This window comes from Hydra vulgaris, chromosome 07 (genome assembly GCF_038396675.1).
Source record: "Hydra vulgaris chromosome 07, alternate assembly HydraT2T_AEP".
Classification (NCBI taxonomy): domain Eukaryota; kingdom Metazoa; phylum Cnidaria; class Hydrozoa; order Anthoathecata; family Hydridae; genus Hydra; species Hydra vulgaris.
In genome coordinates, this window is record NC_088926.1 from 13,222,826 (window position 1) to 13,367,004 (window position 144,179).

Below are 144,179 nucleotides of genomic sequence, written 5' to 3' on the forward strand. Positions count from 1 at the left end.
CTATCCCAACATGTAAAAGATATGAAAAATACAACTCAAAGATAGATTTAAATTTAAAATAGCTATGAACTAGTTGGTTATGATTATAATAAAAAAGGAACTACAATATGATGTAACAATTTCTCCATTTTTGTCTGACCAATATTGGAGATATAATTGTACTGTTTTTTTACTTGCTTAGTTGTTGTTTCATAAAACTTAAAAGTAAAGGGTGTTTTTTTAATATCACATTTTAAAATACTTTTAACATAAAGAAAAATGATAAACTGTATATGATATTTAATTTTTGATTTGCCTTGCCTATAACACTTTTCCACAACAAATTCTGGAAATTAGAGCTAAATCCTGAAGTGTCATATTCTTTTGCCTTAAAACTGCAACTGCAACTTACTATTTGTAAAATTTTCAGCATGAGATCTGGTCATCTATCAAAGATACCTGATTATAAAAATGTAATTAATCTAAGAGTTTTATGTCTTAAAGAGGATCCAGACACAATTATAGAAAATTAAGTTCTTGTACCTGTGTTGCATACATTAAAATAAATATATTTATGGTATATATACAACCAGATAAGATCAACAAAGCATGACTGATGCATTGAACTGTTTTTTATTTTTTTATTTTTCTTATTTTCATAAATAATAAATAGGGGTAATAGTAGAAAAGGAAAGCAGATAAATCTCTTTAAAAAAAAGTTTAAAGGCTGGGTTAAAAGGGACGCAAAGTAACCTTTCCGCCTTCCTAATTATGTCTGAGGCAAATCTCTATCAGCAAACAAATATTTGCTGTAATAGGCACATTAATGCTGTATTTTAAAGTCGCCATAGATGACTAAAATCACAATGTCCACATTGATTTGCTTATATCAAATGCTTAAATTGAATACTTATATTAAGAAATAAATTTTGAAATGAGTTTCTGGTGTACAAATGGAAACATAACAACATAAGCAAGATTATGCTCAATATTTATATAGGTATTGAGTACAAGAGTAAATATTATCAAAGAATTTTATTTTAAATATAAAAGAAAAGTATTTTGAAACACTATAGCTAATTTCCAGTATGACTTTGTTTCAGTTAATTTACTTTCCTTTCTTCATTGTCCTTTCTCACAATCTGCTGTTTGTCAAACTACATTCACCCATTCTTTTACATGCTCCTTTGGCTGGAATTCCTTCAATGCTGATGAATATCAATGATAAAAATGTTTTATTGATAATATGCTAACTACATCTGTAATAATCTATACTTACAGGTACGATCATTGATGAAGAACACAGACATTTTAACTGGCGATTCTATGCGTGACTTGAAACTTCTTACTGGCTTCTGATAAAATGTGGCTTGCCTTCTAATATGTACGCATCTTGGAAAATATCATTTTCAATAGCCAGTTTGACCTCAGAAACTATTGAGATAAGAAATAACATGAATTGCTTTTGCATGTGAGACATTTTTCAATTAGTTCTTCCATTGTAACATATAATAAAGCCAATGATAATGATGGGCTTTATTATATGTAACATGGGAAGAACTAATTGAAAAATGTCTCACATGCAAAAGCAATTCATGTATCTTCTTATCTCTTTTATGAAATGACATGCTTACAAACTTCTGTGCCAATCTTTTTTTTTTTTCAGTTTGGTTCTCAACTTTCAGTTTTGGGTTTAATCAATTTATGCATTTATGAAATGCAAATGTAAAGCTTCAAAGTTGCACAATATAGTCTTTACAGTTCAAAATGATGAGGCAACCCACCATGTACTAAGAATTTGCCTAGTCTTAAGAAGACAAACCTCAACTGCTGCTGCAGAAAACTCTCTCATTTTTTGATGACTGAGTGCTGTACAAAGTATATTGAGTATCCATAAAGCACTTAAAATTATTCACCACAACATATGATCTAATTGCAACCAGTTTAAGGCAATGTTGAAACAATGCCATCCTACTAGTGGAGAAAACTTCTGCTTTAATTGCGTGAAGCTGCCAGTCTTTGATCCAGTTATAACAAAGGCACCAGCACTGCAAAAACCAAGGAAATTGTTGGATAAATAGGAATCTAAAAATCCATGCCAATTAAGACAGTTTAGAATCTGATTTTAGCAGCATTGGCTGCATTCAACTATAATAACTCCAGCAGTTGAAAAATCATCAAATGTATTACTAAGGTATATTAATCAAGCAAGTTTTATAGAATGAACTTGTTATTTCATGGATTAGAATACTGAATGGAGCAGGGTATTTCTAAATGTGGTATAATACTTTTTTCTTCATTTGCTTACTTAAAGAATCAATTGTCTGCACAAAAAGCGTTTAACTCTGCCAGCATAAACATTTAACTTTTCAATGAGCTCAGGATGGTCATGTTGGGTCTGTTTTTTTAAAAACGTTTTTAATTGTGTCTAAGTCAGTTTGCTTACTTTTTTCAAAATTTGCTTTCAAATGCTTTCCTGAGTTTGAGAGGTTTGCAAGACTACCTATGGGTTTCAGAAACTTTGTTTATATTTACTTTTTTAATAATGTCAACTTTGATTTACAAGTTTTAATATAAGGCATTATGAAGCACACATTCCGTGATAATTGCAGCTCACACCATTGCAATTTTTATCAGATGAGGCTAAGACTGCTGAACTAAGTAATTGTTAAGAAATGGATAAAAAATTTGATGGCATACTAAGTTATTACTGCAGCCATTTTTATGAACTGTAAAGTGCAAGTAAAATTCGTAACTTGTAATGACAACACATATACTGTATCTCCACCAGGTGCAACATCAACACGTAGTTTCAAAAGTGCAGGTCCAGCCAAAAAGAAATTTGACAATGTTGTTTATGCTTTGAAGTTATTTACATTTACAGAAATAGTGCTGTATTCAAACAACCAATCAATCATACATATTCTGAAAAAGTTATTACAGAGATGTTTACATATTTACAGATATTTTGTAGTAATAAAATTAATTTTAATATCAACAATATCATTAACAGAAAGAATAAAAATAAACAATATAATGGACAAAAATCTTTTTTTAAAGTGTATCAGAAATTAAAAAAAGCAACAACATAACTTCAAAAAATAGAAAAACTGACAACAAAACTTATTTCCAATAATAAACAAAAGTAAATATACATTATACAAAAACACTATTGAAGACAACTTTAGCAGTGTCAATTACCATCTTTAATAGTTTTTTAATGACATTAAAATGCTTTTAATGACTTAAAACTATTATTGCTTGAAAATATTGTTAACCAACTCTTGAATTTTTTATTACATGTACTTTTTTTTTTTTAATTCAAATACAATTATATGCTATGCATGGTTTGCATGCCAAGTGAAAACTCTGTATAATAAATAAGCTGCTTTAATTAAATATATTTAAATTTTTCATGTATTTATTACCACTATAGTTATCCGTTTGATAATTTAACTTCTTTTAAGATTACTCTTTTTTCAAATTTGAGAATGTCCTTGAATTCATAGTAAATATCCAACAAGAAACTTCAATGTGGGCCATATATGGCAGTTGAACATTTACCATATTTCTACCACTCCCCTTTATGGGATAGCATCAGTGCACTCCATATGGGGCTATAATACTTATAGCATTAAAATAACACTTAATCAGAACAAAATATTATATATACTATCTATATATAATATTTATATTTTATATACTATCACACTATATTCTTACAGGAAAGTTTCATGTGGACTAAATGTAGGAAAAACATATATAAACAAACTTAATGACTTGTTTGTATATGAATACAAACAAGTATATCTTTATTTTAATATGAATACCGATGCAAAATCACATTTCAGTTTAAAAACTTAAAGAGCAAAATATACTTTTAGCATTTCTTCATATTTTATTCAAAAATACATAAATAATTAAAAACATTTTGTAAAACTTTTTTGCATTCATTCTGAAACAGTGATGACCTCTTTAACCATTTTATCTAGCATTTTTAAAACGCCTTTTAACAGTAGCTAAAAAAATTTCATATAAAATACAAGCATATGTAAGATAGAACAAAAAAAACTGAAAACATTAAAAGCTTGCTTACATTGTCAGCCATTTTAAAATCTTTTTTAATCAAGAAAAAAAATATCTAAAAACATTGTGTTTGCTGCAAGACAGAAACATAAGAAAGTGCTCTTTCTTATGTTGCTATCTTTCAGCAAACACAATGTATTTAGATATTGTTTTCTTTTTCTTGATTAAATAAAATTTAATAACTTATAAATTTTAGCAAAAATTTATGTTAGATAAGAACTCTCAAAAATATTTGTTATAAAATTTGCTCTAACAGACTAACAAAAATTACGAAAAACTAATGAAGTTGTAAACCACATGATGTCATGACTTTTGCAATAAAATCATAGTTTTATAATTTAAAATGTCTAATATTTAAAATGCAGCAAGATCATGTGTTTTATTATGTTTGATCCATATGATAGCAATATCTAGTTTTTTCATGTACTTAAATAAATATTAAACCACATTAAGTAACATAATTATATTAACCACATTATGTGTTCTGCAGAAACAAATCACATTATATGTAGGCAGAAACTTATCATCAGATTATATATCGATCATAAACTAGATTAGAATTTCACACTTATATTCCATTTATAAAACTATAGCCACATGTAACTTTTTTGTCTAGAATATTATATCACATAAAATGGCATAATTATATGGACCATACTATGTGATTTATATAATAGCCATATCTAATTTTTCACATTTGTAATTTAAGTCTATATCGCATTAAACGGCATGACCACATAAACCATATTATGAGGTTCACATATGTTCACATAGAGCATATATATATATATATATATATATATATATATATATATATATATATATATATATATATATATATATATATATATATATATATATTTATTTGTAAAAAAAAATTTACCTTTAAATTAAAACTATTTATAATAAATGAAGTAAAAAATTTATCAAGTCAATTTTGAAATAAGTTTCTAACAAATGCTGATCTATTAAAAATATTACCAGAAACTTTTATTTGTTTCTTTGATTGTTTAGAAATGGCAGCCAACCTTAAATGTGATCTCTCTTCTGTTATAGTTTGGGAGTTGCAGTGATTAGTGAATTTCAACACATAAAAAACCACTGTTAATAATAATGAAATACTGTTAATATTGATGAATGCCAGCACTCAACTTTTTATTGTTTCTCAAATAATATTTTATTACTTACCTCTCAAGGAAACCATATATACAATCTATTGCAAAGTAATCATTGTGTCTGCCTTTTTCTTAGTCCTGATTTTATTCACTACCACTTAATATTTCTTATTTGTATGGAATACTGTTGTTATATTTGAGCTGGTTCTTCTAATGATGTATATCACTATTTAACAAGATTTTTTTTTAATAGTGCTTAGTTTCGGCTTTGTTTGGAGTGAATTATATCTTTATTAAATAATAATTGAATTAAATTTTAAAGGTTTTCATAAGCCAAACCTTTATTTAACAGCAGTTATACTTTATATGTATATGTCATATGTAATATATAATATAATATGTATATGTATATATATATATATATATATATATATATATATATATATATATATATATATATATATATATATATATATATATATATATATATATATATATGTAAATTCTGTTAGTGTATTTTACAAATAGAGTGCTCAATGTTCTTAAAGAACAGAGCAATAATAAATTAGTAAAAAACACTTATCGAACTTTTATCTTCTACTTTAAGTTTCACCATTGCTGGATCATCAGTAAGAGTTACTAAATCTCAAAAAAAATTTTTAGAATAGACCATTGTAAATTAAAATTTTTCTTTTTTTTTTTAAATCCCAAATATATTTTGACAGCATAGTGTCTTTTGAATATTTTTTGTGTTTAAACGATTGTTTGTGGTTGGCATAACGTTTTTTCCATTTCCCTCGGTTAAGCCAATATATATATATATATATATATATATATATATATATATATATATATATATATATATATATATATATATATATATATATATATATATATATATATATATATATATATATATATATATATATATATATATATATATATATATATATATATATATATATATATATATATATATATATATATATATATATATATATATATATATATATATATATATGTATATATATATATATATATATATATATATGTATATATATATATATATATATATATATATATATATATATATATATACTTTTTGTCTTTTATATTTCAATATTTATGAATTATTCATTTATTATATGCATTAATAAAAACAAATCACATCCATGTTTGTTTATAACTTTGGCGCCAAAACAAACCGAATTTTTATAAAATTATCCGACGTGTTTTTATTTATTTAATCTGATAAAATTAAAAATAAATCCAACTAACTCGTTTAAAAACTCTTTTGATATAGTTAATAGTTTTGAAAAACGCTTTTTTTTTTTTTTTGAGCAATTTGATAGCAACATTTTGAGCATAACCATATTTTTCTTTTCCTGACAGCGATGTTCAGTATAGACTCAGTGCCTGATCGAAGTTTAACAGCTTCTTACAGAGCCATTTTAAGCGCCAGCTGGCTCCCGGGATTTCTACAAATTTAGCTTCTAGCAGTGCTGGTTTCAGAGGGGGAAGAAATATAGCAACAGTCCCTGCAACTTTAGATTTTTTTGCACGAAAGCCTGTTTTTGTTGCTTTTTATGACATTATGGTAGTTTAGGTCTTCCTGGTTTAAAATGACCGCATATCCCGAAAATTTTTAATTCGGCAATTGCCTCTAGACCTGTAAATAAACATAACAAAATCCACAACTGTTTTTTTTTGTTTTTTTTTTTCTTGTATTACTGCCTATTTCATTAACTCGATTTAATAATTAGAATGTCACCGGCACGATCGCAAAGTACAAAAAATCAATTTAACAATGTTTAGTTTTAAAAATTTTCAACAATATTTAGTTTAAGCAAAACAATCATACAGACTATCTCTCTCAGTGGCTTTTTTTGTAAGATTTCTCTCCGTCATTCTTTTTTGTCCATTTGTTAAACGCGGATTGCTCTTAAATGACCGCTGTAAGACAGCGGTCATTCAACATACTAAAATGAATCAACATACTAAAACGAATAACAGCTTGTAGCAGTAGCACTTACAGTTCGATATCAACGTTTGAAAAGGTAGAATCAAGGCTTATGGAACGAATGATTTAATTCAGGTCTTTAGCGTTTATTTGGCTCTTTTAATTGCCGAGCAAAATTTTTGCTGGAACGAAACTTCTAAAATGGATACATTTGTTTCCAAGGAACGAATTGATGTCATTGGGATAAAGCTAATAAGTTTGATTACGCTCCCAGAAACGGAGTCAGTACCTAGCTCAGAAAACTTGGTAAGAAAAGTGAGAGATCATAGAAAAAAAAAAAGTTCTTCTAACTTACCCATGCGCCGATCGATTATCAAGTCAACCTTGAACACCATTTTAGATCTTTCAGTTAAGATGGTGTCTTCTGCACTAGTAGATTTAATGATGGGTAGATGCAGAAAAATTTTTTGTAAAGATTCTAATGAAATTCGACGTCGCTTGTCATAAATATCAATGATAAGAAATGTTTAAATGGAGTGCCAAACGGAGAACGTAGCAAATCACAAAAGGATCTGTGTGGGCGTTATGTTTTAAAACTATACGCGCGGAAACTAAAATAGTCATGCACTATTTTAAAACCAACCAATTAAAATAACTCAGGAAGTTTTTTGCAATTAAATAGTAATTACAACATACCTTCTGACTTCTGACCTAGCACAACTTTCATATTTTAAATAACTTCAACGTGATTTTATCTATATTCCAAATAAATAAAAAATTTCTGTCGAAATGGTCTTTATATCGACATTGCTTCCCAGCGTATGCCCGTGATGACCGTGAGTAAAGACTTCTTACAACCTTTGAATGTAATTATTTTAAGTTTACCCCACGGTAAGTTAGAAATATCCATTATGCAACATTTAATTATGTTATGTAGCTTATAATGCTAAATGAAGTGAATAAATGTTGTACATTGATTAAGATTAATTTACTTAAATCACACTGGGAAAATAAAAATTGTTATATGATAACCTAGAAATCTTTTGACTTTTTTTTTCAGTTTAACAGTAGTTTTTCACAGTATAACAATATATAAACAGTGCTGCATTATCCAATAGGCCAGATTTGGCCATAGCCTGGGGTCCTGATAATTAGGGACTCCCAAAAATGAGATGTTTCCAAATTTTAAAATCGTATTTTTTACTTTAGACAATATTTAATTATTATGATTTGTAATGAATTAATCAATAATGTAAATAATGCGATTTAAACATTTATATTTTCTTATTATTATACTATTTATTGTATTTAAAAATTCTTAAATAAAAAAATAATTTTAATAATCAAGCGTAAAAATAAGACGTAAAATAAAAATATTTTAAAACTATTTGTGCTCTCGTCTATAGAAACTTCTGAATGTTTTTAAAAAGCAATGTAAATTTCAAAGTTGTTATTTTAATATTAAATCTAGCGGAGAAAAAAAAATTATGTTTCTTATCTAGTTAAACTTCCAAAATTAAATTCATTTTTCAAACGGTTTATACCCCCATCTCTATCATCCAGTGAGCAAATCGAAAATGTCTGTAATGAAATTGTAAAAAATTTATTCTTAACAATTTATTTTACTTAGTTTATGTTTATCAAAAACTCTAAACATATTGAAATGCATGTTTATAGCAGTATTTGTAATTTTTCAAGTGCAACCACAAATAGACAAAATTTATCATTTTGACAGCAGCGATTTTATGCTCATTAAAATGAATCAAACCCTCAGACAGCTGTTCTAATGATCTTGTGCAACGCATAATTAATTGGACTAGCGGAAATAAATCTACTCTTGAGTCAAATTGATCTTAGAAAATGGCGTACTTTGAATAAAGTTGACGTTTTAGTGTTTTAGATTTTATAATACAGAATCACGGACACAGTATTGTTCAGATTTTATATGAAGAAAGCAAATGGCAATTTTGCGTGAATGGCTCATATATTCCCCAATAACTGGTGCGTGTACTGTTTTTCTTGTAAACGTTTTGTTTCTAAAGAAATATCATACAAATAAACAATGGATTTAATGATTGAAAGATTTTTTTTTTAATTACATCAACATAAAAATCTCTTTACATAGAATGCATTTTGACATAGATTCAGAGAAAACAAAGCTCTGTTGTGTAATAACCTGCAACTTTAATTCCAGACGGAGCAAAATTACTGGGAAAAAGTGTTGAAACATTTATATCAGTCATTATAACGTTATCGGACCGAGGTTTAGCTCTTTGCGGAACAAACGAATAATTTAGTGTTTCTGATAATGCGAATAATTTGGGTTTGCAAAAACTTATTGCTCAGCTTTAACCCATTTTTGAAAAATCATAATGCAGCATATGCGGATAAAAATAAAGGAAATCCATCTTATCAAAAACAATATGCGGGGAGTTAAATGATAAAAGGGAGAAAAAGTGCAATCTCACATTAAATAAAAGATTCGCTCACTAATTAATGTTTCAGTTGATTCAATTCTAAATATTGCTCACAGTGACCAAGTGAGTTGTTTGATACATTTCGCCTATGGACGGAAAACTAATTGATTGATTTTTAATAATAATTTAGTGTTATTTATGAAAATAGTTTTATTTATGAAAAGTCACGTCGGTGCAGCCATTGCAAAACAAATTTTAAAATTTTAATTAGGGACTTATCACTTAACTTTTAAAAATTTTTGAGGTCATCTCACAACAATGCTCTAAATATGTGCGTTGTATACCGAAAGATGCAAGCGATAATTATAAATCTCAATGACCATACCTCGATGCACTATTTAAATTTAGTTGGAAAAAAATGCTGTACAATGATATTTATTTGCTGTTTATTTTTCTTCTATTATACATTTATTGTAAAAATAATTTTTAAAACCGACACATCGCTGAGATATCTTAACACAAAACAAAAAAAAACAAAAAAGTACTCAAATCATTATCACATACATGTTGGGTTAAAGGCTCGTGCAATTGCCACTAAAGCAGTTATCAATTCTTTTAATGCAACTTTGACAGTATTGAATAAGATTTCTAAAGGTTCTTATTTAAAAAGTGAAACAAGGCACAAAGTTGCATATATTGCAAGTAAGATACTGTTATTGTAGAACAATGTTTTAAATAGTTTTTGATATATGATATGATATAACTATAGCTCTTTAGTCAAAACAAATTGATCTTAAAACTTGTACTTTGATGTTCTCATTGTTAGAAAGTATGTTAGACGAAATGAAAGACAATTTTGACGAAGTTAAAAACAAACCAAAATTAATCTTGCCACGTATTGATTAAGAAAATGTTACAAAGCAAACTTATCTTTAAAAAGAGTTCTTAACGACTGGGATGACCGTAAGTGACATTACCTGCTAATGATATTTTTAGTATTAAGGAGTATATAATAATTATTGATAGGCTTTAGAGAAATTTTAATAAGTGGAAATAATTTTACTAAGAGATTTGCTGAGATATTTTCTTTTTGGGCTAGTTTTAAACTTTCGGAAAATGATTCTACAAAAGGTTTCTAATTTGGTTGATCTTTATTCTAACGTCTTCAGATTTTTATGCAAAATTGAGGTCATATTACAGATACGCCAAACTAAAATTTGCATCCAAAACTCAGTTCTCTTATTCAGAACTTTACAAAACTTTGGTTTATGACAACTTTGCATTTGTTTTTCTAAACATCGAAATTGCTCTTTATATTTTGTAACACTTATGATTACAAATTGTTCTGCGGAACGCTTGTTTTCAAAAACATAACAAAAGGATTCAGTTAATACATTATTATTTTGTAAGGTATATTTATTATAGATTTTAGGGTAAAAAGATCTTTAAAAACACATAATGGTTGGTCATTTTTATAACGAAACATAAAATATAATATATTATATACATTGAGTTTGTAAACTTCTAAATATCTTTTGGGTTGAATGTAACTGTTATTTGAGAATCTCGTTAGATATATGTTCTGATTTATTTTAAATAGCGGGTAGAATATTTTAGGAGATATATTTTTATTAATTCTGAACATAAATATAAGTAGATGATAGATATTTATTTGGTAGACATTGATTATATTTGAATTAACAATTAATGCTTGAGAATGTGTTAAACGGGCTACATTGGAAATGATTTGAAGATGATTCTGATTGCATGCATTTGTTTGTTAAATAGTTTTTTATTTTTAGTTTTTAGTATTTTATTTTTATTTGCACCAAGCAATGTTTGCTTAATTAAGATGGCGATAAATAAACGAGAAGTATAAATGCTTTGAGTTGGATTTAAAAAAGGCTTTGCTCTACAGAGTAGGCTAATGTTTCTTGAGGTTCTATTTTCAAGATAATGTATGTAATCTCTCACGTCACATTTTCATCAAGAAGTACGTCGAGAATTTTAATGTGATTTTTCTTTTTATGTTTTGATAGACAATACAAAGTTTTTGAAGTTTTAAAGGAATTTTATCTTGATCATGAAAACGATGGAAAAAAGAATTTTTCGTTTTAGTTACAATTAGAGATAATTTGTTTGCACTAAACCATTCAGTAACATTTACCAGCTCTTTGTTTACTGACTCAAACAGAATATTTATATCATTATGTGCATACAGAGGCGAAATAAAATAATGGGGGAGGAGGGGGGGGATCCTTAAAAAGTACCCGACTGGCTTCTAAAAAAAATTAAGAAAAAAATTAAAAAAGGTCCTCAAAACTAAATTTACTCGACTGAGTTGAAAAACCCGACTAGCCGACTAAATTCGTAAAAAATCCGACTATAACTTGAAAATCACTTTCTTAGGGGGGCGGGGGATAAAACACCCCCATCCACCTCATGCAATATTAAATGTTTAATGCCATAGTTTCCTAATTTTGTTAATAAAATTTAACGATCCACAGTGTCAAAAGCTTACTTATTATCAATAAACTCACCTAATGTATATTTATTTTCATCAAATGATTTGAATATATCATGAACAACATGAACAATAGCCTGATCAGAAGAGCACCTCTTTTCAAACCCAAATTACTTACTATAAAGAATATTGCTTGCATCTAAAAATGAATATAATCTTTCATACATAATTTGTTCTAATAATTTTGAAAGGTATGATATTATTGAGATTGTAATTGGATACACTAGTCTCATCTCCTGATTTTAGTATAGATATTACCCTTGCAACTTTAAGTTTATCAGGAAAGATTTCTTGTTCTAAAGAGAGCGTAAATTAATGCAAAAGCGGAATTTTCTAATAAGGTATTGATTTAATTACTACATTACTTCTTATATCATCAGCTCCATTACCTTTATTTGGTTTAAGTAAGTACACGAGATCAAGTAATTCTATTTCTGTTAGCATATTATTGTCCATTGTATCATAATTTATACTTCTTTTTATTTTTGATGCTAAGGGTGGAATGCAAGAAGCGAACTTGAGTCAAGTTCAAATTGAACTTTACATTGTAACCAATAGTGACAGAGTATGGGTTTTCCCCTCAAAAAATACTCTGCCGCTATTGGTCACAAAGTAAAGTTCAAGTCGAACTTGATTCAAGTTCGCTTCTTGCATTCCACCCTAAATCTGAACCTTTGTTAACAAATTTATGGTTACACGAATTACCAAATATTGCATTGTTTATAATTAGTTTTTTTGGTAAACAACTAATATTTATATCTTTTCTACCTATAACCTCTTTCATTATGCTCCAAGCTTTTTGTCATTTTTGTATTTTAATAATTGGCTGCTATAGTAAAACTTTTTTGAACGCTTTACAATTGCCATAAAAAGACGATTATTGTTTTAATAGTTTGTTTTATCGATTTTTGTGCTGTTATACAAACTGGAAAGTGGTAAGATATGTCTTCCATAAATATCCCAGTTTAAATTTTATGTTTTTGAAATTATTATTTGTAATTTGATCAATTAAAGTGGCACTATTTTTTGTTATTTAAATAAGTTTATTTATAGTTGGAATAAATTCATTTTGAAACATAATATTAAAAAATGTTCTGACGTCTTTGTTTTTGTCGTATTCGACCAAATTCAAATTCCGATCTCTGACCTCTTTAAACCATAACTGACCTCTTTAAACCACTGCCACGCACATACCTATTTTGCAAGTAACACCACTTGCTAAACCTAATTTTCAATTAACACCACATGCAGTACTTTTTTAATTTCAATATAACTAATTACAATTTTATTAACTGAAAATAATCGAAAAAAAAATTAAACGTATGTAAAATTGCAAGTTCATTATATTAAACAAAAAAGGAGAATTTCATAAATAAGGACAATAACAGCAACAAAAATTTAGTAAATAATGACAGCGACATTAAACATTTAGTACGAAGTAGAGAATGATTGAATGAAAAGAGATAAATAAATAGATAGATAAATAAAGAATGCGAAAATATTCGTACTAATATTAATATTATAATGAAAAGAGTTTAAAAATAGCAGATAGAAAAAAATTTCAAAATGTTAAAAATATCAAATAAAAAACTGAAGGATCTTGAATTGATATACATAATAAAGAATTCCAATATTATTTGTAGAAATATTTAATTGTATTTTTTTAACAAATAAATAAAATATGATATATACATGATGAACATATATGAATAAATCCATACATACACTCAAAGGTGATTTTTGGCGGAGGGTGAATGGAAAGGGGGGTTTCAACACACTTCCCCTCCCCCATCAAATAAAAAAAGAATGCGATTTTCTAGTTATAGTCAGTTTTTTTACGAATTCAGTCGGCTTGTTGGGTATTTGACACTATTCAGGCTATAAGGCATGATATAAAAGTGATTTCAAAAGCGGGTAAAATATTGTTTAGAGGTAAAGTTTTCTCTACGGTCCGATTCAAAGTAACTCTGAGACCATAACAAAATCGAAATTTCAAAAAATAGAGTTTTCTTTATGGTCCGAATTAACGTTTTTTCGAGATCATAACAAAAGCGATACAAAAAACTTCATCAACAAGTAAGTAAGAACATAACTAAATCTAAGTTTCAAAGAGTAAAACTTATATGAAGTAATATTTTAGTAAAAAAAAAATACAATAAAAGAAAATCAGACAATTTTCGGTAAAATGGGTATTTATTAAATAGAATAACATAAGAAATATACCAAAATACAAGAATAATATAAAGAGGGAAAACATATTTTAAAATGAGGCTTTATCTATGGTCCGAATTAGCGTATATTTGAGACCATAACAAATGCACGATAAAAAGTTTAATTCTAACTAATTAAATATAAATAAAACTAGAAAATTGATGCAAGGGTAAACCAATAATATTATAACACCTTAAAAGTAACCTTGGAACTGTAACTTAGTAAAGAAAAAATAGATTTTTATTTATGTGCCGTTGGGATTAGAAATTTCTTGATCGATTTAATGTTTTTGTAACTCGCAATAGGTAGAGTTGGCCATATATTTTTAAAACCAATATCCTGTTCAATAATATTCCAGTGCTTTTTTATTATTTTATTGATAAGTTTTTCAACTTTTCCAAATGTTGTAACTATCGGTAGAATTCTCTCTTTTTTATATTTGTTGTAGACAAATGTAAAGTCCTTAATAATAGTAGATCACTATATAATTATAAAACAACAAAATATGTTTCTTCCTACTGCCTAAGAGCAAACTTCATAATGCGTAGCACAAAATTTTAACACGAATATTGGTTCCGAAAAACGCAGTATTCTACGTACCTAATTAAAAAAAGAAAAAAATTTTCATGCTTCCGATAAAAGTGCTATTGTAAAATACTTGCATTTGCTTTCATATTTACTACGATTTAACTGAATTGCAAACTAGGCAGCTAGCTTACAGGTATAGTCTTGCATTGAATCCCCCAAAAAAATGCAATTAATACACCTGTAATTAATACTGTTGTAAATTCATGTGTGTACACATTTCAGTTCCAGCAACCTGTTGTCGGTTATTTAAAGATAAAAAAACCTTAAAATACAATAAAGAAAATTTTAATATAAGTGATATACGATAATACAAAATGGTAATAAATTTTCACTAATAACCCTGTAAGAAACATTTGTTGCTAACTCTTTATTTCTAAATTTCTAATAAAAATTATTATTTTATTAGTTCTACATTTCAATGTATTAAACTAAATTTTATTTAATAATAATAAACACGTTAAAAGTATTAATATTAGAATTTAAATTTGATACCTCATGCCTGAATGCCAAATGTCTTAAGTAGCAAGTTCTATACAAATATAAACAAGCAGTATATAAACTTAGTTGCAACTAACATAAAAAAATTGCAAGTAAAAAAAGCTAGCTTACAGGTATAGTCTTGCATTGAATCCCAAAATATACCTAGTTTATGTCTCCTAAATAAAATGGCAGAAAAGCAATGGATAGACGGTTTTTGATGCCATTTTTTATTTAATCTTATTTTAGATAAGTATAAACATTTACAATTTGCTTCAGCTAGCGTACACAGCATATAATGTGTCGTTCACAATAAATGTTTACAGTGGATTTCTAAATGTGGGATCTACCTACTCAATAGAAAAATAGTTGGGGAAAGTGATTTCATATTATCTAGTGTTAATGACAGACCTCTTCCAGTCAAGCAATCATAAATTTAACAACCAGATAATCAATATTTATATGAAAAACAATTAGGTAGATTCTTCAGAATCATCAAAAAAAAATAGTTAGCCCAGTAACTATTCATCCATACCTTAAAGCACCTCCCAGAAAAAATTCTAGAAAAAGAAGCAAAATAGACACTATATTAACTAAAACTCCAAAAAAGACAGTAAATGAGAATAACATAAAAAACCAAAATTTTATTGATATAAAAATGAGTTTTTGAAAAAATGATTTTTTTAATTTTAATTACTGTGCTACCCCCTTAAAGATGCATGCAAATACTATGTATTTATTTGAAAATAAACTAAAATTAAAACCAATTGAGATAAAATTGTTGTTTACATTTAATATTGCTATCTAATACTTACCTCATTATTAGTTTCGACCATTCTTCAAATATCTTATATAATGAACAGTTATTTTAAAACTATTCAAATCATTTCAAACGTATTTTTTTAATGAAATAAAACAAGCATATAAACTAAACAGTCTTTCGTAGGTTTTACAGAAGTTTACAATGAGCAGTTTTAAGAGTTTGACGAAAGTGGGCCAAACCTGTCTATTGTTTCAATGATTAATGATAAATGATCAAAAATCGAATTAGAAGCCATTCGCAGCACTCGCGCTTCTTTCGCTTTTAATGCAATTGTTAATACGCACTTGTTTACACTAATTGTTTTTCTACAACCGCCTCGACTAGGCTCTTTATCTACACGCAATGTGTTGCAGGCGATTTCAGCGTAACGTTGTGTTGGAAACGGAACATTTAACTCCAATTCATAAATGAACAGTTTGTCTTCCATTAATCAACGGTGAAATCTACTTATCTAAAAATATATATAAACATATAAATACTTAAAAGAACCGTATGAAAAATATCACAAAAAAGACGTTGACTACGTTATTATTTTTTATTTTTGTTTATTATATTTAAAGTACTAATTATTATATATAGCTTTATTTTAAAAAATATACATATATACAAAAACATCAATGAAAGATTATTTTAAACAGTAATAACAGAAGACACAGACGAATTTCGACTTTAGGTGTAGTATATTCGAAAAAAGTTACCTTATAGCTTATAGCAAACTTTTTTAAAATGTGCAGTTTATCATTACGTAATAAAAAACCGATGCAGTTTGAGAATAAAAATTTTCTGAATGAAACGAGGATATAATAAATATAAATGCTGTAATATTTATTTATTATAAATGCTATATTTATTTATAAAGTGTATTCATTTATAAAACTGAATCAATTAACAAAACAAAAGCCAAAATTAAAATCTCGTAATCGTTAACGAAATAAATACTGCTGCAACCAATTGTACGATGTTTGAGGATCTAATAAAAAAAATTATTCAAACTTAAACTTTACACATGAATATATATATATATATATATATATATATATATATATATATATATATATATATATATATATATATAAACACACACACATACAGTAACATTGTTGATAAAATCAAAACTAGGACAATAAAAATAAAATTATTTACGTCAGGATCTATATAACTGCAACAACCTTTTTTTTTTAATTTGATTTCAAAGAAAAACAAATATATTTATAACTCTTTAACTCATTGCAAAACTCTATTAAATGAAATTATCTTACGATTTTTCCGTCCAAAAATGTAACACAAGTAAAAAACATCAAAGTTTTTATTTTAAAGTATGTTGTCCATAACCATTAATGTATCATATTAATGAATATCATATCTGATTTTCATTTTAGTACTTTATTGCACCACCTCTTGCTTTTACGACTACTTCTAAACGTCTTGGCATGCTTTTTTACAAGCTTTGACGTGACGTCAGCACTAATTGAATTTCAAGTTTCACTAATAACCTCATAAATTTTTTTTTTATTTGTACGTTTTGAAAGTGTGTGAGATTTTAAAATTGCCTATAAATTTTCAATGGGGTAAAGGTCCAGGCTTTGTGGAAGCCATTGTCATTGTTTTGTCTTACAATTTTATCTAAATTTTTCTCGTTTTGTATTACTGGATTATCTTTAGTTTGTTTATTGATAAATTTAGCCTTTTCCTTTTGCAACTCCTCGAACAATTTTTGTTCTCTGTAGCTTAAAATGTAGCTAAAAATGTTTACTTGTTGTATCTTGATCTGCAGTATTTTTGTCTTTTGTTTCGACTTCTACAACTCTAAATCATATATTTTTCTAACTTAGTTTCTTTTTTTAACTTAGTAACCTTAGACCCAATATTTCTAGATAATGCCATTTTTTTTTAGTTTTACTTAATTTACAATGATACTTTGGATCAAGAAATAATCCAGTACAAAATACAGGTTTATATAATATTTCATAACCTCTTCAATCCATTTTTTTGATTTTTTGCAATAATATCACATCTTCATTATCTGATGTCAAGCCATTTTCATCAATTTTATCTAAATTTTTCTCGTTTTGTGATAATTCTATATCAGATTGTTCCTCGCTATCACTTTCCCAATCGCTGCAATTATGGTCATCACTCTCAAAATTTTCTTCTACTGTAGAATAAGAAACAAATTTTCTACTTTATTATTAATAAGTCTTTCGCTCTTTTGTAGGTTCCAACCATTACCAATAGTTACAGAATATATTTTCTAATTTTAATTTGAAGACATCTAATAACGTTTCTACTTCTGATGCTAAATATGATTCAGTGTTCTTTTCATTTACTTCTATGGTACTTATGAAAAACGAAAAACACAAAATTTTGAAGATATGCCCACTCAATCTGTATATTTTAATCTTACCATTTTATACATTCTGCTAATTCAGACCTAAATAATTTTTTTCATTTTTAGTTGCAATGTCAAAATTTGGTCCTAATAAGTTATTACGTTTCTCACAAATTTCAGATATAATTTTCTGTCCCTTTTATTCTAAAAGGGCTATTAAACTGGCTGTTGATATTGCAAATTTTAAACTATCCTCAATTGAATCTAAAAGTTTTCTTAAGCCACTAACGTTTATTAAGGTAAATGGTCTACCATTAACTGCTACTTCTCCCACTAAAGCATTTTCATATGTTTCTTTATTCATTTTTATAATAATGGTATCTTTGGTTACAAAAGTTTCAATTGAGGTTTTCAATTTTCTTTTTGGAGGAGAGGAATTAATAGCACTATCTTTATCTGAGGATCTGAAAATATTTCATATTATTATTTATGTAAAATTGTATTTTAAAATTTATTGTCAAAATTTGTATTATTACATTATGTTTTAATAATGAAACAAAAATAACTAATAGAATTCAAAGGGCAATGTACAAATATGGATACTATTTTATTTACCTGGACCAGATGGAGGAAAAATAAATTCACTTCCTTGTTCAACCATATTTTCAGCTGGTTTATCTAAAACTAAAACAGGGAGCCAGACAATTTTTGATTTTATTTTCTCTGACTTTTCCCTGACTAAAATGAAATTTCCCTGACTTAACGATGTAAATTTAACAAATGTTGCAATAAAAAGGCATCAAATAAAACTCACAACCTTACCGAAATATTAGAATTTCTCTTAAAAACTGTTTACTGGATCATTCCAGCTGAATTCAACTTATGCTTGCCACCATGACATCTCAGATTTTGATGATTTTTGGTATACAAACTTAAATTAATGAACAAATACTTCACTCCAAATTTTAGTGTTTGAGTCCTTAGAGTTTCAGAGATATTGATACTCAGTCCCATTTCTGATAATTTTTTTCAGCGCCACTTACTTTTTAAGCTAATTACATAGCTTTAACTTTTGAAATACTTGCTCAATAGTGTTGAAAATTTGTACCTAACTATTTTTTAGGAAGAGGAATTCAAAAATGATACCTTACACACTAAAAATTTAAAACTTCTTTATGAAAATTCAATTTCAAAATGGTGTAACACTTTTTTATAAGTTTTTTGATGCCCCATACAAAAGGAAGTATACTTAAGATGCCTTAAAGATATGATTCTCAAAATTTTTGTACAGTTCTAATATATAAACTTGTTTGCATTTCACATTGAAGATCTTCACTTTATACAATCTTCATGATTAATGAAGGATTTTCTATTTATGAAACTTCAAATAATTATTTTTAAAATATTTCTTACAGAACTAAAAAATAATATAAAAATATTAATGAAAAAGAAAGATGTTCTATTGGATTAATAAATAAAGAAAATTGTATAATAAGGAAAAGATATGTTCATAATGTATAACTAAATTGATGTCATTTAAGGATCATGGCCCAGGAGAACTGACTTGCAGCCAGATTTATGACGATGAAGATAACGAAGTTCTTAAACCTCAATTCTTTTTTGACAGCTATGAACATAAATCCTCTCAAAACACATAATGTGAATAGTCACTCAAGAGTTGCTCTCAGTAAAAAGAAAAAAATTATTACATCTTCAAAAAACAGTAAAGTTAGATATTGCAAGAACTTTAAATAAAGATCCTGATCAGTTAAGCCAAGAAAATTCCTTCAATAAATTATCTAAGGAAATTAAATGTAAAGCAAATGATATAGATATACTTATAGAAAAAATTAAAGAAAAAATGTTAATTTTCAAATGGAATTAGAAAATTCAATTACTACTGTTTCCAATGCCATGGTCTAACAAATTCAAAGAAAAAGAATTTAATGTTATTGATTATATGGTGCAAATATCACACAAACTACTGCTGAAAAATGATATTTTATCTTTTCCTGGAAGAGAAAAAAAAAGAAAGGAAATATCTCATTTGTACGTATGTGTATTTATTGTATGCTAAGTTTAAAACCAGTTATCCTGATATAAAGACTTGTTTTTCTCATTTTTGCTCAAATCATCCAAAATGGTGCATTACAGTGTGAGCATCTGGTATGCATTCAGTATGTGTGTGATCACACACATACTGTATGCATACCTACCATTAAAAAGGTAATGATTAGCCTCAAGAAGATGTGGATAAAGATGATGGTTATTGTATAGATCAAAAAATAATGGAAGACAAGAGACCGATCTGTCTGACAATCATCAAGTCAACAAGTGTAACAGAAATCAAGTAGCTTCATTAATACTTAAATAAGTTACAAAAACTTACTGCTCATTCTTACATTGCAAAACATTCATACATTGCTGATTTTTTATAGAAATTAAAAAATGAGTTAAGTAGTACTGAGGTCATTGTCCTTTGTGATTTTTGAGAAAATTATGAGTTTGTTGTACAAGACGAAGTACAAATTTTTCACTAGAACAAAATTCAAGCAACATTGCATCCTACAATAGTTTAATACAAAGTAAATAATTTCCTTAAATGTGATTCAATATGTTTCATCTCAAATGATTTACTAAATGATATAGAAATAGTAAATCATGCGATGAAGTTAACAATGGAACATATTAAAAGCAATACTTCTCATCAAATAGAAACTGTTCATTGATTTTCAGATGGGTGTACTGGCCAGTACAAAACTGCAAACACTTCATAAATATATGCCACCACGAGCAAGATTTTGCTATTAAATATACATGGTTTTTCTTTGCAACAAGTCATGGTAAATTGCCCTGTGATGGTACTAGTGGGACTGTAAAAAGACTAACTTTAATTGCTAGCCTTCATTGAGCAACAATAAATCATATACTTACAGCTAATGGAAGGTTTTTTTTTATCTTTTTAAAATGAAATCATAGAAATTAGTTTTTGATACGTATCTAAGGAGTCAAACATGATAACTCAAATTTAAATTTTTTTCAATGATTTTTAATAAAAATTTTACCAAGCACCCGCAGCTATCGCAATTTCATTCCAATAAGTAACATAAAAATTGGAACTATTTGAATTGTATTTGAAGTTAAAGAGTATTCATTTGTTTTTAATTTTCAAACTGATGAGAAGATTGCTTACCTAATATAAGCATTGAAATGTTTGCATATTTGATTTATAGAAACAACTCATGGCTTGGACTAGAGGATACTGATGTTGAAAATAAAGACTTTTAAGTTAGATTCATGCATCCATTTTACCCTTCAAGGTCATATTGTCGGTGTGTGCTGGGTTCCATTACCAAATTTATTCTTAATGATTAATATTCCAACAACTGTCACCTTCTAGAGACGGTGTGTGCTGGGTTCCATTACCAAACTTATACTTAATGATTAATATTCCAACAACTGTCACCTTCTAGAGACGGTGTGTGCTGGGTTCCATTACCAAACTTATTCTTAATGATTAATATTCCAACAACTGTCACAGAAAGACAGTACAAAATCAGTGGAATTGATCACCAAAGCATTAAAGAAAGCTGGGCAAACTTTAGACAAAAGAACTTATTTTTTATAAAACTGTTAAAGATTTTTAATTCTTATTTTAATTTTTTTTATTACAATTTAATCATTTCCATGGCTTATTTTTGTAATTTCAATATTTTTGGGGTTTAAAATTATAAAACTTTAAATCCAAATAAATCTGATTTTAAAAAGATTAGCCTTGCAGTTTTTTTGTTTTATGACATTTGTTACATATTTTGTATTATTTGTTACATATTTGTATTATTTGTTACATATTTTGTATTATTTGTTACATATTTATTACATTATTTGTTACTTTAGGAAAGTTTCATAATCATATCATTCAGGCATCTCAGGATAAACATTTTTTGTAAGGGGTATCAAAAAACTTATAAAAAGTATTATATTATTTTAAAATTAAATTTTCATACAGAAGCTTTAATTTTTTAGTGTTTTAGCCATCATTTTTGAGTTCTTCTACCTTAAATAATGTCGTAAATAGAAAATCCTTAAAAAGGTTTTATAAAGTGAAGATCTTTATTGTGAAATGCAAACAAGTTTATATATTAGAACTGTTCCTGAGATTCTAAAATCTTTTTTAAAAAATGCAACAAATAAATGTTTTTGTTTTTTTTCATTATCAAATAAAACTTTCAATGCAAATAAATCAGATTTAAAAAAGAAAACTTCTGCAGTTTTTTTGTAATAATGAGTTTGTTATATATAGAACCATAGGGAAAAATTTTCAGAGTTTGTTATATATAGAAACATAGGAAAAATTTTCAGAATTATATCTTTTAGGCATCTCAAGATTTACTTCTTTTTGCATGGGGCATCAAAAAACTTATAAAAAGTGTTATGCCATTTTGAAATTGAATTTTCATAAAGAAGCTTTAAATCTTTAGTGTGTAAGGTATCATTTTTGAGTTCCTCTCCATAAAAAATAGTTAGGTACAAATTTTCAACACTATTGTGCAAGTATTTCATAAGTTAAAGCTCTTAAAGCTAAGTATCAGTATCTCTGAAACCATAAGGAGCCAGACATTAAAATTTGGAGTGATGTTTTCTTGCATTAATATGAGCTTGTATTCTGAAAATTATCAAAATCTGAGATAATATGGTGCCAAAAAATTTTTTTTGGCGTTGATTTGATATGAAATGACCCTACTTTAAATTAATAAACATTTTTAAACAAAAAAATAAAATAAAAAGTAAAAAAAAACTTTATTTTTAGTTTCTATTATGCAAAAAAAATATATCTTTTATAATATATATTTTTTAATTTCAATTCACCTCCTCAAGATCAATAAGGCCACTACAGTCGAGAAAGCTACTTTAGTTATGGTTACAACCCTCTTAACTCTATAACTCCGTAACACAAACCTTGATTAACAAGTCTGATGTGCAGAGAAACAAGTTGAGTGCGGTACTACCAGGGACATGGTGGGGATCGGAACTTCTCGCTTATGAGGCAAATGCTCTACCACTACACCACTACCACATATTTTGTTACTGTTAAAAAATTCAATGAATTCCCTAACTTTTTAACATAGTTAAAAAGTTAGGGAATTCATAAGAACTTCCCTTTTAACTTTACCAGGTTTTCCAGGTTGTTGACCACCCTATAATAGTGTGCAAATAATTTTTGCTTTTGTGATGCTGCTAATTTTTTATTTTCTTTATATTTTACTGATGCAGAATAATTTAAGAAAAAGGCCTTGTGATAAGATTCTAAATTTTTTCCAAGTTTTTTTATTGTCTGAAAAGGGTAAATGTAACATTAATTATATATTTAGTAAATTATCAAAAAAATGTTAATGTATAGATAAATTCTTTAATTTTATTTCTTCATGTAACATTCAATTAAAAAATTTTTTTTTTAGATTACAGTTGATTATTGTTTTTTTTTACAGATTATTTATAGATTATTGGCTGTTGCTATTTTATTAAAATAGGGTTTCAGTAAATCAGGAATATTTTTTTGAAGCACTTTTTCTAAATTTATGAAGTCAAGCTTTAATGTGGAAACAACTAAACATAAAAATATAAATATAAGAATGTATAAAATTTAGTCTAACGTACTCAATGGCATCACTTACCTTTATTTTTATCAAATAAAAGAGAGTAAGTTTTGTTTTATAATAACAGTTTCTTATATTGTATTATTTATGCTTTTAATATAATAAACAAAAAAAAGTTTTTTTTTCTTGCACTTTTGATTGAGATAACCACAAGTTCATAAATATTATGAGTTCGTATATCATGCTCCACAGATGCTTTTCAATTTTTTAAAAAACAATGCGTAAAATATATTTAATATTTTATTTTTCATCCATTATTGGGAAGCGTCTGCGGAACATGATATGTTACATAGCGTGATTTGAGCAGCAAATTCAAAAACAAAAACATTTCCAAGTTAAAAAAAAATCCTAAGTAGGTTTTATTTATTTAATACAGAACCCCAGTTTAAAAGGAGGGTTCACCCCCTGGATTTCTGAAACCATGAAAAAATGGGGTTCTAGAAAAGCTTTCTAGAACCAAACTTTTCTGGAAACTTCCAGGTTCCAGAAAATTTGGGGTTCTGAAAATAGGGTTCAAAAAGGGTTCTAGAACCCTTTTCAGGTTCTGAATTCTAGAACTTTTCAATTTCAGTGTTCTGAGGGGTTCTGGGTTGAGAACCCTTTTGGGGTTCTAATCCCTGTTATTTTTACAAATTTAACAAAATGTTTTTAATAAAAATCATTTTTAATAAATAGGTATTGACAAAAAATTGTATTTCATAATAAAAACTTTAATTTTTTTTTATACTTCTAGCAAATTTTGGACAAAAAAAATTGTAACCTAACTTCATTTATTAGAGTTTTGCAATGACTTAAAGAGTTTTAATATAATTGTTTTTCTTTGTAATCAAATTTTTTAAAAAACATAAAATTATTGCAGTTATATAGATCCTTACATAAATAATTTCATTTTTATTGTTTGAGTTTTGATTTTATTAACAATATTACTTAATATTATTCGTGATTGTATATATAAAGTACACTGTATATTAATTTTTTACACAAATGTTTATTACATCATTCAGAAATAATGTAATATACACTAGTGTTCATTACATTATAATCCTATAATTTGGGAATTACTCATTTGGAAATGCCACATGATAAAAACTTTTCATTTCTGAAATTAACATTTTTTACTTCAACATTACAAGACTACATGCTTTATATGATACATATCCACCTGTGATAAATGCACTATCTAAAGACCACTTACATATGATAATAAAACCTTTATTAGTAGATTGATGTCCTTATTATAGGTAAAATTTCAATATCATGTTGTGTTGCTGTAAAAACATTTAGGCACTAATCAAAATGTCAAAATTTTCTTAAAATATTTGTGGTTGTTATTATTATTTTAAAAAATAATAATAATAATAACAACCAAGCAAACATAAAAAATAAGTAATTCAAATAACTGCATCATCCCTAGTAAAAAACTTCTTAATTTAAATACATTTAAACAATTTTATATAGCATATTAGATAAAGCATTCATACCTTTTGGAATATATTCACACCCTATCCAGCCAGTATACCCCAAATGAACAAGCAGTCTAAAAACCTCTGGATAGTTTATATCTCCAGGACTGTCTGGCTCATTACGATCAGGAAACTGAGCTATTTGAATGTGACCTTTAATAAAGAAAAAATATTAAATATAAGTAAATTAAAATATTAAAAAAATGTTTTCTATTTTATTACAATCTTTAAAAATATTTTTTCTCATCAAAAAACATTTTTTTGTATTGAAAATTTACTCATGTATGAAAAATAAATTTACCTATGAATGGAAAATAATCTATTAGAGCTTGTATGGCATTTCCATCAGTTTTTTGATGATGATATAAATCCTACAAAAATAAAAATTATTTTATTAAACTTTGATTATAATAATTTGTAAATTATAACACATTATAATACCTTATTTGTAAAAATAACTTTTAATACAAAACACGTTACAGAAATCTTACTAGTTGCAACTTAACATTTGGAAGATTCATTTTCTTCAAAATAGCAACAGCTGAACATAAAAGTAAATAAAATGATCAATTATAAAGTAAACACCACACAATTTTAGATAAACTATTACAACTTAAATTTTTGCAAATATTTTTACTCAAAAATTTAAGTTCCCATGCCATGCCTGCTGCAAGGAAATTTTGCAGAAACATTGCAGTAGGTAGGGTTTCCAATCGGTTTTAACCAATAACTAAAAACCACGATTTTTTGTCAAAACCGATATAAATACAACTGTCTCCTTTGAGGAATCATATTTGATGTCTTGGAATTACTATCAATAGTTCTTTGACTAGAGAATCAAGCAGCAGCTCAAGTCCACCACCAGAAAAAAAATAAAAAATATAACACCATAGACAGTTATTTACAAAAAATGAGCCTTAAAGAAATTGTAGCTGATCTAGCCACAGATAGTGTTTCAATTAGTATGGTAACTAACAACAAATTTATTTGCAAATTGATTCAACAAAGAGGAAATCAACTTCCTATAAGTCCAACAACTGTGATGAATTTAATCTATCAAGATTTTTAAGATTAAAAAATACTTGCATTTAGGCCTTTTGGATTTACTTCTAATGATGAGGAACCACTATTAGGTGAAGCACCATGTACAACATCAGAAAGTTCACCTGTTTCTCTTAAGGATGAATTAAACACACTTCTCATTAAAGATAGCATCACACACTTGCCCAAATCTACTGATCAATTCAAAAAGCTTAAGAGTTTTTGTTGTACCGAAATACGAAGAACAGAAAATCTTCAAAAAATTTACATTGTGATTCTCTCTATAAAGCCCATATCAACAGATATGGAAAACATTTTTTCGAGCTGCACTAATTTCTGTACAAAAATCAGATCATGATTATCTGATGATTTGTTAAAACCTTTAGTTTTCTTAAAATATTTTTACACTAAAAATAAGTCATTATATGTTTTATTTCAAAATACAAACATAATGTTAGAACACTTTGTTAGATAACTTTTTTAATAAACGATGCAAGATAAATTTACATAAGTTTTATTATTTAACAAGAAAAATTGAAAACCACAGTTAACCCCGTTTTTTTTTTATTTCTATTAAAAATGAAATTGCGGTTTTTTATAAGTGCAGTTTTTTGGAAACCCTAGCCATATGTAGTAGTTTTTGTGAAAAAAAACATAATTTGCAGTATTAAGATAAATCATACCTTGACTTGTTGAAGTAAGAAAATAGTTTTCTACATTAGATAGTGGTTCAATAAGAATCATAATACGTTCCTAATTTTAAAATTACATAAAAATAAATCTAGCAACAATATACATAACAAATACATCGCAACAATATACATAATAAATATATAGCAACAATATACAAAAGCATTAATTTAATAAAAATAAACATACTGATTCAAGTCTCTGCGATGCATAAGTTAAATTTTCAATAAATGTTTCTGTAAAAGTTGACTTTGTCTCTTCAGTTATTTCAACTCCCTCTGGATATTTTCCTGCCATAATGTGCAATCTAAAAAGTTAAACCAACAAAAAAAACATAAAAAATATGATTTCTCACAATAACTTCAAAGAAATTAAAATGTATAGATTAGGATGCACACACATAATTAGTTAACAAAACTAATTTTAAAATACAAATAAATTTATTCTAAATATTCAATTATAACTAAAATATAACGCTCAACTTGTTTCTCTGCGCAGCGGCCTTGTTCGTCAAGGTTTGTGTTTCAGAGTTATAGAGATGAGAGAGGGTTGTAACCACAATAAAAGTAGCCTCCTAAACTGTAGTGGTCTTCTCAGCCTTGGGAAGGTGAATTGAAATTAAAAAAACAACAACACACAAGTGCTAAACAGCTAAGACGTGGGAAGGTGGCAATATTTACTACCCCTTGTTTTTTTATTTTCATATTTTAGCCTGATAAATTTTAAAACCAAGTTAAAAGAAATTACATTCATTTTTCAAATTTTCAAATGGTATTGTTTACATTGCCTTTTTTTTAAATTGTTATACTTAAGATCTTATTCTGGTAAAATAGTAATTACTAAATAACATTATAACATTATATATTTTAATAAAATTATACAAGTTTTTTTTAAATAAAATAATATTAAAATATAGATAAATGTATATCTTATATATGTAATTATATTATGTATAAACTATAATGTCTTATAATATTGATAAATGTATATCTTATATATGCGGTAGTGGTGTAGTGGTAGAGCGCTCGCTTCATAAGTGAGAGGTTCCGAGTTTATTCCCCACCACATCCCTGGTAGTACTGTGCTCAACTTGTATCTCCGCGCAGTGGCCTTGTTCGCCAAGTTTCGTGTTTCGGAGATATAGAGTTAAGAAAGGGTTATAACCACAATTAAGTAGCCTCCTCGCCTGTAGTGGCCTTCTGGGCCTTAGGGAGGTGACTTAATATATATATATATATATATATATATATATATATATATATATATATATATATATATATATATATATATATATATATATATATATATATATATATATATATATATATATATATATATACAGCATCAGACAAAACGAGTAACTGTTTAAAGAAATAACTATGTAACTGTTTAGAGACAAAGTTCTTCAAGTTTTATTCATCACAAAGTTCATTATTTGTACACGAATATTAATAAATTAATCAAAAGTAATAAAAAAAAGTTGATTTCCTTCTGGACAAAACAAGTGCAACTCGACAAAATGTTGACCAAGCTGTATTTCGCTATCAATATTTCGTGGCGAATCCTTTGTTGTCGATCACAGCCTTGCATCTTCGAGGCATAGATTCGATCAGGTGATCAATGAAACTTTGTGGAATCGCTGCCCAGGCCTTTTGGATTTGTTCAAACAGTTGATCCTTATTACGAACACGTTCATGATTAATTCTGCGGTTGATTATCTCCCACAGGTTCTCGATAGGGTTGAGATCCGGAGATTGAGGCGACCAATCCATCACCGATAGGTGGTTGTCTTGAAACCACTGCTTGACTACTTTTGCAGTGTGTTTCGGATCGTTGTCTTGCTGAAAAACTCATTTTACTGGCATATTCCATTCAGCATGAGGTAGCATAACATCTTTCAGGATATTTTTATACATGAAATGGTCCATTATTCCATTGTTTCGATGTATTGGACATAGACCGTTAGCAGAAAAACACCCCCAGACCATTACATTGCCTCCACCATGCTTCACGGTCTTATGGCAGTAACGTAAATCGAGGCGTTTTACCGGCCGGTCGACGTACACGGCAAATGCCATTGATCCCAATGATGTTGAACTTCGATTCATCACTGAACAGGACAGTTCGCCATTTCTGCACATTCCAGTCAATATGAGATGTAGCAAACAGGAGTCTTTTCTTCCGGTTTTTTAGTGAAATCAGTGGTTTCTTTGCAGGGTGTCGAGAAAACAATCCGGCTTCAACAGCATGTCGTCTGATTGTTCGGTCCAATAGAGGCAGCTCTAATTGCTTTTGTATCTCGACTGAAGATATCCAGGGATCCTTCTTGATGGATCTGACGATCATAGAATCCTCTCTAGAAATGGTGGAGCGCGGTCTTCCACCTTTGATATCTGCTGCCAAGTTCCCCGTAGAACGATATTTGGAACATAGTCTTGATACGGTCCATTTTTTCACGCAATATTTATCACAAATACTTTTTTGTGACATTCCACTTACGTAATCGCCAATAATTTTCTTTCTTAGTTCCAATCCAAGACTGTCGGGAGCCATTTTAGCACATGAAGTCATAAAAATAAGTAATCACGCTTCTCAAGGCTTACCGTGTTACATTTACCTTGTGATGATACAATAATGCTGTGGAACACAACGTCTTGGTTGGATGTGGACTGTATTGATGTAATGAAATACTTGTTGTATTTCACTTCTTGTATTGATGTTCTTCGATAAAACACTTTGATAAAACTCACTTCGATAAACTGTCTTGATAATACTGACTGATTGACTTCCATATACTGACTGAATTACATGTCGATTTACATGTCTCTTATATAGTAAAATGAACCTGCGGGAACCTGTTCTGGAGGATTCTAGATGCTTCTTTTCGATGCTTCTGGAAGCTTCTGGATGCGTCTGGATGCTTCTGAATGTTTCTGGATATTTCTGGAAGCTTCTGCATGCTTCTGGAAACTTCCTTTAATTATTAAAAAACTTCCGTGACGTTGACACGGAACAGACTTAAGAAAATGAAACAAACCAAAAAAGTTGCACTTGTTTTGTCCGCTGCAAAATGGCACTTGTCAACGAAATTCTGCCTGTGTGCTGTTACCTGTCAGCTGATTACTCATGTCATGGCATGCTATGACTCCAGACTCCTGAACTGTTTGCTGTGGTAGTATAGTTCGTTTCGCTTTTAAGACATGTAAAATTAGGAACACTTTTTAGCATTGTTCGATATTGGTTGCAAATGTTTTGTCCAATACTCTCTCTCTCTCTCTCTCTCTCTCTCTCTCTCTCTCTCTCTCTCTCTCTCTCTCTCTCTCTCTCTCTCTCTGTATATATATATATATATATATATATATATATATATATATATATATATATATATATATATATATATATATATATATATATATATATATATAGGCCTGCCGAGAGCCATAATTTTAGACTGTGCAAGAGATATTTTTGGGCCCTTTACCCATAATTCTAATATTTTAAACTATTACTGTATGCTTTTGCTGAATCAATTGTGGTTTAATTCCACATTGGGTTTTGAAATCGGCAATTGTTCACAATGAGAATGCAATCTTGCATTACAGTTTCATTTCTAGCAACAATTATTTCATTTACTAAAGAATATTAATTTAAAGAATAATTATTAATCGTTTTGAATTATTGTTTTGTTTTTTTATGTAATTAGTTTTTCTTTCATTATTGGATTAAAGGATATTTCTGAAATAAAAATTCAAAATATTTGCTACATTTCAACCATGTTCAATAATACAATAATCAATCTCAACAAATATACAAGTACTAATAAAAACAGAATTTTAACAAATAGTTTATTCCAAGAATAGTTTATTTAATTTACAAAACAAAGGTGCTTTTCTTGCTTTTTTTGAAGAGAAATTTCGAATAACTTTGTCAAAATCAATTGACCTAGATATTGAAGATTCGAGACTCAACATTGCCAAATCCACTAACTGTCCTTGTAGCATTGTAGTTCTTAAAAAGTGTTTTTTCAGTTTTAGTTTGCTGAATGAGCAATCGGCAGATGCAACTGTAGCAGGAATTGTTAAGAATATTCTCAAGCATACACAAATATTTGAAAATAGGCCATGTAAATTAGTTCGACTAATCGAATTTAGGAGTTCAAAGGGGCTTTATTGATTCGATCCAAAATTTGCATAATGTATAGATTTTAACTGTTTCATTTCCATTACAATATCTTTGCTAACATCTGCTGAATACTCTTCACTTAAGAATTATGCTTTCATTTCCAATGTATCCAAATCAATATTGAGATAATTCCACATGAAGCTAAACTTATCTGAAATGCTCTGTGCTGCTTTGAATCTTACAGTAAGGCCACCAATAACACTATCTAATACCACATAGAAACAAATCTTCTAAAGCCTGATTCCTCCATGGTCTCATCTTCATCTAAATCTGTAAACCCTTGATCCTCTGGCTCGCCAACAACTCTGGCTCTTTTGCGATTTGCACCACCATGTCCTCTTGATAGTTTGACTTCTATATCCAAATTCATTGCAACATTCTTTGCTTCTGACCAGATATCTTTCCATTTATTCCGAAGCTCAAGAAGTTGTCTCAGTTAGTGGTTTATGTTGTCCACTTCCGCATCTAAAGTTGCATTTCTTGCTTGAATAATTTTGTTGCAAAAATCAATCGGAACAAGAATTTGTACCATATTGATGACATTATTATGCAGGAAAATGAATTGATATAATATAAGGCACCTTCTACTTCAGTTCTTGTTTTAGAAGTCAAATTTAATTCTAAAAGCTCTTCCAATGACAATTTAATCCCAGAAAGTTGTGCTGCATAAGGTTTGACACTTTCAACACGATCTAACCACCTTGTATGTGGCACTCCTTTTAGTGAGCAATTGATGTGTTTTGATAATATCTCCCATCGTTTTGGACTTGAGCTGAACAAACTATATACTGTTTGAATTGTTCCAAAAAATGTTACAGCTTCAGCAATACATTCTGCCACATCATTTCCCACAAGATTAAGTGTGTGACATCCACAAGGGGAAAATAGTGCTAATGGACATAACTGAAGTATTTTGGCTTGCACGCTATTGTATTTTCCAGCCATATTTGATCCATTGTCATATGCTTGTGCCCTGCAATCTGAGAGAGGAATGGAGTTATGTTGAAATGTTTCCACTACCATTTGAGATATTTCATCCCCAGTTTTATTGTTGCAATCTACATGTTAGAAATCATTCAACAATTTCATATTGTGAATCTTTTAATATTACATATCGTAATATGAATGTTGTTTGCTCTGTATGTGACGAATCTGGTGTTGCATCGACCATTATTGCAAAATACTCAGCAGATCTTCTTTCTTGTAAAATACGCTGTCGCACCAAATCTGAGCATTCTGCAATGAACTCATTTTGAGTATCAGCTGATAGATAATGAACTTGAAGTCTTTTGCCTTTTCGCTGAGATTCTTCCACTGATAATACATGCTCTTTAAGTATAGGGTCCCAATGTGAAAGTAACTCTATTAGACCCAAAATTTTGCCATTATCTACATCTCCAATTTGCTGGGAGGATCCCTGAAAAGCCAATCCACGTTCACCCAAAAATAGGATAACATCTAATATTCTTTTAAGAATATTGGACCATTTTGTTGATTGCAATTTAATCGAGCTTTCCAAGTAAGTTTCAATACCCTTTCCAAATAAAAAACATCTTTCTAATTCTCGCCAAGCTAGGTAACATTCTCTGTGGACATTACTCCTCTCATGCTCTGGAATCCTGTTACACAACTTTTGCCATTTACCAGTTGCTGCATATCCACCGGGTGAAGCCAATACTGATCGCGAACTTAAATTTCTCTCAGTAACAGAGCTTTTGGAAATATTACCAGAAAATAACCAACACGGAAAGCAAAATAATGCCTGTTTATGTTGACTCCAAACCAGCCAGTCTCTTTTATGAACTTCACTGTTGACATTCTTAAAATTTAAAATTGTCTGAGGAAAAGCCTGATTGTTAATATCTTTGGGTAATATGTTAGGAAAATCAACATGGTCATTTGTGACATACTTTTCTATCTCAGATTGATAGGGAATTTCACTCAAAAGATTACCAATATCAAGAAGGACCTGACCACAATTAGAAGCAGAAAGGCTCGCAGTCTTAATCCCATTTGTATCATCTTCATTATCTTCAAACGCTTCAATTTTTTCCCCATCAAAACAGTCAGTTAAATCATCGCTTATTTTATCTACATCATTTGCTTTTGACACAGTGTTCTCTTGTTCATTATCATTGAGATTTGATGCAGTGACTCCAACGTCAAAAAGCGTCCGCATACCCTTTTTTTCATTCATATTATGTTTTTGTCTTTCTTTCCTTTTTTGACATCCTGACTTGTGAAGAGGCAGCATCGTTTATGATAATTTCTAAAATTAAAATTGTAAAAATGTCATGCTATTAAATACAAAATATAAAGAAGAATAGAGTATTCCAAAAATATGCAATTAATTATAAGACTTTATAATATTGCTTTACAGGTTATTTATTAACAGTAAAATAAGTCAATTATAATTATTACCTAATTTAATCAAGGTTTTGATTAATTATTATAAATAAAAAACCTTGAATGTACTTATAAATTGAAAAGGAGAAAAGACTAAAATTTATCAGCTGCACATTGAACTTATAGGAACAATAGGAATGTACTTTTAATTAAGTCTGCATGAAAGAAAATTTGAAAAAGAGAAAAGACCCGACTGAAAAATTCTAAAGAGATTCTAACTAGAATTCTAAATTCTAAATAGAATAGAATAGAATTCTAAATTCTAAATAGAAATTGTAAGTTACAATTAATAATGGGAAAATAACAAAAATAAATAGAAGAAAGTATGGAGACATTTCAACCTAGATTCGAGCTAGATTACTGCAGACAGCGACTAGTTAGTTTCTAGCTGTCAAGCTCTAGTTAGATTCTCTTTAGAATTTTTCAGTGGGACCAAAATATGCCGATCTTTTAAGTGTATGAATATCTTTTTCTAAATGTGCAAAATATGTGTTTTTTAAGTATGTCACTAGTAAATTTTTGTAATTATTATTGTAATTATTTTAAAAAAAAAGCTTTGGTTAATGGGCCCCAATTGTTCTATGGGCCCTGGAGCAGTGCACCGCCTGTACCCCCCTCTCAGTGGGCCTGTGTATATATATATATATATATATATATATATATATATATATATATATATATATATATATATATATATATATATATATGTATATATATATATATATATACATATATATATATATTTCTAAAATTTCTTTTTAGCAAATATTGTGTAAACGTTTTAATTAATTTTTTTTTCAATTTTTGACTATTTATATTTATTTGATATATTATTTATCAGACATCTACAAGTAAAATATCTGAATGACATAGAACTAATTAAAATAGAAACTTATTTATTTATACATTTATATTTATACATTTATTTATTTACATTTTGTATATTCATAGGTTAAAAAAAGAATATTTTATTAAATAGTATTTAATATAATATATACTTAAATTGTAATTGATAATTTGGTGAGTGTACAAAACATATTAGCTATATCAATATTTAGTATAGTTAAATTATTTAAAATCCAAAAAACATCAGTTTGTAGACAGTTCTAATAAAATGATGTTCTATATGTTAAAAAACTAAGCAAAAAATTAGCTTTTTCATAATTATAATTCATTTGATGACCTCTTGCTAATTGATAATTTCTTGGCAAAACTTCCTTGAATAAACTTAATTTTAATTCCATTGAATATCTTGTACATTTAAATTAAATTGCCCTGAATCCAGGGCAATTAAAAAAATATCATTCAGCAAGTTGTCATAAAAATTTTTAAAATAATTTGAATCAATATTTCAAAAAATCAGAAAACTCAAGTTTTTCTAATTATTGTTTTGATCGAAATGAAAAATTGAATGATGAAAGAATTCAGAGATCATGGTTATTCAAAAATCTGATAAAGTTTATTGTTTTTACTGCAAAATTTTGATTTGATTCCTATATATTGTTTATTGTTTTTGCTGCAAAATATTTGATTTGACTTCTATATATTGGCTTCAAACAAGAATTGGCAACATATTTCACAAATTTTGATAAATTTCTTAAACAACAAATCGATTACAGAAACAAGCATCAGTGAATACATCAGTAATGAACAAAGCTCTGCAAAAAATAAATTACTCAAAAACTAAATTTTTATAAACATTTTTGCATAATTATAAAAATGAGTTCAAATGGAAAATTTTAAACAACTGTAATGCAAGTAAATCCTTTTTAAAGGTTTTTATTAATTTAAAATTAGTCATGCAAAACATTCATTCCACCATTTTTGTTAATTAACATCAAAAAATGAACCATAACAGCAACCATGACAGAAAAACTTATTTTTAAAATTAAAAAAAATAGAATTTAGCAAAACTGAGCAATACACTGAATCAATGGATTTTACATGTTTACATTTATACTTTTGCAGCTGTAATCTTTGAATTATTTGATGGTTTTAACTTGAATAAATAACTTTGATTTGGGTTGTAATAAGTTATTAAACAAAAAATGTATTTACCTTTTGCATTTTAATGCATTACAGTACTGTATAGATAGTTCAAGACACTGTTTAAACTCCTCATTACGCTTTGGAACAGCTGCTATTCCATTGTTTTGACCTAAAATTTAAATAACAGAAAAAAGTTTAAATCAACTTCACTCAAGCTTATATTCTAATTTATCTTAATTGAAATAATTTGAAATTGATCATTTGAAATCACTGGAATTATTTTTTTATTATTACACTGTACTTTTATATTACAAAAGAAATATAACTTTTTTATTATTACACTGTACTTTTATATTACTGCATTGTCATATTACTAGTTATACAGAAGGTTTGCCATGAAAAAGTTTTATACAGGGTAATTCCATATGTAATCATCCAAAAAAAAACATTTTTGACACACTTATGTCTCAGATTTTGTTCATTTTTACCTCACTTGCAGTCCATTTAAAAAAAATAATAACTGCAAAAATTTTAGCTAAAAATACACATGGGTTCCAGAGATATTGTCATTTAAAATAATGCTGATTCAGTATTTTAGTGATTATCTGAAGCGACTACAAAGCAACTTTGACATATGGTATCTTCATAATGGTTTGGGGAAATCTCCTAAAATTTGGTACCCCAATAGATTTTTACTTGTGGAATCCAAAAAGAGCACCCTAAAGACTCGATTGTCTCAAGAAATGCCTCATTTATCCAATTTTGTTCAAAATTATTAACTTTTGGAGGTAAAATGAAGACTGTGGCCCAAAATCCCGAATAAATAGTTCAATTGTATATTACTATTTTATTTTAGGTCTACTGAAAAATATATTAGATTCATCAATTGTCTTTAATACTTGATCAAAATTTGCGTTAAAACATTTATTAGAATAAAACATCAAATTGTGTTATTTATTGATTAGTTAGGATGTTTATAGTCATAAGCCAAAGGAGGGCCAAGGGGCCTCTGACCAACTCTGCCCTCCTCCCCCGCTCCTCTTAATCACCCTGGATTTTTTTTTAAATGCATTAAATGATATAATAAATAATTATTAAAATTCAATTTAAAAACATAATTTTTTTTTTTTAGTTTAAGTTTAAGAAACAATTTTTTTATTATTATTTCAATTCAAATTGATGCTTAACTCTTATATGAAAAACAATTCAAATCGATGCTTGATCAAAAACAAATATTTTGTTTTGTTTTATATACCTCTTATATCAAAAACAAGCAAATATATATATATATATTTTTTTAAGGTTGTACTTTATTTGTTTGTATTTTCTTAAAGAATGATTGTGAAATTTATTGTTTTTGTATTTTTTTTGGCAGGTAATATTATAAATAATAAACATGTTAAATATGGAGAAATATGACATTGGAAAAAGTCTTAACATTCATTGCCACAAAACTGGATTTTCTAGAAAACAAGGTTTTGTTCAATTAAAAGATCTTTCTTGTGAAAAACAAGAAATAATAAAGCAAATATAAAAGAAGAATATTGTTCAATTATATGTTGTTATCATGAGCAATTCTATGAAAAAATACTTTGAGAGAAAAATTACGAAGTGTTGCAATCTTTTTGGAACACACAAAGAAAGTAAAAAATTTGCTATAAAAGGTAATCTAACATTAATTACAACAGAATTGATATGGAAATTAAAAGAAAAACATTTTTTATAAAAAATTTTATATTTTCAGTTATTTTTAAAACTTAAAACAAAATTTGTTTGTTAGGTAATATAAAGTATTCCCTAGACTTATCGAAATTTTTGCAACAAAATAATGTTAATGTAACCCCAGGTTGGAAATTCTGCATTAAATGCTACAAAAAAGCAGTAGAAACAGATAGAGATTTAAATTCACAGGAGGAATTGAAATCAAAAAATGATTAAAAAATTAAGTTAAATACCACTATGGAATTGCTTGGAATTTCACCAGTCAAACTAAAAAATCAAAGCACAGCAAATTGATTGCAGCTAAACAAAAGTTTGAAACACTATTGGCAGAGTTGCAAAAATGGTCTCATTAGCATAGAACATTAAAGAAACTTCTTTAACAACAGAAATAAAAAGCCCCATTTCAAACAACAACATTAACAATTACCATGATCTAGACATTTTAATGAAATAAAAAAAAATTTCAGAGATTGACTCTTATCGCCATAAGGTACAAATATTAACACTCGCACTAAAAAAATGGACAAGTACAAAGATATCAAGCTACTTTGAAGTGTCTGAATATCTTGTTCGAACTGCAAGAAAAGTTAAAAATGAGCATGGAATTCTATGATTGCCCAAAAAAAAAACTGGAAACCCACTTTCACCAGAGACAGTTAATTTAGTGATTAACTTTTATCTAAGTGATGAATTTTCGAGAATGATGACAGGAAAAAAAGATTTTGTAAGAGTTAAAAAAACCAACATGCTCAAAAAAGATTATTGCTACTCAATCTTAATGAATTACATGTTGCATTTAATTTAAAGACTACCCTAACGTCAAAGTCAGTTTGTCCAAGTTTTGTACTCTTAAACCTAAATGGTGCATTACAACTAATGTGCCAGATACTCATAATGTATGTGTATGCATACATCACCAAAATACAAAGTTTCTCATTGATGTCATTAGGTGGAATAATAGTTATAAAGATTTCATGGCATTGATTGTTGGTTCGCTTGAAAATGCAGAATGTATTTCGCATTAATGTAACTAATGCCCTGGTTTTGAAGCATTAAAAAGTTTTTTAGTCCAGGAGTTTATGGACCATGATCAAAGATGTAGCATTCAAGCAATGGTAGAGTACTGATCGTACAACACTACTATAACAATCATTGCCACTAGATGATTTATTATGCTTTTTTTTGTTTTTTTGTTATTCACCTTCTCAAGGCCAAGAAGGCCACTACAGATGAGGAGGCTACTTAATAGTGGTTATAACCCTCTCCCAACTCTATAACTCCGAAACATGAACAAGACCGCTGCGTGGAGAAACAAGTTGAGTGCGGTAATACCAGGGACGTGGCAGAATTGACAACCTTACCACTCATTCATATACTGCAAAAACACAAAGTAGATACTTGAAAAACTGTAAAGAAAATCTTAACCAAAACGATTGCTTAATTTTGGGAAATTTTGCTGAAAATTATCAATGTTGTTCAGGATGAGGTTTAAAGTTATCAATGGAGTAAATGTCAATGTTCACTTTTTACAATTGTACTTTATTTTATAGAGAAAAAAGTTCTCAAACATAAATCTTTTTGTTACCTTTCAGAAGATGTTGATCATGACACAAGATTTATTTACAAGACTCAGGAAGATATAATTATATATATCAAAGAAAATCTACCTGGTGTATCAAGTGTGATATACTTTTCTAACAGTTGTGCAACACAATTTAAAAATTTTAAAAACTTTATCAATCTTTGTCATTACAGTAAAGACTTTGATTTAAACTCTGAATGGGTATTTTTTGCTACCAGTCATGGTAAATCCCCCTATGTGGTATTAGTGGGATTGTTAAAAGAGTAGTATGTCAAGAAAGTCTAAAACAAATAACTACTGGGCAGATTTTAGATGTTAATTTAATGTACTCCTTTTGTAAAGCCAAGATAAATGGAATTTGCTTTAAATTATTTTCTAAAGATGAAATCGACCTAACACGAGCACGATTAGAAAAAAGACATTTAGGTGGAAGAACAGTTGCTGGCACAAGGACGTATCATCATTTTATTCCAATTGCTTCAAATACTATAAGTTATAAAAAAACAAGTATTGATACATGTATTGAAATATTTGATATCATTCAAAAAAACAAGCATTATAAAGAGATTTCATTAAACATTAAAAAAATGGATTATATTGCATGGTTTTATGACGGATTTTGGTGGGTAGGGATTGCTTAAGATATGAGTAAGCTTGATATAAAAGTCAGATTCATGCATCCACATGGACCAGGTAAAAACCTTATTTGGCCAGTAAGAAATCACGAGTGCTGGGTGCTTAATTCTGTAGTTATATGCCTAATTTCTACACCCACAACAATATCAGGTCGTACGTACAACATATCTGATTTAGATTTGAAAAATATAAGCAGTTGGTTACAAAAAAAAATTAAATACATTTTAAATTATTTTGTTGTAATTTTATTTACCTATCTTGCATTTAGAATTTTTCTTTCTTTTCTTCTTTTTTTCAAATCCTTGGATGGAAGGCTGAGAAGGAGGGGGTTAAAATAAATCCCACAGTCCACCTTATTATGTCAATGACTATATTAGTATTAATCTACTAAATAATACCATAAAGATATTGATTGTTAAAATGTTTTAAAACATTTCAATATTTTTGGTTTTAAAATTTATGATTTTTAAAATCGTGAAAAGATTTTAGTTTTGAGTGCTTACTTTGAAATAAGAGGTAAATAATGAAAAAAAATTGTTTTTTCATTATTTACCCTCTTTTGGCTTATGACTATAAACATCCTAAACTAGTCAATAAATAACAAATTTGATGTTTTATTCAAATAAATGTTTTAAAAAACATTTCAATTGCTTTTGTTACAAAATTTAAATTTTTCTAAAAAGACACAATTTTTAAATGCAAATTTTGATCAAGTATTAGAGACAATTGATGAATCTAATATTTTTCAAGTAGACCTAAAGTAAAATAATAATATACAATTGAACTTATTATTCGGGGTTTTGGGCCACAGTCTTCATTTTACCTCCAAAAGTCAATAATTTTGAACAAAATTGGATAGATGAGGCATTTCCTGAGACAATCGAATCTTGAGAGGGCTCTTTTTGGATTCCGCAAGTAAAAATCTATTGGGGTACCAAATTTTAGGAGATTTCCCAAACCAAGCCATTATAAAGATACTCTATGTCAAAGTTGCTTTGTAATCGCTTCAGGTAATCACTAAAATGCTGAGTCAGCATTATTTTTTTAATTTGGACTGCAAGTGAGGTAAAAATGAACAAAATCGTAAGAGATGTAAGGGTGTCATGATCTGGATGATTTCATATGGAATGACCCTACAGCATTTCTGCAGTATTAGAGGTTTAGGTTGTTGCCAGCTGTAGAATAATAAAAAAAAGACCATCTATACTTTACAACACTGACATTTGAAAAAAAATTTCAAATTGAGTTAGGGGACTTTGGCTAGCAGCTGTGGTCTCCTTACTTAATTCATAAGAGCAATTCAAGGCTTCTGCAACAGTAAAATAATTAGAAATTTTATAGATACATAAAATTCAATGAAATGAGTTTTTAAAATTGTGGGTCGTAATCAGAAATAAATAATACTTTTATACTTTAAAATGTTAAATTATAAAAAAGATTATTTTTCAACTTGTTTCATTATACGCAATCTTCTTTTTTATATTTGTATCTGCTTTGTGTTAAATGGTTGAGAGAAAAGACAAATTGAAAGACAAATGAAATTAAAATTTGAATGAATGAGTTTGATTCTTTAAGCTATTTTAATTGCATAAATTGCTTTTAAATATAGTTTTTCCTAAAAGTTAAAACGATTGTTTTTAATAAATGTGTATGACAGTTATTATATTGTTTTCTTTTATATATATTTTTTTTATTGTTATATATATATATATTTTTTTTTATATTAAAAATGTAATAAATAAAATTTGTTTATTAGCACTAAACTCTTTTATAGATTTCCAAACTCTTCTAGTAAATTTTTAATTAGTGAAAATGACTTTTTAATCGACGAATGTCATTACTTGAAATACTTAAAAAACTTTTTAACTTTTTTATATTGATAATTTTATGATATAACTTTTATGATTTAACAAATCTTTATGTGCAAATTTTAAATAAATCTATTGTGTTTTAAAAATACATTAAATATGATAATATTACATTAAATATGATGCTTAAAATGTCGACAGTGATAAGTTAATAAAAAAAATTTAAACTAATAGCTTTCAGATGAATGACTTGCTTGGCTTGCCATGTGAGTTTTAAATGACATTCAAGCTTCTTATCTAATATTATCTAATGTACAAGATATTGATTCTTAAAATTATTTAGCTTTTACCTGAAACTCACTTGAGTCAAAGTTGACTTTTTAAATAATTTTGCCCATGGCTGGTCTCAAAATAGTTCATCTATCACGGATTTCGTTTCATTCAAATTATTTTGCCTGAAATGCTTCTGTATAAAATACTTTATCTGCAATTAATTTTTTTTTAACCAAAAAAATTATCAAAATTTTACATTAACTATTATCTTTTTAATTGTTTTTTTTTTTTTGCAATTTTTTAATTTTAGAAAAAAAAAAAATATTGGTATAATAGTATAATAAATATTGATATAATAGTCTGTAATTAAATTGTGAGGTATTTACAAAAACAACGATTCACATAAAGCCATGCCACGCAAAACTATATTGACTAATACAGTTTTAAGAAAAAAATTTAAAAAAATTTACTACCTTATATTTTTTTACAATATAAATAATCTATAAACTTAAAATGAATAATATAAAATAAACACGTTTTTTTATTTTAACTAAAAATTAATGTAATAGTGTATAAAAATATGTAATAGTCACAGTAAATATTTGTGCTTTAGTTATTTTTTTAAAAGCATTTTAAAATTTTTTTTAAATACATGCTTTTTAAGTAATGCATCTTCGACATAAACCAATTTACATTAAGTGTTAAATAATTTTTATAATTACTTATATTATACAAATTAATTCATATTTTATTATTTTAGTAACTTGTGTTTACATAACGCAATTTACATTTACAGTTTTATAGTAACAAAATTGTTTTGCTACAAGTAAAAATTCCAAACAAAATTGAAACAACAAAATCAATTACAAATTATTTATTTTTTAAATTTAGTTTGAAATAATTATTATTTATTATTATTACAATTATTTTAATTAAAAAAATATTTGTAACTCAATCTTAACTTTAATTATTTAAACCATTCAAAAAATTTTTAGTTTCGTTGCAATAAGATCCCAGGAAAAGTGTAGTTAAAACAAAAGAGAACATCAATTACACACTTTCTTGCCATTTATTATCTTATTGCAATTTAACTTTAAGAGATAAGTCAAACTTTTATGACTATTATTTTATGACTATATTTATAAATCTATTTGAAACTAAAAAATCAAGGTAAAATTTTTTTTTAGAAATCCTGCATTACTCTGCAAGTAAAAAAATATCAATATTAAAATAACCAAGTAATACTAAGTTACTACTCACCGCAAAAAAAATTCATTTGAACTTGTTTTAGTTTTGTACTTTCTTGAGCAGCAATCAGCTCAGGTAGGGCATAGTCATAAATATGTGTTGTACACTCCACTCCTTGAAAACCTATAAATTACATTATTAGAAGTTTAAAAAATACAACCATCATCAACATATATATTATGAATGCATGTTTAGATAACATTTCTGACATCACACTGAAACAGCTTGCTACCAGGGGCTTTAGTTCATATATAGACTATATTATAACTTGCTGCCACTAAGGAGTGTTGCTACACTCCTTTATGTATATATATGTATATACGCATGTATGTAAATATTTATACATCACTTGTTGGAATTAGGGTCAGCATTCCACAATGCCAATCTAATTGCTGACATAAAAGTGTTAAAATTTGGCAAAAAAATTGCAGATCTCGTTTCTATGCCTTATGGTAAAACCTTTACGTCAAAATTCATTTGTTGACTTAATGCCAGGAGTTTACAAGCAATCTCATTTTTCTGAGGGCTAATATATTTATAAAATATTTTTTAAACAACACCAAGCCAAACCTGGTATAATGCTATAAAAATTAGCTTGTTTACAAAATTAAACATTGTTGAAAATTTACTTTTTAATAATGTTTAATTTTTCAGAAAAAGTAAGTAGAATAAATAAATAAGCAAAAAACATAATGTTCGAACAATTTTGAATAACATATTGAATGAATTTTTACTTCTGTATTAAAATAAAATTTTATTGGTCTTAAAATGTGTGCATTAAACCAATGTAACTAAGTCTGTTTTCATGCGGTGTTGTTACAACGTACAGACATAAAATATATTTGAAATTAATCTTTGAAAGTAATCTTTTTATTATACCCACTAGCAGCAAAAGCATATTTATTAAATGGTGTGGAATCCCATTAGAAATTCCTATAATAATGTCAAAGGGTCATTCCATGTCAAGTGGAGCAAATCGACCATCTCAGATTTTATTGAAACTTTTTGATTTTGTACATATATATGAGAAAATCATGTTTTGAAAGTTTAAGATCAATATCTAATATGGTTCTTGAGAAAACATTTTTTAAGTAGTGGGCTATTTTGAAAAAAAGGTTTTTTTCATTATTTTTAGCAGCTAATAACTTTTGAACAACTTGGTTTTATACTTCAATTATTTTAAGGTAGCAAGTATGCTATGGATATTTTTAAAAGAACCAAAAATTTAAATTCTGGCATCTTAACTTTTTCCATAATGGTGGGCTAAAGTTGATATTTTTGATTTAAGATTGAAATTTTTTGTAACTTTAAAGAGCTTAATCTTAAAAACTAGTTCAAAAATTCATACAAATCAAGTTGCCTGTTGATCTACACATGGCTGATAAATATTAATATTATTAATAAATTAATAATAATAAATTAATAAATATTAAAAAAATCGGTTGATTAAAAAGCTGTATTCTGCTAAAAGTGATAGGTTGTCAAAGTCCGATTAAGATTTTCTTAAAATTGATCTGCGATGCAAATCATCTGTTACCTAAGATGACACTTTTTTCATAAAATTTCTTATACGCATCAATCAAAGACTGTTAATTACTAAAAACCATAAAAATTAATGGGCACTTAATTATAATCCCAAAAGATAGTCTCTAAAAGTTAGGTAAACTTTCCATTAAAAAAATCTGAAGTAGGGTCAAATCATTATATTTCAACGAATTTGAAGAAAACTCTGGGAGTCACCACCTCTGATTTTCCTGATTTTTACATATTGTTATGTGTATTATGTAGATTGGTTAAATTTGAAATTTCAGACTTCTAAGTACAACAGTTCAGAAATTATAGCCTTAGAAACATGACACAGTGGCCCCCTTCGATTTACAAATGATCAAAACAGACTACTTTAGAGCTGTATAACTTTTTTCTCACTTTCAACAAGTGTCTCATTTTTTCTAGAACTATTTTCTGGATAGTTCTCTTCTTATAAAAGTGTTTTTTATTAATTTGTGTTAAATTAGAAAAAAATTATGACCTCCTCAACTTTGGAAAAAATCCTAAAATTGCTATAATATGCCAAAATGAAACTAACTGTAGCATTATTCTATTCATCCACAAGTCTTTACAGATAAGTTTCCTGATTAGCTAATACTTTCTGCAATAAATGGGCAAAATATAGGCACCTTGTTGCAGTTTAGAACTCAAATATATCTAAAAGCAAAATATCCACTTGCCTAAAAAGTCTAATTTTCAGCCATTTTGAGACGCTTGTAAATTTTTCTAACACTTTGCTTTGATCTAAGATTAACAGCATATAAGACCATTTGACCCAACTATCTGAAAATACAAACATTATAAACTTGTCAAATCCACACTAAAAATGCCAGCATTTTTTAACAACTTTATTTTTCAATTATCAGCGGTTGAATGTGTTACCTGAAACCAGTACCCCTCTAATCTGCCAACTGGTCTATGTGAAGGGTGCAACTAATTATAAGTCATTTCTTAATAAAAAAAAAGATATGGTTAGCTGACCTCTCCTTGATCTGGTCTTTATAGTTGATAGGGGCACAAATAAAGGGGGCAGTAACTTTTTAGAGACCTTCATTATGGTTCAAATGAAGGTCTTTAAATTAATTCAGATATTTAGATACTTAATATCTAAGTATCTAAATTAATTTCAAAATGAAACCATTATTTCTTTAAATTCTATTTTATTATAGGTAACCAGTGGTTAGTTCTAAAGAAGTCTGTTTTGACCATTTAATAAATCAAAAGGGGCCACTGTGTCATGTTTCTAAGGCTTTAATTTCTGAACTGTTGGAAGTCTGAAATTTCAAATTTAACTAATCTACATAATGCACATAACAATATGTAAAAATCAGGAAAATCAGAGATGGTAACCCCCAGAGTTTTTTTCAAATTGGTTGAAATATAATAATTTGACCCAGTTAACAAAATAAATAAATGCATTGAATTAAATAATGTTATTTGTTATAAAATAATAATAAAAAAAATATCAATGCTTTTAGCTTTATAATCCCAATAGATAAAAACTTATAACCCCCACTTTATAACATAATTTTTAAAAAATGCAATTTGTAAATTGTAGTGCTGAAAAAAATTTACAAACATTTTAAATACAAACGTATTAGACGAAATATTTTAAGATATTTTTTTATATATAACTTCAAATTTCAGTCGAAATTTTTTTTTAGATATTTAGATAATTCAATTTTTTAAGATAATAAACAAAATTAATAAAATTCACAAAAAATTAAATTTTTCGAATAATAATAAAAGGATGTATGACACCCCCTCCCCTAAACAATAAATTTCATTAGAACCAGTCAGGGAAATGTACCTTAGTTTGCAAATGTGAGAGAACAAGGTTTTTTTTTTAAATTGGTAAAAAAAATAAACACACTTATTTAACAATTGCTCTCACTGGTTCTGGTTGGGGTGTTTTGGCATACGCAGGTACATATTTATTTAACCCAGCAACTTTAATGGTTTTTGTTTAAAAACATATTTTTCTTTTAAATAAACTCTTTTTTTTAATTAAAAATATCTAACATTCTTTAAATTAAAACTTTTTCAGTTGTCTAAGTCTTAGAATAATAGTTTTTGATTTCAATATTTGTAACATACAAGTGTGTAATCAATCAATCAATCAATCAAATCAATCAAAATTTATTGACAGGCTCAAAGCCCAATATAATAAATATACAATGGGTAAAATAAAGTGGATTAGAATAAAACAAAGACTAACACACTTGAATATAAACAAAACCCAAGAAAAAAATAAAAATAAAATAAAGATAAGAAATTAAAGTGTTATAAATATAACACAGCTCTCCATTTAAACATCAGTGGAGACTGCAAGAACCTGTCTGAGTTAACAAAAGCTTTTGTTACGAGGTTCTCACTATTCTGCAGCAGTAACAATGAGAAGTATTGTTGCTTGCAAATAACAACATTAAGTGAATGGGCACCTTATTTCACAAATAACTCACTTGCACTGTTCCATGGTGGCTTGTTTAATATCAAGCAAAGTGCATTATTATATGCAACACATAGGCGATGGAATGACTCTTTTCTCTAAAGATACTATTATAGATAGCAATATTAGTCAGAAGAAAGTATACAATATATATTCAACTTTTTTGCCTTTCTCTTGTTTTTGGTTCTGTTTTGGTTTTTAGCCAAAAAGTCTTTTCACCCTTTCGTAAAAAAATTAGAAGCTTCAGATATGAGTTTTAAAGCTCTTACTACTAATTGGGAATTGTTTGGCAGATCAGTAAGAGAGAGTTTATTACCAGTTTGAATAGCTTGTAGTAACTCATTTGAAGAAACAAAAACTCAAAAGCTCAACCTTTGTTGTAGAAACGTCACTTAAGTCAGTCCAAATATCAGCTTTGAAAAGCAAGAGTTTAACTTCCATAACTTTGACTTTAAGCTTGAAATTTAAATCAATTTTCCTGGATACTTAGTTTGTAGGATTTGATTAAGAGCGCAATCAATTACAACTTTATTATCTAGTAGTATTGCATAAAGAAAATTTTCTTCACAGCATCAGTGAAAGTTACCTTAAAGATTTATCAATACATTATTTTGTACTCTGTTATCTCCTGTTTGTTGATAAATTGTATTATTTTAAAGAAACGTTTTTTAAAGAATACTTTTTAGGTTCATTGTTTTTTTTCCATTTATTTCAGATATAACATGAGAATTGGTAGCCAAGACTGGTGAAGCAAACAACCTCCTAATCCTAACTTTACAAACAAACCATCATCCTTACAAGCACCAGAACATGTGTAGCCTGGAACTATTGCTTATAGAACAATTGCTGAAAAGAACTTGATATGTCGAGAAAAAATTTTCACAAGAAAAAGTGAGATGATGTTTATATTTGGTGGTTTGACACAAGGCAAGTTTGACACAGTTTGAAACCCAATTACTCTTGTATTTCATTGTCTTGTATTTTCAAAAATTTATTTCTTCATTTCATAAACTAATGAATTTTAGTCTTTTTTTCTATCTACATCAATTATTTTTAGTTATAAAACTTCTTGACGGTGCATACTATCAATTGAATAAGCCACTCTTGTTTTTTCATAAATTACCCTATATTCAGTTATTACACAGTCAATTTTTTATTTTTTAAGACTTCAATTTACCTCCCCAAAGCCATGAAGGTCACTGCAGTTGAGGAGTCTACTTTAGTTGTGGTTACAACCCTCTCTCAACTCTATTACTTCAAAAAAACAAATCTTGAAGAACAAGGCCCCTGCGTAGAGGAACAAGTTGAGTACTACCAGGGACATGGTGGGGATTGAACTCGGAACTTCTCGCTTATGAGGCAAGCGCTCTACCACTACACTAAAACTTTTATCTGAATCAACTTCTGATGTTGTTTGAAGATTTTTCTGTTTAATTTGCCTTACAGTAGCCTCTTTTTCTCTCTAATAAACAATTTTACAACCATCGTTGCCACTGCTTGGTCCACACTACCTAAACTCCAACTTCATTTTTGTCCTATCTTGCATCATTTATCCTTTAAATATTCGCTTACCGTAACAGAGACTTAAAACAAGTAAGGTATTATAAAATTGAAAGTGTTTTAATTTAAAGTGACAAGTCGATGAAATATAAAGTCTCGGTCAAATGATTAGAGATAAGCAGTTAATGTTCTTTTCTTTTAATTAATCTTCCATTTTTGTGAAGTGTATTTGTAAATGCATAATGATACTGGTAAAAAAAATTGCATGTATTACTTTTTTACTTTTCTCACAGAGATAAACTGTTTCATTGTGCACTCACTTTTCTCGACATCCAGCTTGCCTAAATGTTTATTGTTTTACTATCAAATTAAAACAATTTTTAAAAAATTTGTTGCAAAGGCTTCTGCAAACCTTAGAAGGTGGTGGTGGTGGTGGGGAGAACAAGGGAAGGTAGGGGGGGGTTTGAGGAGGTTTAAATAGGGTACTGGATTTCTAACTACACATTTAAATTCTTATCACTTAACATTCAAAAAAATTGTTTTAATTTATATTCACCTATTTTACAATTATTAATAATTGGAATATCATACTGACAAGCAGACAGATTAAACAACATTTCTAGTTCTTCTCTAACCAACTTATACTGGGTATATAGACACTGCTTGAAATGTTCTGAAAATTTTATTTTTCAATGGGTTATCATTTATCAGGTTAAAAAAGGTTAAAAAGGTTAAAAAAACTGACTTTTGTCACATCAATTTTCAAGTCCAAAGTTAATTTCTGCCTGTAAAATAAATCTTTCACAAACTTGTAATCATATTGAATGAGCTGTTTGTAAGTTGGCGAATCGCTCATGTGTAAATTATAGGGTTTTCTACTAAATATTCTTTTTACTAAAGCCTTTGTAGATCTTGTAAGCTTTTTTGAGCTCATGTTGATATCACAGTATGAGTTTATTATTTAATTAAAAAATAAAGTGAGAATCTTTCATTTAGTTTATATTTATTTAAGTAAAATGTATTTGGAAATTTAAACATGTTATAAACAAATAATAATGTTATAATTTCACATAAAAACATTATATAAACAACTCATATTGAGTTATTAGACTAATTATTAATTAGTTACCAGTCCAAATGTTCAAAAGTCCTAAAGCATGATATAAGCAAATAAAAACTTTATTTATCCAATTAAAAACATGATACAACTACTAATGTTATTTAATGCATAACAGCTGCACGATAGTTTAAAAAAACAGCGAATGCGTAACATCCAATATATAATAAGCAAAATAAATTTTTTTTAAGTGTTTACATATTATGTATACACTTAATAACAATTAGTTTACGTATTAGTTAACTAATATCTATCAAATATTTATATATAATATCTATCAATATATATATATATTAATAGATAATCAAACTTGATAGATAATTTTTTAACAAACATAAAGCGCAGTTGTTTACTGTAAATTTTTCAATATCATAACTTTTAAACGATTTAAGTGTTTTTATTTCCGGACCTTAAGTAACTCCACTATGAAAATTGCAAGTTTTTCTTTTGTATTTCCCAAAAAGTTACAAGATTTAAAAAAAAATTTTTTATGGCAATTAATTAATTTATATACAATACATAAACTGCACACTGAGCCAAGTGATATTTCATACATGACAGTGGCTAAATGAAGATCTTGATGCTCTTCTGAAATACTAAGAATATAAATATACTAAGAATACTAAGAATTTTTATTGAGGTAAGTGACATTGGTATAAAACTGTGGTGGTTTCGTGTCCCAGGTATTGTAGAAGAAGAATGGTATCTCTCTTCCAAATTGAAATTTGTAATATGTGTTTCTATTGAAACTTTGTCAACAAAAATAAATGATATTCCTTCAACATGTTGAACACACCAGCTGTACATTTTGCTTGATGTGTCAATAGGATCCTTAAGTGACTGTAGACTGGCTTGTGCAACAAAAAAATTTAACATTCCACCAACTCCATAACAAGGACTTTTATTATGTAATGTTTCAAAAAAGTGCCACTCTGCAGTAATGTCAAAATTTTGTTTATGGTAGCATAAGTTGATAATATTTTTATAATTTTTAAATTGTGATGCAGCTCCATCACTAAAATAGATAATGTGCTCAAATATTTGTAATTGTTTGAGTTTATCAATAACATTATTGATAAAGCAATGAACAGCATCTGTTCCATGTTTCAGATGATCTGATATAACACAAGAACTTTGACTATTAAGTTTTTTATCATTTATAAAATAAATAAGGTGCAAAGTTGTCTGTCTGTTATTCCAGTGCACCTTTCACTGCATCCTGTATTGGAGAACTATAGTTTTCTGCAAAGTCAAGAAGAACTAAAACTTGTTTTTCTTTTAAATTAGTTTAAATATTGAAAGTAGGTGGTTTGACTTTTTGATATAAAATAATGCTCTAGTAAATTATCTAACTGTTCATAAAAAATTGCAATAAATTCATCTAAAGGCAAAGTTGCTGGTGCTAAAATACATTGAAAATTTGATTTTTGCCATTGATAAAAATCTTCACTAATTTCATTTAAGCTAATTTTCATAATATAATACCAAACAAAGTGTCAATGTAATCTAACAAAACCTGCTTTCCAGTACATTTATTGCAGCTATGCAGCATACAAAATTTCAATAAGCTTTTGTAATCAGCAATTTTCTGTCATCAGCAATTTTTGTAATCAGCAATTTTCTGTAATCAATCAATTTTCTGTAATCAATTTTTTGTAATCAGCAATTTTCTGTAATCAGCAGTTTTTGTAATCAGCAATTTTCTGTATAAAGAGCTTTACATTTTGATGGTACTGTTAAACACAAACTGCATGCAGACCAGAAGCACCACCCACAGGAATACACTACTTGGGCCTTAGCTCACAAAATTTTTAAAATCCAACTTTAAGATAATTATGTTTCTTTTTAAACTCAATATGAAGTTCTTTCATATTGACGAGAAAAAGTAGTTTTTGGATTTAATGCTTTATATCATCTACTTTAACTGAAACAAACTCTTTCTTTCCTGGACAAACCTTTGAATATTCATCGCATTGATAGAACTGAACAACCTCTGCAATTACATCTTTGCTAAGTTTTCTACCCGATTTTGAAGAAAGTTTTGATAGTATTCCACTTTTTTTTCTAGTTTTCTGGCTTGTACTACAGATCTTTTTAAAGTCAAAAAATACCTATGAGTTTTCTCTATTGACCAACTGTCTGGAGTGAAAGAAGTGTGATTTTTTTGGATTTTCACAATGTTTTGTCAAATCTTGATATAATTTGAATCATAATATTGTCTAAATCTTTGTTTTTTTCAAACATTTTTATGAAAGTGATTCAATTTCACTAAGTGCACCTATTTCTAAACCTAGCACATTGGCAACAGACCTTTGTGTAAGAGCTCTTACATTAACAATTTTACACTTTCCATATGCAACTCTATCTTTTTTTGAAACAAGTTTGAGAGGTGAGCATCCAAAACTTGCAATACTTAAATTAAGATCTTCTTTTAATGTAAGGCTGTCAACATAAATTTCTTTTTCTTGGACTTCTTTTTCTTTTGTATTAAATTAAGGTATTAGTTTAAATAGTTTGGACCTGCTCTTGCAGCCAACCTCTAACAATTATCACATCGTCGTAATGTTGCTTCTCTTTCTCTTTTCTACAAATACTATAATGGGCACTGCTCTAAAGAGCTAGCGTCTCTTGTGCCATCTACTAAAATTCATTCTCGTGTTACTCGTCATTCAATTAAGTGTCATCCTTTTTCTGTGACTGTTCCTAAGTGCTCCAAAAACGCTTATTCGTCTAGTTTTTTTCCTCGAACATCAGCTCTTTGGAATTCGCTTCCTTCATCTTGCTTTCCTGATTCATATAATTTGCAATCTTTTAAGTCGTCCGTCAATTGTTATCTTGCTCTACAATCTTCATCTTTTCTCTTTCAGTAACTTCCAACTATAATTAGTGGCTGCTTGCAGCCTTGGTGGAAGCAAAGATGTTTAAAAAGATATATATATATTGAAACTTACTTTTCACTTTTTTTGTCTGCTTTTAAAAACTATCTTTTGGGATTATAATTAAGTGCCCATTAATTTTTATGGTTTTTATTAATTAACACTCTTTGATTGATGCGTATAAGAAATTTTATGAAAAAAGTGCCATCTTAGGTAACAGATGCTTTGCATCGCAGATCAATTTTAAGAAAATCTTGATCCAACTCAATTTGATGACCTATAACTTTTAAATGCAGCTCTTTAATTGACTGATTTTTTAAATATTTATGCAACATGTGAAGATCAACAGCCAACTTAATTTGTATCAATTTTTGAACTAATTTTTAAGATGAAGTTCTTTAAAGTCGCAAAAAATTTCAATATTAAATCAAAAATATCAACTTTAGCCCACCATTATGGAAAAAGTTAAGATGCCAGAATTTAAATTTTTTGTTCTTTTAAAAATATCCATAGCATACTTGCTATCTTAAAATAAATGAAGTATAGAACCAACTTGTTCAAAAGTTATTAGCTGTTAAAAATGATGAAAAAAACCTTTTTTCTTGTAGAGTGAAATTTCATGCAAAATAGCCGACTACTTAAATAGCTCATTTTTCTTAAGAACTATATCAGATATTGATCTAAAATTTTTAAAACATGCTTTTCTTTTTTTAAGCGACGCCAGGGTCATTAAAGCAAAATACTTTAAAGCTAAAAAAAATGCTTGTTTCTATTAGAATACCATTATTTTAATTTTTTTTTTTAATGAAAACGAATTTAATATATATTTTAATATACTTAAAGTATATTAAAATATATATGCTATATGCTATGCATATATTTTTATATAATCAAAAAGTTTCAGTAAAATTTGAGATGATCCATAAAGAACCTCATAAAAATTTGCTTCACTTGATATGGTATGACCCCAAAATTTTAATAAAAGTAAATGTCTAACGCTTTATCTAAATTTTCTGCAAATTGCTTAGCACGGATTAACAAATCCTGAAACAATTTTTTAGAGATGGAAAGATAGAATTCTTTATCAAACCAGATTAAAATACAGTAGCATTTGTTGTTAATCTTGGGGAACCATTTTATTACATTTACCATATACTATTGGTTTACAAAAACGGTATTTCTCACTTTATTTTTTTTTTGCAACTTTTTCAAAAACTTTTTCAAGATCTGGTTTAGAATGATTAATTAATTGGCATTTAGTGTCGTTGTCAATTTTGCAATTGTAATAAATGCAGTGTTCATTGCAAGACACTATATTATATTGTCAATTTTTTAAAGATACTTTTGTGGCTACATTATTGTTATTATATTGTAAATTATTAGGTTATAGTTAGGTTCTCATTGAAATGCTATTTGGAAATGGATTTTCTAAGCTTATAAAAAAGAAACAACTTTTCAGAGGATCTAAATTACTGACGAAAAACATTTTAAAATGTTAGCGATTTAATTCTTTTAAGAACTAGAATTTAGAAATAAGTTATGTTATTTCGATTGTTGAATTTAGCATTTATCATGCTGATTATTCTATTCCAGGAGTTTTGAGGCTTTTGTTATTTTCATTCAAAACAAATTGAATTGCTTTAATTTATTACAAACAAAAACTATTACGAAGTCACATTAAAAAGTACCTGATGCCTTCGCAGCTGCATATCGTTTTGGAATACCTAAAACTTCTGGAAAAAGAAACGATAAACTTGCTGAAAATTTTAATGGTTTTATTTTCTCAACTGTTGAAGTTTCCATAACAGGTTTGTTAAAACTATTTTTTGCAATGTACGAAGGAATTTTTGACAAATCAAGTCTTTACCCTTACAATTTTAATACACCATTGTGTCAGAAAACATTTTCCAGTTTTAGAAATTGTTTTTAACGTTAAAGGTATCGGCCTACTTTAAGACATTAAGCTGCAACGAAAACAAAATTCATCGTCGCGTGTCGATAAGAAAAAATTAATCGCTTTCTAGGATTAAAGTAATAAAACTCAAACTTTATTTTTATCTTTTAAATTATTGTTATAATTTGAAACTTAGTGCGACAAACCGGAGCTAAAATAGGAATGGCACAGGGTCGTTAAAGCGAATAGTTAAAAAGCGAAAAGATGTTACAGCGAGTTTTTTCTTTACTTTTTTTTTAACAAAACACCCCTTTTTATCTTTGTTATTAAAACGTTGCATTAAATTAATTAAATTTTTAATAATAATTTAAATATTTTATTAACAATTTTATATAACTAATTTTACTACTTTAAGTATATTAAAATATATATTAAATTCGTTTTCATTAAAAAAAAAATTAAAGAATTGGTATTCTAATAGTAATAATAATAATAACCAGCATTTTTTTTTGGTTTAAAGTATTTTGCTTTAACGACCCTGAACCATGGCGTCGCTTAGCCGCCGGAGGCGTATTTTTAAAAAACCTATATACAGGACCAGAATAATAGACCGCTATCCGTGCATGCTAATCGCATCGGTCTATGACCTCCCTCTCAGAACCAAGTAATTTTTTCAGAAATAGTACTTTATAATATGTAATAACATTATCGAAAATGCTCCCAAGTTTTTCTTCTGCAGTTTTTGAGAAAAAAGTGTTAGAACCCCTTATAAAAAAAATCCCCTATAAAAAAAGATCTACACGACTTTCGTTTTATTTCGTTAAAAATTATCAATAAAAAACAGAACATATTTTCGTATAATTATTCTCTAGCTCATTTTAAATAAATGCATGCAGCAAATTACTCGTCTTCTTAATAATAAAAACAAAATAAAAATATGGCCGCGGCCGAGTCTTGCAAGTTCTTCAGTTTTGCAGCCACTTTGTATTATTTGTAAAAAAATATTTTTATTATACAGATTTTCACAACAAAACAAAACAAAACAAAAAAAATACAGAAACATAGTTTATGTCAAACTTTTGATGGTGGCTTATTGCGTCGAGCAGCTGAAGATAAGAATGATGAAAGTATTTAGTTACACATTATAGACGAGGATTGCGTTGCTGTTGCGAGGTATCATAAAACATTTTACAATGAATATACAGAACTTTATAAATCTTTAATACCACAGTCAGAGACACCTGCAACTTAATGTATAAGTTGTCCTTTGATTCAAAAAACAACTTATACATTAAGTACTTGCAAGACTTGAAACAATTTTTGACAAATTATTGACACTAAAATCATTAAGTTAAAAGTTTATCGCCTTGGTTATCTTACTGAATATTTTATAAAAATTGTTAAAATAGTAGAAAATTTGGATGCTAGCAATTATAAAATATATAAAAAAGCTGTCGCTTAAAAAAAAGATTAACAAATTGTTATTCTGATTTGGTATTTTATCAGCCGTTTTATCGCAGTCAAAGTGAACTTGTTTTTTATGGGGATATAGGTGGAGTTGTTTTAAATGAAGAAATTGGTGAGCTTGATTCTCAAAATTCACACGAGTCAGGTCTTTCAGAAAATAATGAAACTGAAAGTGAACAAGAGAACAATTTATTTAATGTTAGTTACTCTGCCTTTCATCAAGTTTGTATGAAAATTAGAGAATCTCTTAGATCTGGAACTGGGATTTAAAATGTTTGGCCTCCACCAGCTTCAGATTTCAGTCTTGAAAATATTGAAAGTGGAATTCCACCTACTTTACTATTGCGTTTTTAAGTATACTTTAAAATGCAAATTTGGAAAAAATAAAGTAGTTCTGAGAGGGAGGTCAAGAAAACTGTTTTCTGATAACGTTTTAATATCACGGATCGCGGTCTAAAATAGCGCAATTCCGATTTGCTTTTTTTTGAAAGAGATATGCGGTTTTTTAAGAGTTGAGCTAAACTTATGGAAAAAAGCAAGACCTTTTCATAAACATCGCCGACGGAGAACAGAGAATTTTTGAAACGTGTACGTGTAATTTTTGAAACGTGTAGACTGCGCGCGTAACAATCAATCAAGCGTATCATAAGTGATAGGATGTTGTATTTTCTTCATATATTCTATAAGATTTAAACTTTATTCAGTATACTACTGTTTCTAGAATATTAATATAAATATACAGTGAAATCCCGATATCTCGAAACTCTAAGGGACCTAGAAAACAGTTCGAGTTAGCGATTGTTCGAGTTATCGGGTCATTCTATTACACGAACTATTGTCGATAAGTAAAAACAATTCGAGTTATCAAAAGTTTTATCGAAAATTTTCTTTATTTTCGATCCATGATGACAGCGTATTTTTTGGAATGCCATTTTTCATGAGATTTTGACAACCCTTCATCAATTTTCCGTAAAGCAGCGTACTTTTCTTTAATTGATTTTGCTTTCATTTTTTTTCTTTACAGCGACAGTAGCCATAATAGAATTGTAAACTCAACAAGTTTTATTTTAATATTGCAACGCACGTTGTATAACTTATACTATAATCTAAACGATCAAACTATTATCATTGTTTACATTGCAATGCAAGGACTTCATTGCGGTTTTTTTTATATTTTTGTTCTAAAGTTCGAATTATCGGAAAAATATTAGCCACGGGAACAGATAAAATGGTTCGAAAGTATTAGTGAGGGTTCAAGGGGAACTTAAAAGTGGTTTGAGCTACTGGAAGTTTGAGTTATCCGGGGTTCGAGATATCGGGATTTTACTGTATATATATATATATATATATATATATATATATATATATATATATATATATATATATATATATATATATATATATATATATATATATATATTGAATAAAATATAGAATACGCAAGCCTTATTATTATTACGCAAAAATCTTTTAACTTTTCTCCTCATTGATATAAAAGTGTAGTCCTTTGTATAAAATAGATGTCTTATTTGTGGCTCTGCTGACAGGGTTGCGAGTTCAATTCCCTCTCGGGGTGCTCTATTTTATTTGAACCTTATTTATTGGTTATGATAAAAAAAATACGTTGGCATTATATTGCAGTAGTATTAGGTAGATTAGGGTAATTTGAGCACCTTGGTAATAAGAGCATACTTAAAGATTTCTTGGATGTAAGCAGTGAAGTTAAAGTTGCTTTGTATTTTTTGAATCGACTTTATGTGGTGATAACAGGAATCAGTACAATTAGCGTAAACTCATATGCAGTAATTAGCAGCTATCATCTAATTATAATGCAGTTAAATTTTTTGCGTTGTTAAAATAATATGATCACGCATGAATAAATCTGTGACGCAAAACTTTGGTGCTAAAATAATGAAATTAACTTTTTCATAAAGAAAAATATGTTAGCTAAAAGTCTAATTGAACCTGTCATTTCGAAAAGGACATAAGTCCAAAACTTTTAACAGTTAGTTTATAAGTTTGTATTAAAAATTTCTGTATGATTTATGTTTTTTTTAAAAAAAATAAAAAATACATAAGTTATATACGTTCTTTATTTATCTACTTCTATGTTTAATTTCTTTAGCAACCTAGACATTATTTTAATAAAAATCATACTTTTGTTGATTTTGAAAAGTTTTAATAAATGGACTTGTGCCCTTTTCGAAATGACAGGTTCAATTCATTTTTGTTTGAAAAACAATGCATAGAAACATTTAGTTTTGACTTTATTAAAAGATGCTATTTTTGTGTAATATGAGCATGTTCAAATTACCCAGTGTTTTTCATTGAAATTACTTGGTGTAAAGTCCTAAAATAGTAGTGGTTTTAATTGCTTTTGATTAAAAACCAAAAAAAAAGTAAAATTTCTTAATAATTTAACAATACTAAATAATTTACTATATATTAAATTTAAAAAATCTGAATTTTTATCGTTCACATTACTAAGTGGTCTCGGTAATATGAGCACTTTTTCTATTTTTTTAAAACCTCTGTGTTTTTAAGAAAAAAGTTCGTATGCCCAAATGTTTAAGTGGATCTTGAGTAGTGATCCCTAAAAAAATTTTTATTTGCAAAAACTTTGGATCCAGCATAATTATTTTTGAATATATTCGAGTTTTCGCTTAAGGTGTTTATATTGCCCTAATCTACCCTTTATATATATCGTCAATATTGTAAAATATTTGTTATATATATATATATATATTAAAATGTGGACATTTTGTAATGGTGCAATATTGTTAACAGCATTTGACCAACATTGAGATAAACATTGTAGCAATATTGCACCAATGATGCATGCTACTAGGAAACTTACAACTCTTCATCTTATAACAATAACAATGCTACATAACAATAACTAGCATTTCAGATCTGTAAAATACGGGTCGTGAAAAGCCTATTCTACACCGACCATTTCTATACTTATACCTTACTTTAATAGTTTTTAGTAAGCGGTAAAAAAAAAATTAGCGGTAAAAAATCATTTTAACATAATATAACATAACTTAAAAAATTTTAAACACTTCGGTAGTCGTTGTGCAAACCGCTATTTAATAGCAAAAAATGAAAAGCTGTAAAACCTCTGCTTTGAATTAACGATTAATGTTCAATACTTTATAACTTCTTGTTGTAAAATTGTAAGCTTCTATAAAAAAATAAAGGGTACAGACTTATAAATTTTTTTCTTTATTAAGTTTCTATTAAGTTTTTGTTAAACTTTTTTCCAGACCATCTGCAGCTTATTAAGAACCACAAATTGCTCCCCCCCCCCCCCCTTTATTAGATGGTAGTATGACTATCTAATAAAGGAGTGGGGGAATTTTTAAGTTTTTAAGATTCGCTGCATCCAGACCAATTAGAAGATTACCAGGTTTTTTAGTTAATTTTATTAGAATATTAGTCTTTCACTGTCTTAATCTAAGTTACTATGAAATTAAGTTATATATCAATATCTAATCAGTTATATATCAATATCCGATTCATTTTTTGCACCACACAAACTTATTAAAATCTTTTAGCACATTTAAATAGCCTCCCTAATTTTCTTTAGCTTTTAAATAATTGCTCAGTTAAATATACAAATTTATAAAAATGTTTCTTTTCAAAATGTCTAAAGGGGACAATTGCCACCACCACCCCTCCTATCGATCCACCTTTGGTGCAGACTAATCACTTCAGTTAATCAACTTCAAAGACTTCATCCCTGAGTAAAAAACTTCTTTTCATAAAATTGCATCCATTACAGCGGAACTTCAATGAAAAACGTGTATATAACAGAGATATGCCTTACGATGAACGTCCAACGAAATTGGCATATCTTATTCCACTTCATTGAGAAAAATTTTCTGCAGTGCATGTATGGGGGATTCTTACAAGACCAAAACGGACCTTTTATTACTGGGTTTAAATGTAACAATTGTCACCTGTTAGATAGACTTCAAAAGCATAAAAATTCTAAATCTCATTTTGTAGCCATCAATGGTTTTTTTGCAGCTAAGAATAAGAAAGGAACTGATCACCAGTTTAAAAGAAAACTAGAATTCAAGTTGACTCAAGTCAACTTGAATTCTAAACTGTTGATCAGCTAACAATATCACTTTACTATGTAAAAAAAAAAGTTGCAACGGAGAGATTAGTAGGCATGGTTGATTCCACTTCATTCACTGGTGAAAATCTACATAGTAAAATATCTTCTGAACTTGTTGCACTCTGTTTGGTGTTGAAAGATATTCTCGGTCAATCATAGTGCTGCAATTATGGCAGGGCGGTATAAAGGAGTCCAGACATTATTTAAAAAAGTTGCTCCTTTGTCTCTATTTGTACACTGTTATGCATACAGGTTCAAACTACTGATGACGGATTCAACAAGTTGTACAATTCAGTTAAGAACATCTTTGGGTTACTGGAAGCAAAAACTGCTTTTAACATTCAAGTAAAAGAATGAATATGTGGAAGCAACTAGCCTCAACATATTCATGCTTTGAGTTTGAGACCAAAGTTACATCTGAGTCTTTTAGTTACTGCAGATTTTCAATATATGCACATCTGTTTCAAAATATTTACAAACGAATGGATTGAATTTTCTAGTTGTTATTAAGATGGTAGAAACCACTTCAAACCACCTAATTGCAGTCCCTGAAAAATTCCCTGATTTCCTCAAGAAAGCTGAACTATTTGCAAGGTTAGCTAATAATATATATTAGCTATATCTGAAGTTAACAAAAATATTGAAGAAATTTTGAAAATTGAGCTCCCATTAAAAATAGCTCGACAAAGAAAGTAGATGCCTAGTCAAAATACAAGTGATGAAAGCAGGTAAAAATTTCAGGAACCAGTAAGGTGGTTTAAGGGTATTCAATTTACTGTGAGTACTGCCACATCAGCAATCAAAGACCGTGTCAAAGAAAATAATGTTGGTATCTTAAGGGATATTTCTTGTCTGGATCCTCAAAACTTTCCATTTTTGCGTAACCATATTGATGACTATATTTTTCATGATTTAGATCATTCTGGTATACAGAGGAAAACACTGTGCACAGAGATAACATCATTTGCAACTAATACCTGTACCAAAAAATTTGAGACTAGCTTTAATTAGCAATAATTAATTAGTAAGTTTCATAAAATATTAGCATATGGTATCAAATTAAAGCTCTATCTTTCCTTTATCAAGTAGTATATGTATTATCTGATTATTTTTTGTTTAAATAACAATTTCAAATGCTAAATTAGAAAACCCTAAAAAGTGGTATGTACGTTTTTTATCAAAAAAAGCATGAAGACGGAAAGCATGTCGTTTCAAGATGGAAGGCTACTCTAAAGTTACAATTTATAGTTATAGAAGCGGTTACAATCAAAATTGACCATACAGTTGGAAACCTGAAAGTGGAAGAAGACCTAGTTTTAATTCTAGAGATGTCACAAGTATTGGGTGACTTAGTAAAAAAGGCAACCGTTTAAAACCGTCTTGCCCATTAAAGTTAAACCATGCTTTAAGTTCAGGTTGTCAAGAAAATATCATTTTAAATAAGTTTAGAGTTCTTTGTGCTAAATCAATGTATAACATTTTCTGAAATTACCTCAGAAGAAACCTGAACTGCTTATTTTTGAATTTTTCTAAAATGAAAATAAAGAAAACTTTTATGCATAACTATAGTTAAAATATTTAGTCAAAAATATTTAGTAAAACAGTCAACAAATAATGCGTGCTGTGAAACGACCAATTCATAAATGCCCACAGTGTAGTTGACTTATGCACAACAACGAATGAGGTCGGAACCCTCAAAATAACTGTTGTCGAATATTTGGCCGAATATTCGTGACATTTCTATTTAATACACAAAACAACCGCATCAAATTAAGAAAAATGTTTAACCATTGAAGAGGCGTGTCATTCAGCTAGAAGGCTTGGTTGTAGTAAAAGCATTTTCGAATAAATCTTAAAATACTTTAAAAACTAATTCTTTGTTATAAAAGAAAAAAAAAGATCAGGTAGAAATCCTAAACAGAGGCTTTGTGGTCGCCAAAAAAGCAGTCAACTTTATTCTATAGTTCTTATCAACAAAAAAAAGCTCGAAGCTAAAAAACTTTATACTATGATGAAGAATTATATTCTTCATCATAGTTTAAAGCTCGCATATTGAATGTATGCGAGCTGTATAAAAAACGCAAATATTTCTCATAACTTTAACGTTAATAATAAAAGTTGTTTTGAATAAATTAGTTCATTTTCTTCTAGAAAATCCTGTATGAATGCCGAGAAAATTATCCTATTCCTTCTTTTTTTTTAAAACACTCTCACCGCTGCTTATAACATCCTCAGACGGATTCCGCCCTCCTCCCAAAAAAAAGCTAATATGTTTACCAAAAAAAGCTAATATGTTTATTACTAAACAAATAAAACGTCATCCTTAAATCGATAAACACTTTGTGTTTAAAAAACGTTTGCAAGGGTGTCTGCAATAATTTGTGGTAACTGTGAGGTAACTGGTGATGGTAACTGTGATGGTAACTGTGATGGTAACTGTGCTTCACTGTGATGGTAGGTGTGGTAACTGTGGTAACCACAGGTGATGGTAACTGTGCTTCACTGTTATTACAAAAGTTTAACAAAGTTGCAAAAATTTTAAAAAGTTAAAAAATTTGTCAATTCTGGCAGTAAGTGTTATAATCACATAAAGAGTTTGCTTCAGTTCTTCTTTGACAAATTTATTAGCGTTTTCCAGAACGTCTTTAAGCTGTTTTTGTGTTACCATTTATAGCTCGTCAGCCGAGAACCAAAAGGCCATTTATCCATTTTTTTGGGTTTCCGAAAAAATCAAGTTTTAATGTTTAATTTGTAAAGGTTTTCTGCCAGAATTTCTGACAAATTTTTCAAGTATTTTAAAAAGTTGTATCATTCTTGAGACTATATTTATATCTGTAGGACATACAGCCGCTTGGTTTTTGGCAGACGAACTATCAGCGGAAGCGATTTTAAGGTTTATATATATGAATTGCTTTTAACTCGATAAATACTTTTTGAAAATAGTTTTATATCCGTGAAGTTTTATTATAAATTAACTTTTTTTTTGAATACTTTATTTCATTTTATTATTTTTTGGAAAATATATAATAATAAATTTTCCGTAAATGTATAAATAATTTTTTAATTTTTTCAAAAGAAAAAAAGCGCTAGTTACTTATAATTAGGGCTACCATAGTTACCATAGTTACCATACCATAGTCCTGATTTTCATCAGGACTGTCCTGATTTGAAGGGTCTGTCCAGACTGTCCTGATCAGGTGCTAAAATGTCCTGATTATAAAAAACCATAACAAAAAAGAAAAAAAATATCATTTTGATAAAAACTAAAAAATAAAGCAAAGAGAAAAATGTTGACTTGGCAACTCCAACTTCTCCATTCAATTTTTACTATTTTCTTGCAATTTTAGGCAGTGCTGGTAGAAATGGCAGTGGTAGCAGACATGATAAGGCAGTACTTTACTTTTGTTTTTGCTGGTTTGGTACTTTTCACTTTTACGAAGTTTCTACTTCGTGACAGAGGGTTTTTTAGTGTTAAACTTTTACTTTAACTTAAAGTAAAAAAAAATCCTTTATTAAAGTCAAAATGTCAAAAAGAAAGTGCCATTTTAATGAAACTCTGAAGAATGAATTTCCTTTTCTGAAGAAAGTTTATGAAAGTGGTGAAAAAGTTAGATGCGGAGATTGTTTGACTAAATTTTCTGTTGGAAATGGCGGAAGGACAGACATCACCAAGCATTTAACAACGGAGAGACACAAAAATGCTTTGAAAGCATCAGCAAGTTCTGCATCAATAACATCGTTCTTCAAGACTGATAGTTTAAGTGATAAAGATCTAGTTCTGGCAGCAAAGGAAGCTACTTTTGCTTTTCACACTGCAATTCATGATTTGAGCTTCAAAACTGCTGATTGCTCTACCAAATTAATTTCAAAACTTTTTGAACCAAAGTTTGGACTTGCAAGAACAAAATGTGAGGCTATTATTCTCAATGTTATTCTACCAATGATTTCTGAAGAAATTAAGGAGGAGTTGAAGAAAGCTACTTTCATCACCATTGCAACTGATACACCTAACCGAAATGAACTGAAACTTTTTCCTGTCCTTGTTAGATATTTTGTGCCTGATCAAGGAGTAAAAGTTTAATTACTGAAATTTCAAAATGTACCTGGTGAAACATCAAAAATTTTGTGCAATGCTCTGCATCTTCCATCAATAGCCATGATTTATCAAGGAAAGTGATTGGATTCTATGGTGACAACTGCAACACAAACTTTGGTGGAGTGAAAAGACGAGGACAAAACAATGTTTACAGTCGGTCGAAAAAGTTTCTTGGTCGAGAGATTGTTGGGATTGGCTGTGGAGCTCACATAGTTCACAACTGCATTCAAACAGCTGTCGATGTTTTACCAATTGATGTTGAAGCTCTTGTGGTGAAAATTTACAAATATTTTCACATCTACACTGTCAGAGTTACTCAACTGCAAGAATTCTGCGAGTTTGCTGATGTTCACTACAAGAGAGTTTTGCAGCATGGAAGCACTAGATTCCTTTCTTTACTACCCGCAATTCAGAGAATTTTGGAAATCTTTGCGGGACTAAAATCTTTCTTCTGTTCTCAAGAGCAATGAACGTGGTGAAATATATCTTTGGTTTGTTCATGGTCAGCTTCAGACATTCAACAAAACAATTCTGAGAATTGAAAAAACAAGAGCAAGTGCATGTGATATTGTTAATGAGATAAAAGTATTGCAGAATAATCTGAAGGAGATATTTGAGAATAAGTTTATTCCACTGGAAGCTAAAAAGATACTTGCAAAACTATTTGAAGACGGAATTATTGACGAAATTGCTGTCAAAAAAGAATTTATTGGTTTTTACGAGAGATGTTTTTCTTATATTGACCTTTGGAAAGATAGCTTTGCTGATGCTGAAAAGTTCATGTGGATTCAAAACAGTGCAATAACATTTACAGAGTTGGAAGAAGCTGCAGAAAGAATTAACCGAAAAATTGGACGTACAGCAATAAATACTGATGAACTATTTGATGAAGTTGTTTTGGTCAAGGCATACTTGTCAACTAATTCTGAAACTTGGAAATCTGATGATATGAGTTGTGAAGAAAAATGGGTCCTGATGATGAAACATTTTGGAGAAAAGGGCATTTCAGTAGCAAATTTTTCACTGGTGTTGGAATATATTTTCAGTCTTCCTGGAACTTTAGCTGCTGTGGAAAGGGTGTTTTCAATGATGAACAATATTTGGTCTCCTGAAAGAGGTTCTTTGCTAGTTTCTACTGTGAAAAGTTTGCTTTTTTGTAAGTTAAATATTGATCTCAATTGCTCACAGTTCTATGAAAAGATAAAAAATGACCAGTTGTTCCTGAAAAAAGTACACTCTAGTGAAAAATATGACTGGTTTAAAAGCAAAGAAAAGAAATAATTCTTGTAGTCATTACAAAAATGTAAAATAAAGCTGGTTTTTAATGTTGTATTTTTGTCCTGATTTAGACTTTCTGCTTATTTATATTTGTCCTGATTTGACAGGTTAGAAAAGACATGATGTCCTGATTTTTCCAAAATTTCATATGGTAGCCCTACTTATAATTAATTCATTTTGTTTTACATAACATCTTTTAGTAAAGCACCAAAAGAGTTTGAAGACTTTTTTACTCTTTTTTTATTTTTATATTATATACTTTCATGTGTAAAACAATGTAAAATATTATTGACAAAATAATTCGACTAAATTTGTTACATTCGTTTTTAATACATCCATAGATCTGCAACAATATTTCTTATATTTCTTTTTGATGTTTGAATTCTTACATAAACTTTATTAGTTGTATCATCAAATTATTTTAGGCTGAAGTAACATTTTTCTAATGTAGGCATTTTCAAAAAATCCTTGATCATGTGTAATCGGCATTTTCAAAAATTTCTTGATCTTGTGATATGCATTTTCCAAAACTTCTTGGTGTAATTGTGACTTGTACATACTTGCTTTTTTTTTGTATTACAGTCACTTATTTTGACATTAATTACTAACTTATTTGGTTTTTCTTTATTTTTATCAATATAGTTACCTGAAGGGGGTTCAATCTTACAAATGTTATTTTGTATACTAAAAATATTTGTTCAAGCTGCCTGATGAAGTCAACACATGATCATAGTTATCATATAAGAAAACACACGATCCTAGTTTAGCGTGTTTTGTATCAGCTTTGCTTTTTTTTGGAGTTTCGCTCACCTGTCTTTATCTCCCCAATTTAAAAGCTTTAAAAGCTTGAAATATTTCATTACAACTAATACAAATGACACATTCTTTTCGCTCAAAACTATATTTTATTTAAGTATGTAGAGCAAAAAGCGACGTAAGCATAAAATTTATCAACGCAATTAAAATTGAAAAATTCGGCGACCAAAATTGTCAACTAAAAGTTGTAAGTGTTAGGGTTTCGATTTACACACAGTGTTATCTAGTCTTGCGACATTTCCGGAATTCGACATTAAATCTTTAAGCAAAGGTATATCTTTTTCACGACCTAAATATAAAACGAAAAAATTGTTTTATAGACTTGAAGAAAGATATAGATAAAAGAATATAGTACGAACAGGGAGTCCTGAGTACAAAATGCTTAGATATTTGATAATAGAGCGAGAAGTGACGAAAATTAAATAAAACTTAAAATGTATTCCCTGACGTTAGCGCAGAAATTTAGCGGACATCTGACTTTATTTTCGATGTTTTTTTTGTTTTTTTAAAAGAACGAGATAAAAAGATTAATTTTTAAGATTTATTATTTAGTCATTTAACTCTTTGTTCGTAAGTATTATTTCGGTAGAGTATAAATTTGGTTTTTAAAAAGTGTGTAAAGTATTGCAGAGACATGTCCTGCATCCTAAGTACAAACTCATTTTATTTCATCAGTTCTGGAATCAAAGAACACCATAAAAAAAAAAGAAGTTTTTTTCAAAAATCGAAAAAAAAAAAAAAAATTTATTTTATTTAAACAGATTTTTAAAATACCTTTGCCAAGCACACCAGTGCTAGCCATTTCTTTTATGAGAGCTATGGGTGCTTTCACATTTTTTTTAAATTCATCTATTGATCCAATATTTCCACGTGGTTTATATCTACAAACTACAATTGTTATTTCTTTCTTCTTATTTAGAGAAACTCCACAACCCAAATATTTAGTTTCAGTCCAAACAATTTGAGTAAAAGAATAAGCATGATAGTTAATCTTATCAACAAAATGTGTGTCAAACGAGTAATCTTTAATTTTTTCGTACCTAAAGTGAATGCGTAAACAAAACATTTAATTGTAAAAACGTGCTTCAATATAAAACAATTCAATACTGCATAATACCGCATACCAATAGTGAATTGCTTCGTGCAAAGCGACTGTTACATTGCAGTAGCCATGACACACATATATATTTTCACCATACTTATCTGAAAAAGAATCTGGTGATGGTTTAGTTTCACCATTTTCAGCAAGTACTTTTGACCAATACTCAGCTGATTCTGCCAGATCACTATCCCATTTCAACATGGTAACATTATGATAAAGACATCGCAATTGATTATGAGCGAATGGAGCTTCTTCTTAAAAGTTAAAAATCAGAAAGGTATTAGTTACTAGTAGAAAAAAAATGTACAAACATTTAATAAACATAAAATAAATGAATAGGGTTTTTTGGTTCCGGGTACCCGGACTCGGACTCGGCGAGTCTGTGGGTAAATACCAGGATTCGATACCCGGTTTAAGGCTCGGCAAGTCTCATTGTTTGAATGTTTTGCCTTGTTTCGTAGACAGCGGTTCGTCGTCGAGCTGGATCCCTACCTTTCTAAAAAAATATAGTAGTAGGGTTTGTGAATTTAACTTAAAGTTAAACTTGGCCACGGCTTTTTAGATGTTTTGAGAACATTCAAGTTTATGTATGTTTCCATGAATATCCAAATACACACCAAAAGAATCAACTTCATAACTCAAATTTTTTCTAATCGAATGTTTTTATATATAAGCGAATGCTCCAAAGGATTTGCTAATATAATATGTTTCTATATTAGCAAATGTTTTAAAAGCATTTGCTAATATAAAAACTTTTGATTAGAAAGATTGAATTTAAGTTAATTCTTTTAGCGCGTATTTAAAAAACTAAAAAAAAAACACTTTTCATTTATTAAATACTTCTCTATTTTAGGAAAAAAGTTAAATATCATAAATTTACTAGAACATTTTTTTACAGCCCCATTAAGCACTCCAAAATGTAGGAGTATTTCACTCAATGTACCGATTTGAAAAGTAGAAAATGCAATAAGCGTTCAACGATAATATCAAACAAAGATGGAAATACTTCATCAATGATTAAACATTTAAAAGTTAAACATGGAATTTCTTTACTAACACGGGAAGAAATAGGAGAAAATTCTGGCATCAAACAATTTAAAACTATCGACACTTTCGTTTCCGTCGCAAGAAAGCCTTTAGAAGAAATTTTCTTTAAAATGGCCGCTCTTGATGGTATATCAGTTAGGGCGATTACAAAGTCTAGTTTTATTCGTGAAAGTTTAGTAAAATCAAGTTATAATCTTCCTAAAGCCGAAAGAGATGTTATGAATTTAATTCATTAGTTTTATGAAAAAAAGAAGTTGGAAATATTAGAATTGTTACAAGAAAAAAATAAAGAAGGCCGACAATTTAGCATTACACTAGATGAATGGACGAGTATGAAAATTCGGAAATATCTCAATATCAATTTGCATGGAATTGACTCTGAAGTTTATAATCTGGGTTTAGTGAGATTTTTAACTTATGTACAGCTGCACAGTTAGTTGAAAAAGTAGAATAACATTTAAACACATAATATTAACTTAAAAAAATATATAGCTGGCTTAACCGGCGACGGTGCAAGTGTAATGAATTCGGACGAGAATCTCCTGGTCTCTATAATTTGTGTTTCAATCACACTATACACTTAGCTGTTTGTGATGTACTATATAAAAAGAAAAGTATTACCGTCCTGCAAAATGAAGATGACGTTAATGGAGATAGAAATGAACATGGTCAAGATGATAATAATGATGATCAAAATGAAAATTATTATTCTGACGAGAGCGACGGTGACGTCGAAGAGTACGGACAAGTTGAATTAACAAATTTAGGCAATGTAGAAGAAAATATAAAAAGTGTTCGTATAATTGTTAAATTTTTTAAAAGCTCTTCTGTGAGAAATAATATTTTGCAAGAAAAGATCAAAATAGTTTTAGGAAATGAACTTCAGGTAGTGCTAAACGTAAGAACTCGTTGAAACTCAATGATCGAAATGATATCTAGATTTTTAATATTATTTTATATCATTAAAGAAGCTCTGCAAGATATTAGAAGTATACATTTAATAGAAAATATTAATATAGAATTATTAAATGAATTGGAAAATACTCTAAAGCCTATTAAATTAACTGTTGAGGCTCTTAGCAGAGACGATGTTAATCTTGCAACAGCCCGATTAGCAATTGATTTTATGTTAAGAATATTAAAAGAAACCAATGGTAATTTAAGTTGAGAGCTACTAATGACGATGAAAACTCGAACAAATAGCCGTTAAAATCAAGAAATAGAGGAGCTATTTGATTCTCTTGTAAATGGTACTATGCTTTCAAAGAAAATACAGTTATGTACAACAGATTTACTGAAGAGATTATTTGGTGAGGATGAAGAACAGCAAAACACACATGAACAGGGGCATTCAGTTGAAAATAATGAAAATACTACAGGAAACACACTGTCATTAACACTGGAGGAAGAACTACATAAAATATTAGAAAGTGCGAAATGTCCAATTTTGCCAAGTTGCGGAGATAAATTAGCTGATATTAAAAAAGAATTTTTATTACTTTCAAAAACTAAAAAAAGATCTGTATATTTAGAAAAATTGTATCAAGCGTTAATGACGATAAAACCAACATCAACAAATTCCGAACGAACATTTTCTGTAGCATCCAACTTCTGTTCAAGAATTCGTTCTAGATTATCGGACAATTCATTAAGTGCATTAGTTTTTTTAAAGTTTTATTTTTTAAGTAAAAATAATGGCTCTGTTTTGTATTAAACACTTGCAACTATTTTAATTGAGTTGAGTTTATTTTTGCTATTATATTTACATGCATTTTATAAAATATTTTTAAAAAAGTCAAGTTTATTTGGTAGTTATTGGTAAGATTATAATAAGTTTAGAATAATATATTTATGTTAGACGTTGAACTGGCTAAAAGATGTTTTATTTACCTTAACGTATACTAAATCCATTTTTAAAAATCGGCGTTAGAACAAAAAATCCTTTTATGCTATTGTTAGAATCGCAAGTTAAAAAGAAGTTTTAAAACCGGAACCGAAATCGATAAATATTCTTAGACTCGACTCGGACTCGTCGAGTCTAAAAATACCGGGTTTTCCCAAACCCTATAAATAATTCTTATTCTCTGTATTTAAGTAAAACTACCAAAACAAAAAATTTTAATATAAAGGCTCGGCATAAAATGCAGAATACAAAGCATTCTAAAACTTGATCGTTTTGCATGTAAAAAACCTGTTGCAAATTGTGATTGAAAAATAAAGATTACTCGGTGTAGTTAAGGCGATTTACAAATTATTTGAATTCTTTTATTTGAAATTAGCATGATTTTATCAGCGTATAATGTCCAAACAAGAGCTTTAGATGTTATAATTTTTTTTTGCGTAAGGTTTTTTTATTTTTTAAAGAAACTTTTCTTTTTTATATATAACTTTCAAAACCCGGTTCTGACGTATATTTACTATATATAGTTGTTAAAATACAATATTTCTATCAATTTTCACAAAAAAAATACTAGAATTCCGACTAAGAGCGATACATGAGAAAAACTGCCAATAAACGATCAGAACAGATCGTATTATTAAACTATGATGTTCATTTCACCTAAAAAGCGTATTTATTTAAAATCTTATTCAATTTTGGACAAACGATCGTAATTTTAAGAAGATTTAAAAAAAAAAAAATCTTTGGTCTGGATTTCTTCGCTACAAACTTTTATATTTTATGATACCACAAAATTTATCTTTCTAATTTTTTTCATAACTCACAGACCTGATCATTTAACGGAAATATTTTGTAGTCAACAAAATATCATACAAACGTTATAATATTTTAAAATTGCCTAAACTACACCGAGTAGGTATTGTGGTTTATCCTCCTTCGGCTAATTGCCATACAGAGGCCGCATTACCAAGGCCCGCAAAGACGAGTTCAGCTCATTAGAGAGCACCATAACCCGCTTCGCAGACCACGAGTAAGCGATTTTAAGAAGAACGAAGGAATTAGAGTGAAAGTCAGAAGAAGTCGAGCTAGAAGATAGAATAGAGAAAGCGGACATAAAGTATTGGACAAAACACTTGCAACCAACATCGAACAATGCTAAAAAGTGTTCCTAATTTTACATGTCTTAAAAACGAAACGAACTATACTACCACAGCAAACAGTTCAGGAGTCTGGAGTCATAGCATGCCATGACATGAGCAATCAGCTGACAAGTGACAGCACACAGGCAGAATTTCGTTGACAAGTGCCATTTTGCAGCGGACAAAACAAGTGCAACTTTTTTAATTTGTTTCATTTTCTTAAGTCTGGTCCGTGTCAACGTCACGGAAGTTTTTTAATAATTAAAGGAAGTATCCAGAAGTTTCGAGAAGATTCCAGAAGCATGCAGAAGCTTCCAGAAGTTTCCAAAAGAAGCATCTGGAAGCATCCAGAAACATTCAGAAGCATCCAGAAGCATCGAAAAGAAGCATCTAGAATCTTCCAGAACAGGTTCACACAGGTTCATTTTACTATATAAGAGACATGTAAATCGGCATGTAATTCAGTCAATATATGGAAGTCAATCAGTCAGCATTATCAAGACAGTTTATCGAAGTGAGTTTTATCAAAGTGTTTTATCGAAGAACATCAATACAAGAAGTGAAATACAACAAGTGTTTCATTACATCAATACAGTCCACATCCAACCAAGACGTTGTGTTCCACAGCATTATTGTATCATCACAAGGTAAATGTAACACGGTAGGCCTTGAGAAGCGTGATTACTTATTTTTATTATTTTTATGACTTCATGTGCTAAAGTGGCTCCCGACAGTCTTGGATTGGAACTAAGAAAAAAAATTATTGGCGATTACGTAAGTGGAATGTCACAAAAAAGTATTTGTGATAAATATCGCGTGAAAAAATGGACCGTATCAAGACTATGTTCCAAATATCGTTCTACGGGGAAGTTGGCAGCAGATCACAAAGGTGGAAGACCGCGTTCCACCATTTCTAGAGAGGATTCTATGAACGTCAGATCCGTCAAGAAGGATCTCTGGATATCATCAGTCGAGATACAAAAGCAATTAGAGCTGCCTGTATCGGACCGAACAATCAGACGACGTGCTGTTGAAGCCGGATTGTTTTCTCGACGCCCTGCAAAGAAAACGCTGATTTCACTAAAAAACCGGAAGAAAAGACTCCTGTTTGCTACATCTCATATTGACTGGAATGTGCAGAAATGGCGAACTGTCCTGTTCAGTGATGAATCGAAGTTCAACATCATTGGGAGCGATGGCATTTGCCGTGTACGTCGACCGGCCGGTAAAACGCCTCGATTTACGTTACTGCCATAAGACCGTGAAGCACGGTGGAGGCAATGTAATGGTCTGGGGGTGTTTTTCTGCTAACGGTCTAGGTCCAATACATCGAAACAATGGAATAATGGACCGTTTCATGTATAAAAATATCCTGAAAGATGTTATGCTACCTCATGCTGAATGGAATATGCCAATAAAATGAGTTTTTCAGCAAGACAACGATCCGAAACACACTGCAAAAGTAGTCAAGCAGTGGTTTCAAGACAACCACCTATCGGTGATGGATTGGTCGCCTCAATCTCCGGATCTCAACCCTATCGATAACCTGTGGGAGATCATCAACCGCAGAATTAATCGTGAACGTGTTCGTAATAAGGATCAACTGTTTGAACAAATCCAAAAGGCCTGGGCAGCGATTCCACAAAGTTTCATTGATCACCTGATCGAATCTATGCCTCGAAGATGCAAGGCTGTGATCGACAACAAAGGATTCGCCACGAAATATTGATAGCGAAATACAGCTTGGTCAACATTTTGTCGAGTTGCACTTGTTTTGTCCAAGTTTTTGTTATAACATTATTGAAATTTTTAGATAAAAAATTAAAGATTTGTAAGGCTTTAAATTTCTCTGTTAAATTCAGGTAATTAAAAGTTAATAAATTATTATTTGTAACCGCAACACAGCTGCAAATTGAAATCTAACACTCTAAGGACCGCAACACAGCTGCAAATTATTTTATAATTTTGATCTGAAATCTAACACTCTAACGACTGCAACGCAGCTGCAAATTAGTTTATAAAATTGTGATAGTTTTTAATTTAGTTTGATGACTAGTTTATTAATTTACTGACTGGTTTATTAATTTACTGACTGGTTTATTAATTTACTGACTGGTTTACTAAAATTAAGAAAACTACTTACTCATTACGTCTATCTCATCTGCCACATCAACGTCCAAAAATATTTTTTTTTTCGATTCTATTAATAATAAAGTTTTTAGTATTGATTCTACAAAAGCTTTTAAATTTAGTATTAATTCTATAAAGTTTTTAGTATTATTCCTGTGAAATTTAAAGCTCTATATTATTAATTTAAAATCTAAATTTAAAAACACATAATCTAATAATTTTGTATACCTTCTTTAGGGGGCTTAACATGTTTAGAATAATCCCCAAGGTTTGCACGTGGGTTGTATCTACATACTACATAAGTAAAGCTTGTAAAATAGTTACTACAACTACCACAACCTAGGAATTTGACATCATCCCAAACAATTTGAGTGAATGCACCAGCATAGGCATCTACTTGCGCTGAATACCGGTAGTACTTGCCAAATTTGTACCTATTTATATGTGTGTGTGTATATATATATATATATATATATATATATATATATATATATATATATATATATATAAATAAATATATATATATATATATATGTAGAGAGAGAGAGAGAGAGAGAGAGAGAGAGAGAGAGAGAGAGAGAGAGAGAGAGAGAGAGAGAGAGAGAGAGATACAATACCTAAGATACATAACGTTATAGAATTAGTTTAATTTCATATGTCATATAATCATCCTGTTTATGACATTAAACTGATCCTATTATATCAGTTTCTAAGCAGATAAGGTCTTTAATCATGGTTAAGGCCAACTCACCTAAGAGATGGAAAACTCTAAAATAATACCTGTTTAAAGATTTATAATTAATGAACTCCTTCTACTTGTACCCATAAGCATGGTACAGGTAGAAAAAGTTTATTAATTTTAAATGGTGACTGTCACAAAAAAATTTGTTTCTTAAACTGCATTAAACGGGTTTATAATTGGAAGGGCACTCATTTATAGAAAACTGTTCTAAAAGAACATAATGTCAAGTTTCAAAAAACATGATGCAGCATTACATGCCACACTCATTAACAAACACATATTGTTGGTCTTAGGAAAGTCATTTGTACTAATTGTTTATTAATTGTAATTTGTATAAGCTATTTATACAGATACATTTGTATAAGTCATTTGAACAAGTACCTTGTTGGTTTTAGGTAAGTCATTGGTCAGATTAGATCATTGTATAGTGGCAAGTTTGCTACAGCAACTGAGGTTGCACCTAACACCAGTCAACTACTTTGTATGGTAGCTAGTGATTGTCGGTGTAACAAAAGTTGTGAGAAATTAAAGGTTGGATTGGTCAATGTGATTTTTTTTATCGGATATGATGATTGCTATTACAAATTAGCTTTAAGTTGGATGAATGGAATGTCAGCTGTTGGTATTTTAAAAGCATAATATATAAATAAATGAGACAAGACAAGTGAATGACTAGATATAGGAAGTCAGTGTCTAATATAGTGTTAAAATATGAAATTAGAATATAGTTTTAGTATATATATGCAGGATAAAAGAAAAAAAGATAAGAGAAAAAAAGGATTTAACATTGTTCTTGATAATGTATTGAGAAATATTAAAGTGGTTTATTGTATGTAGAAATGTGAACAAACTGTTGATGCAGTCACAGATGGTTTTGAGGGAGTACATGGTGTAAAGAGATTTGGTCTAAGGAATATTATAAAAGAAATGTTGTTAGTAATTTTAGACGCCAAAAGATTGACAATCTACAATATATGTCTTAAAAAACAAGATCAGAAAGTAATTTAGGTGGCTTTAAAACACTAAATATTAATCAGTAAGCAAGATAGAAAATGGGTTTATATCATACAGTAGCGTCCTAAAGTTTAAAGACATTCTATAATTTTGCTATAAATTTTAAAAGAGCACATTTAATATTCTTGAAATTTTTACTGAATATAGCTAATAATATTATTTATCTGAAAATAAAAACATTTTTTTAAAACAACATTGAATTATGTAATTAAATTTTTTTTTTAATAAATAGATCATTCTTATTGACTTCGTTGAATTCTGCACATAACTTTGGTCTATTTTTACAACATGTGGTTTTATTGTCACAGCACTTGCTACCTACAGTTTTCTTAATAATTGGCCCTAATGTAAGGCCTAAATTTAAGTCTTAAATATTAAAAATGTTTGCATAGGCCTTAGCCTTGAAACTTATTCTTGGCCTTGACCTTGTAACTTTTGACTTTGGTCTTGGCCTTGTAACATGTGGCCTTGGTCTTGGCCTTGTAACATGTGGCCTTGGTCTTGGCCTTGGCTTAGCTACTTTTGGCCTTGTTAACAACTCTGGTTTTAAAACACAAGTGGACTAAATCTTAATCAGAAAGCATAAAAAATGGGTTAGTAACATAGGAGTAGTACAAGATTGAAGGTAAAGATATTACACAGCACAAATTATGAAAATTGGTGGAAAATCTGAAAAGAGGTTTTTGTGAGTAAATGCAAAACTTAGAAATTGAAAGAGAACTCTAACCACTCTTGCAGCCGTGGCACATGTGTTCCCCTGCAAGAGCTGTAACAAATATTGAATTTTCTTTAGTAATGTTAATATGCTGCAAGCTTTTTTTTAAGCATTGTTAAAATAACTTCCTGTCTGTAGTGTAGGGTTTAGGTTGATACCAAAGTATTTAAAGCTCAAGGTGAAACAAATTCAGTTAAAGTTGTTGGAAACATTTATAGCGTTTGGTAGTCTTGAGAGCAACTTTCCTTCACCAAACAGCATCAACTATGTTTTACCGACTCCAAGGTTGAGAACCAGCTCTGTTCTGTGCTGTGCTCTGTTATAAGACAATAAGGACTTCTGGGAGTACCTAAATATCCACAACATAAAAAAGATGATGAAGTATATAACCATTTTGAGAATTAGAAAAATTTTGCATTTGGAAAAATTGTAAACTAAAGAGTTTAATTAGAATATAATAATAGAATAATAGAAGGTCTGCAGTGAACAATAGTATAATAATAATACAGAAAATCTGCAGTGAATAAGATTAATGGACTGAAGCAGAACTGATAACCAGTGGTAAAGCAACTAAAAGGAAAATCAGCTACTCAGGACTTAGTTGTGTGAAATGTTTAAGCCTTTAAGGGATGCGAGTGCTCAGATTTTTACTATACAATAGTACATGAAGCAAAATTCCAAATGTATTTATTTAAAAAAGATTTCAATGTTAATACATATAATAAATAACACAGATAATTGCATAGAATTAATACAAGACAAAAGTGCTTAGGGTAAATACAAATAAGACATAAGTTATAAGTCATGAAAAAGCTGAAGTATAAAAATACTGTGGCCATGTGTATGAGTTGAACAATGTGTATGAGTTGAACAATGTGTATGAGTTGAACAATGTGTATAAGTTGAACAATGTGTATGAGTTGAACAATGTGTATGAGTTGAACAATGTGTATGAGTTGAACAATGTGTATGAGTTGAACAATAGGGTGACAATTTTTTTTGCACTTTTTTAACTTTTTTCTAATGCAAATACACTGTGTAAATATCTGTTCTCCATCTATTTACTAGCTTATATTGAAAATTTTAGCTTACTAGGATCATTGGAACAGTTAGATGTAGTTTTTCAAAAACTTGAATATTCATTGTTTTTTGCCAAACATATACTAACAAATGTATGTAAAAAAGCATATTTTAGTTTGTATAATTACTGTTTTATATTATTAGTATTATTAACTTCGATCTGAGATAATTAACAAAAAAATTTAACAAAAAATGCATGTTTGCATTTATAATAATATAACAAATAACAATATCTATTTCAAATTAACAAAATCTTTCGGATAAACATTCTTTGTAATCTGTTTTGGATTTTCTCGAACAACTAGCAAAACCTTTTGTATCTGATCCTCAGAGTGTGATAAACTCACAAACTTTTGTATAACTCCAATGTTTCTTTCAGAACAATCATTTGTGACACTGAGGTGTTTAGTTAAAAAGGATAAATTTCTTAAACAAGGGTAATTCTGGCATGCTTCCAACCAAATCATTTTTTACTTTAAGTCCAACTTTCTCAGTCCAAAACAACAAAAAGAAACCAGCTTTCACAAGCAACAAGTTCACAAACAAGGCCTTCAAAATGTCAGACTTTATTTGAATATCAAGTTCAGAATCAGCAAGAGTCATGACTACTTCTTTAGGCTAAAGATACCTATAATGAGATTTTAAACTATTTAAAAGTGAAGTTCCTACATCAATATCCCATTTCTCCCTTATAATTTTTGCTACTTTGAATGAATTGAAGTCATTCAATACCGAATGTTCAGCAAGACTGGATTTTAAAAAACTCTGGAGCATAAAATATAACAATCATTAGACAAACTTTAGAGACTAGTATCAGCTGGTCTTGATTTAAGCAGTTTATAACTGGCGATGTCAATCCCAAAGCCATGTGATATAATGCATCTGCCATGAATTTAGCTTCATGTTAGACACTTGGTTGATAAACCTTAAAGTTTTTTAGATTAAGATAGAAAGCTAAGTATTCCTCAAAATGCTTGTAATCATCTCGGAGAAAAATCTCAATTTCAAGAACAAATTTGTCTCTTTTGTCTCCAAGTACATCTGATGCCTTCCATATGCCTTTGTCTCCAAGTACATCTGATGAATTCCAGAACCAATTATGAGAGTATTCTTATCAAACTTTTTAAAACTAGAAGAGGCACCACAAGTAAATAAAAATCGAACAAAATTTTCTCATTACTTCTTAAAGTTGGAGTAATTTCCAACAGCAAACACTTGGTTAGTGATTCCACGGCACTACAAAAAACATTTGATGTTTGACCAAAAACACCAAATTTTCATAAACTTTACTCTCTTGTATCTTTTTATGTGGTAAAGCAATCACCTTGAGGTTTTTTAATTCAATTAGCGTTACTCAACCTCTTTCCAGCCACATATAAAAGTGCTATACTTAATATGGCTTCACTTAAATATTATCAATATCCTGAGACCAATGGCAAGTTTTTTTTGATAAAAAAAACTTGCCGTGGGACACATTTTTTCAAAAGTAGTTTTTGAAGGTAAGATTTCCTAAGCACCAAAACACATCTGATTTGTATGAAACTTTCCATATATATTAAAAAAGGGACGAGGAATCTAAAGGAATATAATAAGGAATGGAATATGGACTCTTTTTAGCATTCATACATAATTCTTTAGTTCTCAGCATTTAAAAACTTTAAGGTTAAATATATAGAAAAAACAGCGCTTTTTGAAAGAGTCCATGTGGAAATGGGAATTTCAGCCTTTCCTCAATTTAAAACAAGTATTTATTTATGTTTTCTTAAAAAAATAATACTTAGGAATTTTGCTTAGAAATTATGTATATAATGTTTTTATTCCTTTGCATATCGTTTGTTTTGATTTTTGCGCTTGATTTTTAATGTTTTTTTATTTTATTTGGTACCATTTCACGCCAAATTTTCCATACTTAAGGACAAGGTGATGTGTCAAAAATATCAGTTTTTCCAACATAAAAAATGCAATAACTTTGGATCCAATTGCCTTCTAAAGTTGAAAGACCCCTCATTTTTAAAGTTTTTTTAAGCTCTATACAACTATGTTAATCATATATAAATAGATTGACAAAAAAAAATTGTCTGGAATGGCTAACTTGGTACGAAACTTCAAAATATTCTGATAAACTTTGAATTACAATTCTGATAAATTTTGAATTAAAACCTGATCAGATGCTTTACCTGTGTCACTTGGAACAATTCCTCAGAGAATTCCTCAGTCTTTGTGTTGAAGTTCAGGACTAGTAATAGACACAACAACTCTATCTCTTGTAACTGTTAGTTGGATTTCCTTATACAAATGTGTAATTAGTTTGCCTTCAAAGAGAAAGACAAAAAAATTTTCCCTCATTTCCTTGATATAATTCTGTCTAATTTTATTTCTGCGATTTTGAATAATCTCATAACGCTTCAATCTGAATGTATTTATTTTTTTTCACATTTACTCCTAGGTAGTTCATGATATTGGCTATAAACATTGTTTGATCTTGGAGGCTTAAACAGGTCCTTACACTGAGAGAAGTTGTAGCTGCAACTAGGCTATCTTGAGTAACTTCTTTATTGAAAAGAATTGAGCTGGACAAGCATTGTTAATTTTCTTTTTTTTTAACGTTGTTTGATGTTTTATGTTGATACTCATCCTCATCAGAAAGAATTAAAATGAAAAAGTACATTTACAGTTTATTCTATAAAGTAATATACAATATGCATGTAAAATATGCAATTTAGATTTTTCATAATAAAAATTACCTGATTCAGATATCAATTTAATTTCATTTGAATTTTTTTCAGTATTTTTAATTGAGGTTTCTAAATCTTCTAAATCTAAGTAATCATAGTTCTCGTCATTATGATATTCATTCATTTATTCTTCATTGGCCTCTATTGACATTTTTTTCTTATAATTTGTATACCTACGGTATATCTCTTGTCTACATTCAATCTTTGCTTTAAGTTCTTTATCTATATGCTCACTTATAAACTGTTTTTTAGCATTTTTCTGATCTTCCATAAATGCTAAATCTTCCTTTTTACTCTCTCTGTTTCTTGGCATATCTTGACTATGATGGGTTTTGCAAAAAAATTGTCACCCTATTGAACAAACTTTATTGCTTCTACAGTTTGTAAGCAATCAGTTCACAAGAGATATAGTGGTATGTAAAGGGCTCATAATATCGTTGGTTTCAAGTGTAAAAATGTAATTTTATTGAATAAGTCAAAAAAGAGATTAGTATAAACAGTGGTGGAACAATAGTTTGTTGGTAATCTTGACAATAGTCTCAGACAATAGTCTTGGAATGTTAAAATCTTGGAATGTTAAAATCTTAAAATGTTAAATCTTAAAGAACAGAATTAAGAAAAGAAAAAACATTAAGGGTAAGAGTAAGACACAAGTTTAGAAACCTTTTTTCCTAACAGCAAGAGGTATATCATTAAAGGGTTAAAGGAAAGTTATAGACCAACGTGTCCAGAATATTATAATGTATGGCGGTGAAATATGAGCAATGAAGGTTGATAATGTCCAGTATATTGAAAAATCAGAAAAATAAAATGATCAGTTAACGGTGCAATGTGACTCCAACAGAAAGAAAAGAAGCAACAATTTTAAAAACAGATTGAGAATAGTGAGTGTAACTGTCAGGGTGCTTTGGGGAATATTTTGGCATGTAGAGTGTAAAGATGCAGAATATTGGGTACAGCATGAGAGGATTGGACATGAAAGGTAGCAGTTTCAAGAAAAAGATTCAAAAGTAGAAAAAAAGAGTGCATTACAAATGATATAAAAAAGCTTCAACATCAAATGTTATAAAAAAGCTAAAAAAAGGAAAGAACATGCTCAAGATTATATATATCAGAAAAACAGCCAAAAAACTGTGCAAAACTTGCCCACAAAAAAAGAAAGACTAAAGCTTGTCAAATATTTTTTTATTCCAAATAACTTTAAATTAATCAATTTAAAAAAAGTAGAAAATAAATATAAATATAAATAAGTAAATAAATACACAAAACAAAAAATTACCAAAACTCAACAGCTTTGATAGGTTCATACTTATCAGCGGATGAGGCATATCTATATATATTTTCACTGTAAAAACTAGATTCTGGTGAAAACTGGAGTTTGTTTTGATTAGCTATATAATAAGCCCAATCCTCAGCATTAGCAGCAAGATTTTCATTCCATTTCAAATCTGCCACAAAATGATTTTTTCTGTAGTTATTATGTTCTTCCAAAATTGCTACAAAAAGATATATTTAGGAAATCTCAAGAAAAAATCTTCAAAAAACAATCAATTCTAAATATCATAGAAGTCTTTTGGATAAATTATTTAAAAAAAAAAATTTTAAATCAGGGTTAGGAGTGAAAACTTTTCATGGAGACAACACATCTGTTCATAATGTAACAATGGCTTAAAATAATGAATTAAAGTACAAATTGCTTAACCAAACACAGTTAGGTCAAACTTGGTCTCCAGTAAATAATATCTTTTTCCAATATTCAAGGTTTACATCAAACTTAGATGACTATATTGCAGACAAAATAAACTTTATAATATTGGAATAGAAATATCAAGTTGATTAAAGCTAGTCAAGGAAGATAAAGCTTTAAAAAAATTGTTTTTTGTTACTATTTTGGAATATAATCTGGCTGCCAACTTTTTTTTTTTTTTATTGCATTTTTATTATTGTAATATTTTAATATTATATTTCTATGAAATATTATTGTAATATATTACTTGTGTATGTTTTAACTTTATTATTATTATACATTTATAACTAATTGTATGGTTAATTGAAGTCAGTTTTCATTAAAATGTTACAAAGAGCATCACAAATTTTAAAACAGTATAGGCAATAGTCTATTCAAAGGGCTTTAAGTAGAAAAAGAAATGGAGCAATTATCTTTTTATTTGGCCGATTTAATGAGGTAATGAGATTTAATTCAAAATGTGGTAGAGGGATAATTTTTACTGTTTTCAAAATAAAATTTTTCTTTTTTTGTTTTGATTTTTAAAGTCATAAGGATACAAAAATAAGGGAAAATGAAAACTTGACTTGCCTACTGCTTTATTCTTTGCCTTTTTATGTAACAGACTTATAAATAACAAGAACTAGAGTTATAGTTTTATTCAGTCTTCAGCTCCAACTAGGGAGTAGGCAAGACTGAATAAAATGCCTCAGATGATTGCTCACTGTGATGACCAAGCCCAGTGTTGTGAACTTTTGGACTCAATGCGACTTGCAGTGTCATGTAACATTCTTGAAATGTAAAAATCTGGGACAGATTGTTTCCGAAGCAACGAAAAAAAAAACTTTAAAAATGTTTGAAAGTCTTGACAAAGCTCATTGCAGGAACAATTTATTGTGTGGTCACAAGCTCACTTAAGAGATCTGTATTGTTGAGAAGTTTCTTCCAGTCATTTCCAGCTAACTTTCCACTGTCGTAGGTAATAATGTTTAAATGCAACTTTGACACTAGAATCCAGAAATGTGGAACCAGTAAGAGTTGTTGTCTTTTGACCTGTGTGTTATGTTGACTGTGTGATCTCCTGGTGTCAATGATTCTCAAGCTAAACTTTAAGAAGTTTTCACCACCATCAATCCAAATTTTAAAGATGCTGCTTGAAATTTGACCCTTTTGTGCAGTAGTGAGGAAATCCCTTTTTGAGCATTGTCAGGCAAAGAGATCACAGATTTTCACATGAGAGCTTTGTAGGCTACTGCTTAGTGCACATTATTGTGATGTGCCAACTTGAAAAATAATGCATAAACTGTCAGTGGGTTTTCTTGGGGAACTGATGCTTTGAAAGTTGTACACTCTGGTTAGCTCACCACTGATTGGACCACTGTCTAGTTTTTGCAAACTATGAGTTATTGGAAAGATGGGGATTTTCATTATAATGGAGCAGAAAAACTATTCAATACATAGCATTTGCTCTGACTAACAAGAGTTTGTAACTTAATAGAAATACTTAAACATATTTTAGTTGCTTGATTTAGATTAAATCTAGCCTACTAACAAGAATTCATCAATTCTAGTTTAAAATGATAATGTAAAAGCTTTTAAAATTTTTCCTAAAAGATAATCAAATGTTTTTATCTACTCACAAATTGGACAATAAGTATTGTAGTATAATTTCAATGTATTGGGCTATTTGGGCATTTAGAATTGATTGATTTTTGAAAAAAAAAAGTCATTCAAAAGAATTTTGAGTAATGGAAAACTTCAAATGGCTTATCGCTTTGCCAAACTTTGTGAACCAATTAAGGAATGTATTACTTACCAAGTGAGGAATGTATGAAATTCTGCTTTGTTTGTTGTGGAAATCTTGTTCCCCCAAAGAAAGTAGTTCAATTTTGGGAACTCGTTGATTTTAAGGAACTTCAAAATTATTTAAAGTATTAGTATATACCAAAACACCTATTTAAAGTCTCAAAACAGTCAAAATTTGTTGTAATCAGTTATAAAAAACTTGGTTGCCTAATTTTTGTACCCTTATGATTTTATTAAGCAAAAAATATGAGTAAAAGTGATTCTTCTACTTGCTTCACTTTGAAGCCTAGTAAATCAGTCAAATAAAAAGATAATTGCTCTATTTCTCTTAATACTAAAAACTTTTTAAAAACTCTATGGCTTTATACTGTTTTAAAAGTTGTAATGCTCTTTGTAATCTTTTGATGAAAACTGATAGTGCTAAATATGGTGTATTAAATTTTGCTTTCTAGTTGGTATGCGATTGATTTTTCAAAGAATTAACATGTACTTGTTAAAATAGAACCATTTTTGGGGTTTTTGTCCAAATTTTTCCTTCCTATTTGATTGCGCATCAAATAGGAAGGAAAAATTTGGACAAAAACCCCAAAAATGGTTCTATTTTAACAAGTACATGTTAATTCTTTGAAAAATCGCATTTTATCATTAAATGGATCATAGACCCATCATATTATTCAACCGGAATATTTTTTATTTTGAAAATGTTGCAGAGACTGTCTAACTTCAAACTCAATTTTCTCTTGGACAGTGTAACTAGATTTTAATTTTTTTGCCAAACAGAATTTTAGTGTATTAAGTTTACTGGACATGTCATTATTTTGGTCTTTAAGGGCTAGCTCCTTTGGGGCTAGCCCTAAAATTGGCATACTGTTAATTATTTTAATATTTCTTAAAAGGTAACTAAAATTAATTAAATGGTGTAATTAACTGTTTACTTAAATACTACAAAAAAAATTTTCAAAAAAATTTTTTTTAGACTTCATTATGAAAAAAAGAATAATATTTGCAGCATATATAGTGCACATGGCAGACATTTTCTTATAACAATAACTTTCACATTTACACATGTTGCATGCACAAAAATAATCTATCTAGTTAGTTACAAACTACTTTTCTGATACTAAAAACAAGTATCTCAACTTAAAAAAAAAAAAAAAGGAAACGAAAATGAAATGAATATAAAATGGCTGCAAAAGAAAACAAAAAGATCAAGTTTAGTTCATCAATAATAAAATATAAAATAAAAATAATATTTTAAAGATTGATTGCAAAATTTTTAAGAAGAAATAAATTTATTTTTATTTTAAATTTCTGCATTACATTGTTTTGCAACAAAAAAGATCTGTAAATTAGTAAAATTTATTAGTAAAATTAATAAGACAGATAGGTGTGGTTTCTACCACAGACATTTTGTCCAAAAATGTAATGAAAATTCGATAGGGAAAATGCTGTTTTCCAGGTGTGACAAACTGTGAAAAAAATGCAAATAAAATTAATTTTTAAAATAAAAAGCTCCAGCCTAATGATGAAGCCAGCACTTTTTAGCGCACTTGCAATAAATTACAAATGTAGACAAATGTGTTATGGCAGTCTTTTATTATTTACGTAAAGCTCACCAACTTCTTTTGTTATTTACGTAAAGCTCACCAACTTCTTTTGTTATTGGGAAAGTAGAGATATAAAAGTTATTTAAAAAATATATCTTGATGAAATATATTTTTAAATAAAGATTAAAAAATATTAAAAGGAGAAAAAATAATAATTTTAATTTTTTTAACACTAAAAATTGCACTTGTTCTTAACTAATAACTTGGAAACTTATAAAAATTAATTAGTTACCATACTGAGTTCCTTGTTTTATAAGATTATTGCATTTACTTTTGTCAAAACTATGTTTTGTTATCTACAAAAAGAAAAATAAAGAAAAATAAATAATAACATAATTTATAATCTGATGATAAGAAAAATTTATTTACATACATTACGAAACTTGATAACTGTAACTGGTGCTTTAACATGTTTAGAGTAGTCTCCAATATTTGCACGTGGACTATATCTACAAACAACAAATATTCTATCCTTACTATTATCAGGACAGCTACCACACCCCAAAAACTTAACATTGTCCCAAACTATTTGAGTAAAAGAACCAGAATTAACGCTAGATATAGAAGAATAATCGTAGCTATCACCAGTGTCATACCTGTAATTCATAATAAACTTTATGCTTAACCATGCAAAAAAAACAAATATACCCTTTTAATTTTCAGAACCAATTTAAATTCTAAGCTAAAAGATCAATGACAAAAAATTTTACAAATAATCAACTTACCAGTGATCAACAGCATTTGATAAACTAAATTGTTCAATTGAACTTTTAAAAACATTCTCACTGTAAGAAAGTGACTGCAAAGAAAACATTAAGTAACCATTTTTTTTTAAATTATAAGCCCACTCTTGAGCACTTTCTGCAAGTTTATCATCCCATTCAACGTTGGGTACACCATGATGTTGTCTGTATTGATTATGTGATGATAGCAACACTAAAACAATATAAAAGTATTGTATTTGTATGAACTTGTACTTTGTATGAATTATGTAATAGATTGAAAGGTGGGTACCATTAACATGTATTGAATGCTTTTAGTTATGACTGGTTGACAATAAATATAACTTATTTTAATCAAAGCTACACCCATATATTAAATGAAGTAGTTAATTTACTGGCCTACAAAAAGCTTTTGTCTTGTCAAGAATATTATAACCTTTTGTTGGTATTCAAGGAAATTTGCTGAATCAGACAATGACTTTAATTTTTGACATTAATTTTAATTTTTAGTTTTTTTAGTGATAAAATGAAATAACAACCAATGCTTTAAAAACAACTAATACAATATCAACATATTTTTATGTAACAAACATGTAGAAAATGAAAATCAACTTTAAGATTAAAAAAAAATGTATGAAATAAGATAAACATGTAGTAAATGAAAATCCAAGATTAAAAAATGGTCATAATAAAATTTAAAATTTATAAGAACTTTCTTTTGTGCAGTTTGCTTCAATGTTGAAAATCAGATGCATGGTGTTTCAAATTCCAACAGAAGTTAGACATTCTTTTGAATGTAAAACTTTCTCTGTACCATTCAAGGACATCATTACATGTGAAATGATGTCCAGGTGAAATTTTGGTATGTTTTGTTCATATACAACTTCACTTAGACTATATTAAAGTTTTAAGCATATTTTTCACAGTTCTTCATAAAAACTAACATTCTGGTTACCTAGAAAGTTTTTTTCATCCTCTGCAAATGAAGACCATAAAGCATTAAGTCAATACTGTTCATTGATGGACAAAAGTTGACATCTTTAAGTGCATCTTTAAATCAATAATTTCTCATTGCTTAAATATAGAAACACTATGAAATTTACTTAAAACAATCACTCATTTTTACACGCTTTTATTTAACTCGCACTGTATGTTGTATGTATCAAATCTTGTAATCAATTTTTCAACCACTTCTACAATTCCAATCATTCTAATACTTTCCAAACATGGGTAGTTTCAATGACAATAAAACTTTTAATTTGTTTCAGATGCTAAAAGTGTTCAATTAATGCGCAATTAAGATAAACTTTATGTATGTAAATTTTTTTTTAAATAAATTGATAGTTTTTATGTAACATGATGGCTTTACGTTATATAAATATTCATAGTAGATTTACATAATAAGAAACATTTTTGTTTTGTCTGCAATCATTTTACTGCTTTTTTATTGTGACTGAAAGGGTTGAAGACAATGTAGCGTTAAAATCACATCATTACAATAAATCAAACAGAGAAGAAGAATCAAACAGAGAAGAAGAATCAAAAAAAGAAGAACCAGAGAATTGTGTAAAATTAGAATCAAATACTTTATCTCATTTTACTATGTTTTTTTATAATTTTTAAATAGTAATCATCTTAAAATAATGATTAGGATAATCTTAACATTGTTTTTAAATTAGTTTATATTGGTTTTATTTTTAGTTAATTCTGGTTTTATTTTGAGTTTTTTATCCTGCTTTGTTATTTTCCCTGGTTTCATTTTGAGTTAATTACATTTATCCATCTTTCCTCAAAACAATGCATACTGATTGTACGTCAGGCTTGGTGTCCTTAAAGATATTGGTTATATATCTATCTATATATATATTTATATCTTTCACAATGCTCACAACATTGCAAGATCAATCAAAAACCTTTATCTCAAAATTTTTCAATGTATGGTCAATCAAATTTGTTTTTTTTGTCCAAATCATTAATCCAACTCATTTACAATGCATCTTATTTACTTGTTTTATTAATGTTGCTCTAGTGTGATTTCAAATCAAATTGCCCACTCCAATAAACCATGTATCTTCTTGTATGCTTCATATTCTGACATGATTCAAAAAACTTTTTTTGCATACAGCCTTACTTGTCAAGGTTTGTGTTTTTTTTCTTTTAAGTCTTCAACATTACATAGCTACCGGAAATCTGTTGCTCCCACAGAGTGTGATTACAACCATCATTAAAATCAAAATTATGTGGTTAGAGTAATAAAAAATAAAATAAAAATAAAAAAAGTCTCAAGTTCTGTTAACCTCAGATGTGTGTTCATTGTGGTATACATAGTGGTTATCTTGTAAATGTAAAGAACAGAAATTAACAGAAATTGATCTCCACCATGCCCCTGGTAGTTCATCAACCAACTTGTTTCTATATGCAGCTTAGTTTGTCAAGGTGTTTAAATTGTCCAGCCGTGCCCACAAGGTTATGAAATATGAATATAAAAAATAAATAAATTTGAATAAATACAAACACAAAGTTAAAAGAAGAACTGTAGCAGCATCTAAAAAAAAGAGAATCTTGAAAAAAATCTCTCTTAACTGAACTGGTCCCTCCATTATAAGATGAATACAGAAAAAAAATTCATAAAGTATGTTTCATTTGATCATGCGATCATGATGTTTCATGTGATCATGATGTTTCATGTGATCATGTGATCATGATGCTTCATGTGAAGTGTTTCGGAAAAAAAAGAATTAAAATAAGATTTCAAGAATTTTGATATCAATTTAGTAAACTATAAAAAAATAAAATTTTATCTTTGAGCATATTCAATTTATAATTTTAAAGAAAAATTACTTTAAAAATTACTGCTAGAAATTACTTTTCATTGAAAAAAGTTTTTTGAGTTATCAAGCATTATATTATCAGAGTTAAGCACTTAAACACAATTATACTCCTTAATTTATATTGTTTATAAAATTGAATTTATATATTCAGTGGCAGCTTGCCAATAGGACCTGTAGGGACCTGGCCCCACCAACATTTATTCAAAATATTTGTTTATCTTAAATCATTAGTTTAAATTATTCATATAGAGGTTTATTAAAAAAAATTACTTGATCATTTTTAGTTACGATTTTATAATTTTTTTATAATTGTTATAATATTATTTCATTTGATTTGACTGGGTCAACTTTTTCTGGCCCTATTTTAATGTGTATAGTATAATAATGAATGATGCGCCACTTATATTTTCTTTAGTAAAGAAGATGCATATAGCTCTGAGCTAGCAGCAATTAGGAATAATATTGAGTAATAGGAACATGGAATATTATTAAAAAGCACAAAAATACACAAAAACATACAATAAAAATACACAAAAATATTTTTTAGGGATTCAATTGAGAAAAACAAATTATATTATAATTTCAATATACTTTTATTTTCAAACTCATTTCATTTTTATATCAGTAGTAAACTTTATAAACAAGTTAGCTTCATTGCTTCTTTTTTTTGGAATTTTAGAATTTATGGAATGACTGTGAAGTGATATTAGTTAATATAATATATTTTACTCTTTATATTTTATAGCTCATCACTATGTCTAAAATAGATCCATTGTCATGGGGTTATGTCAAAGTTATTTAATCTGCTAATGTGAAAGGTTTAATTACAACAAAAAATTGATCAATATAATTCAATATTCAGCTGTCAAAAAGAAAACTTTGCTATCTCTAATGACAACCATTGTCGAAATTCTCCTAAGATTAAGGCAAAAATATGTTATCTTGCTAAATGACATGATGCAAAAAAGAAGATAATAATAGATACATTTTCTTTACATGCATAGAATAAACTAAGTTTAATTCATAAATGTCAAGAATGTGTTAAGCATTATGCAAATGTGTTGTCTAATAATCCTGACAAACACTAAATTCTACAAAAAAAAAGCTAATTGTCTTTTTGTTAAATGAAAACAACTAGAAACAAAAAAAATCTAATAAATTGTGTAAGTTCTTTATTGAGTGAAGCAAATAGAAAACTAAAAAACAATATTCTTTTATGTCAATAACAAATGTGATATCTTTCATACCTGATTCAAACTTAATTCAAAAGCTATCAAGAACTGACAAAAATTACAAAATAAACATGCAAGGTTATTCGAATGCAGTGTTGAAAAATGCTTTGAAAAGTTGTAAGGTGCATAACTTTTAGTTAAACTATATAAAATTTTAGATTACTTTTTATATAAATTTATTTAATAGATTCAAATCGATTGCAATACACAGTTTACAAATATAGATTTTAGGTATAAAATGATATAACCCTGGAAATTTCAATGGATTTAGGTTACTAATATTATATGTTTTAAGGATCAGGCCTTAAAAAAATCCAATGAGCTGCCTTTTTTGAGAAAACTCAGTTTAAAAATCTGCAAAAATTTTATTACATTTTTTTAGATTTTTTAGTTAATAAAGCAAAAAGTTTCGATCTGTTTCCCATTCTATATATATACGTATATATATATATATACGTATATATATATATATATATATATATATATATATATATATATATATATATATATATATATATATACATATATATATATAAGTATATATATACATATATATATATAAGTATATATATACATATATATATATATAAGTATATATATACATATATATATGTATATATATACATATATATATACGTATATATATACATATATATATATAGGTATATATATACATATATATATATATAGGTATATATATACATATATATATATACATACATATATATATACAAATATACATATATATATATATATATATATACATATACATACATATATATATATATATATACATATATATATATATATATATATACATATATATATATATATACATATATATATATATATATATATATATATACATATATATACATATATATATATACATATATATATATATATATATATATATATATATATATATATATATATATATATATATATATATATATATACATATATATATATATATATATACATATATATATATTCGAACCACGGATCCTTTGTTTCTGAGGCAAGTGCGCTGCCATTCTGCCATGGCTACTCATATATATATATATATATATATATATATATATATATATATATATATATATATATATATATATATATATATATATATATATATATATATGTATATATATATATATATATCAGGGGCTATTCTAGACCATTTTCGACAGCGTCAATCGTATTTGGGCGCTGCCCAAATTAAAATTTAAAAACCTTTTTTTTTACGGAAAATATTGTTTTTTTCGCAAAAAAAATGCCGGTATTCGGCAAATTTGGGTGGAGTGATACCGCCTAAATTTTTTCCCTAGAATAGCCCCTGTATATATATATATATATATATACATATATACATATATATATATATATATATATATATATATATATATATATATATATATATATATATATATATATATATGTATATATATATATACATATATATATATACATATATATGTATATATATATATACATATATATATACATATATATGTATATATATGTATATATATAACATAGAACATCTATACATATATATATATATATAACAAGAAATAAATCCAAACTACAAATGAATAGCCACCCAGGAGTCTATCTAATTAAATGTCACTGTAGCAAAAAGTATATAGGTGAAACAAAAGTGCAAATAAAAACATGCATCGTACTTACTGATGTTTTTAAAATAATAATTTACATAACATACTCTTATACATGATGTCTACAATCATATATATATAGACACACACACAGCAGGAATTAGGAAAAATAAGGCCAGCAAAATGCCGAAGTAAAGCTGTTATAGATCAGCATCAGATTGGCACAAAATTTAGAAACATTTAGCAGCATTTTACAATTGTATTAGGAATTTAAATAAAACACAAGTTTTGCCAATTTTGTTTTAATAATTTTATTTAGAATTCAAATAAAACATTTGTTTTGCCGCTTGAACATTTTAATAAGAACTTAAATAAAACACTATTATGGGGTTTTTTTTGTAACTATTTTATAATTGCTTAATTTCCTGCCTGTCAAAACAGGTCTAATTACATTTACAATGTGCTTTTAGACTTTGTCTGAGAATAAGATGATTGTTATTTATCAATAAAGGAATGCCAACACTATTGCAATATTTTTTTGCAGTAAATAAATGAGTTTTGTTATTTAACAAAGACTGGATTTTAAGTCCAGAATTTAAATCCATAAGCCACTGCAAGCCTTAGGCTGTTAAAGATGAGAGATTAGATTAAAAATCAGATTGCTGTTCTAAGCAATCAAAATATGAAGATTTTTTGCCAAGACAAGAGTATAAAGTTCAGCCATCAGCAAATAGAGCCACTTGAGATGTAAAATTTTCATGAAGATCAATATTGTAGATAAGAAAACAAAGATAGAACCTGGGGGTACTCTTAAAATTACTTGAAACAAAGATGAGTGTAGGCCTTTAAGAATAACTTTAATACTGCAGTTAGAAAGAAATAGTTTAATCTCAAAACCTTTTTATAAAAAAACTAATAACAGAGTGAAGACGAATCATAGGATAGTTGGAGAGATCGCAGTGTTTTATAGAGTTTTGAAAAATGGAACCACTTTTTAAAAATTTAACAAAAATTGGAGAGAGTTATGGAGAATACTTTTTTAAGACTACGATAAAAATCTTGCCTGAAGCACAAAATGTAGAAGTGTTTAATTGAGAATTAATTTTAGTATTGGAAGCCAGAGTGATTTGGATGTTTAACAATGGGTTAATCTGTTTAACTGGCAGGAAGAGTAGGGCCATTAGATTCAAGAGTCAAATTACAGTAAGATTTCTTTGCAAACAACTCTACTTTATTCTAAAGTAGGAATAAAAGTTTCCAAACTTTCAGTCCACGAGGAATAAAAGATTCCCAGATGTGCTTTATGCATGCATATTATGGATATAAACATATATGTTTGCTATTTATTTAGATGCTGACATACAATATCCTTTGGTATATTTATATTTGGTAGTATTTATTCATATTTGTATAATTTGAGTATTTATATGATAGTATATATAGTATTTGCTGAAAGAGATTTTTGTTGAAATTTGATACTTGACCCGGCCCCGGTCAAATATAAACCCTGCTCACTTACTATTTACTATTGCTAGAAACTATTGTAAAAAGATTTAGTCTAATACCAAAACTCGCTATTCTCAGGTCACAAATTCTCATATTTCATCTCAAAAATCAGACTCTTGTGACTTCTGGAGAATCTTTAACAGATACTACTGATTTTTTAATGTTAATAACCGATAGGTTTTATCCTGCATTAGATAGATGTGGAGAGGTTAAGGTTTTTGACATTTCTAAAGCCTTTGATAAAGTTTGGCATGCTGGTCTTCTTCATAAGCTTTTTCCTATGGTGTATTAGGTAACATCTATTTTTTTATTTTTATAATTTAATTCACCTGCCCAAGGCCATGAAGGCCACAACAGTCAAGGAGGTTACTTTAGTTGTGGTTACAACCGTCTTTTAACTCTATAACTCCGAAACACAAACTTTGACAAACAAGGGCACTGCGCAAGAAAAAAGTTAAGCATGGTACTAACAGGGACGTAGTGGAGATCAAACTCAGGACTTCTTGCTTATAAGCAAGCGCTCTACTACTACATTTACCACTTTAAGATTATCAAATCCTTCCTTACCAATCCTAGTATAAAGTTGTCCTTGATGGACAGCGCTCTTCTACATTTCTTGTAACTTCAGGGGTTCCTTAAGGTTCTATCCTTGGCCCTATACTTTTTTAATTTACATTAATGATCTCCCAGAAATTCTCACATCTAAGGTGGCATTGTTTGCTGATGATACTACCGTTTATTCTTGATAAGAAGCCAACACTCTCTGATAACTTGGAGGGTACATTTGAACTTAAAAAGGATCTCACTTCTGCTACAACATGGGCTCTCAGTGGCTAGTGAACTTTAACTCTGATAAAACTCAACTTTTTACAGCTAATCGATATCAAAAATAATCCAGATTTTCCTATATTTATAAGGGGTAATGTACTCGATGAGTCACCTACCCTTTATCTTATATAATTAACCCTGATTTCTGATCTTTCTTGGAAACCATATATCATATCAATTGCTAAATTAGCATCTGCTCTCTTTATAGTGCTTGCTACTTTCTTACTCTGGATCCTATTCTTAATCTCATACTTAATCTTAAATCCATACTTGTATGGAATACTGTTGCCATATCTGGAGCAACAATACCAATAGTTGGACTGGCCAGCCCAACTATTGGTACTGAGAGCCCATGTTGTAACAGAAGTGAGATCTTTTTCAAGCTGAAATGCCCTTGTCCAAGCAATCAGAGAGTGTTGGCTTTTATCAAGACAAGAATAAATAGTAGTATCATCAGCGAACAATACCACCTTAGGTGTGAGAATTTCTAGAAGATTGGTAATGTAAACTAAAAAAAGTATAGGGCCAAGGATATAACCTCGCTAGAATACATTGTTATATAGTATATTTGTGAAGAATGAGATAATTTAAACAGGAATTTGTTTATTTTATGAAAAATATAGATTTTAATTATTAAAAGTTATGATCATTTTACTAAAAATCATAGCTTTTTAGGACACTCTAGAATAATTTTGAAACTTGTGAAAATTACCTTCACATATATACCTAAACTCTGATACAAAATTTTTTTCTTGAACTTTTTTTTAATTGTAAAGACATTTAAAAGCTTAAGTGCCCTACGTTCAGAGTTGGTAGAAAAACCACTGTTAATTTTTCTACGTCAATATAGTTACAATATAGTGTAACTAAAAATGTTTAATAAAACATAATATCATGAATTTAATAGAAATATGCATCAATGGAAATAAAAAAAAATCTAGGATATAAATAATAATAATAATAATAATAATAATAAAGCATAAATTAAACAAAAAATAGTAAAGCAAGTTATTCAAACTTAAATAACTACATGATGTTTTTGTAAAAGCTAAAGCATAACCCCCTCAGCTAAACAAGAAAAACCAGTTCTCTTAGTATTCGCCTGATACCAAAAATGTTACATAATAGCATGTTATTTCTTTTTCCTTTTGCTTCAGCATTTTTTTCTCTTGACCCCACCTATTTTTATTGTCACAGGCTGCCACTGTATATATTTTTTATACATTCCTATACTAATGAATGGCAACCCTCTCACTGAGTCCTCCTCTTCGCATCTTCTTGAATTAGCATTTACTACTGACCTTTGAAAACCATATATACAACCGATTGCTAAATTAGCATCTGCTAAGGTTGCTTGTCTTAATTGAGCTCACCATTTTCATTCTCCTGATTCCATTATCTACCTCTACAAATCTCTTATTTGTCCCTGTATGAAAAACTGATGTCATATTTGGACTGATTCTTCTAATAATGCTCTTTCTCTTCTAGACAAGGTCCAAAAATATCATCTCTAGTCATTCAGCAAAGTCTCATTCTTTTACTGTATCTGTCCCTGCATGCTTTAAAAAATTTTATTTGTCTAGTTTTTTCCCCTGCACTTTAACTCTTTGGAACTCTCTCCTATCTTCATGTTTTCCTGACTCATAAATCCTTCAAATTTTTAAGTCTTCTGTCAACCCCTTCCTTGCTCTTTATTTCTATTCTTTCTTTCAGTATCTTCCAACTTAATAATAGTTGAATTTTTTAAAGCTCTGATTCACTCCCAACAAGAATGCAAGCTTCTTGTTGGGAGTGAATCAGAGCTTTAAAAAAGTAATATTTATTTTTCCAAAAAAAAAGGAAAATTAAAAATAAAATTTATGCTTGCTAGATATATTAAATTATATAAATTAATATAAATATAAAATTTTTACCTTTTTTATCATTATCTGCATTTATATTGCATTCATCTTTCATATCAATCAATATCACTTCACCTATAATAAGAACAAAAAACAAACACATGATGAAATTGTCACACTAATAATTTATATAATTATATTATATATAGTGTCATTTAGTCAACACAAGTTGATTATCAGCCAAATGAGTCAAATTAATTTTTTTTAAATATAACGGGGTGGCTTTGGCACATTTTTCACCTTAACGCCTATTGCATGTAAGCCACAAAAGTTATTTCCTCTAAAACCAAGTACTTTTAGATGTGCATAGAAAGGATAGTAAGAACTATCTGTCTCTCATTTGAAAATTAATTACCTGAAGTATCTTTTTTTATTTTTATTTTTTTTATTTTTGTGGGGGAGGGGGGGGGATTAAATGATGGGCCAAAGTTGCCACTTTGTTCTGTTGACTTTGTTTGTTTTAAGAAGATTCAGATTATTTCAGAGTGCTTAGTTCTTGGTGACATATGGCTTTTGTGTAAAGTTTTGTCTAGTTGGATTATTGCAGAGGTTTTTTTTTTTTTTTTAATTATTTATTAGTAATTTAATAAGACAAGCTATTTTAACTCTCTCCTAATTGAGCTCTAATGACATGTTTCTAAGCATTTAAACGTTCCTCAAAAACTTCAAGTTTCGCGTCTAAGTAGTATTCAATGTTGGTCTTATGTTTAGAGTTTTAATTGAGCTTCAATAGAGCGTTAGCAAAACGTTAATAGAACGTTGAAAGAGTGTTTATGTAAAACTTTACATAAAGGTAATTTATGTTTTTATATACGGTTAAGTTTTGAAACTTTATTAGAAAATAAAGTCTAAAATACCTGAACATTTGAAAATTTTTTTCTATTTTAGAACTCATAAGAAATAAAATTTTATATTTGATTTGAATATTATATTTGATTCATAAGAAGATATTGAGTAAAATTAAAACAAGATATAAAAGATATAAGATATAAATGTGGCAGCAATTTCTTTTATTTAAAATATTTGATCACCTCTAAATTCCTGTTTTGATTTGGTCAGATTAAGTCTTTACTGTAAATTTTTAATTTATAGACCATCCAAAAGCTAAATCTTTGTTCATTGACTTTGGCCCAACCCAGTAAAAAGGGACAAAAGCACTACATCAATAAAAACAACAATGTTTAGGCAAAGAAAATAAATTTACAAAAATAAAATGATGAAAAAAGGATTTAGTAACAAAGTTCTTGTATACAGTAAATAAAATATAGGTACAAATTAAACAAGTATAGGTACCAAGTAAACAAAACAGTTTAGGTATAACATTTAGGTATAAAGTAACAAAAATAAAGTTTTAAAACAAAAATTTGTAAAAAAAAGTTCTAGAACTAAACAAATTCCCCTTTTCAAAATTTTCTTCAGCTCCTCAATAAAATTGATTATTTCTGATTGGGAGAAAAAAAGTTTCTCTGCTGATAGTGACCATTTCCAGTTAAGTCCAATTTTTCATAATGATAATTTATTCTCCATTTTTTCTTAATTTTTTAGTCCAGATCAAATAAACGAGGAGGGGGGGGGGGGGATTTTTTATGTTATAAGTATTTTTTTATAAAAAATTTCGCTTTATAAATCCAAACTAATATTTTTTACAAAACACGCATAAAGCTATTTAATTGGGGGGGGGGGTCATAATAAGATTCGGGTGGGTGGGAAAATTTTCCAAAAACTAATAAACACCCCCCCCTCTTTTATTAGGGACTCGTGAGTAATGTGCTTTTAGTGGCTCATGTTCCATCCATGTATTCCATAATGATTCAGCTTTGTAAACAACATATGGTGCTAGCAATTCGCCATTAGCATTACCACAAAACATTACAGAGTCTTTGTCGAATTACAGGTCTTTGTAGAATTAATGATGCATTCAGTATACTTACATCCACGCTTTGTTAATTTTTTTTTTTTGCCTGGATCATCACTGAGATTGGTTTCATCATAATTCCATATAGGATATATATAATATATCAGGTGATATATTACTTATTTCATTTGATAGATGTATAAAGTAGTTATCAATCACAGTCGTTTCTACTTCTGCTCTCTTTCGCTTTATGTTGCTTGCAAATCTTACTGTGAGTTCTGGATTTCTTTTTATAAAAGCTCAAATCCAATCATCACCTGGAAAATTATTTTTGAACTGAGGTATAGCAATGCCTATTTTGTCTAAAAATCTTTTTACTATGCATCTTAAATCAAATTTATCAACAGGAAAGCTGAACTCAGTTGATTTTATTGCATAAGCCTTAAACATACCATACGATTCCAGCATATCTACTATGGAATAATTTACAAACATTTATACATATATGGGTTGAAATAGTAAACCTATCGCTAGAATCAAGTAGCATGGATTGTCTAAAAAGTGCTACATTACTTCCAATAATAAAGAAGTTAGACTCTGCCACAGACACTGAAGACTTCAAAATTCCCACATGATAACAAACAATCTTCATATACAGAACATCAATATGGATACAAAAAACATCACTTAACTAAAACACTTTTACTTAAGCTTACCAATAATATATTTGAACTCTTTGATAAACATACACCTTTAGTACTAATGTTACTTGATCTAAGTGCTGCTTTTGACATTATCGATCAGCAAAAACTACTATTAACCAGTGAAATAGGTATAATTGACTCAGCTCACAAGTGGTTTGAATCATTTTTAGTTAACCGTACTCAAAAAGTTAAAATTGGTAACTCATATTCCACAAACCAAAATGTAAAATATGGAGCACCACAAGGTACAGTCCTGGGTTCAAAACTCTTTAATATCTATGAGACCACTATACAAATATCTGAACATAATCAATATTAAAACTTTTGAATACTCAGATGATCATCAAACTCTAAAAGCATTCCTTCCTTCATTTCAATAATGCACTAGTCCTAGATATACCAAAATGTCTTGAATATATATTTAAAAGGATTAGTGAATCATTTTTATGTATTAATCAATTGAAAATAAAAATATTAATTATGGCACCACCAAGCATTCATAAAGATATTATTATTAAAGGTACTTTTATTAACAAGAAATGCATTAGACTTGTTGACTCAGCAAAAGGTTTAGGGGTGATACTTGCCAATAAGTTATCGTTAAAAATACAAATAAATAAGATTGTTAAAAACTGCTACAATATATTGAGCAAAATATCCAAAATAAAACAATTCTTATTGCACAAAGATCTGTGTACCATAGTATGTTCACTAATATTTGCACAGCTAGATAATTGCAACTCCCTCTACTTTGGAATTGAAGTCACTATTAAAAAAACTGCAGTCTGTTCAAAATTGTGCAGCAAGACCGGTATTTAAAACTAGAATAGAAAGTCATATAAACAACCAGGAAATTAACAAACTGCATTGGCTGAAAATTAGAGAAAGAATATACTTCAAGGTTCTTTTAATAATGCACAAATCTTTCTTAATTTTGAAAGCACCAACGTCATTATGCAATTTAATTCACTACTCAATGTCACAAAGAAAATTAAATTAAAGGAAACAAAATGCAGCAATCGTTTTGGTAATCGAGCATAATCCCACTACGGTCTTAAACTTTGGAATATACTTCCAAAGGACATCCATGACGAAAAAAACACAACTATTTATAAGAAAATACTAAAATCTTATTTAATGATGAATGGTGAACTATTCTACCAGAAAACTCTTGAATGTTAGATTAAAATCTCTTGAACATTAATATTAAAATTTTTTTTACTAATATAATAATTTGTTGAACAGCTGAGCAAGTGTTTTATCCACTATTCTGGTAAAACACAGTAGCTATATAAATAACATATAGCTATTTGCTATACGTCATTGTTTTAAAAGATTTATGAAACAAGTGGGTGATTTTATGAGTAAAGAAAAGATATAGAAACAGTTTCTAAAATATCTTTTTTTATAACTTTGAGTTCCAAATCTTTCTTTTGATACCAAGTTATAAGCATTTAGATAAGAATTGATAAAGTTATATTAATTTTATTTAATAAAAATTTTATTTTGACCACAGTTTTTTCAACAAATCCATATATCTGAAATTCGGTATTTAAAACGCCATTACTTTTTTTAGAATTGTTCGATTTTGATATTTTTTTCAATTTTGAAATATTGAATTTATGCTCCTTCTAATGATATATAACAACTTTGAGTTTGATCAGTTTAAAATTTCAATCCACATACCTACTCAAGGACTGTAATAGTCTGTGATGTTTTAAGTAAATTTATTCTGCATTAAAATATTTATTAGCTCCATTACAAAACAACAATATAAAAATATAATAAAGGCTTAGTAAAATAATTTTAACATAATGAAGGCTTAATATTATTGACAGAACCTAGACTAGTTAGATGCTTTTGCTATTGGTAATAGTATCTAGTGGTAGTGTATAAAGTGATAACAGTGATAGTGTATATAGTGATAGGATATTGCATATAGTGATAGCGTAGTGATTTAAATTTTTAACCTAAAGTCTAATTTAAAAATTAAATTAAAGGTAAGGAATTTTATTTATAAAGTTCTTTTTCTATTTTACATGATAATTTTGACCCTAATAGTTTAATTTTTTTTAATTTTCAACAAGTGATAAAGTTATTGCACTATAGACCGAAAATTCAAAATCAAAGCGAATTTATTTTACTTACCAATGCAAATGATTGAAAACAAACTCCAACAAATAAACATTTAAAAAGTTTAAACTTTTACTCTCAAAAAAGTTGTAAAATTGTTTACTCCTGTCAAAAATGCTACTCATTTTGAGACTTATTTGAACAAGGGCCGATATAATTAAGTTTGAATCAGTTAAAATAATATTATTTATTTTTGTTTCTGTGTTTAGAATTTTAGTAGTTTATGCGCATTTGTGCCCTTTTTTTAAAAAATTGTTGTTAAAAAAGATAATTTGACAGATCGTGACGGTAGAATAATAGAATTTTATTTCCCTTTTGTAATGTTGAGAGAATTTACAGGGTTATTCACTTTTATATGCGCATTTATTCATTCTTATATGCGCATTTATTCATTCTTATATGCGCATTTATTCATTCTTATATGCGCATTTATTCATTCTTATATGCGTGTTTATTCATTCTTATATGCGCGTCTATTCATTTTTATATGCGCATTTATTCATTTTTATATGCGTGTTTTTTTATTCTGATATGCACGTTTATATCCGAGTCAACTACTCATAAAATCTCTAATATAACTTTATATTGTTGTGAATCTTAATATTAACATTAATGTATTTGTAATAATGCGGTCTTCGTGCAGGTATTGGAAAATTACGCCAACGTAATTACATGTGTTTAAAGTTAATAATATAATGTTTTGTGATTCTGAATTTTAAGTAAAAATGGATGATATTTGTAAATACAGGGTTATTCATTCTTATATGCGCGTTTATTCATTTTTATATGCGTGTTTATTCATTCTTATATGCGCACTTGTAAGCGTTCTTATAAGCGTATTTATTCTTATATACGTTTTAAAAAGCATACTTAAGCAATCTTTCTTGTTTCTTTGTAAACGAGGTTAAAAATACTTAAGACGAAGACTTTTTACATTCGATGATGATTTATTTTATTTAGTATTAGGTCTTTGTTTAGTTTTATTATTAAATTTCTTGATTAAGTTGTTATTTATTTAATTATTCATTTATCTAGGATTAAATTTAATTATTTATAATTATTTTTAATATCAAATCTTTACCCTATGGATGGAAGAGAATCAAATCAAAAATCAAATCAAATCAATATATTTTCACTTTTATAATAACTGTATATATACGATCGTGCGGGACATTTACAAACAGTTGTAAACTGATGACGCGTAAAGACCTATGATGGTATAAATATAGCATAATAATAATGATAATAATAATAAGTAATAAAAAATAAATAAAAATACATAGTAATAATAATAGTAATAAATAGTAATAATAATATTAAATACAGTAATATAATAAGTACTATCTATATATTTTACTATATATAGGTATATATTTTACTATATATTTATCTATATATATTATAGTGATTATCATAAGGATAATGCAAAAAAAAAAAAAAAAAAAAATAATAAATATAAACATCATCACAATATCAATAACAAAAAATATAACAGTAAAAAGAAGGAAAGAAAGGAAGAAGAGTCAAAGAAGTAGAAGTCATAGGAGTTTTGTTGTGATCCAGCATTTTTCAAGCATAGAAAAAATGAATATGAATTAAAGAAAAAGACAAAAAAAAAATTGTTATAGAGAATTAAGCGGGACGATTGCATAGAAAATAGTTTATTGTTTATTTATTACATGTTATATGCAGAGCCGGATCCAGCTTTTTTGGTCTTTGAGATAGCTAACTTCCAGACACGGAGCAAACTCCAAACATTTATATGTTTATACTTATGTCAAATAAGGATGCCTTGCAAAAAATTGCGATGATTGGAGGCTGGGAACAAAAAAGCCCTAAATTTTGTGCCCCCCCTGCCCCAAATGTGAGAGCACCAAGTTGATGAAGTATTTTTTGTACTGTTCTTAACTAGACTAATATTCATCAATAAATTTTGAATTTCATAGTAAAATATTTTAGCTTTCAAAAATTATGACCATATAAAGTTTAAACCCCCCTCAATTTGAGGGGGTTATAAATTTTATATGGTCATTATTTTTAAACGCTGAAAGATAATACTATGAAACTTAAAATTTATGGATGAATATAAGTCTAGTTGAGAACAGTACAAAAAATACTTCATCAACTTGGTGCTCTCACGTTTGGGGCAGGGGGGGCACAAAATTTGGGGCTTTTTTGTTCCCAGCCTCCAATCATAGCATTTTTTTGCAAAGCATCCTTATTTGACATAAGTATAAACATATAAATGTTTGGAGTTTGCTCCATGTCTGGAAGTTAGCTATCTCAAAGATCAAAAAATGCTGGATCCGCCACTGGTTATATGGTTTAGTAGTGCCACAAATTTTAGAGCCATATAACTTTACAGGATGATGAAAATGAGGGTACTTGATTGTGACTAAATAAACATTTATATATTTTTATGTTTTATTTTTAGTTTTATGTTTTTATTTCTATTTTATTATTATTTTATGAGTTTTATATTTTTATTTCTATTTTATGGGTTTTATATTTTTATTTCTATTTTTGGTTTTATATTTTTATTCTTATTTTTATTTTTATTTATGAGTTATATTTATTTATTTCTATGTTACTTTTATTATATTAAAAATTTAGTTATAGAGAATAACTAGGGGGTGATTGCATAACTGATAGTTCATTGATAATTTTTACTGAAGATAAATTTTTTTACATGGGTTATAAAGGCATTTCTATTTAATATTTTGGAGAATATTTTTTTAGTTTCAACAGGAAGAGAGTTCCAACATAGAATTGATTGATACTTTATTGACTTTACGCCATACTTGTGTGTTTGTTTTAAAGGCATAGAAGATACAATACAATAAGATACAATAAGATACAGACCTAAGTTTATAACTATGAACATCATTTGTGAATTTAAAATAGCTAGTGAAGCAGCTAGGCGTATTATGGTGGACAATGTCCCATACAAGAACACAGTTTGATAAGTAGATAAGTTTGTCAAGCTTTAAAATTTTAGAAAGATTATACAGTATGTCAGAACAAAAACTGTTAGGTTGAAAGTGAATTATTCTTAAAGATTTATTCTGGAGATTTGTAAGTTTTTTTTTATAAATGGATGGACTTTGCCCCCATGTCTGACAACCATAGCGTAGGTGGGAGTTAAAAATAGCATGCCAAATATTCACAAGGGTTTCATAATTCACAAAATGCCTTATTTTGGTAAGCATTCCATTTGCTCGACTTAATTTGTTTGATATGGACTTAATTTGTTGAATGAACAAAAGATTTTTATCTAATAATATGCCCAGATATTTTATTTTATCTACAATATTTAGTTTTTGACCACTAATTCTAAAATTAAGTTTTTTAGTAATTTTTTTGCCTTGAGGTTTAAATAGAACTAATTCAGTTTTTTTGACATTCAAAGATTTGTTTGATCGCAGCCATTGAACCAGTGATGCCAGGTCATAATTTAGGTACTTATTTAGCTTTTTTAAAGACTTATCTACAATCAGAAGGTTAGTGTCATCAGCAAAATGATACACCTTTGAGTATTTAATACAAGTGTTTAAATCATTTATGTAGATAAGGAAAAGAAGCGGACCCAGAGTTGAACCCTGAGGAACACCTATAGATGTAAACTTAGTAGTGGATGAGATATTACCAATAGTAACACTTTGTGGACGATGGTTTAGATATGACTTAAACCAGTTCAGTGCAATTCCCCTTACACCATAATGATACAGTTTTGATAATAAAATTTCATGGTTAACAGTATCAAAAGCTTTTTGCAGGTCAACAAATACTCCACCAGCAAATTGCTTTTGATCCAAAGCCTCACGTATGGTTTCAGTTATATCTATGAGTGCTTGGTTAGAAGAGTGTTTCTTTCGGAATCCAAATTGCAGACTATATAAGCTATCTGATAGATTTAAAAAACTGAGCAGCCTGTTATACATAAATTTTTCAATTAGTTTACCTATATTTGAGAGTAAGGATATAGGCCAATAGTTACATGGATCTTGTTTACAGCCGCTTTTAAAAATTGGAACAACTTCTGCAACTTTAAATAAGTCAGGGAATATCCCTGATTGAAAAGATTGATTTATTATAATACTCAAGGGGAAGCTCAATTCTTGAAATGCTAAGGTCATTATTTTTGAAGGAATGCTATTGGGACCGGTGCTTTTTTTTGGATTCAAGAGGGAAATATAGTCATTTACTTCTTGAGGAGTAACTGGAGATATAAAAAAAGTATCAGGATTTTGATTTTTCAAATAGTGGCTGAAGTGAAATCTAGGAGGTATAATTTCTTTAGAAAGTTTATCTGCAATTGAAGAGAAGTAATCATTAAAAGTGTTTGCAATTATTTTTTTGTTAGTTATAGTTTTATTATTGATATTTAAACTATCTATATTATTGTTGATCTTTGATTTAATATAAATAATACTCCTTATTCCTTTCCAGGTATTTTTAAGGTTATTTAAGTTTTCATTAAAGTAGGTTGAATAATATGATTTTTTTGAGTATCGCAGTAGGTTACTAATTTGATTTCTGTAATATTTGAATTTTTGAAAGTATTGTAGCTTTAAATTCTCATTTTTACATTTTATAAACTTCTTGTGCAACTTATTTTTAATTTGTATTGACATAATGATTCCATTAGTAATCCATGGCTTTGATAAAGATTAATTAGCTTTTTTGGTTGACATTTTAAAAGGGGCGTGACTGTCAAGTAATCTTTTAAGTGCATCCAAAAACTTTGAAATAGAGTTATTAACACAGTAGTTTAAATGGTTTATTGAAAGCCAATCAGTTTTTTAAGGTCTTTTAAAAAATTTTTTTCATCAAAATTTTTAAAACATCTACGATATAATTTGGAATGAGACTGTTTTAAGTTATTGGATGGAAAGGATATGAACTGAACAAGATGGTCAGCAAGACATACTGTTAGGTTGCCTGATTTAGTATTTGGAGTGTGAAAGTTTACAAATATATTATCTATGAGAGTCTTTGATTTTGGGGTAATTCTGGTTGGTTGAGTAATTAATGGGAAGAGGGAGAAAGAGCACATAAGATCTAGAAAGTTAGAAACATCATTGCAGGAGTCATATTTTAAAAGATTAATGTTGAAGTCTCCTAAAAGAACTATATTTTTATTCTCTAGTGATAACTTGTCAAGTAAGGTTTGTATATAAGTGATATTAAACTCACTAGTGCTCATACATGGGTGGCGATAAATGCAACCTACAATAATATTTTTTTCTGATGGCAGTAAAATTTCAATAAAGGTTGATTCTAGTTCTTTGTTGTTCTGGATTATGAGGTCAGATCTTAAGTTATAATTTAATTCAGATTTTATATATATAATAGTTCCTCCTTTATTAGAATGTGAATCAGTATGTTCAAAGACATAGCCATTTAAAGCAATATCAGTTCTAAGTGTTATGTTACGATTTAAGCGAATTTCAGATATAGCAATGATATTAGGTTTATTATTCATAAGGGAAAGCAGAAGTTTTAGATCATCAAGGTAATATGTCAGGGATGATATATTTACCTTTAAATAGGTTTTTAAATCAATACTAACAGCTTTGTTATACTCTGTTGTATCATAGTATTTACAATTAATATTATCATTGTCAAGTTTATTTTGAAAAAGATTATTTAGGTTAGATGAAGTGTCATAAAATAAATTATGAGTAGAAGTGTTTGCACCATTTATAGTGACCTTAAAATCCTTATCTGTAAGGGAAGAGTATGGTAGAGTGTTATTTAAGCAATTAAAACAGTACCAATAGCCAGTCTCAGTCATCAAAGAGTTGTAGAATTTTTTATCAACATTATTACACCTAATGTGGATCCACTTATTGCAAGAGTCGCACTGTATAGCTTTTTGATTGCATGTTACGGTTTTATAACAAACACCACAAGGAGATTTAACAACCATATTATTCACTTCAGCATTTAGGATAATGAAGATGAGAAAAGGGTACTTGGTTGAACTAAATTTATATTTGTATTTTTATTAGGTTTTTATTTCTATTTTTAATTTTGAGTTTTATATTTTTATTTTTAATTTAAGAGTTATATATTTTATTTACAGAATTTTATATTTTTGTTTATGACTTTTATACTTTGATTTTATACAAGTTTTATTGTACTATTGGTATCAAATTTTAGTCTATATTTTAATTACAGATACTAGTGAACCCTATGCAATACTGTGTGTGAGATTTTGATAAAAAGTGAGAACGTGACAATATTTTAAAAGTAAAGAATGTAACCCTTTTGAATCTTATATATTCAAACAGAAATAATGTATTAAATAACTGTGGTATAAAATATAGTAACTTATAAGAATCAGATAATGATAAATAATTAAATAGATATAATATAAATACTATATAAGCATTATGATACTGTATAAATAATCTTTATATTTAAATAATAAGTCTAAATAATCTAAGATTATAGAGTAAAGTATAACTGTAAGTATATGAGTTTAAAATATAAATAAGATTTATAATGTAACTATACTGCTATAGTATAAATATAAGTGATAAAATAAGATAAATATAAGTGATAAAATAAGATATATATGACAAGATAAAACTTATATATACATTTAAATATATACATACATATCTACACACACATATATATATATACATACATATACATATAAATATATCCATACATAAGTATGCACATATATATAATCATAAAACAAACATGCAATCAAAATATATACATATAATATAGATAATTTATATACTATGGAGTAATATATAGATCAAATTATGGGTATTTTAATAGAAGTAACAAAAGTTAATAATGAACAACTGCAAAAATTTAAAACTGGAGTAATTTTCAATGAACGGTATCTTTGACTAATTGAAGGAAATTATTTGTCGCCACAAGATTCTCTTTAACTGATTGAAAATGACTTGAGAAAAAGGAGAACCACTGTAATGAGTTTGTTGTGAAACAGTTGAATAAGTAAATAAAATTTGAATAAAATAAATAAACAAGGTAAAACTGCTTTACGTCAAAACAATACTTTACGCCAAAGTGCAGAACAGCCAGTCTGATTTGAAACAAAATATTAATGTAACTCTCTTAGCTTTCCGTAATCTCATTTAATAATCTCAGCGAATCAGTTTTAAAATCGAAGTCAAGCATCCAAAGCAATCGCTGCACTATTTAGAATATTAAGGGTAAACAATAAACATAAAATATTAAAAATTTAATTTTTATCATTCTAGTCCGAAATCGAACGGCCTGTCGACCTTTTTTTTCCCGCTTTTTTCAATAGCGGGAAAAATTATTGCGGGAAAATACGATTGCCAATCGTAAAACAAGAAAAAATGTTTCAAAAGAGCACATTGAAACGGTTAAGCATTTAGTTGAAAGGAATGAATCTACAACAAGCATTTCCACTTCTCTTAATTTATCTAAACGCACAGTATTCGTATTCTCATCTCTCCGTTATGCTTAGGGCCGTATTCTATTAGGCCTCATCTCTTCCTTAAGCTTAACGGAGCGTTAGTCAAAAATTTCTTTTAAATTACATTAATAAAAAATTTGTTTAAAATTATAATTTTTTAAACATAAATGTTTTATTTTGGTATAAGTTTTATTTTAACAAATTTATATAAATTTTCGTCATTTCTTTACTTAGAAATATTGTAATGAAATTTCAGACAAAAGCTCCGTTAAGCTTAATGGAGAGATGAGAATACAGCCCCAGTTCAAAATCTTATCGTTAAGTTAAATAGAGGAGATTTCGACAACATGACTGCATTCAAGTTGTTTTCTAATAAAAAACGAGGTAAAAGACCTATAAACGCTCAAATAAAAAATATTATCGAATTATGTGTACAAGTAAACAATCTTTGTACGCAAGAAGCAATGAAAGAAAATCTTTCTGCAGCAGGCTTCAACATGTCTTAGCCTACTATTTCAAGAAAACTCAAACGCTCGGATTTATCAAGAAAGCGTGCTGCGCATGTGCCAGAAGAACGAAACTCAACACGAGTTATAGATGCACGCTATGCATTTGCAAGCGAAATTAACGGAATTTCAAATGAAAAACTTATTTATTTGGATAAAACTGGATTTAACGTGCACACTAACAGCACATACGGTTATTCGCTTAGAGGTGCGCCAGCAATTTTACAGTCGTCTGCAAATTGTGGCAAGAATTTTAGTTTAATTTGTGCTGTTTCAACAATGGGAGAGCTGGCTTATGAAACAAAAACTGGAGGCTGGAATGCAGATTCCTTTTGTACTTTCAATGTTGGCACCAGCGATTAGGAATGCAGATGCGGAAGCGCCGGTGCTTGTTATGGACAATTGTAGATTCCACTGGAGTTTTTCTGTTGGGCAAACACAAGCCTCTCATGGCATAGCTATTAAGTATCTGCCAGCATACACGCCACAGCTTAATCCAATAAAAGAATTTTTTTTCTTTATTAAAGCATACTTACAAACAGTGAGAAAGGCCTCGTAATACGGATAGGGTAATCAGAAAACTTAAAAATATTAGGGATACTACAGAATTTAATTTAGTTCCATTTTACAACCATATGCGTAGTTATATAAATACAGCGCTGGCTCGGCAACCATTTTTTAAATAAATAGCAGTGGCAACAACCTAATTTACATTTTATATATATCTATATAAAAACATAAAAGCTTATTTGTTGTTTATATTATTAAACAGGAGAATATTAAACTTTTCCCAGTGACACTAATGAATTCACTCGTTTGTTTATACACTCAAACCTCTTTTTAATGAGGTCCTTTTTTATGCGATACTTTGTGCGTTTTGTTTTATGCGATTTTTTTTGTGCGATCTCATACAATTTAATTTTTGAACGCGCAATAATTTCTATCTCAACGATTAAAATGTGTAATACGTATGAACATACGTCATTATATAGTTACTGTAATGAACATGCAACCACAAATTGCGTTACATTGTCAGACTACGAAGGATAATTGTTATACATTTTGATAAGTTTTGTATGTATAAAATAAATACGTATGTAAATAAAATATTTAAAAATGCTCGAAAGTGTTTTTTCTAAATCAAATGTTTTTTATGCGGTCCGTATCTAAACGCATAAAAAAATGTTTTTAACATTGTTTCGAAAACTACTTTTTATAGGTACTCCTGAAGTTTTATGTGATTTTTTTTTTATGCGTTTTCTTTTATGCGGTCCCTATCTACCGCACAAAAAAAGGTTTGAGTGTAGTTGTATTGTATTTTATTACGTCATCTGGCTATTTGCCTTACTGATGCCCTCATAAGTTTACAAGGCAACGTAGAATATAAAACGTAAAGTATAAAAAGTAAAAGAAAATCAAATAATAAAATTCTATCGGAACTATTTGAGATAGTTCCGCGTGATAGCGATTATTTTAAAATTTATTGTCATTAATTATTTTTAATTTCATGGCTCAAACTCGTTCGATTATAAAAATTTAAAAAAAAGTTTTGTTTGTTTTGATTAATTATTTATAACCTCTCGTTTCCAAGCAAGCATTTAACTTTATATTCAAACTTTTAAGTAAAAATTTTACACATTCCCGTTTGAACGATTATTTTTGCCATTTTGTTTTAGGAATACCGTTTCGTCTTTCCCGTATTTTTTCTATTTTTTTCTGTTTAACTGGAGTTTGCGGGTGTGTTCTTTTTCGATCGTTCGCTTGCTCTAAAGTAATAGTAGAATTGTTTTTATTTAAGGTTTAAATTGAGTTTGTTACCTCTCCTCTTGGTGTTGTCAAATTTGGTGTTGTCTTTTGTGACGGTGGAGTGAAAAGAAATACGGGTGCTTTGCCACCCGTATTTCTTTTTCTTATCAATAAGACTCTGACCGAGCGTGAAATCAATTGGATTCTCGACTGTAGTTATATTTTTTATTATATGGTTGTTAGTTGGTGGAACACATGCATTTCTTTGTATAAGTTTGCTTTGGCAGTTATTCCAATAAAATTCTTTTCCAGCAAAGTTTTGGTTAATTAACATTCCATTGATTTCGATATTATGTGGTAAATATTTTACCATTGTGTTGAGCTTAACTCTAAATAATCTCCGACCATGCTTGGTAGTTCGGTCAAAGTCGTAAGTTGTATGTTTGATTGAGTAAATTGTATCTGTGTAAGGACCATCTTTATCGGAAAGTTCAGCATCAGTGACTGTAGGATCGCACTTAATTGTTATTAAAAAACCTTGTCCTTATCTTCGCTTGAAACAACGGGTTTCTCGCTTTCATTGATTTCAATCTGCTCCATCGAAAGGTCAGTAGCGTCATTGATTGATTTAAGAACTGTTTCCACTACCATCTCTGTGGTAAGTAATATTTTCAATTTTGCTTCTTCCAATGCTGCTATTTTCTCGCTAAGTTCTTTGGCTTTCTCCGAGATATATTTTGAACTTCTGACTTTTGAATAACTCAAACGGGTTCAGAATTCAACTACACCATCTCGTAACACCTCTACTTGTACTCTTACTAGTTGTAATAATACTCTTACTAGTTGTAACTTACTCTTACTAGTTGTAACAATAGCATAAGACATAATAAAAAAACTAATCACTAACTAACTTCAGGCAATTAGTAAAAGTTTAATTTTTTTCAAAAGTTTGTTTACACTTGTTTTATTATCATTTCACTGCAAGTATATTATTTACAAATATCATCCTTTTTATCTAAAATTCAGAACCACAAAATATTATATTATTAACTTTAAATACATGTAATTATGTTTGCGTAATTTTCCAATACCTTCACGAAGACCGCATTATTACAAATACATTAGTGTTCAGGGGCGGATCTAGGGTACGTCTAATACGTCTTAAGACGTACCCAAAAATATCAAAAATATAAATTATACTATATTCGATTATTAATTGAATTTTAAAAAAGTATATATCTTTTTTACTGAACTGTCAACTCAATAAGATTTAAGCACTACGCTTGCGTTTTACTTTTACATATTGTGAAATAAAAATACCAATGGTTCTTGTTTAAAGCGATTTTTAAAACGTATATAAAAGTATCTTAACCGAAGGTTTAAGAAATTCTTGATAAATAATATTTACCTAAACAGATCAATAGACGTACCCAATTTTATTTTAATATATAATTAAAAATCTTTTTAAATTTTTATTTAGCTTGTTAAAAAAATAATTGAAAATTTTCTTTACTTATAACAATTTTTGGACGTACCTAGTGCCTAACACCCTTAATAAATTTTTGACGAAATCTATTGTTTTGCAATCATCAGGAGGTAAAAATAATAATAGTATTCTATAAGTGATAAAATACATCAATAGACGTACCCAGTATTATTTCATTATATTATTTATCTTTATATTTAATTTAGTTTTCATTATTTATTTTTTAAATATTCTGTTTTTTTATAAAAAAAACACTGTCAGACGTACCAAAACACATACACCCTAATATACATACGAATAATTCAAAATATTCAAAATTTGTTTAATTTTTAATGTTCAAGCATTAATTTGTCTGTCCGAGTATTGATTTAAAATGTCAATCAATCAAGAAATCAAAAACATTATGTTACAAAATGATAAAGCAAAATTGATTTCTTTGAAAGATATGTTAGAAAAAAATATTAGTTCTTGTAAAGATATTATTATTGTCGACTCTTGCAAAGCAGAAAATACTCTTAAAATTTTTGAAATCTATCTTCCAAAAAGTTTTAAAGAAAAACATAATGGCAATTTTGTTGTTTTAAGGTAAAGATGTTTGTTCAGGTTCCATAATTTTCTAAATAACTATTTGGTTAATTGTAATGTTATATTGACTGCTAGCTAGTTAAAAATATTTATAAATTTTTCATATAAATACATTAATTATTATATTTTATGTATATCTCAGGTCTCAATCAACTGAAAACTGTCTGTACAGTTCTATCTCCTTGTGTCTAACTGGAAATAACTGTATGGCTAATGATTTAAGATTACAGACCTCAATTGAATTTTTCTTAAATGCCGAATTTTATTCTAATCATCCAACTTTTCATAATGCTTTTGTTAATAATACTAGCTCTTTTCTATGCTTTGATAACATTCTTCCTTTATCACTAAATTCTTTGGATTCGGGAAAAAAAAGTATAGATTTAGTTCAAGAAGAAGCTATTAATAATTGTAACAATGAAAACTGGTCTTCTTTCCTTTGTATTCTAGCATTATCAAGTGTTTGCAATAAGAAAATAGAATGTTTATATCCAGATTTTGGTCTACATAAGTTTAAAACTTTATTCAGCTCTACTATTGTACCTCGTATAACCTCTTTAAACAATATTGAGTCTTTTTATCTCCTTTTTTGTTATGAAGGTGTTTTATATGATTTTTCTGCTCCTTTCCAACACAACCATTATACCCCTGTGATAATAAAAGAAAACTTAAAACGAAAAATTTCAAATGAAAGCACCAAAATGTCGCAGACTAAAATAAAATTTTATTTCGAGGCCAAACATCAAGATAGTAATCTTTTATTGGATAATATAAAAAGGAAACCAATGGAAGTCTCTACTCAACCACCATTATCATTATCAAAATTTAGTAAAATTACATGTTGTGAATCATTTTCTTTACCGTCCAATAATTATGATATTGGTTATTTGGTTTCTAACTATACTAGTTATTCAAATGTTGCAAAAACCTTAAGTAATTCTGAACTTCAACATTTAGTTAAATCTGTTTTTGTACCTTGTAAAACATATTCTTTTCCTAAAAATCTGAATGGGCGAAGTTTTCAATTTATGTGGATGGAAAAATTTCCATGGCTCACATATTCAATAATTTGATGGAGCCTTCAGTTTGCCATGTGTACTTTTTGGGTGCAATTTTCCATCTGAATGTAGTTTAGTCGAAAGATTATTTAGTAAGCCTTTTGATCGCTGGAATGAAGCTTCTCGTTACTTTCAGATACATGCATTTGGCAAAACCAATGATAGGTCTGTCTGCAGAAATAAAAGCTTACATGTAAAAACTGCTGAAGTTTTATTTTCAATGTCGTCCATTTGGTCTTGTAAAACAGAATCAATAGATATTACATCTCAAAAAATAGTTCACTCACAGATTTCTAAAAACCGACAGTTATTACAACCTATTATTGAAACAATTATTCTCTGTGGACGTCTTGGTCTTTCTTTACGAGGCCATAGAGATGATTCGGAGTTTCATCCTGAAAATGGTGAGTTTTCTAATCATACTGTAGGTAATTTTATTGAATTGTTACATTTTCGTGTTAAAGCTGGTGATAAAGTTCTTGAAGATCATCTTAAATATCATCAACGAAATGCATCTTATATATCTAAGACATCACAAAATCAGTTAGTAAGGTGTTGTGGAGAAGTTATTACTGACACAATAATAGCAGAAATTCTAAATATTTTTCTATTATTGCTGATGAAGCTTCTGACAGTTCAATAAAGAACAGCTATCATTAGTTATACGATTTGTTGATTCAAAGTTTAATATAAGAGAAGAATTTATCAGTTTTTTACATTGCACAAATGGTGTTACTGGTGAAGGATTATTTGATATTTTGTTAAAAAGTATTTCAGATTTTTCTTTAGATATCATGAATTGCCAAGAACAGTCATATGATGGTGCTGGAGCAATGGCTGGTCATACCAAAGGATTGTCCTCTCGCATTTTAAATCTAAATGAAAAAGCTTCATTTGTTCATTGCTATAGCCATAGGCTAAATTTAGCTATTTGTGCCTCGTGCAACATACAATATGTTAAGAATCTTCTGACACATGTTAAAGAAGTATCATATTTTTTTAATCTTTCACCTACGAGACAACAAAAGTTAGAGGAGCATATCGAAAGTACTGTTCCATCGGCTGTTAAAAAAAAGTTAAAAGATGTTTGCAGGACACGTTGGGTGGAAAAAGTAAATGGATTAGACACTTTTCAAGAACTTTTTATTCCTTTGGTCTCTTGTCTTGAAGAGATGTCTTTAAATGTCAGTAAGAGTTTTAATCACTCAACATCTTCAAGTGCATCGTCTCTTCTGAAACTAATTACAGGTTTTGATTTTATTGTTGCTATGTGCATAACAAGAAATGTGTTTGACTTAACTCTTCCCATAACGCGAATGTTGCAGTCAAAGAGTAATGATATTTATGATGGTTTAAATCTTATTCAGGCGTTGAAAGATGTTGTATCTTCACTTAGAAATGTAGTTGATCAGCACCATCAAATGTGTTATGAACAGGCTTTAAAAATTGCACAAAATATTAATGTAGCCGAAACAAAGCCAAGAACTTCCTTTATTTCCAAAAACAGAGATAATACACGTTCTGAATCTATTTCGGATTATTTTAAGTTTGTTATCACGATTCCTTTGTTAGACCATCTCAGTGTTGAACTAGACACAAGGTTTGATGATACTACCTTAAAATGTTATAAAGCACTTGTGCTAGTTCCTAGAAAAATGATTTCAGTAGTGCAATGTTCTCGTGACACCAGTTGGAAAGACTCCATCATATTTAACCAGAAGGCTTCCCATAAATCAAGCTGGTGAGCTTGATTTATGGGAAGCCTTCTGGTTAAATTTTAAAGGAGATATCCCTTCTAATATTTCTGAGACTTTAAAAGCGATAAATTTTCCTGGTTTTGAAAACATAAAAGTTTGTCTAAAGTTACTTGCTACCTTTCCATTAACTTTATGTGAGTGTGAGCGGTCATTTTCTTCGCTTCGGCGCCTAAAAAATTACATGCGAAGCACCATGGTTCAGGACCGCCTAAATGGTTTAGCATTAATGAATATTCATACAGAGATAGTTATAGATATAAAAAAAGTCATTGATAAGTTTGCTACTATTAATCGTAGATTAACTTTTAAATAAAATTGAAATAAATATAAAATATATTTAAAAAAAATTTAAAAATATAAAGTTTAAAAAAATACAAATTACTAAAAATAAAAACAGAACAAAAAAAGTCATCTTTATTTGCGACTGGTAAAAAAAACCCGGCTATTTTCATAGCCACAAATCTTTTTAAAACATTATTTGGCATAAAGAAATTATTGGCATACATCGCGTTACATACGTTGGTTTCAGATATATCGTTGTTGCTGTTATCATTCTTTGTAAATGCTATGTTATAATAATTATAGTGTAAACGTTTTTATTTTTTGAAGTTTTATGTATTATACAAGTTTAAATAGAATAAAGATTTTAAAACTTACTTTTGCTATGCAAAATGTAAAACTAAGATTGCGGCATCTAATTTCTTTATATAAAATTCAATATTTATTATTATAATAAGTAATTATTTTGTTATATTTATATTTTTTATGTTTGTTACAATATAAACATAATATATAATTATTTACGATAAAAATATAAGATGTGTAAAATGTGTAAGATTATAATTTAAAAATGGAATGTGAAAATATTAAGCTAATTTGTGAGTATAAATAAATAATCAATATAATGTCAATATAAATAAATTTCTAAATTTTATGTAAATATACGATTTTACTATGGTAAGATGTCCTAGTAATATCCTTGCGTTTTTTTTTTATAAATACAGAGTTGTCACTAGGAAGAGCGGTGTCTAACCCCCCACCCCCTACAAAAACTTTATTGAAAAATTAGTCGGCAAATTTAGACTTGTATTAGGCAAGTTTTCAACTATAGTCAGCAAATGTCAGTAAACGATGACTTTTTTTTTTTTAGAAGTAACTCGGCAAAAACATACGTTATTTCCTCCCCCCCCCCTCCTCCTCCTTGAAGATCTTTTCGGAATGGCCCTTTTGTATATATATGGTGTATTAATCCTTCCCCTCCAACTCCGGAATTGTGTGTAGGGGGGGGGGGAGAAAAATTGCTCGTGGAAAAATCAGATGTACCCAAAAAATTTCCTGGATCCGCCCCTGGTGTTAATATTAAGATTTCACACATAAAGTTATATTAGAGGTTTTATTAGTAGTTGAACGCGCATATAAGAATAAATAAACACGCAAATAAGAATGAATAAATGCGCATATAAGAATGAATAAACGCGCATATAAAAATGAATAACCCTGTAACAAAAGGGTTTAAGTAATAAAGGTTGGTATCGCCCTTGATACCAACCTTTATTACTTAATAAGTAAGGGGTTGTTCATAAATTACGTAACACACTTTTTGACATTTTTGACCCCCTCCCCTCTCCCCCTTCGTAACGCATCCGTTACACTTTATTGACCCCCTCCCCTAAAATTACGCAACAATTTTGTACCTCCCCCTCCTAAATTTTTTTGTCTTTTAGGGGGGGGGGGGGGGAAAGGGGGAATGTGTGCAAAATTTTACAAAATACAAAACCATTTTGAATATAATAATGTCTATAATTTTCAAAGTTTTTTTGAGTTAATAAGTACTTTTCAGTCTGTTTGATTTTTTTTTTCACCCCAATAGTTCCGTGTAAAATTGTATAAATTATCATCGCTAGGTAGTTCAACAAAAAAATCAAACTCATTTTTTTTTTAAATGACATATATCATTGGAAACAGCAGAATGAACGATTTCCAAAACTGCAATCCTTTTTTCTCTAACTAAATTTGCTAAAAAGTTATCAATTTTTAAAGGTGAAAAATTTTGTGCTTCAAATTCTTTCAAAAATTGTGACCACGAATGTAACATTTTGAGAGAATTATCAGTGTTACTTAATTATTTATATAGATATTGACCACAAATTTTCAGGGTTGCTTGCTGCATTAATATATTACAAAAAAAGTAAAAAAAAACAATGGCAGATTTACCCGGGAGCGTTTGGGCCACACGCCCCTGGGGGTGGTTTTTTTTTTTTTTTTTTTTTTTTGAGTTTTTAAACTGTAAACGTTAAAGTTCGAATGTACAATAAAAACAAAATAAAAAACATTCACCATTCCAATAATAGCTTTAAAAACGTTATAAGGGATAGAAAATTCATAATTGGAAACTTCATTGTTTTTTCAATAGGTAAAAAAAAGGGTTACATGAAGACTTTATATAATATATTATAATAAAAACCTCATCTAACTTTATTATAGCAATAAAAAAAACAATGTACATGAAAATATTGTTTGTAAAGATGAAAAAAAACTTATTTTAAAGAAATGGATTGCAATTACTAATGTAGAAAACCATAAAAAATTTAAGATATTGTATCTATTGGAAGCTAATGTCTCCCAAAGCAATGTCAGCAAGAAATTCACTTATTAAAAATATTTTTCTTTCATTGTTCAAATATTCAACATTGATAAAGTTGTTGTTCTTTTTTGATGAAAAGGAATGAATACTTCCCATAAAAATAACATCTTTCCCCTCTACATCCCAAATATGATTTATGCTTCTTTGTAGCAAACCAGGATCTCTGTTCAATATCTGCCTGATAATGTCTCTTGTTTCATCAGAAAAACTGGCAAATGTTTTTGGTTCCACATTTTTGTCTAAATCTAATTTTATTGCTCTTTCTATTTTTCTCCTCTCCGTTTTGTCCCGTTTTTGAGCAGTTTCTACTTGACGTAACTTGGCAGCAGCATCAATTTCAGACTTCCTAACAAGCAACAGCTTTCTGTTTGCTACTGCTTGTTTAATGGCAAAAGTAATGATATCTTTTTGTTTAGACAGATTCAACTGCATCAACCAATTAAAGGTCTTATTGATTTTGCATTTTACTTTACCATCTAGAAATCCAGTGGTAGCATTATGAGCTCTCTTACTCAGTGCATCAAACATACCCAGAGCTCTTTCGCTGTGCATATTATGCACTGGTGCTTCTAGTGTACTGTTAATTACATCTCTACTGGGGTTGGATAGGGCACCAGAGAGATATGGCGCTAGTTGCCTCTTTAAAACTATAATAAATCCTTCGGCAAGAGACTTGGCAATTTCTTTAAAATAATTATCAGACTCTGCAGTTCTAAGTAAAACAAGTACAGTATCTGTTTGTACCAGCTCACAACTGAAACAATACACAGGCAATGAAAGCAGGAGTAATGGGTCGTTCTTTATTTCTGTAAGCCAACAAAGACATGATTTAAATAATGGAACCTGTTAAATAAAAACAAGTTAACTTATTAGATTTTTTTTTATTCAGTACATGCATTTAAAATTTTTGCATCAAGTAAAATTAATTGAAATATGTTTTTTTACTGTGGATATCAACCAAAATTAAATCTGTATTATCAACCTGTGTTAAATGTAAATTATTTTATATGTACCATTTCTAAATGACTTCTGTTCTCTTTGTTTTCATAAAATTGTGTCATCCATGGACCTGTCAAACATTTGCCATACAGTCCTGTGAAAAAAAGATAAAAATGTATTTGTTAAAAAAAAGATATCTTGACAATGCTTATACAATAATTAAGAATGATTAAACTTATATAATGGATAGTTATTAGATAAAAAGACATGCAAACCTACCTAAAACTCTTAATTGAGTCATAATTTTTGGATTGTTAAAATCACCCAGGAGAGCAAGTCTCAATGCAGCTGCTCTACAGTATTTTTTGAGATATGTGATGAGACTGTTATTCAGCTGGTAAACAGTGCCTGCCATATGGAATAGAATATGCAGCCGATTCCCTACATACCGAACAATAACTCCAGGTTTCAGACCATTGCTGATTAAGTATGTCTTAAAACCAGCTGGGTCACAAGATTTCATTTTGTATCTAAATTTCAAAAAGAATACCTTTTATTTATATATATATCCGTAATTATTATATAACCATGTTTATTACTAATTCCTAAAACTAAAAATATATGGATATAAAAAAAGTTACTTTAATTTAGACACAGCATTAAGCATATTTGCAGCATGACACTCATTCCCATACACCTGGCTTGTAACATTGTAGCTTGTGTCAAGTTTGCGTAGAATTTTTCGAGCTTCGGTTGCCAGACCATCTAAAGGATGAACATTGCAGTTGAGTTCAGTTAGTGGCTTGCAAAACATGTCACTCAGTTGTTGATTGATACAGTGATTTACTTTTGCTCTGTCTGTAAGAGTAGACTCAAAGGTGTTGCGAAATTTGTTAAGTATAATATGCTGTTGTATACCTGTAAATTTTGAATAAGTTGATGCAATGCCCTGAAAAGAATTTACTAGCTGCACCATATAGTCCCCTGATTTGCCACCTGCTAATTCAGAAATTTGTATTGTTAGCTGTCGTCCAGAAGTAGCTATGTGACATTCGTTGACATGAACCCCAGCTTTAGTTGTCGCATCCCAAGAGAGTGTTGCTACAGCAGATGTAGAGTAATAGAGGTGTTCTGCCACTTGTATATCTGAGATAACACCTAATTCATATGCCATCTGTGCAGTCTGTGTTGGTCGGGAACATACAAAACACGTGAACCAGTCAGCTCTTCGACAACAAAACGAATAACTTGCCCAGCATTTTTTATCGGTACTTGGTTTAGAAGGCACATATAGATGCACTTACGGATATGTGTTGTATATCTGACTTGCTTTTTATGTTATCTTTTGTTATATGACTTTGTAGTAAAAATGTGTTTTGGTGAGTTGTTCTGTGGGCGGTCCAATTGACTTTTGAGATCATCCAATGCCAAGCCCCGATTGACAATGTCTTTGAGTTCTTCTTTTTTTTCTTTCAGCTTTTGTGTTAGCTTGACTATGTGTTTATCAGCTCTTTTACTTTTTCTCTTTGCATTCAAAATAGTCCTCTTAAAATTTTTTAATGTCAACTTTTCAAGACGTGCATTTAATAAAGAATTTTCTAGCTTCAACTTCCTCTTCTCTTGTCTGAGCTTGTCGATACATATTTTTTTCCTTTTAAGGTCTTGGGTTAAACGTTTTATGCGTACATTATCTGAACTTAGCAAACTTTTTGCCTTCAAGTATTTGATCTGTTTTCCCATTGTTTCTTTTTGCAGTACTAAGGATTTTCTTAAATTAGGACATTTCGAACAGTCTGTTTTCAATTTCTTTGCATTCTCCATGTTAACTGTCACCACATTTCCAGTTTGCAATACTTCCTCTACTTCCATTGGCATAACTATTTGGGTTTTCATTTTGGGGACTTTAAATGGTGATTCCAATAGGTCTGATAATTTGCACCATAGTTTATTGAGCCTCTTTTTGAAATATTTAATTTCTAAAAAAATTCCCTTTAAGGCTATTGTAACAGCTCCAATATTACATTCATACCCATGTGAAGACAATATTTCATGCAGTCTCACACTAGCTTTTGTTATCTTTTTTTTCTCTAACAAGTATATGTAGATTGCAAAACCATTTCTGAAAACTGTGCTGGCATTACTATCCACTTTAAAGGAGTCAACATAAGCATTGAAATCGGAAGCAGTTTTTTTTGTAGAGACTGACATGATTGCAAAGTTAAAAGTAATTGAAAATATGTTGACTGGCATATGATTATAATTTATGATATGGACAAGTGTCAGGTGACTTACAATTTATTATGAAATGGGCAGTATATTACGTATTTATTTAGTTTAATAGTTGATGAGGATACATATTTATTAAATTTTAATACTAGATGGGGAAAGATTAGAAACCAAGTGATTTTAAACAATAAATTTTATTGTTTAAAATCACTTGGTTTGACGAAACATTGTTTTTATAATAAAAACAATGTTTTATCACGCCCCCGGTTTTGGCGAAAAATAAATAAAACTTTTCAGAATATAGTAGCTTCACAGAGGTGTACTCTAAAATTGGCCGGCAATGAAACATTTTATAATATTATACATTTTCAGAAAGGTAATATAATAAGCTAGAAGTAGGTATAATAATATTTGAGTTTACTAATCTACAAAAAAAATTCTCTAAAGATTTAACTCACCTTATTTCATTGAAGAGATGTAACTTTAGAAAGGATTGTGTTAAAATTAAAACGAAAAGATCACTGTAATCAGCAGGAATCCTACTTTAAAAAGGCGTCATTTTTATTGGCAGTTTCCTTTGTAAATAACTAGAAAAAAGCATCTACCGACAGGTACTAAAAAATTCTGCCTCAGTTTGTAGAACTAAAATCAAAGCAATTTTTGTGACCTTGTTTTCCGCCGCAAACGGACGTTTGTTGAACTACCTATCATCGCTATCCTAACCATGATACCAATTTTTAAAACCTATTCTTCCGATATATAATACATGCAAATTATTATATATATAATGTATAATACATAATAATACATTATAATATATTAAACATGCAAAAATATTTATTTATAAATATAATTTTCTTACAACTTGCATCGTTAGCAAGGCTGAATGGATTCGACTAAGTAAGATTTAGGTGCAGTTGGTTTTACAATCAGCATGTAGATACATCAGCTGAAGGTTTTGGTTTGGTCAGATACTCTTTTAATTAAAAGAAAGTCTTTTCTAGATTTAAATTAAGAAAAAAAAAATGTTGCATCACAAAATCGAACCCCCCCCCCCCCCCCGCATCCCCTCGTAACAAATTATCACAAAATGGCTAACCCCCTCCCTTCTCCCGAAAGCGTGACGTAATTTGTGGACAACTTTTAATGTTAGTGTGTTCTGAGCAATTACTTTATCAAATTTTATTTTTTAATCTATTTCAAATAAAATTTACAATTTCTATATCACTGTACCCCCCCCCTGTCTTCCCAATTTTTTTTTTATTTTTTTTTTTATTTAGGTTCCCCTAAGAAGTCTTTGCAGACTTATCGCAGAGCACCGTGGATGAGCATTTAATTAGAAGTTCACGCGTCCTTCCTAACCGATGTCGCAAAACTTGCCCGAAAGTGGGGTTTGAACCACGTTATAATATATTATAATCAGAGAGTTAACTAGCCTAATGGCACCGCGTATAACGCGGAATTCCCAATTTTTTTAAATTTCCCAAAGTTCAAAAAATTATTAAAATAACAACCTTTAATCCTGTTATTAACAGACTTAGATTTTAAGTGTTACGCAAGAAATGTAGAAATACTTAGTAAATGAAGAAAATAATTTAGTTGAACGAAAACAATTACTTTCTTTACTAAAGAAAAAGCGAAGGAAGTCATTCAATTCAAAGTCATTCAAAAAGCGCGGCAATTTCTTCAAAAATAAAATAAAAACTGTATTTTTTAATTGACGACGTCAGTTGTTCTTTGGATTTTTTATTTCGCTTGTTACTTTGTTTTTTTATTCGTGTTTTTATTTTAGACTTTTTATTTACAATACAAAAATTTTAAACTAACGAATGCTGTTTATCTTTAGTTAAGAATATAACAAAGATTTTAGCACAGTAATTATTCAAAAAATGACTTTGGTGGATGTAAATGTCATTTCAAAATTTCATTAAATAAAAGAATAAAAAGTTTTTATTAAGGTAATTAAAAATTCTGTTAGTAAATTAAATTTGCTGGTAAAGCATTTTAGTGTAAGCATTTTATTATTAATTAAGTTAAATCATTTGTGTTTGTAAATGTTATAAATTATTTGCGTAAAACAAAAAAAATATACTAGATTACATAAGTTTTCACAATTTTTTTTTAAATTTACAAATCAAAAATTTTAATAAACATAAAGTTTAATTTACTAAAACAAAATTAACAAATACAAAAATCAATTTTTTTTTTAAATTTACACATTTTACTCAAAGTTACAACTTAGAGAAATTTGTCGCTATGATTTACTTGCGAATCTCCCCCGGCCGTAGTTGTTTATTGAATTTAATTGTAAAATACAGTGAAAGTTTTTCTTACAAACAATTTATTTGACCAAAAAATTTACTCATAAAATATAGACGTTTTATTTGACTAAAGTAACGAAACCTTTTTTAACAACGCAAATTTTTTTAACTTTTTATCCATTCTATTCGAACAAATTTCCATTCTATTGAAAAACGTTTCGCTTCAAAGACCTTGATATTCTTGAAATCTTTGACGTTCTATTAGTAATTTCGATTTAAGTCAATAAAATAAAAGCGACAACAAAAATGCCTTCAAATAATGGAAAATACTATTTTAAAAAAAATATAACAAAATTCAATCAAAAAATATTGTAACGTTATTTGAGAAACATAAAGAAACAACAAGTGTGCAAACTATAGTCAACAATAGAAATCAGTAGTAAGCAAAAGTCCTCATCAGCCTGCATCTATTGTTAGCGAACGTCCTCATCAGTCTACATCATCAGTAAGTGAAAGTCCTCATCAGTCTAAATCAGTAGTAAACGAAAGTCCTCTTCAGCCTACATCAGCAGTAAGTGAAAGTCCTCATCAGTCTACGTCATCAGTAAGTGAAAGTCCTCATCAGTCTAAATCAGTAGTAAATGAAAGTCCTCTTCAGCCTACATCAGCAGCAAGTGAAAGTCCTCATCAGTAAGTGAAAGTCCTCATCAGTCTAAATCAGTAGTAAATGAAAGTCCTCTTCAGCCTACATCAGCAGTAAGTGAAAGTCCTCATCAGTCTACATCATCAGTGAGTGAAAGTCCACACCAGTCTAAATCAGTAGTAAATGAAAGTCCTCTTCAGCCTACATCAGCAATAAGTAAAAGTCCTCATCAGTCTACATTAGCTGAAAGCGAAAACGATGTATACGCAGTTCCTTTAACTTCAGTTCTTGGAAAAAGAAAAAAAAACAAAGTCACACCAGCACAAATACCAATCAAAAATGTAGATGACCTACGAAATAAAACAACAGAAAAGTATGAGATGTTTTTTCCCGATTTTTTTTATTCGTCATCAAACAAGGTTGGTTTTGTAAAGTTTGCATATCGTTTGCCCCTGGAAAAAAAATTAATCGTGCATTTATTGAAAACCCTGGCAAATTTGCAGATCACCCCTCGGAGCGTGCAAAAGATCACTTAAATACACATAGGCATACTATAGCTTTAAAAAATAAACAAGCTTTTGATGAAATATCTAAGCAAGACTCGAGTATCTGGAAAATGCTGCGTGAAAATACTCTTGCAAAAGAAACATTAAAAACAAGTAACTCTCGCTTCGTTATTAAAACCTTCTTTAGAGTCACGCATTTGTTAATCAGGAAAAACTGGGCACATACTCATAATTTTTCAGACATTTTTGAACTTATTGCTGCGTGTGGTTGTAAGGAAGTTAAGGCGCACGTTTTGTCTGGCCCAGCAAACGCAACATATATGTCTCCAAAATATATTGCAAAGTATATAAACATTATCTTTGATTTTGTCAAAAATCCTTTACTCCAGTCACTTAGAAGAGGTGGGAGTTTTTTTTTTTATTCGGATGAAACTTCTGACATTACTTCGATTGAACAGTTAACTATACATGCCACTTTCGAACACAACGGCATCGCTAAAGAACATTTTATAGGGATAGTTCCTTTAAGTAAGCTCACCGGTTCTAGTCTATCAGCTCCAAATGTTTTTGATGTTATTCAAAATTTTTTTAGAGCTAACAATATCTCATTTAAAAATGCTCGCTTTGCTTGTATGGACACAACAAGCGTCAATTCTGGTGTAAAAGGAGGTTTAAAAACTTACATTGAAGATGCTGTGCCACTGTGTGTTTGGATTGGTTGTACAAGTTACAAACTTGCGTTATGTTTTAAACATATTTTGAAAGACTTTCCTACTATTATGGAGGTAGATATTTTTTTACTTAACCTATGAAAGTTTTTTAAATACCGCACACTAGCCATGCATTTGTTACAAGAATGCTCCGAAATCTATGGAGAACTAGAATCCATAGTTCCAGTGTGTCCAAGTGTAACTCGTTGGATTGCACACGATCGAGCTTGTTTAGTTGTGTTCAAAGGTTATAAACCAATTTCACAAGCTTTGTCAACATGTTACACCGAACGAAAAGAAGCAGAAGCACTCGGGCTATTTATACAAGCGAGTTCACAATCTAACATTGCAACAATATTAATGCTCTTAGATGTGTTTGAAGCGATTCGCCCACTTGTACTAGCACTACAAAGTTCGCAAGTAGGAATTAGTCTCAGCGACATTCCAACTTATGTCAATCAAGCAAATCATAGTTTAAATGATTTAGTTTCGGGTACTCGACGAAAGTATTTCACGGAAAAAAATTTTATTGAAATGAAATCAGCGACTGATGAAATAATTTTTTCGTTACCAGCCACAAGCCGATTAAAAAAAAATAAAAACTTTGACCTAAGTGAGTTTGAGTTAAACATTTTTAGATCTTTTGTAAATAGTTTTAAAAGTTAACTAAAAAACACTTTCGCGCAAATGGAATTTTGGCAATCGCTTTCGATTTTTGACCCAAGACGATTGCCTAAAACACTTAGCCAACTTTCTAGTTATGGTGAAGAAAGCTTAGAGCACCTTATAGCTCACTATGGCAAACCAAAAAGCAGTAACAAATTTGGAGCATTACACGTTCAAGTTCCAGATATCTCAGAAACTGAGACAAAAACCGAATTTGAAAGTTTCAAAGTTATGTTATTTAATAAACGCCGAGAATGGGAAAACGGTTTCGATATACGTATATCGAAAGAAAAAGATCAAGAGATAGTAAAAAATTTAATTAAGTCAAGAAACAATTTTACGCCTCAAGAGTTATGGAAAGTAATTAATAATGACCCTGTTTTGATAAGTGTTTATGCTAATTGTATGTTTTTGACTAAGTTACTCCTTATATTTCCTTTGAGTGTAGCTTGCGTTGAAAGATTTTTTTCAAAATTAAAAATAGTTAAAAACCGTCTTCGAAATCAGCTAAGCCAAAGCACATTAGAAAGCTTGATGATGATTGCAATAGAAGGTCCGAAGGAGTGTTTTGACGACGATTTGTTAGAGTACTTTGTCGACGAGTTAAAACGTAAAAATCCAAATATGAGAATTATGTTGTAAATTGATAGTTTACAACGTAAATCTCATATTTTGATTTTTTTATTTGAGACTACAGACTATTGGTGAATATTTATTGTTTGTAATTTTTTTCACGAAATATTCACGGTGATTTATTTGTATTCCAACTGTGTTTTTACAATTTTTGTTTGTTGCAATTTAAACTAATCTAAAAGTTTTGTGGTACAAATTTAAATTTTATACTTATAATAAAAAAAGTAAAGGAATAAGAAAGAATTCTGTATTTACAGCCATACAAGGTTATTGTAATTAATCTAAGAAACTTTTGAAATGATGGAGCTTATTTTTTTTTTTTTTTACTCGCCAGCCGAGCCGACATCAGCCTAAATTCCCAATCTGATGGAAACGCGGTATAAATTTTATTCCTGGGTAACACTCTGATAATGTACTATTATGTATTATATATTATATATATAATAATATTATATATATATACGTATTCTATGTTTCTGAGGCAAGTGCGCTACCACTGCGCCACGGCTGCTCATACTTGAATTCTTCTGGTGAACTTTTTTTTAATTTTTACATTCTGGAAATTATTCCATGAATATTTTCAAAGAGAAAAAAATGCGTATTATGTTTATTTACCTTATTTTATGCATTAAAGTGTAATCCCATTAATTTTATATACTGATAGGTGAATTCTTACAATTAAAAGTTAAAATTTTTAAAAATAACACTTGTTTAGAAAAAAAACTATTCATTTCTTCTGAGGATATCCGGTACATCAGAATCAATTTAGGACTTGGGTTTTTTGAAAGCAATTAAAAAACATTGCAAGATTGTGTTGAGTTTGTATCTGTTATAGCATTCACTACCTTGCCGTTTAATATGGTCATTTCAATTTTATTTCTTTTTTTGCTTTTTGGTTAGAGAAGTCAATATCAAGTTCAAAATCATGAAGACTTTCTATTTGCTCCATAACATCTAGTTCTTCAGCTCTTATTGACTCCTTTTTTTTTTGGTATTGCAGGTGAAGAAGCTTGCAAAAATGGGGGGCTTAAAGGCTTTGGGTTTGACCATATAGTGGTGTTCCTAATTTCCAGTTTCAATTGGACATTTCCAGTTTCAATTGCAGTTTAGAACAAAGATAATTCATTTTCAACTCCTGTTGCAAAACTTGTGCCTGCAAACTTTTGATTGTATACACTTTGAAATGAGACCCCATCCATTCCAGCTTTTAGATAAAAAATTTCAGTTGTTTCTAATCCATCTCGACATTCTGTATTCTGTATATATCATATATTTATAATTCTTGATAAATTCTTCGGCTTTTATCATTACTCAATAATGTTTTTTATTTTTGTTACTTTTTCTAGCTAGAGTTGGATTTTTGACAGATTGTTTTCATAAGTTGGGATAATTAGTTCCAACATCCTTTTTATCCTCATGTTTACAACACCAGTATTTAAGTTCTGATGAAATACTGTGCATATGCAGAGCCGGAGCCACCGTATTCGCTTGTTCAATTAGTATGTTTTCCAGGCATGACGTGAACTCCAAACATTTCTATTTCAATACTAATGTCAAATGAGGATGTGTTACATAAAACTACGTTAATTGGAGCTAATGAACAAGATGGTTCTTTAATGCCATCAGATGGTGCAACATCTTTGATAGCATCAGGCAGTATTAAAAAAAAAAAAATAAGGAAAGAAAGTTATACCTCAAAATATATTAAAAGTGTACAGAGATCTGACTACTGCACAAATATATTAGAAGTGTACAGAGATCTGACACTGCACAAATATATTAGAAATGTACAGAGATCTGACTACTGCACAAGTAAAAGAGAAGTGTATAGATCTGACTACTGCACAAGTAGAACTAAGCAGCTTAAAAAAAAATATTTGAGAAATATAAAAAAGGTTGCAAACCTTTGGATCTGTTCAATGTACTCCATCACCTGGTACAAAAATGAAGTATATGTCTAGAGGAAAAGTTTTTAATCCTGAAATAAAAAAGAAATTGTTTTTTATTGAAGTTTTGATATGAGAATTAGGAAGCAAAAAAAAAAAGGGAGTCAACTACATTTTCATATACATCACTCCTGATGTATATAGAATTGTACCAATTAATAATTACATTTGTTTTTTGTACAATGTAAATTGGTGCATCGTAAAAACAGTTAAAGTATTTGTTTATAAAAAAAAAAATATTTATGCGTATTTACGTGTAAAATATTTCAAGGTTCTGGATGATAAAACTCATCTCAATCTAACCTATCTTATCAAATTATAAGCACATTAACTTATCTTATCAAATTATTACCATATAATCTATCTTATCAAGTTATAACCACATAACCTGTCTTATCAAATTATAGCCATGTAACCTTCTTATTAAATTTCTCAAATAAATTCAAATAACGCTTCATTATTATTTTTTTTTTTTTTACATCGTAAAAATTATTATCGTGATTGTATTTTTAATTTTAAATATATTTTTATGTATAAAAATAGTTATTTATGTTATCAGGTAATCCAGTTTTGAACTATTTTCTAAAAATTTGATTCAATGTAATAGGTGTCAAACATTTATTTTTTGTTTCAAAATTCTATTCCGAGTCCGAGAAGACACCTGATTAGGGTTGCTATATTATAACTTCCATGAATATATAGGAACTACTTATAATTTACTTGCTTATAAATTAAAATTTGCTTTAAAATTTCATTTTAAAATAAAAATAGGATTTCTATAATTTTGTTTTAGTTCAGACCTTAGATTTATCCATTGAAACAAAGTTATGCAGAGTTTTGAAGTTAGTTGATAAGTCATGTGTTAATCGCCTTATCTCAAGCGATTTCAAAGCAAGCAACTGACGTCGGGTAAAATAAATTAAATTGCTTAGGTGCAAGATTTTTTTGTGAAACGCTTTTGCAAGTTCTCAACTGCTTTTTTTAGTTTAAATTGATATGGCACCCTAACTAGACAGCAATATTCTAATACTGGCCTAATATACGTATTGAAGGCTCTGACTAGGATACTAGGATCACGAGAGTTAAAGCATTTTGAAATAAGGAATGTTCTAGTATTAGTTGGATAGATATTTTTTATAATTAAGGTGAGAATCCACAGTTTCATTGAGATTTTTTGGATTTGAAGACCAAGCTAAAATCTACTGACTTATAGTTGAAATTAATATATTTTTTTAATGAACCAGGTGCAACCCTTTGTACAAAATGCTTACTGCTAACAATAGGTAGTTGCCTTGCTTCTGACCATAGTACAACTTTATGAAGAACATTAACGAAGTAGTGGCTAAGAATTTGATTTTGACAAATCAAATTTTTAGCCACTACTATGAATTTTTTTTTTTTTTTTAATTTATTTTCGTCATTAAAAAAAATAAGCTTTTACAATGTTTTTACAACATAAAAATATAACATTAAAGTTTCGACCGGAGCCGGCAGAAGACATGGTCTTATCATCCAGCCCCGTTAATATAACTAAAAAATTAAGCCGATAAAAATGAAAAAGGAAAGTAGAAACTAAAGAGAAAACTGATTTAACAATCAATTTACTATTTGCAGAAAAAAAAGAAGAAGAAGAAAAAAAAATTATTAATATTTTTAATTCTCTATTTTATTCTACTTTTATTTTTATTATACACGCACACACACATACATGCAAATATAAGTCCGTTCATATATACATATTAAACTAAATAAATTCTGTTTTATATTCCATCTAGAAATGGCGTAAGTTATAATAAATATTGCATTTACAAATTGCGTTATTATTATAATATAGAATATCAAACATGTTTTAAGTACCATACAATATAATTAACATGTTGCGTCAATTAATTAGATATTAAATAATTAACATTATCAAAATTTTTAATAAAAGGATAGTAATTGCTTTGTATCAAAATCAAATAAGTGTTGTTTTGTTGCACGTTTAAAGTGTTGAGTTGAAGCTAAAGTTTTTATATTAATCGTTAAAACCAAGTTCCATAACCGCGGCCCTCGGCAAGATATCGAAAAATCAGCTTGTTTTAATAATGTTTTAGGTATACGAAAGTTATTTATTGAGTATTTAGTTTCGTATTTGTGGTTTAAAGAAAAAAAGTAAGTTTGGAAAATGCTTGGTAGCATACCATTTTTAAACTTGAACATAAAAATAAGTATATTAAGAATATTTATTTCATAGACATTAGGCACTCCAATTTCTCTTAGTAGTGGTCTGGCACTAGCGTATTTATTAACATTTAATATCAAGCGACTTGCTCGTTTTTGTATTTTGTAGATTGTATTTAACTTTGAAGGATAAGTACTTGCCCAGATAACGTTGCAGTAGCTGATGTAACTATGAATAAATGCAAAATAAATATTTTTTAAACAACTTGCGTTAAGGAGATGTTTTGTTTTATACATAATACCAATAATTTTAGATATTTTATTTTCTATTACTTTGATATGATTACTCCAGCTAATATGTTCATTAAGAATTACGCCTAAAAACTTGATTGAGTATTCTCGTTTAAGTTTTGTTTTATCAATTAGTAAATCAGGTAGTTTTAAGGGGTGGGTTTCAGATTTTGATAATTTTGTAAAAAGAATATATTTACTTTTTTCGACATTTAAAGAGAGTTTAACAAACCTTTAACCATTCGTTCAGGTTATCAAGTTCTTGATTAACAGTGTTAAATAATAGGCTAATGTTTGTGTGGCTAAAGAATACTTGCGTATCATCAGCAAAAAGGACAAAGTTAAGTATGTTAGAAGATAAGTAGATATCGTTAATGTAAACGAGGAATAACAATGGACCAAGAATTGATCCTTGTGGGACCCCACAAGTAATGTTTTCAAGTCGTGTTACAGTGTTGTCATATGATAAAGCTTGTTTCCGATTATTAAGGTAAGAGCGAAACCATTTTAAATTGTTATTTCTTATTCCATAATTATACAGTTTATAAAGAAGAATCTCATGGTCAACTGTGTCAAACGCTTTTGAAAGATCGAGAAAAACCCCAAGAGTGTATTTATTGTTGTCAAACCCATTTAAAATTTCGTTGACAAGTTTGGCTATAGCGTGTTCTGTTGAATGGTGTTTTTGAAAACCATATTGGTTATTATTAAGCAGGTGGTTTAACAGGTAGTTGTAAAGTCTATTGTGCATTATGCGCTCTAATATTTTTGAAATGCATGATAAAATAGAAATAGGCCTGTAGTTAGAAGCTATAGAATCATCTCCGCTTTTAAATATAGGAACAACTTTTGCTAGCTTTAGCTGATCAGGGAATACCCCATTTTTTAAAGACAGATTACAGATATGCAGAAGGGGATATTCAATAATATCGTAGACATTTTTTAAAACGTTCACGCTAATGTCATCTAGACCTGGACTTTTGTTTTGTTGTAAGGTATTAAATGCTTTTTTAAGCTCATCCGTTTTTTTTTCTAAATACGATTTATAACATTTTTTTCCAGGAGTTATTTTATTAGCTAGTTTTTCCCCAATTTTTATGAAATGATTATTAAATTTCTCTGCAATATCTATTGCCTTATTGGCTACTGTATCATTCTCATCTGTTTTTAAGTATTGCGGGAATACTTTGGTGGCATCTTTTTTTTTCCCTGTTACCTCTTTAATTACGCCCCATGTTTTTTTTGTGTTACCGCTAAAGTTTTCTAATAAATTGCAATAATAGTTTTTTTTTGAATGCTTTTTTAATTTTTCAAATAGATTTTTGTATTGTTTATACATTTTTTCGTTTTTATAAGTCTTTTTTTTCAAAAACTTTTCATAAAGCTTTTTTTTTTTTTTTTGAAGATTTGATAAGACCTTTTGTCATCCAAGGACTTTTATGGTTTTTGAGTTTAGTTAACTGTTCAAGCTTCGGAAACGCTTTTTCGTACAAACTTGCAAAAGTGAGTTAAACAACCTGATCCCAGTTTTCCATTGCTAAGTTGCTTCGGAACTTTGTTAAATTTGTTTGATTTATTTGCCTTTTTGTAATAATCATTGTTTTGTTTTCTTTTTTATTGTTGAAATTGTTAAGTAGAAAAAATATTGGAAAATGGTCACTTATGTCAGATTTTATTATTCCGCTTTGAATGTTAAATTTTATAGTATTATTTGTAAATATGTTATCGATGAGGGTAGCGGTTTGGAGAGTTACTCGAGTCGGCTTATTTATTAAGGGTACTACGCCGTGCTGTAAGAGATCATTTAAAAAGCATTTGACATTGCTATTAGTTTTTATTTTTAAAAGATCCAAATTAGTATCTCCCATTATATATAAGCGCTTATTTTTAGCCAGTTTTAGGTACAGATTTATATGTTTTTTAAAATATTTTATATTGCCATCTGGTGGCTTATATAAGCCAGTTATATACGCGTTTGCTTTATTTTGGTTTGTTAATTCAACCGTGAAAAGTTCACAGTTTGCGTTCAGTATGCTGAGGCTTTCTACTTTTTTAAAGTGTATTGTGTTATGTATGTAGAAACATATTCCTCCGCCAGTACCTCTACTACGAGTTTGATGGAGAGCTTTATATCCTTGTAATTGAAAATTTGAGTTTATGTTATTTTCGTCTTTGCACCATGTTTCTTAAAGGCATATTACCGTAAATTCGTGACTTATGTCTTTTAGCATATCTTTAAAGTTTTCAAAGTTTTTACTCATGCTGCGTATATTTAATGTCAGCGCTGAAAATGTATTTTGTGACGCATTTATAAAACAAGATAATTCTTCGATGCTCTAGTAATTAGACTTAAATGAGTTGTTTTCAAAAAAATTTTTGTCCGGGTTGTTGTTATTGTTTAGAAGAAGAGTGTTTTCTTTATCAAAAATTTCAAAATATTTTGTTTCCGTCATTGCCATAATTAAAAATTTAACAGTTTAAAAACCTACACGCATACATATACATACACTCACATATATACATATATATACACACATACATATATACACACACATATATATATATACATATACATATATACACATACATATATACATATATACACACACACACATACCCTTACACACATATACATATATATATATATATATATATACGCTAAGATATAAATATCAGAAATAAGTGTTTTTTTTTTTGGATATTATTTAATTTAATAATTTTGTCATACCTTAAACCAACATTTTCACCATTATTGCGTCTTTCTTTTACTTCAGCCAGGAGTCTTTTCCTAATATTGACAGTCTCATGGGAAAAATCTTCGTTTATATAAGTCTTTGTACCTTTTAGTCTATATCACTCTTTTAGAATTTTTGTTTTATCATTGTATCTTAACAACTTCATTATAACTGTTCTAGAGGATCCTTCTTTTCTGACTCCGTTTCGATGAGCTCGTTCGATTTCTATTTCATTTAGTCCCAACTTATATACTAAAAATAATTTAACTTTCTCCTCAGTTTCATTCCATGTTTCTTTCACACTTTCTGGTAATCCGTCTATTCTTAAATTATTTCTTCTCGATCTATCTTCAAACTTTCTTAACTTTTCATATATATTTTGCGTTGTAATGATTTCCTTTTCTACTCGTTCGTTGTTTTGCATGTGGATAGTTGCGAGTTTTTTGTCAAAAACTTCATCATGAAAGTTTAAGCTCAATTTTATGTCTTCGATATCTTTTACCATTATCTTTATTTTGTTTGCATTTTCTTTAGAGTTTTCTTCTACTTTGTCAAGTCTCTCGTTAATTATTTTTGTATTTGCGCTTAAGATATCTATAAATATTTGTTGTTGTTGTTTGAGCATCGTTTCCATTTCTTTTCTATATTCTAAAAACATTTCCTTTAGCATTTTTTTAACTTCTACAAGCGTAACTGACATTTTAGATTTATCTTTTATTTTAATAATTTATAAAAACTTAAATAGTAATTGGTTGATAGATATTTAAAGAGCTGTTAAAAAGCGTCTGTTCACTGCAACGTTTTCCGCAACAACAAAAAAATGATATCAAGTGATCATAAATTTTGCTTAAAAGTGAAATATTATAAGAAATATCAAAATCTAAAATATTTACGTGTTGCCTCATGGGCAAACTGATGCATAATAAGACTATAGACTGGAGCTGACACTTTTAATTTGGTGAGATGTAGTTTAGCTTGGTTGATTAAAATCACCAATAATTACAAATTGAGAAACAGAGTGACACAAACCATTTACAATTGATGCCATGGAGACCAGATAGTCAAAATCTATTTTGAAATAAGGTAGGTGGTAGCATGTAACTAGACAAAAATTTTGACATCCAAAGCATAAATCAACACAATTATATCTTTATATATTATTTGTTATCTGCAGTAGTCAGCACTTGTTCGGACCTAATATTTTAATCAGAGTAAATAACAACTCCTTTCCCAATTTTCAAACGGTCTTTTCTACAAATGAGTAGCCATTTGGACAATGGCGTTGGTTAGTTTATTGTTAAAAAAAGTTTTGCATACGCAAAGTAAAGCTGGATTAACTAGAAAGGCTGATTCTTAGACAGATTATTTAGTCTGTTTTGTTCGGCAGTTAATAGTTTCTTACTTTTTCGTTAGGCTAACGTAAGATCAGGTTACTATAAACTTTGTTTACTTTAATTCGTTTACTTTACTCAACTTCCTGGCTTCCATAATAGCGCTTCAATTCCAGCGCTCATTGCTTTTCAACAATTATCCGTGCCGGTTTAGTGTTAAAATGATGACGTGATTTTGATATTATCTAATTGAAGTGCATCAAAAATATTAAAGGAGCCCATTTGCAAAACGTGCTAAGTCCGAGTAAACTGATTTTGAGAAAACAACGAAAAAAAAAACAAAACTATTCTTAATTGCGCATCAACAGAAATTGGTATTTTCTTTGTCCATTTTTAGGACCAAAAAAAGTTTTTAATTAGTCTAATATTTAAACAGAATCAACTCAAAATTCTTATTTTTGTGACTTAGCGCGCTTTGCAGATGGGTTCCTCATTTGTTATGTGCTTTTTATCGACATCATTTACTTTCATAACACCCGTTCATCAACATCAAAAAGTTATATATATATATATATTTTTTTTTAATTCTTTCTGCGGATTCAACAGATACAGCGTTAAGGTGGTAAGACCACTATTAAAAATTTTAGAAATCACTTTTTCAATTATAATTTTTTTAAGTAATATAGCTATCATAAAGTACTTATTTCAAGTTTCATGAAAAAAATACCTAGCACCATTAAAAATCATTTTTTAATAAAATTTTTTAATAATGTTTTTCCGTTGCTATACGGAAAAGGAAATTGTATCATATTTATAGTATACATTTTTAATATAAAATACTAGATGCGGTGATTGCAACTCTGTAACTACTTTTTGTTTATTGATTAATACTTTTGGTGCATTTTGCTATATGGATTTTATTGAAATTTCCAACTATAGTTGCTGTTTTCTGTATCACTACATTTATCACTTTGATTAAATAATAATAGTAATGGAAAGTAATAGGAAAAAAAGAAAAAAGAAATAAAATAAGGAATAGTAAAAAACTTATACTCTTCTAAAAGAAAACCAAAGTCAACCAACAAACAATGCATCTGAAGAAAATATCTAATTTTAATAAAGTCTAATTTGCACGAACTAAAATTTGAATGTAGCATAGCATAAAAAAATTATAAAACGGACATGCGTATATCCAGTTCTTGCAGTAAATAATCTGTGAAAATTATAAATAAAGGTTTTGTAAATCAAAAAAATAGTTCTGCTAACTATGATCATTTCAATGTTACAAATGACTGCTACATATTTATGAACACCAACATATGATATGAAATAATAGCTTCCATTATTTGCTATCAAAAATTTTCTACAATGTAACTTTTAATTTATAACTTTCTATGATGGTCAAAACAATATGGTTATGTTATAAAGTCTCCTAATTTCATTTAGAAGTTTTATTCTACCAAAACTATAAATAAACCAATGAACTTTTGATGTTTATTTATGTGCAATATTAGTTTTTTGAGAAATGGGTAAAGAACTTTAAGTTCTACGAAAAAAATCAGGGGGAAGGGGGGGGGAGAGGTGAGTCCTTAAAAAATACCGACTTAGCCTCTTTGAAAAAAAAAAAAAGTCCTCAAAACGAAAAATCACCCGACTGAAATGTGTCAAAAAGCCGACAAAATCGTAAAAAAACTGATTATAACTTGAAAATCACTATCTTTGGGGGGAGGGTGGGGCTGTAACACCCCCATCCGTAAAGTCGCCTCTGAATACCAAAGTATAGAAAAGTTTTGTGGTTTTATTAACATGTTCGATCCCATAAATAAATTTTTTAACTTTTTAAACAAAGAAATTATAACAGTTACGTAACTAAAGCTAGCGTGAATGCCGCAGAGAAGAATTTCTGAAAATAAGATTATATTCTGAAAATAAAACTATGAGCACACAGTAGTTAATGAGGATATCTTTTATGGTGCATAATAATTTTAGTTTATATATACTTGATATTTATTAGTAACAACTATTGACATAAAACTGAGTTTTCAATTGAAACTAAATTACAAATCAAAAGTGATACTTTTTTTAAAAATGAAACCTAACTTTGAAAAAATCCATCTTTTTAAAACAATTTTTTTCATAATTGTCTCCATTTTTAATATAAGTTGATATTTGTCAATAGGCTTTTTATTTTTTGTTTGAAGAATTTTATGCTTTTTTTGTTTTGTTTAAATGAGTTTTCCTCAGTTCTCTAAAATTCACGACTTTGCGGTGAATATCTCAAGATTTTTCTTTAAATGTTCAGGAGTTATTCCTGTTGTTGACTATGGATGTAAAACTGATTCAAAGATTTTTTTCAGTCCAAATATAGTCAAAAACGCCTTATTTTTTGATCTTCAAGTGTTTTTCTTATAAAAAATAATCTGTTCAGCATATTTTTTTGATTTTGGTATAGGATCTTCTTTATTTTATTAAAAGTAAAATTAAAAAATTTCAAGTTAATAGCTTCAATAGTTTTTGAGATAATCACCGCAACGAAATGATATTTTGGGGTTTCTGGGACCAAATGAAAAAAAAAATCTCTTTTTTTAAATTTTGTCATTAAAGATTAAATTTTAATCAATTTAGATGTAAATATTTAAAATTTAATTTTTAAAGGGCTTGATTTAATTAGAGGTACTACTACCTTAAGAATAGAAATAATTGTTTTTGGTCATTTATTCCTGGTTTATTCGTAATAACTACTAATAAAAACTACTATACAAAACTTTAGAAGTTTGATTATTTGCTTTTCATCTTTTAATTCAGCAACGCGTTTTTGCAACTCATCATTCCGTTTTGTTTGATCAAATTTTAAGTTTTCAAGAGCATCAACTATCTTATCTTGTAGTTCTTTATAAGCATTAGAATCTCCGGTTTGAAGATTAACCATTGCGATCAAAAGGAGAGAGAAAAAATATATATCAAAATGACAAACGAATTTTTTTTTATGTCTTTAATTCATTATTTTTATGTATTAAAAATAAAAATTAGCATGAGAAACTGGAAAAAAGTATTTATAAACAAGATTAATAAATACAACTATTATAGAAATCTAAATCAAACTAATGAATTCATCTAAGTAACCACTGAATTTCGTCTAGTTATATAAGTCGTCTTCTTCGTCTTGAGCGTAACGATTTGGTTCGGTAGAGCCACCAGAGGTAGGTGTGGCACCTTGTTGACTGCCCGGAAATCTAAAGCAATATTTTATACAAACATTGAGATTTATAAAATAAAAACAAACAGTAAATTGTAGCATAAATTTTACCTAAAGTTTGTTCCTAAACCTCTACTTTGATGAAGAGTTTGTGCGAACATTTCATATTTTCTTATCTCGTTATCACTAACAGATCGTCTGGCAAATTTCATCGATTCTTCAAAGTGATCACGGCGAATTTCGGGAACAGGATCTTCATCGTCATCCTAGATCCGAACAAAAATCGGTTTAACTTCTACATTTTTTGAAATTAAAAATGTTAATGTTAAAATAATTATCATAAAAATCTTCACCATGTTTATATCTGGGTTATCAGCACGCTGTTTTTCCCTTTGAATATCTTTTTCGATTGATTCACGAATGGCTAATTTACAGGCCTTTAAAAACAAACAAAATTTAACAAATTTCTAGCAAGATCTTATCAAACTTTAAAAATCATAAAAAACTTACTCGCTGAGCAATTTCTGTGAGATCAGCACCGCTGAAGCCAACTGTAACTTTTGCTAAATATACAAGGTCTACGTCCTTAGCGATAGGCGTTTTTCGCAGAGCAGCTTTTAAAATTGCAACACGAGACTAAAGGAGTAAATGAAAAAATTAAAATAATTAAAGAAAATAAACTATACAAAACATTTTTTAAAGTACTAACAAGCTCATCAGGAAGAGGAATATAGATAAGTTGATCAAGTCGACCAGGTCGAAGTATAGCCGAGTCAATGATATCTGGTCTAAATAAGATTTAAACAAAATTTGCAATAATAAAAAAATAAAAAAACAATTCCAATTTTTAAAACTATTTAAATTATTAAATGTACCTGTTTGTGGCTCCAATTATAAAAACATTTTTTTTTGCCCCCATACCATCCATTTCTGTAAGAATTTGATTTATAACTCGATCAGCAGCACCACCTCCATCACCGCTACTACCACCACGAGATTTTGCAATCGAATCCAACTCGTCAAAAAAAAGTACACAGGGAGCTGCCATTCTAGCCTATATTTAAGTAATCAATCATTCAAAAAGTAGTTGATCAATCAAAATTTTAAATCAGAGACCAATCAAAAAAAAACCAATTCAAGTAACAGAAAAAATTATAAAATATTCAATGTAATTATAAGTTCTTATATTAAAATACCTTATCAAAAACATCTCTAACGTTGGCTTCAGATTCACCAAACCACATAGTCAACAATTCAGGACCTTTTATTGATATAAAGTTAGCTTGACACTCGTTAGCAATAGCTTTTGCCAGCAAAGTTTTACCACAACCCGGAGGGCCATAAAACAATACACCCTTTAAAAAAATGCAAACCAAAAGTGTAAATAAGGCAAAAATATTATAATATTAAAAATATTAAATAATAAAATTACATAGGGTTTATTTTTTTACCTTCGAAGGTGTCATGCCAAACTTTAAAAACTTTTCTGGATGCTCTACTGGATATTGAACTAGTTCTTGTAATTCTCGCTTTACATTTTCAAGTCCTCCTATATCACCCCATGTTACAGTAGGTACTTCAACAACAGTTTCTCTTAAAGCTGAGGGGTTAGTTGCTCCCATTGCAAACTTAAAAAAAAAATTACTAATCAATAATAAATCAAAGTATTTTATCAAAATAGTTTTATTAGAAATATAAATTTTATAACAGACCCTGAAGTTATCCATTGAAACTGCAAGTGAATCAAGAACAGCAGCATCAATGGTTTCCTCTTCAAGATCAATAAGATCCATTTTTTCACGAATTTGTTGGAGCGCAGCTTCCGAACATAGTGATGCAACATCAGATCCTACATAGCCATGAGTCTCTGCAGCGATTTGTTCTAAATCAACTTCATCATCTAATTTCATATTTTTAGTATGAATACGAAGAATTTCTAGTCTGCCACTTGCATCAGGAATACCAATATCAACCTCTCGATCAAATCGACCTAAAAAAATACATTAAATTGCTAGAAAAAATTATAGAAAAGATTACATCTAAAAAGTAAGCTTATATTTCCACCAGAATATTTAAAAAACAAAAATTATAACATCTGGAGAACAAACTTGCAGTAGCAATACTTTTTATGTAAAAAATGACAATAGTATTATAATAAAAACGAATTAGTAGAAATTGATAGCAAAAAAAAAAAAAAAAGAAAAGTTAACAATATAATATTTAATAAAACTGTTCATACCAAATCGTCTAAGAGCTGGATCAATACTATTTGGACGATTTGTTGCTGCCATTATGATAACATGAGACCTTTGTTTTAAACCGTCCATTAGTGTTAAAAGCTGTGAAACAATTCTACGTTCAACTTCTCCATGCGTTTTCTCACGTTTGGGTGCAATTGAATCAATTTCATCAATAAATATAATAGATGGTGAGTTTTTTTCTGCCTCTTCAAATGCTATTTTCAATAAGAAGAACATAAATTAGATATAAATTTATATTTGTTGTATTTTTTTAAAATACAAAATGTTAGAAGACTATATAAAAGTTTTTAATACGTTGTGCTTTATCGATTTTATCAAAACACAATATCTGTAAACTTGTATTACTGCATATTGCAGATTTTCTGACTAAGCTTTTCTTTTTCTGACCTATTATACTGCTGTTTTAGATGGGTTAAAATAAACTCAGTAAAAATATGCAAACTTAAACCTTTAATGATGTGTGTGATTAAAATATTGCATGTTAATTAATCTTCTTTAATAATTCTAATTTTTGCTAAGTAACCATCTATATATAAACACGCTGAAGTTTTAACTTTTTCTAGCCGATTGATTACAAGATCTTTTCTAAATAAATAGTGTTCCTTAACAAATCCTTTCTTTGCAATAACAATTTAAAAATAAGTTAAATAATTTTGACTCACACAGCCTGACTACATCTCCTCCTGACATGTGATAATCTTCCAGGCTGTGAGATAATAAGATTTAACAATTATCATATTAGTGTGATAGTATATAAAAGTATACAAAATTATATTTCTCCAGAAATTATATGTAGTCACCAAAACAAAAGCCTCTTTTGACACATTGTAGAGTAATTACAAATACATATATTTATTTAAGAACTTGCTAATACGAAAAAATTTCCATTTTTTCTTTCAAATTTAATACCAGTTTGCTATATGCCTGTAAATTATCTTATACAAAGATCAAAAAATTCAGCTTTTGCCACCTAGCAGATGCACAGATTTTTAAATTTCCTATTTTACTTATTGTCACCATTTGAAGATTTTAAAACTTATAAAAAATAAAAAAATTCTAAATCTATGAACATAAAAATTGCTTACCTTTCCTTAGATTACTTTCTGATTCACCGGCAAGTTTACTCATGATCTCAGGTCCTATAAAATTAAAACTATTATATAGAAAATGTTTTTATAAAAGAAATCCTTTTAAAGAGATCTTACTAAAATGAAATAAAGAGAAATTTAAAAAAAAAAGAAAAAAAAGATAAGATCTAAAATTAACAATTATCTATCAAATTTTATTAAAATAAGATTACTAACCATTAATAAGAAAAAAGAATGCTCCTGTTTCATTAGCAACAGCCCTGTGAAAAATAGTTTGAAATATAAAGAAATTATTTTATTGAAACTCAAACTTTTTGAGAAAATTACAAATACCTAGCCATGAGAGTCTTTCCTGTGCCAGGAGGTCCATATAACAAGATTCCCCTAGGAGGTTTGATACCTAATGCTTTAAACAACTGTGGGTGGCGTAAAGGAAGCTCTACCATTTCTTTAATTAGTGCCATTTGTTTTCTACAGCCACCTATGTCATCATAACCAACTTCATTTAGCGATTCTTCCTCATCTTCTCGTTTAATTGGCTCCCCTTCACAATGAATAACTGTATCAGGTGCAACAATACAATATGGCGAAGGATCTGTTTCAACAACTTTGAAATCAACAGATCGCATTCCACCACGAACTTGAAATAAATCTCCTTTACACACAGGCCTATAAGCCTCCATGAAATATGGTTTTAAAAATACTTCGAACAGACTCCTAAAATATTTAACAATTATAATTAACACAATCTTCGCAGAATAAAACAACTTTACTGATACATAAATACTACACACACACAACTTGAAAATTTTGATTTTTTTTTTAATGCTTGTAACTTATAAGTAGTAAAATAATAGTTAGACTTTTAAAAGATTTTGATTATTATCTTGTTTTATTAAGTGAAATTTGTTTAAATGAAATTTTTTAAAAATTATATCACTAAGTGAGTGGAACAATTGTTTTTAAAAAAGTTAATAATGAAGTTCACCAAATTTCTAAAACTAGCAATAAAGAAGAAAAAAATTCTAAAATAAGCACAAATTTATAAACATCCAGAACAATAATTTTTTCTTTAAAATATTAAAAAAAAAAACTTTATTAGGTTACACAGCTTAAAGGGCACCTTTAAAGAAAACTAGTGTTTTGATAACTTTATTTAAAAGTAAACTAAAAAAAAATTATTTAAGCTTACTAATCTATTTTTACTACGGATACCTTTATTCCAAAAAAATTTGTTATTAACATTTTCGTAATTTTTTGTTAGTAAAAGGCTTTTGTTTCAGTTTAGTAAAAATATGGTAATGGTGTAGTGGTAAAGCAGAGCAGTAAAGATTGAATTTGTAATTGAAAAGTTCAGTATTCAGTCATAACCATGTTTGTAGTACTACAAGGCTTGTGTTTCGAATTAAAGGGTTTTAAAAAAAAAACAAAAAACCTTCCTTAACTGTAGTGGCACATCTGACCTTGGGGAGGCAAATACAGAAAAAAAGAAAGAATAATTTACATATTATTAATCATTTTTTTTAAACTTTCTTAAAAAAAAATTACACTTAGTTCCTTGTAAAACAACAAATTAAAAAAACTTAATTAAAATACTTAAAATTACTCACCCAGTTAAACCTTCTACTGTATCATCTAAAGGCAGGACATGAATTCTTTTTCCATATTTAACATCAGGACAAGCTTGTACACTAAAACAAAAATTTTACAGTACTATTAACTTTACTACTAACTAATATCATTTTAATTTTACAAAATTTATTTCAATAAAATATTAAATAAATATTATTTGACAAAAAGATTTTTTATCTAGTTATAAGCTCATGAAAATTTTATTGTAATTTTGACAGGGGATTCAACTTTTACAATTTTTATTGAAAAGTTTTTTTTTGTATTTCTAGTAATAGAGTAAAATTTATTTTCTTTGCATTTTAGTAATTTTTAACTCTCAATACAGGATAACTTACACATTTTTTTTTTTTTTTGTTATTCACCTCCTCAAGGCCGATAAAGCCACTACAGATGAGGAGGTTACTTACACACAATGAACTTGTTTTATACTTGATATGGTATTAAATATTATAAATTGATATTAGAAATCAAAAAATGATGTTAAAAATATACAATGATATTAAAAGACTATTAAGTAATTTTAATTTTAAAAAATCAGACAGAAGGTATTGGTATTGAAATCTTTTTTATTGAAGTTATTAGGCAAGATCTGACTTATTTATACAACTTGTGAGTATAAAACACTATATCATTGTTATTCATTTTATACTTCTCTCATATGTTGAATAATGCTTTTTCTGATCAGTGTAATTCTCATAAATCTTAAATTTATCTGATTCATGTTACTTAACAAAGTAAAAAGTCAAAAAATATATATAAAGAATGAAACATCTCTTCTCTACACCACTGCAAAAATTGTTTAAATACTTTTTAAAATATTGTACATAACCATCATACTGTTTATTAACTTGCTAACTTGTAGATTCGTCAAATTTAAATGTAAAAACAGTATAGTTTAAGCCCTCCAATGTTTTTAAATATGGAAAGATGGTGTATTGAATGGTATATTTAGACTATGTTTCACTTTGTCTGTATCCTTTAGCAGTTTTTGAATCTGAGAAAATTGGTTCAAACATTTTATTATCTCGATTGGTTGGGGCAAAAGAATAGTTAAACTCAACACACTCAAAATCTCTTCCTCAACAGTGCAACTAATCTTTGTAACTTTTAATTCAAGTATTTTATCTTTATCTTTCCTAAATTCTGATTATCCTTCTCTTTGTTTAAACCTTGATGTGCGAAGTTTGCTAATTGCATGGCTTCTTAATTGTCCAACTCCCCTTCCACAGACAGAAAAGGTTTTTTGGTATAATTTCCAACTTGCAGAATACTGATCATCAAGACAAACTTG

The 144,179-nt window shown here is 28.6% G+C and overlaps 5 protein-coding genes across 6 annotated transcripts in view; all 5 read right to left on the reverse strand.

Annotated features, from left to right (window-relative positions):
- Positions 1 to 5,476, reverse strand: part of LOC100207014 (centrosomal protein of 78 kDa) — a 45,556-nt gene extending 40,080 nt beyond the window's left edge. Inside the window, exons 1-2 of the mRNA XM_065801107.1 lie at positions 5,254 to 5,476; positions 5,047 to 5,166 (exon numbers count right to left, since the gene is read on the reverse strand). Coding sequence (XP_065657179.1) covers positions 5,047 to 5,166; positions 5,254 to 5,269 — 136 coding nt within the window. The 5' untranslated portion in view covers positions 5,270 to 5,476. The remainder of the gene's footprint in view (positions 1 to 5,046; positions 5,167 to 5,253) is intronic.
- Positions 5,477 to 16,281: 10,805 nt separating this feature from the next.
- Positions 16,282 to 54,720, reverse strand: LOC100206937 (putative hydroxypyruvate isomerase). The gene is made up of 9 exons (XM_065801108.1): positions 54,385 to 54,720; positions 43,219 to 43,329; positions 36,007 to 36,106; positions 27,550 to 27,667; positions 27,354 to 27,423; positions 26,121 to 26,170; positions 25,931 to 26,000; positions 25,648 to 25,782; positions 16,282 to 17,150 (listed from the first exon to the last, which is right to left on the reverse strand). The coding sequence occupies exons 1-9, from the start codon at positions 54,497 to 54,499 to the stop codon at positions 17,104 to 17,106; spliced, it is 816 nt and encodes a 271-aa protein (XP_065657180.1). The 5' UTR covers positions 54,500 to 54,720; the 3' UTR covers positions 16,282 to 17,103.
- An 11,725-nt stretch (positions 54,721 to 66,445) lies between these two features.
- On the reverse strand, positions 66,446 to 107,718 carry LOC100204167 (uncharacterized). 2 transcript variants are annotated; one of them, XM_065801110.1, is made up of 11 exons: positions 107,480 to 107,718; positions 95,768 to 95,830; positions 85,845 to 86,055; positions 85,493 to 85,715; positions 85,352 to 85,415; positions 81,260 to 81,476; positions 73,923 to 74,128; positions 73,708 to 73,764; positions 67,501 to 67,732; positions 67,151 to 67,416; positions 66,446 to 66,665 (listed from the first exon to the last, which is right to left on the reverse strand). In XM_065801110.1, the coding sequence occupies exons 2-11, from the start codon at positions 95,808 to 95,810 to the stop codon at positions 66,571 to 66,573; spliced, it is 1,614 nt and encodes a 537-aa protein (XP_065657182.1). In that variant the 5' UTR covers positions 95,811 to 95,830; positions 107,480 to 107,718; the 3' UTR covers positions 66,446 to 66,570. The 2 variants fall into 2 exon arrangements, with proteins under 2 accessions (XP_065657182.1, XP_065657181.1); XM_065801109.1 differs by lacking the exon at positions 107,480 to 107,718 and adding an exon at positions 100,463 to 100,794.
- Positions 107,719 to 118,643: 10,925 nt separating this feature from the next.
- On the reverse strand, positions 118,644 to 121,455 carry LOC136082111 (uncharacterized). Its single transcript, XM_065800677.1, has 2 exons — positions 118,880 to 121,455; positions 118,644 to 118,754 (listed from the first exon to the last, which is right to left on the reverse strand). Exon 1 carries the CDS (start codon positions 119,772 to 119,774, stop codon positions 119,238 to 119,240), a length of 537 nt encoding a protein of 178 aa, XP_065656749.1. The 5' UTR covers positions 119,775 to 121,455; the 3' UTR covers positions 118,644 to 118,754; positions 118,880 to 119,237.
- Positions 121,456 to 137,743: 16,288 nt separating this feature from the next.
- The window catches only part of LOC100205318 (transitional endoplasmic reticulum ATPase), a 19,868-nt gene continuing 13,432 nt past the window's right edge, over positions 137,744 to 144,179 (reverse strand). The window contains exons 4-17 of the mRNA XM_065801111.1: positions 142,867 to 142,947; positions 141,590 to 141,973; positions 141,473 to 141,516; positions 141,254 to 141,307; positions 140,147 to 140,362; positions 139,620 to 139,897; positions 139,359 to 139,535; positions 139,104 to 139,262; positions 138,783 to 138,961; positions 138,617 to 138,695; positions 138,418 to 138,543; positions 138,261 to 138,344; positions 138,019 to 138,173; positions 137,744 to 137,944 (exon numbers count right to left, since the gene is read on the reverse strand). Of these exons, the coding sequence (XP_065657183.1) occupies positions 137,848 to 137,944; positions 138,019 to 138,173; positions 138,261 to 138,344; positions 138,418 to 138,543; positions 138,617 to 138,695; positions 138,783 to 138,961; positions 139,104 to 139,262; positions 139,359 to 139,535; positions 139,620 to 139,897; positions 140,147 to 140,362; positions 141,254 to 141,307; positions 141,473 to 141,516; positions 141,590 to 141,973; positions 142,867 to 142,947 (2,113 nt within the window). The 3' untranslated portion in view covers positions 137,744 to 137,847. The remainder of the gene's footprint in view (positions 137,945 to 138,018; positions 138,174 to 138,260; positions 138,345 to 138,417; positions 138,544 to 138,616; positions 138,696 to 138,782; positions 138,962 to 139,103; positions 139,263 to 139,358; positions 139,536 to 139,619; positions 139,898 to 140,146; positions 140,363 to 141,253; positions 141,308 to 141,472; positions 141,517 to 141,589; positions 141,974 to 142,866; positions 142,948 to 144,179) is intronic.

Coding starts and splice junctions, on each gene's coding strand:
- LOC100206937 (XM_065801108.1), bottom strand. CDS start 54,499: ATGGAAACTTCAACAGTTGAGAAAATAAAACCATTAAAATTTTCAGCA. Junction 26,171..27,353: donor TCTTACTTCAACAAGTCAAG/GTATGATTTATC, acceptor TTTTATGTTCAG/CTGTTGCTATTTTGAAGAAA. Junction 26,001..26,120: donor CAAATGTTAAGTTGCAACTA/GTAAGATTTCTG, acceptor TTATTTTTGTAG/GATTTATATCATCATCAAAA.
- LOC100204167 (XM_065801109.1), bottom strand. CDS start 100,502: ATGTTTATTTGTTGGAGTTTGTTTTCAATCATTTGCATTG. Junction 67,733..73,707: donor AGATGAGATAGACGTAATGA/GTAAGTAGTTTT, acceptor TTAACTTTTAAG/AAGAAGCTCCATTCGCTCAT. Junction 66,666..67,150: donor CACTGGTGTGCTTGGCAAAG/GTATTTTAAAAA, acceptor TTTTATATTTAG/GTCGTGAAAAAGATATACCT.
- LOC136082111 (XM_065800677.1), bottom strand. CDS start 119,774: ATGGCATATGAATTAGGTGTTATCTCAGATATACAAGTGGCAGAACAC.